The 111851-nt window shown below is 38.5% G+C and overlaps 1 protein-coding gene across 1 annotated transcript; it reads right to left on the reverse strand.

The window, feature by feature from the left end:
• Positions 1-11615: 11615 nt before the first annotated feature.
• DYRK1A (dual specificity tyrosine phosphorylation regulated kinase 1A) lies at positions 11616-99434 on the reverse strand. The gene is made up of 12 exons (XM_013299199.3): positions 98526-99434; positions 68907-68983; positions 35233-35438; positions 25623-25715; positions 24643-24831; positions 23752-23899; positions 20089-20375; positions 17575-17721; positions 17067-17207; positions 16468-16774; positions 16016-16140; positions 11616-14958 (listed from the first exon to the last, which is right to left on the reverse strand). Exons 2-12 carry the CDS (start codon positions 68914-68916, stop codon positions 14335-14337), a joined length of 2277 nt encoding a protein of 758 aa, XP_013154653.1. The 5' UTR covers positions 68917-68983; positions 98526-99434; the 3' UTR covers positions 11616-14334.
• Positions 99435-111851: the final 12417 nt, after the last annotated feature.

A 111851-nucleotide genomic window follows, 5' to 3' on the forward strand; every position in this document is an offset into this window, starting at 1 on the left:
TACTGCCTTTATAGAAGAAACAGTGAAAATGGAAGTTGCTGGTAAGTCTTCATGAAAACAAGCCCACCAGTAAGAAACCAGTATATGTCCACAGTACCCGTAGAGATGAATCTGCGGGTTGCCCATAAGCTCTGCAGAGCTGCCTGCAGCCATCTGTACCATTTTGACTGCGACCTAGACATTTGAAAGCACAAAGGGCTACTTACAGAAACTACCTGGACATTTTCCCTCCTTTCACAATGACCTAGACCCCTGCCTCAACTCCCCACTTGAGTTCCTGTTTGCTTTCGCTGCTGCTGTGCTACCCTTCTGTTGTTTTCAGCTCAAAAGAACATATCTGACACCCATTTCACATCACTCTTTTGTACAGATGGTTTTAAACCTAATCCCTCTCCTTTTCTAGGAAATGCTTTAAAGCCACAAGGCCACCCGCTTCTCCTCCTTTTGGATTCTCTGCCTGTCTGAACCAGTCTTGAACCCTCAGCACTCAGTGAGGCCATTTTGAGAGGAGGGGTGCACAGCACCTCTTCACCATTTTTTTTTCACCTTCTATTCTGAAATCACATGAAAGAAGTGACACCCCTGTGGTGGTATGGGAGTATCTCTTGGAACCCCTATGGACAGGCAAGATTAGAATCCCACATGTCTCAAATCTCAGCTGAATGTTTTATTCAAGGGTGAAATGTTCAGTCATTGTTACATCAGACCTCTTCTCCCTGCCTGCCTGTCTGCACGTCCGTAAGTATAAACATTACCAGAGTATCAGCAAACTGCAGTATGCATTGACTCCTGAAAGGATTAACTCCTCATTACAGTCAACTGGATGGAATGGACTTAACGGAAGAGAAAAACACGGCAACAACTTTGAGGTATCAAAGTGACAAAGATTAAGTTTGCACAATTACTAGCACTTAATTTTTGCCTATATATGTGTATTTTATTTCCTTTTCCATGTACTGAACCCAACAAAAGAGGTTGACTGGAATGCTGATCAAGACAGCAGAGATGTGAAAAGGGAGAAAGAAGGGGGAAAGGTGATAAGGGGAAAGAGAGGGGAAGGAAGCAAAAAGGAAGAAAAGTGGTGAAAAATGTGAAGTTACAGACATTAAAAACAGTGAAAAGTGGTGAAAAAAAAAAAAAAGTTGTGAAAGAAGATACAGAAATCAAGGCCAGAAGAGAATTTCAAGATCAAACCTCAAATGCCGCGTTCAATATTGGGCCCCTCACTGCAGGAAAGGCATTGAGGTGCTGGAGCATGTCCAGAGATGGGCAACGGGGCTGGTGGAGGGTCTGGAGCACAAGGCTTATGAGGAGCGGCTGAGGGAACTGGGGTTGTTTAGCCTGGAGACAAGGAGGCTCAGGGGGGACCTTACTGCTCTTGACCACTACCTGAAAGGAGAAAGTTGAGCGAGGTGGGGATTGGTCTCTTCTCCCACATAACAAGCGACAGGACAAGAGGAAAAGCCTCAAGTTCCACCAGGGGAGGTTTAGATTGGATATTAGGGAAAAATTCTTCACCGAAAGGGTGGTCAAGCACTGGAACAGGCTGCCCAGGGAGGTGGTGGAATTCACCATCCCTGGAGGTGTTCAAAAAACGTGTAGATGTGGTGCTTAGGGATGTGGTTTAGTGATGGAATTGGCAGTCCCGGGTTAATGGTTGGACTTGATGATCTCAAAGGTCTTTTCCAACCTTAATGATTCTATGATTCTAAGTCAGAGAGAGAAAATGAGACATGAAAGAAGAGAATGAAAAAAATCCTGAAAGATGCAAACATTTGAAAAGAGACATGGAAGCAAAAAAGAACGCATGAAAAGAAAAATAAGTGATAAGGAATGAAAAACTGCCAAAGTGAAAAAAAGGAGAAAACCGGGAAAAAACCAGAACTGATGAAAAAAAAAAAATAGAGAAACAAAAATGGAAGGAAGCTAAGCAAGAAAGGAGTGAGGAGAAGTCAAAGGAGTGACAAGCAGGAAAAGAAAAGAAGAGAGGAAAAGGAAGAGACCTGAAAGGCAGTGAAAAGAAATCAAAGCAGTGCATATCTTGGACAAGAGTCAAAAAGGTGAGGAAAGCAGCAAAAAGGCTGGGAGAAGCAGGGAGCAGAAGGAAAGGGAAAAGCAGGAAAGAAAAAGAAGGTGTGAAAGGAGTCAAAGCCATGAAAAGCAGGGGAGAGCAGGAAAAAGCATAGAAGGGAAAATCAGAGGGGGAAAGACAATGTGAAAATTGGCAACAAAAAGCAGAAAAGCAGGGAGGGAAAGGGGAAGAAGAAGTGAGATGGAGAAAGACCAAGAGAAAGGGGGAAGGGAAACAGTGAAAGAAGAAAAACAGGGAACAAAAAAGGGCGGGGGGGGTGGGGTGGGGGGCAGATAAAAGACCTGAAAAGCCATGATAAGAAGCCAAAATGGGGGAAAAAATAGAGCAAAGGAAGGGAAAGGTAGGAAAAGGAAGGGATACAGGGAAGACCTGAAAAACAGCAAAGCAGTGAAAAGCAGCAAAAAACATTCGGAATAGTGTAAAGCATATAAGATGAAAAAGCAGTCAAAGCAGGGCAGAAAGAGAAAAAAAAGTTAGGGGGGGGAAAAAAACCTCCCAAGACATGAAAAACAGGACAAGTGTTCAAAGCAGTAACAAGCAGGGAAAACCAGAGACCAGAAAAGCAGCCTAAGAAATTAAAGCAGTGAAACACAGGAAAAGGAACAGCAGAGAAGGGAGGGGGAAAACCAAACAAAACACACCTGAAAATAGCTAAAAGGAGTGCATAAATTTAAAGTAGGAAAAAGCAGCCAAAAGCCAGGAGAAGCAGTGAAAAACAGGGAAGGGGCAAGCATGGAAGGGAAGGAAAGGCGGGCGGGGGGGGAGGGGGGAATATATAAAACCCAGCAAAAAGGTCAAAGAACAGAACTGAAGGGGTAGGCGGGGCAGGATGGCCTGAAAAGCAGTGGAAAGAATTCAACGCAGTAACAAGTAATGAGAAGAGTGAAGAGAAAGGAAAAGTACAGACAAGCAGTTGAAAAAAGTCAATGCAGTGACGAGACTGAAAAGCGGGGGAAAGGAGGGAAAGCAGGGGAAAGGAGGAAAGACACCCACCCACCCCACTGCACCCTGCAACACTCACCCACCGCCCCCCCCCCCAAAAGCAAACAAACAAAACTCAAACCAAAAAAACCAACACCCACCAAACTAAAAACCAGCGGAAAGCAGGGGGGGGAAACGGGGAAGACCAGGAAAGCAGTGCAAGGAAGTCAAAGCTGTGATAAACCGGGAAAAGGCGGGGGGGGGGGGGGGGGGGGAGCGGGAAGACTTGGAAAGCAATGAAATCAAAGCTGTTACTAGCAGGCAAAAAAGTCAAAAGCAATGAACAGCAGGAACAGGAAGGCACAAGCCAGGGGGCAGCAGGGTGGGAAGCAGGAAGAGACCTGAAAAGCAGCCATCAGGGAAAGAAGGGAAAGGAAGGAAAAAGACCTGAAAAGTAGAGAAGGCAAAGCAGCATAAAAAGCTGGGAGAAGGGGAAAAAGTAAAACAGGGAAAGAAGTCAAAACACGAAAAAGCTGGGAAAGGAAGTCAAGCCAGGGAAATGCAGGGAAGAGAAGGACAAAGCTGGGAAAGAAAGTCAAAGCAATGAAAAGCAGGGGAAAGAAGGCGCAGGGAGAGGATAATTATCACAACCAGAAGAGCAGGGAATAGAAGTCAAAGCAGTGACGAGTAGGCAAAAGGAAGGAAAAAGTTAAGACCTGAAAGGAAGTGAAAAATAGTCAAAACAGTAAAAAGCAGTGAAAAATAGACAACTGAGAATAAGGGAAAAGAAGAGAAGGAGAAGGAAAAAAGAAGAGACCAGAAAAGCTGGAAAAAAATGCCAAAACTCCCCCCTCCCCCCCCCCCCCCCCCAAAAAAAAAAAAAAAGTGAAAAGCAGGAAAAAAGATGGGGGGGGGGGGGGGGGGGCGGAGACCTGTGAAGTAGTGAAAATAATTTGACACTGTGACAAGTGTTGAAAAGAAGAGAGGGGAAAGAAGTAGAAGCAAGAAAAGCAGGGAAAGACAGAGAAGCAATAACCAGGGAATAGGGGAAAAAGAAAAAGCCTGAACATCAGTGAAAAGGAAATCAAAGCAGTGACAAACAAGGGCAGTAGGGAAGGAAAGTATGTAAAAGAAGGGAAACGCAAGGAAGAGACCTGAAAACACAGGAAAGTCTCCAAGTACTGAAAAACCGGGAGAGAGGGGAAATGAAAGCATAAAAAGGAAAGAAAAGATGCAGATAGAAAAGCAAAGAGAAAATGAGGAGAGAAAAGCACAGGAAAAACATCAAGGTAATGAAAAGCAGGGAAAATGAGGGAAGGCATCTGAAAAACAGAGAAAAGGAAATCAAAGCCAGGGGGAGGAGGGGGGAAGGCATGGAAAAACAGTGAAAAAAGTATCAAAACAGTGAAGGACAATGGGGAGGGGAAGATGAAAATCCCTGAAAAACAGGGAAAAGACAAGGAGGGAAAGGCAGGGGAAAGGTAAGAAGGGAGAAATGGGAAAAATTATAAGAGAGAAGCAGGTAAAAGACAAAGCAGTGCCAAGGAAAAGACCTGTAAAGCAGGGAAAAGGCCAGAGAAGACCACAAAAACTATGAAAACAAGTCAAAAGAGGGAAAAGAAGGGAAAGGATGTCAAAGCAGGAATAAATAGGGAAAACAAGAGAAGGTGCGGGGGGAGAGACATGAAAGGCAGCGACACATCAGAACAGCGAAAAGCAATGAAAATAATACAAGGGAGATGGTGTGTGTGTGCAGAAACAGGGAAAAGAAGTGCAAGCAGAAGCAGTCAAAAGCAGGGAACAGAGAAGCGGAGAGGAAATGAAATGATGCAAAAATTATGGAAGAGATGGGAAAAGAATGGGAAAGAAGAGAAGTCAAAGCAGGGAAAAGCAGAGAGGGGATGGAAAAATTAGTGAGGGGAAGAAGAAATACACCTGAAACCTGAAATACACGTGGGAACGAAGTGGAGAAGGAAGGGGGAAGAAACCTGAAAGATACTGAAGTGAGGAAAGGGAACAAAGAAAACACCTGAAAAGCACTGAAAACAAGGGAAAGACATAGAAATATTGAAAAGAAGGGGGGAAAGACCTGAAAAGCACTAGAAAGAAAAGCAAAGCAGTGAAAGACACAGAACTAAAAGCAATGCAAAGCAATGGTGGAAGAGGAAGTGGGAAAGACAGGCAGGAAAAAACAAGCAGGAAAGATAGGAAGCAAAAGCTCAACATAGTGAAGAGCAATGAAGGGGTGTGGGTGTGTGTGTGCACAACCTGAAAAACTGGGAAAAAGAATGGAAAAAAACCAAAAGTCAAAGCAAGGGGGAAAAGTCAAAGCAGGGAAAAGAAGAGAATGGAAAGCACCAAAAAGAAGGGGGGAACCTGAAGACTTGGGAGGAAGCCAAAAGAGCAACAAGCAGGGAGAGAGGAAGGGAAAAGCAGGGGAGGGGGGTGAAAGACCTGAAAAGTATTGAATAAAGGGGGCTGGGGGAGCAAGGCAAACAGGGAATGCATGGAAGGAAGAACAGGCAGGAAAACAAAAGCGAAGACAAGCACCATGGACAACACAGGAAAAGCTGTGAAAAGACAGGAAGAGAACAAGGAGGAAAAGAACAGAAAGTGAAAAGAAAAGGTAGAAAGACTGGAAAAGCAACAGAGAAAAGCAGGGAAAAGCAGGGGGAACAGCAAAGGAAAAGACAAGACAGAAAAAGCAGGGAATCAAAAGAAAAGCAGGGGGAAAAAGGCTGAAAGATGGGAAAAGGAGAGAAAAGCGAAAGGTGAAGTGCAGGGAAGTGGGGAAAAGGGTCAGAGTGGAAAGTAGGGAAGGGGAGGGAAATTAGCAGCAGTAAGAAAGGACGGGAGCTTGCAGTGGGGAGAAAAGGCCGTGCAGTGTTACTGTTTCTGAAGAGGGAAGTGAACTACAGTTTCTACCGAAAACAAAACGGAAAGGGTATCAAAATTATTTTAGACAAAGTTACTATGTTTGACTTTTTCTTCAAAAATCTCTTACTGTCCCCACTAAAAGAACTCTGAATATGGCATTTCTGATTTTCAAATCTCTGGCTCCAGAGATTCCTGGATTTGTCTTCCCAGGTCATGCAATTATGTCATGACATGAACCTTCGTACTATGGCTATATCAACGTGACCTCTACAGAGACACCTGATTTCAAGGCACTGCCACTGTAATGTTTTGTTTACAGAGCAAATGCCCCTTTACACAGAGTATTAGCTCTGTGTACTCAAGTTACCAGACTGATGACAGCACACAAAGTACAACAATAAAGTAGATTATTCCATATAGAATAAACTTCTGTACCGCATTTTTCTTGGAAGAAATAACTTAGCTAGTGTACAAAAAAAAAAAAAAAAAAAAGTGTAACAATTTCCTCATACACAAGGCAAACATTTTGTAGGGGCAGGAGACCAATTCAAATGACAATAAAAATGCACACATGCTCTGGCACATTGCATGAAAGAGGAGGAATCCCACTGGTACTAAACAGCACTAGCCCTGCATCAGGAAAGAAGACGAGTGAGACTGGAGCTTCGAAAATTCTCTCAGCTTATTCTTGACTCCAAGGTCTCCAAATTCCTTTGCGTGCAAATTATGAAAACGCTGGTTGCACTGCAAACACAGTATAGCTCAGAATGTGTTCCATTCAGAGCTAGTCTTTCTTCCTGCTTTAGGTAAAGAGAGCTCCTCTTCATCATCATCCTCGCAGCCTTGAAATTATTAACTCCATCTACCAACTGTTGACATTTGATGGCGGGAAGGAGTTGTGGAGTCCTGAATTAGCTCCAGGTTGGCAGAAAAATCTGAAGGAAAAGAGATGTTTTGGAATACTGCATCAAGTGGTGCAGAAAAGATCTCCTCCACTGCTGAGGGGGAAGAGAGATCCTGAATAAGGCAATCCAAGGGGAGAGGTCTTCTGCTTGGCATCTACAATTAGTTTCTTCAGAACAAATGAACTGTTTTCAGTTTTTCATCTCTCATTTCCCAACCACTACAACTTTTGACAGTCAACATCTGTCAAATTAATCTCCTTTCCTCCCACTTCTCATAGGAAGACCTACAGGAGGTGGATTAGATTATTAATGTCTATTGCTTTATGTATGCTACTCTTCTTTTTATTACTCAAGACCATATGGAATACCTGTAAGATCTGAAGTTTCAAGAAATTTTTAAAATCCATGGGATTTTGCAAGAGATTCTTATGTTAGTGCTCGGCAGGACTCATCTCTCTGATGATCACACAGAACTGGATTTAAGCAGCAATGTTTTTAACCCTTTCCTCATCTTGTAGTTACTTTTTTAGGGACCTTGGGGATTGCCTTGAAAATGATGTCAAATTCCTTTATATACACGCTGCAGGAAGTCAGCACAGCAGTAGGAAAGCCAAGAGTTCTTTTCAAAAAAACGCAGAAGAAAGCTACTGAGCAAGATCTTCAAAATTATGTACTGCCATACCATTGCCTTAAGCAGAAAGAACTGGCTGACTCTATGCAGAAAAATGATTGGGAAAAGGCAGTGCAAACATGCAAAGACAAGCTCATCCTACAGTCAAACATACCAACTTTCAACACCCTTCAACAAGTAAATGCTTTGAAATAAAATGTTGGTATGTGTACCAATTGTGAACAGCAATGCATACATGATTGAAAAAAAAATAATTGAGCAATCCTTTAGACTCAAATTGTTATTTCTAGAAGAAATAAAATCATTCATCTGTTGCTCCACTGGCAAAACAATGTCTTCCCAGAATTTTCGTGATAAGACTCTACCGGGAGGCTGCAACAACAAAGAACCCAAATGGCTAATGTACTCAAGAGAACATTGCATATATCATAAACGCATTCATATTGGAAACCAACATGTTTCTAAGGAGACACTGCAACGTTGCCTTATGGTACACAACAAACGCATGAGATTTGTCAGTTCACATGCAAAACAATGATGGAAGTAAAAGGTCAAAATGTTTTTGTACTTTTAACTGAACAGCTTTAAACTAAATTTGAGATGCAAGATGCAGTGTTCTAGAAAAATATAATGCCCTTATAACCAAAACATAGGCCAAGATATGATGACAATTGTATTCTGGGACGCTGGAGTTTGCAGCAGTGGGAAGCAGAAATTCCTGTTGAAGCTGTTCCTACAGAGCACTTGGAGACTAAGAGTTGGACTGCACAACTTACCAGAGATGAGAAATGCCTCTTTGTGAAGACGTAGAGGAAAGAGAAATAGAAGAAAATTCCAGTGTACTACACAAGAGGTTTAATTGCATTGCCTTGGTTTACCTAAAGCCACATTACATTCTGTTGTCCAAAAAGCATGATCTACGTGCAGGTTTCTCAGTACTGGCTCTACCAACATTCAGACCAACTTGCCCCAGCCCAGGATGCATCTGCTCTCACAGATTAGAAATTGTTTTAGGAAGCCAAATCTGATTGGTCCATACACTCCTCCTGAAAGGATATATGGTATTTTTTTTAAATAATGGTAGTTCTGTCTTACCAGTAATATTATCTTAATTTTCAGAAAATAGCTGATGCTTTTTGTTATTTAGACTGAAATACACTGGGGCTGTTTTCCTCACATGCTACTTTTTTATTGGAGGTTTAGCAGCTTTTCACTGTGACACTGTTAATCACTATTTAGCTGGGCTACTTTTCACTGTTGATCACTAAGGAAAAATTGCTTGTTGTGAAACAAAGGAAGTCCTGCCTCAGGAATGAGTATCTAGGGTGGATCCATAATAAAGCATCTTTCAGGATATATAAATCCTGTGCCCATTCTACTTTGTGGCAACATTATTTGTTTTTAAGGGTGCCTTTGGTCAGTCTCACTTCCATTCTCATCCTGCTAAACACACGTACAAGTTTCAACACATAATCAGTCAGTAACATACACTGCTCGGGCTTTGGGGTTTATTCCTACTGTTCTCAAACCCCGTTTTTAGTGCCTACTGCGGTCTGCCTCTTAAGGTCTAACTAGGCTCTGCCTGCAGCCCATTTTAACCTCTGTATCTCAGCCCTTGTTAGTAAATAAATTAAAACCCCTCCAGTTGCCTACATGCTGACAATCCACTCTACCCATTACTATGGCTTCTGCCAGTCCGATCTCTCCAGCATATGCTTTTCGTCAGAAATCAAATCCTCCCCCTTCAATTTAGTCTTTCTAAACTGCAATGAAACCATCCCAACTTCCATTTCCGCTCTCTTGCAAACTTCCAGATTTGACCCGGCTTGCCACTTGATACACAGTTAAGATCCAAATCTATCTTGAAACAAAACACACAGCTACATTCTAGACCCTTCTCATGTTAGTTACTGGAATCCAAGTTTCCGTGAACGTATTTTCCACTCTTAAGTTTAACTGTTAAGCCTCACTGAACATGGACATGAAGTTTTTCATCTAGCTTTTCTCACATGCTTTCCTAGGACCAGGACCACATAAAAAAGTTTCTCAGTCTCCCTTTCAGTTAAGGTCTGTACAATTCCACTCCAGCTAAGGTATTTCTCTCCCCTCCCTATGCTACTCTTCACATGGGTTAGATTCCCTCCCACACAGAACAGCCTTTCTATTCCAACCCTTTTCTAAATCTTCTGTCCTCACTTTCCCTCTAGAATCTATGGACATTGCTTAAAGTGAATTAAAATTTCTGTCTTCCTTTCAGCAGAGGAACCTGTGTTGAAAGTTTTAACTACCACCTTTTCTGGCCTATGAAGTTCTTGTATCATTCACATCCTCAAGGACAGTCCGAGTGACCATCCTGTGATTGAACTCTGTGATGCTCTGTAACATCTAGCATAAAACATAATAAACAACAGAAACTACAAATCCTGTCAGGTCTAGACAAATCATATATATTTGATAGGGCTAGTATGGAGAACTGTTGAAATAAAAACAAGGCATCTTAATAAGGAAAAAATAGTTCAACTATCATTATTAGGTGGAGAAATAAATACCAGTTGCAAACTTTTCAACATGAGATGGCTTCTGTAGAACCCCACAAAACCAGGGATACAGAACAGAAAACTACAATTTGGCAAGATGTTTTTCTTTGCTTGACAGATGCAAGATATTGTGCAATTCTACTATCCACCTTCTAAGTAAAATAAATCACTTGCCAAAGTCATGCTATATACAAACTATCCTCATGAGATCACCACTCAGCAATAAATCTACTTTGTAATCAGTTACTTGTATAATTTTGACTAGAAAGATACTTCCATACTCTTCAGAAGTTCCATATAATGATCTTATTGAAATATATTTGTTCTATAAATCAACACAAAACATATTCACCATACTATGTCAGAAGGTTAGAGTTTTAGCTTACTTCCTCATTAAAAAAGGATGTTTCTGATGGGTTTCAACAGGAATTATCTTCAAAGGTATTAAGGTTTTTCAGTTGTCAAGAATAAAATATAAGCACATTGAATGAAAGTAACGATGGTAGCATGATAAACAATGAAGACAAGTCACATCTATAGGTGAATCCAACCCTTCTGTAAACGAGTCCTGTTCAGACATCATTATACTTACAGGATGGAAGACTACATCCTGGAAGAGCAGCAGTTCTGAAAAGGACTTAGGAATCACGATGGATAATCATCTAAATTTACAATCTTTTAATGCAAATAACTGAGACTGAAAGATTTAAAAATGCAATCCTTGGAGGTATAAACAAACAAGCAAAGATATAAACTGAAAGGTTCAAGAATGTACCTGCACATACTACACGCACACAGCAATACTGAAATCACTACCAGATGCTGTATGCAGTTCCTATGTCCACGCTTTAGAATGGATTTTAGAACATCTGAAGTTTCAGAAGAGCCATAAAAGTTTTACAGTTAAGAGATTTAAGGAACTCCATCTATATAGGTTATTAAAGTTAACATATTTTTATGTGAATAAAGTGAAATTGTTTAAAACTAGAGTAGTTACTTGTTATTCTAATAGACAGCTAGCTATCTGATGGTCAGCAGCTGTAACTAAACAGTCCTAAAACTGAAGGAGGACTTAGAGTATGGAAAATAAACTAGCTGAATCACTCAAGAGACACAGAAAAATCCTCACACTTGAAGAACCTATATGAAAAATCAGTTATCTTTTCCAAAAGTATGTTCTACTGCACCCAAAAGATATGGACTTCATGATGCAGAAGTAACTAGATTGAATTCTAGGGATAATGGCATGCCAGACAGATTATGTCATTATCATGGTCACCTCTGGCCTTAAAATCAGCTAGTCTGTAATAGGTAGAAAGCTGCAGTGCATATAAGAACATTCAAACTAACAGGTGATAATATAAAGAACTCAAACTACAAGTACAGTCCATCAGAATCAAGCAGAGCTGTGTTCATACATCATTGATTTGTATACCTTGCTGTTTCAATTAAAAACTCAAAATTATCTGTTATGCCTCCAACTTTTACTTTCATATTTGTAAGTCTGTTTCAATGTATCTGATATTTACATATTATAGTATAATTATACCTACCATACCATGGCTTGGAGTAGGTTAATTGCATAGGAAGATTTACTATGTTTACATTTTTTCTTAAATTACTCTTTTTTTTAAAAAGCACAGTAAAGAGTCTGAGGACAAATTATTCAACTGTTTATCATACATAAGACTGCATGACTATAATACAAAGGGCTTGTCTTTTCATTTAACGTTACAATATACACAGCAAGTCCGGACTAGATCTTACAATCTGAACACAGGTATTTAACCTTTTCCATGCTGTTTATGTTTACAATGCACAGAAGTCCTGTAACCAAACTGTGTAGTAAAGCACACAAAACTGGACTGTAACATAACACAGTATGCAGAAGCACTGGATTTTATGATTTCTTCTTTATGTAGTTTTTTTTTAAACTGCTTTATTTTTTGGTGCTTGCTAAGGTGTGGCAACCTGCGCACACAAAAGTTACCCAGATTTCATATTACCCTTATATTCCTAGACAGCAGTAAGTACTGCATTCCTTTTTATATTGCTAAACTCAGCATCCTGTTTCTAAGGTGACAGCCTTCCAAATCCTGTAAACTCCTCTGAATTACTGAGTTTAAAAATAAAACCAAAAAGAAAACAGAAAAAAAAAAAAAAACACTTTCATCCACAGGGTTGACGTGTCAATACAAAAGAAATATGGATTGCTTGATTTAAAAAAAATACCATGATTTACAAAAAAATGGTAATCCCAAATAGTCAATCCCATTTACATGGTAGTCAGCTGCTGCGTTGCCACTGTAAGTATAAAAAAATTCCACCTTTTAGTCTGAAAAAATGACTTAGCCACATGGAATAGACCAGTATGAACTCTGAATTTTCTGCTAAATTGGCTTTTAAAAGGGCTTACTGGCAGAGGTAGATCACTGCTTCTGTAATACATAATGGGCAAACAATGTTAATCTGGGATGGGCAATCAATGAATTACCCTGATCCTTTCGAATGTTCTTCACGGAGCTTTTACTTTTCATAAAATAAGTCTCTGAATGGGCCCCTAAATTTTGCAACTGCCAAGCTGACTGTGTTATATTAAGGCAGCATTACCCAAAAATTAGGCACCTGTTAAATACAGCCTGCTAACCTCAGGTCTCACGTGAGTGTTTTGCTTTACTCAGACTATTATTTTGGACCTGTTCATGCAATCAAGGTCTTGCCTTCAAGTTTACAATTACGTTAATAAGGAATACAAGAATCAACTGCTGGTTTCATAGCTTCTGGATCTAGTGTCCCTTTTACCTTCAGAAGCCTGAACACATTTATAATGCAACAGATGTTATAGTCTCAAAGTAGATGTCAATCTATTATGTTCAGTACACAGATTGCTGTAATGTATTGGCTATGAATTCAACAACAGTTCCAGTTTTGTTTAAGCAATAGTACAGCCGTAATTTTCAACTGACATTTAAAAATGGTCTAGTTACACCTTGTGTCAAAGTGCAGAACTGCTACATTATTGGTTACAGACATCTATGTGCTATAAAAACAGCTTTGGTACAATAAATTATCAAAAAAGAAAATAAATTTTTGTAAAATTCACAGCATAATTGTGAGGCAAAAAAGCAGTCACATAAAATTCTGCATTTTTTATAAATGTTCAGGATGAACAGAAGACGTCTTTGTGCAGAAGTAATGGTGGAGAAACCACGTGCCGAGAAAAAGCAAAAGAAAAAAGAAAAAAGCAGGAAGGGACACAGTTGTAGCTATTTCCATCAAACGCAAACCACTACTCCTGTGACCTTCAACCAATAAGGAAGTCAACTTTATGACACACGCAAAGTGACCTTGCAATACCTTACAATAAGTGGGTCACAAAAGTCTATTTTAAAAGAAAGGCCTCTTGAATTACCCATTCTCTGTGTTTTCAGCATTAAGGACTGTCTGCAAAAGCATGTCCAAAAGTGATTGCATCTGAAATGGTAGGCTCTTCTAACTTAAGAGTCCAAATCCATAAGGCCAAAGGTTATCCCAAAGACCACCACTTAGACCTCCCCAGGACTGGCCAGGACCGACCCGTTGATTGCTTCTCAGTGCACCTCAGTTATGAAACCAGTCATATTTCAATACTAACTGACTGTGGTCTGCAAAATATGAGACCCACAGAATCCCATTACAATTGCTGCTTTGATCCTCAGTAGATTCAGAAAAGGAGAGTTCTGATCACCGCCACTTAGCATGCTTAATGTGCCTTACAAACTCCATTACAACCGTCCCTTTTTACAGCTGAAGAATATATATTTGTGTAATCTGAAGGTCCCTCTTTCTTACAGTACTGCATTTCTGTGCCCATGTTTGTTTGGGGAACTAAAAAAAAAAAAAAATATATATATATTACTCACTCCCCTCCCACCCAAAAACTTCAAAGGGCCTTTTTATAAATCATGTGCAATGCCTTTTAAAAGAAACTAGTTTGCAACTACAACTAACATTTGAACAATAACCCCTGCTGAATGAGACAAAAAAAAACAAAAAACCCTCCCCAAAAAACCAAACTATGACTAGATTGTGGCAAGTTAAGATGAGGGAAGCAAAAGGTGAACACCACTAAGCTATCTGTTAAGGTGGGTCCAAGACATGCCTCTTAGAAAAAGAAACCAACCAACCCCCGCCCCCCCCAAAAAAAAACCAACAAAAAAAACTTCATTGTCCCTTTGCAATCTTTTCAAGTTTAAAAAAATAGTCAGCTTTGCCCTCCTGTAGCGGTTCAGTGAGTTTATCTCCTTCTGATTCAAGCAGCTTTGCACTTTGTTTTTGGAAAAACACCACTTCTATAAAAACACACAAGAAACAAAGTTAATTTCAGTTTAGTCACGAGCTAGCCACAGGACTTTGCTGAACACAAACTCCTGTCATGGGAGACTCTTCTCTATCAATTCCTTGCCTCATTGCAAGGTGTCCTTCAGTCATGTAATGAGCAGGACCTGTATTAGCAGAAAACTGGTATGTTGGATGTCCAGCTATGCCAGTTTCTTGGCGCGGATTAGAGTAGACTGTTAAATTCATGTCCATAGCTCCATTTTGTCCAAAGTCCAAGGTATTAGCAGCCACTGGGCGGTTCTGATAGGCCTGATTGCCTTGGTTACCAGTAGAGGAGGAAGATGTAGAGGAAGAAGTAGTTGAGGAAGACAGGGATGTCATGGAGTGGTGACTGTGGCCCACCTCCATAGAATCCTGGGTGGAGGAGCTGTTTGTTGGAGAATTGTAGACTCTCGGCCTGGTCCGGCTACCCAAGGCTTGCTGTCCATGATGGTGGTGGTGGTGGTGGTGATGGTGGTGGTGGTGAGAGCTATTTCCGTGATGATGATGTAATGCATTCTGTTGTTGAGGGGTTACATGGAAGGTGGTTTCTTGAACTGGATGATTTTCAACAGTGACCTGTGTAGGAGCTTCAGTGGCTGTCCAACCAATTGGAGGAGGAAACTGTTGTCGAACCTGTGTTAATAAGCAAAATAAAAATGGAAACACTTACTCCAGTCTGTCCATTTGCAATATATGAGAGGGATTAAGTTATTAATGTTTATGCTAAGTTTTAAAAAAGTTAACCAAACTTGCAGTTGCAAAATTATTCTAGAAATGTAGGCATGTCATTAAGAAGCATTTCTAATAATGTAACCTTAAGAAAAATGAGTTCACATTCCGGATGCTTTTTTCAAACAAGTCAGTCCAATATGAGACCTTACTGTCAAAATTATAGAAACAGCTTTATGCAATAGCAGTAATGCACAATGTAATATTTGTATACCACCTAGAACAATAAGGCCCTGATCTCCGACTCGGGCCTCTGGATACAATATGCATACTAAGCTAAATTAATACCTCGAAGTTCATATCTTGAACAGTGTTAACAGCCTTAGAGGAGTACTAACCCACACCTCTGGAAGTAAACACCTGATTAAAGATTACTAAAACATCAAGATCTAGCTACACACCAATTTGTTGCATAAACTAAATTGTCTGCTTGGGAGAATTTGTATTTTTATTTGTTCTGTACTAAAATAAAAACATTACTGAACTACTGCTGTTGCTTCTTTCCAAGAGTAAGTATTGAATAAACACTAATTCATCAATGATAATGTTGGTGAAGTACCTGAACACCACAAAATGGAAGTAAGAACTCCTGCAGGAGTCCGCTGAAATACAAGCCAGTTCCTCACTGGGTTGGAAGATGCATAGTTCTGTGTACCCCTACACCCTGTGTAAGATGAAGAAGCACTAACAGCTCCACCTGGCTTATTGCCACTAAGACAAAACCTTCACCTCTGTAGAATCTATGGTAACTTACAGCTACCTGCCAGTACTTCTGCCTAAGCAACTGACCTAATGTACAAAGGACTATACAAGACCTGGGGGTAGAAAAATAAACCAAATCTGATGGCTAGTTCCATGTCTAAACCACTTCAATCTTGAATTGGAAGTATTAATTAGTTTTAGGGATTTAATATTCTCAGAAAATTCATCTAAATCAGACAAAAGCTCTACTTAAGCATACCTGCGGGCTGTGTGTTTCACAGTCCATAGCTTGAACAGCAGCAGTGAAGTGTCCACCACTATGTCGATGCTGGTGTGTGGGGTCTGACCGCGCCCTTCCACTGTTGCTTGTTCCAGAAGACCCACCTATAAAATCATAACATCCACAATAACTAAAGAATCCCAAAATTTACATTAAGTGGTAAAACAATGACAGTATGAAGATATGTAAATTGCTTCACAGTAAAAATACAAGACCCATCATAATCACATTTTTACGCATCCACTTTTTATATTCTATTGGAGCAGTTACCTGTTCCAGCTGATTAAAATAATTGTTTTGATGAGGATGACTGACATTTGTTTTTTAACAACAACAACTTTTTTAAAAGAGAGAGAACATTTATCTGGGAAAGACACCTTTGATGCGATTAGGAAATACAGCTTTGTTATCTGTTAATCAGAAAAACTTACCTGAGCTTGAAGACGTACTAGAGGTGGTTCCTGAAGATTGTGACTGCTCCATGGCAGGACTCGTAGACACACTGTTACTTGTGTTTGTACCTTCGTCTGCTGTTTTCTTAAAGAAACTATGCTGTAGGGCATAATAAGGTTGAATTCGTGTCTTAGGGTCATAATCAAGCATCCTTAAGATGAGGTCTTTGAACTTCAAGTAGTCAGCTACAGTATGACCCGATTCCCCAGCACGACGTCCACCTGGTCCTCCTGTTTCAACTCCTAGTATATTGTGAAGTTTCCGAGTTCCGGGTGGTTTGTATTCCTGTTGGGAAGTCAGAAATTGCTTGAAATCAAGTTATATAATAAGCCCTGGATATGCAGTTTAAGTGTGCCATAAAAGGAAGTCAGTCACATAAAAGAAAGAAACTATTCAACATTACAGAAAGTGTTATTTAATCAACCTCACCACATGGAACAATAACAAACAACAATAAAGCTACATTTTCAGTAAGGCAAGATGTAGTAGAATCTTAGCAGTAAGTAACATCTTACCATTGTTTATTTTTTTTTTTAAAAGAAACTGCCCATGTTATCATGCTCATTATGTAACCTACCCTTTTTCCATCTTTGGTCTTCTTCAAGTTCCAAGTGCCATCTGGCAACTTCTCAAAGAACTTTCTTGCTTTTGGTGCTTGGTCAAGGATGTGGGTAGGTGGTATCCCCAAAACTTCCACTATTTTATTCATTTGATCCACCTGTTCCAAACAAAGAATATTTGTGAAGAGCACAGTAACTGAACAGTGTGACACAGTGACATTCTAGTCACATGGGAAGCAATTGTTAACTACCCATACAAGTTCTAAATAAGTTATGAGTTTAAGAAAAATCCAGTTATGTACAAAACAAATCAGTGAACAAGTAGTAAGAGGGAGGACCCAGAAACAGAACATTACTAACAGGCAATTTACAGTTCTGAAAAAAGACATTGCTGTCTTTGACGTTTACTCATTTTAGAATTACTAGACTTCACTAATTTATGCATTAAACAGATGAAAGTCATGATGAGAATGAACAAGACAAAACAAAACATCAGATTACTTGTACCATAGTATAGCTGCATACCTCATTTGCCCCGCTAAAAAGAGGCTCTCCAGTGTGCATCTCAACTAAAATACACCCAAGGGACCACATATCAATTGCAAGATCATAAGGCATTCCCAGTAGCACCTCTGGTGATCGATAAAAACGACTCTGGATATATTGGTATATCTGAAATAAAAGTATCTAAAGGTAATACACAGCATCTGAAGAGCACTATAATGATTCTGTATTACAAAACAGAACTACCATGAAATAGGTTTTTGGTGTCGGAAAAGCCAAGGTATCAGTGATATTAAAAAGTATCTATACATTACATTAATAAAAATATATAAATGCTTAAGAAAATGCTACCATTCATACTCTCTCTCAAAAAAAAAAAAAAAAAGTGAACTCATTCATGCATGATGTCAATATTCTACACTTCCAGGCTGATGAGTGTAATCTCATGCAATTACAGGTAATCATGCAACACAATTTTAGTCTGGTATCATCCTAAGAAAAACTATTCCACATGCCACATCAGAATCACATAACATTTCAGACAAAACCAACAGTAAAAGATCAAAAGCCACAATTATGATGTGATTAAATGAGATGAAATTATCAGTTGATTCCAGGAACAAGAAAACAACACATGTGAAAAAGCAACCTCCTTCCACCCCCATCTATCCTGCTCATTTCACAAGACAGGAATCTTGATTTTAAACCTGGAGACTGGCTTAAACATAGGCATATCAAAAAAATCTCAAAAAACAAACAAAAAAGCTCCACCAAAACCTTTAACAGAAAAGAACCTGAACTCCAAAACCCTTAACAATAAAATACACAAAACAAAACTGTACTTTATATTCTAAGTAACATACAATCTTATCCAGTGCTCTCCACAAACATACCGATACTTCCTTACTGCTTTTTAAGTTAAGTCTAATGAGTAATTACACTAGGGTTTTGTATTTGTGCTTCTTAACATCTCAAAATTATCTTATTATTCACCTAAACATACCAGGTCTCCTTTCACCTCATGGTGTCCTCATCTACCCTGGGCGAAAAGCTCCTGATTTATAGCAAAAAGTCTTATTATTAATCTAAATATATGTCTCATCGCTGTTTTCAATACCATATTCAATATTCTGATCTGCTCTTCCCAAACTTACTATCAGAAAAAGTGACAGGGTGCTGCTACTGGCCAGTCCCAACTCCTCAAGACAGAACTGGGGGACTTCCGTTAAAGGCAGACAGTCCATTAAGTTTCTTAACTCTTCTCATATAATGATCCCATCTGCAGCATTACTAGTCACACCGCTGAAACTTCATTTCTTTTTTCAAATGTTGCATATTTTGGGGAATGTTTTTTGTTGATTTGTTTAGATTTTTAACATCCAGCTTTCTCAAAGCAAAAAGAGATTGTTTACAAGTTCATGGGTAAAACTGGCAAAGGTACAGAACAGGCCTGGGAAGGCTCAAAATCCTTTTTCAAACAAACTAAAGTTAACTTCTATCTATACAGGTCTTCCCTATCTCTCTAGCTAACAATTTTTTTCCAGTGCAAACAACTAAAGCAAAGGTACCCTGAACAGAAGTGGTCACTGGCTCAGCCAAACATTATTCTTACAACCAGGAAAGAGTCTATTTGTACTAGGACTATAAGGTGCAAGCTGAACAGGACATCCTGATAAACTTTTCACTGAGCAAACTGTTGGTACAAATCAAAGCTCTCCCTGAAGAAAACAGGCTTCGATATTCCAGCAGAATTATTTATCATCTTAATATTGTATATATTTCAGTATTTTTTAAAGCAAATGCAGAGCTAATTGGCTAAGCCAGACAGACTACGCTCAACAGACTCTAAAAGCTCAAATAAAAAATGCACTCATCTTCCAAGTATATGAACAACAGAACACAAATAAAAAATCCTGGACCACTACTGAACAGTACAGATCTACCCTAACCTGAAGAACTGTCAACAGAAAGCAATTTGGCCCTTTGTCCCAGAAATGCTTCGCGCATATGCATCTTTATTCATAGTAATATCACCACTAAACTCAATTTGTTTTTCCACAGTTGCTAAAGTGTTTATAAAAATGGGTTATTTATAACCAGTATCTTTAAAAGCCAGCTACTACACTGTCTCAACCCTTGAATATCTTATCTCCAAGGCATACTAAATAGAGGACACGCTAAAGTGGAAGGAGTAATACATATGGAGTAAGAAAATAATAAAACAAGTATTTTATTTAATAGCACTGCAGACTTCTACAATCAAGTCCTGATGCATTCTTCATTAATATAGCATAAAAACATAACCAAGGAGAAAAGAAAGATGTAAAGTTTATCACTATGATAAAGTTTATTTACTATGGCACTAAAAATTCATATTTAAAGCTCCTACAGACTGTTGATCTCTGGCACATTACATAAAAGTTAAGTCATCATCAATAAAGTTTAAATGAGCCATCTAGGTATTATGACTTTAAAACCACTAATTTTTAATAGGTATCCAACAGTAGCATCAACAGAATTTTTACTAATACTCACCCTCTGCCCAAGTTGACACGAACTGCCAAAATCAACAATCTTGATAGCGCTTCGTTTGGGGTTACAGAGCAGGATATTCTCAGGTTTTAGGTCACAGTGAATGATACTCAGTTCAGGAGTTGCCAGAAAAAGCAGTGCAGTGCACATCTGCTGTGCAAATTTTCGTGTCAGGTTCAATGAGACACCTCTAAAGTTGGTGTTCCGCAACAGATCATACAGATTGTAGGACAGCATTTCAAAGACTAAGCAGAGGTGGTTTCGAAACATGAAGTGGCGCTTCAAATGCACTTTAGAAAGGGGAAAAAATAATTAACACATATCTTGTGTGGTAAGTAATAAATGCTAACGCTTAAATATTTTAATCAATATGTATAAAGCCGACGTGTAAGATAATACAGCATTACTCCCCCCCCCCCCAACCCCCCCTGCCCCCTGGATAAATGATAATTTACAGAATATCCCTGCTACACATAGGGTCCAGGGGGGCACTTTACACATCTCAAGTGTCCTCAGTGCACCTCAGTATAGCTACATTAACCAACCCATTTACAAGCAGAAGGAATATTTTTTCAATATAAGCTATCACTCCCCTATTAGCCAAGGCAAACTCAATTGTGTGTAAATAAAAATATCAGCAAAAGACAAGAAGCACAAACTGTGTGTAAAAACCTTTGTCACAACGCTTTTAATCTGTTTCAGAGGAGAGTTCATTTCTTTACACTCTTAAAGCTAAAACTGTATTCATGTCCAAGCAGATTGGAAAGAAATGCGCATACAGCAGCATTCTTAACAGTATAGCAGATCCTCCACTTTAGACTCAACTATTTACCAGGAATTTCCATTACATTTACAGCGAATATATCTGACCATCAGATTCATCTAAAATATACTCAGACATTACTGCAATTTATAAGCCATGACTTCAATTGATTACTTCAATTAATAAAATGGATCAATATCCCAAAGGCATTATATTCACTTCAATCAGGCATAATCTCAATTTATGAAAACAACCCATCTAGTCCAAATCCAATCAAATTTTCTCATGAAATAGGTGAAAAATTCATCTGATTCATCTGTTTAGAGGCAAGACAGATTTACTGGTCTGTCAGTCACTCAGGTTGGTTGCCACAAGTAAAAGAAAATTGAAATAGGGAAAATACTTCAGCCCTCAGATAAAAAACAACACACTCCCATTTCTGTCGTATTATTAGCACAGTAAGAATTCAGACTTTCAGTTGAGGTCATTACTTGGTGTCCTATGGATTTTTTTTTCCCTTCCATTATCCTAAGGCAGTTCTTTATGTGTCCCTTACAACTTACCCGTAATAATACCGTTTGCTTCCACCCTGATGTCAGTTCCTGCAATATACTATTGTCTAGACCTTTCATATTTTCTCATCCTTGCCATATTTCCACTATCCTCCCATCATGAAAGCACCAGAACCTTTTCATGTCCTTGTGGTCTTCCTATACTCGATTCCAATTCCTCCCCACACCACCTAAGCCTGCTGGACCTGCCAACCTGGCAAGAATCACCACTTACTCCAACTGATTTGTAACTTCCAACATGCTACTGACCAGACAGTACCACTTGCAGCTGCCACACAGCTCAAATAGTTTGGGTAAGAGCTGAACTTGCCACATCTTTCCTCCAGTGAAGACATCGTATTTGAACATTTCTCCTCCACTCTGCCACCAATTTCACAAAACTAGAAGACCTTTATGCATCGTTACACTTGTGTTAGGACTGAATGAGACCAGTTACAAGGTCTGAAGATAGTACAGGAGATCTGACAGAAGTGTAAGCAGTTAAGCATTATGTCCTTAAAAATCAGGCTACAGCATATTTAACCATGTTTTTCCTGAAGTCTACATTTTACAGTACATAGTATATTGCAATACCTGCAATGACTTATTCAGCAGCATCACATATCTGAAAGCCTATGTGAGGGTGAACTGTCCTCATGCCCTACAGACAATTTATTTTTTACATTAATATACTGAATGCTTCAATTAAGTCTTGTTGCAAAAGTATGTTCCAAAGCAACTGTTCCTATACTTATAAATTCCAGTGAAGTGTCTAGAGATATCAGTTTTCTATGTTCAGTTTTTGCACAGCATGCAGTACAAGGTATTCATTCAAAATGTTATGTTTGGGATTTTTGATCTTTACTGATGCTGTCATGTTCATTTAATAGTGTTAAATAAAAGGAGACCTATTCAAATAGACCCTAATAGATTTGGAAAAGAGCTTGAAACAAGCCTAAAACAAGCATGAATTCACCTTCCTAAGCAAAGGCAGTATATATTATTTCTCCACTGTTGAAAATTATCAGAACTTTTTTTTTTCCCTTCTTTGTTTCAGCACTGCTTTCTATATAGTCACCCTGCCTTAAATCACAGAGGGAGATTACATGATGTTTTGGACCATTTCATTTTACCTGATGTTACAGACAGATTCTTGGAAGATTTAAAGTTCAAGAGCTTATTTGATGAAGCCTGTAGTGTCTTCATTTGCTACCTATTAATCTGAAACTGGTCACGTCTTTAATGTTCCTGAAACATCTTTCTGACTTAGTATGCTGTCAAGTTTAGTAAACACATTATTAATAAATTTAACTTAAAAATACCTTTAAAACTTTTACACTGAATACATAAAATGTATTCTGAAGATAATATCATTTTCTATAAAACAAACTGAAGTGTAACTGAATACTCATCAGATAATTTAATACCAAAGTATATTAACATTATTTCTAAGGGGTTTTTTCTAAACTACAAAAAGAAAAATTAGTAATCCAATATATACATGCAAATCAGAAAAGCACAGCTGTTAGTATATCCAATTCTACAAACTAAAGGATGCTTAAAACCAGTCTTATTTTCCTTAATCACTCTTTTTCATACTTTCCCATCTCTCTTTACAACATGCTGTTGTTTCCTTCCATCATCTTTTTTCCCAGCTCTCCACTCCAGAGGACTCACAGGATCTAATAAACTTTTCACACAAGTTGACTTAATTTCATCATTATTATAAAGTTCAAGTAGCACTATAATAATAAGTCACCGGAATAGCATTCCAACCTACAGGAACCATCAAAATTATAAGCTTTAAAATATTTTCACAGCTACAAACGGGCAAGTCTTAACATTTACACAAATCTTATCTTAGTTTTGTTAAACAAAATTTTGAGCTTTCTAAACATACATGATCAAAACATAATGGTTAAGCTAGCCATAAAACTACTGTATGATGCTGGTTTACATCACATATGCCTGCTTTTATCCATGATGGTTCTGAGATAATTTACGATGTATTCAAAGTAGTGAAAGAGATGTTAACTACTACAGACCACAGCTTCTGTGGAAAAGGCTGTCCGTGGCAACTTCTTCAGGTGTCCATATAATTAACTGGAAAAAGAAAATTCTACAAAAGATCTCAATGCTACTAAGTAGTTAAGTCTGTTATCCCAAATGATTTTATACATTATTCTTCTGGATCTGGTCCAGTTGCAAAGCAAATTGAAAAATTTGCACTAAATAATACTAATAAAAGTTGTATTATTAATTTCTTTAGCACCAGAATTATCCTACATTATATAGCAAGATCTAAAATATTCACAACTGGATTAAGTAAAAACAGAGTAACTATTAAAATACCTATATAGTACTTCATCTCAGTGTCATGTTTGTTCATAAGCTCGAGCAGTCGCACTTCAATCTGGGCTTGGTTTAAGAAAGCCTTCTTGTTTTTTATTATTTTGATAGCCACCCACTCCTGTTCCACTCGATCATAAGCCTTTACAACCTGAAAAAGTCAAATACATCAGTAAAATCTCTCAGGTTTTCAAAATACAGCTAAACTCAACTTTCTAAACTTTCTTCACTTTCTGAATTCACACATAACATTTTTTGAACTTTTGTTAAATTTCTTTTCTCAAATTTCTTCTCTCACTTGATACTACAATAAAGCCACAATTGATCATGTGATGTTTATTGCAGTGAAGTCACAAAATAGAACTGAGGCTCCAACTGAGGCTTCACTAAGGCAAGCACTATATCCAAATGCAATTATCAAATCACCAAAGACAATACTGTAAAAAGACTGGCAAAATCTGAGAAAAAATAACAATAACAACAAAGGAAATCCTCCTTCCCTCCATCCTCCTTCCAGCCTTTTTCTCAAGAGTTGGCTAGAACAGTCTATGAAGAGCTATGAACAGTCAAAAATGTTACTAAGTAACATTTGTAATAGGTAATACCTAGCACTAAACTTGTCTTAATTTAAAAAACCAAGCCAAACAGCTAAGAATGTGAACTGATAGCAAAAGGCTGAGGATTTTCTCATTGCAAAATGCTTCACCAGGTCTACATACTTAAGTATATTCAAATTTAATCTGTAGTAACAAGAAACAGCACAAAATACCAGTGCCTAGAGCAGGCACTCAGTATAATAGGATTAAAGAAAAAGTTTGATTTCAAAATGAAACAGGAATACCACTCCAAATGAAATGCATGATTCACATGAAATACGGGTTGCTCACACATTACCTGTCCAAAGGAGCCTTTGCCTATTAAAGAGTCAATTTCATAACGATCCATCCACTTCTCCCCATTTTTTACAATATAGTCATAGTTGTCATCATCATAGCCATCATTGTAAACTTTTCTCTCCTTTTTATGACTGGAATCATCTCCTTGGCCCTGCTGATGCCGCCGTTTTTTTTTTGCATAGTAAACCTAAACATGAAAGGTACACCGCTTCAGAGTGCTTTTTAGAACAACAGTTCAATATGGAATAGAATCAACTTTTTATAATCATCGTATCTAATCCTGTGTTTTAAAATGCAATTTCTACTACTGGAAAAACAAAAAATCCTCTCCTGCTCACTCCATCTGAAGTCATGTCATTATACCAAAGCAAAGTCTTGATAAATAAAGATATACCACAGTACACTATACACACAGCAAAATTAAAAATGGTAAGTAGCCTGGAAACCAAGAGTTATCAGTTGCTTTTCCACAATACTGAAAAAGAAGAATTCCAAGTTAGGCAGTCAGTAATCACTGCAGAAATCAAATTTGCTACAATTGCCAAAGAGCTAGAAACAAACTGTCTTCCCATATTAGCCATATAATTTTTATATTTTACATTTGCCAATAATATTTCATTAAATATTTAGGGAAAACACTTTACAATTTTCCTTAAAAGCCCTTAGACACATTCATAAAGGCTTATAGCATGAGCTAAAAGACTGCATTTGTGCCACTCGTATTTCCTTACTATGCAAAAGAGAAGCTTAACATTTGTTTATAAAACAACAGAAAATAAAATCCAGGATAAAAAAAGTCTGCTGGACAGAAAGCAGGACCACGACATCAATGATCTCAAATGAGATGTGAACAACAGAAAGAAAGCATGATTTTTCTAATATCTTCACAAGATTATTAATAGAAAACATACTTAATAATGTATTGCAAACAAAAAACTTCACACCAATACACACTACAAAGATAAATGGAGCCATTACCTCATTAATATGCTTGTATGTTTTGATCAAATCCACGGAGAGTTTCCTCAATGGAGCAGTGGCTGGATCACGGAACGTTTGGGGCATCCGCCTCTGTAATATTACCATATCATAACTTAGAAAAAAAGCTAGGACTTTAATGATATAATTACTAGATCAAATCATGATATTACTCACAGAAATGAGTAATTTCATTGCATTATTTTTTTTCTTTAAACAGACATTTAAAAAATAAAAATAAATACAGGAATCAAAATAAATTAACAGCTTAGTTAAGTCATTTTAAAATAATTAATTAGAAAAAAATCCCAAGATTCCTACCTCTCCTCCCATTATGCCTAACAGGCTTAATCCCAATAAACAGTTTTCCCCTCAGTTAAAAATAAGCTCCTTTGACAACAGAGATTCTTGCTGACATTACTCCCCTACCTCATGACTGATACATGAACTGTAACCACATTTAATGTATGGCTGCATTAGAACTACAAATGGAAGTTAACAGTAATAATTACTGCAGAACTGCGGCTGTTTCCACATTTAAACTGCATTAAAACCCAAATAAAAAGACTTTCAGGTCTATCTTACTTTGCAATATCCAGGCCTAAATCTAAATCCTAAAGACAATCTAAAGAAATATAAAGCACGTACACGAACACCACACCTACTTTCAAAGTTTTAAAACAACATCCCTGAAAATGTAGTTATGTTCCTCATTTGCGTTTCCTAAAATTGACTACGTTTAGAACAAAATGATCTTCAACAGTAGGCCATTTTTTTACTGGTTTCCTGAAGAAACAAGACTTACGTGTGATAAAATTACTTGTGTGCCTCTTAATTTGCACACATACACCATATAAAGAATGGATCTACCAATCAACTTCTATTCCTCCTTAAGATTTGTTTGAAATCTTAGAAGATAAAGCTCCTGTTTTCAGGAGTGGCAAGCTGGAGGTGAGCAGTATCCCCAGTAAAGAGAAGGCAGAAAGGTCACAAACCATTTTGTTTGGCTAAAGCTGACTACCTGCTCAGCAGACACTTAACAGCACAACTCTACCACCAGACAGTCTGGCAACTTCTCTGTCTCACCCAGTGCCAGCATCATATGGGGAGCTAGGAGAGAGAGCGGTGAGGCTTGTGGGACTGGTCCCCTAGCCTGCCTGCCTCTACTCCCTGCCTTCCCAGTGACAGAAAACTGCAGGACAAGTTTTGGAGAAAAGCTTGGTTCTATTTCCTTACTCATTATTAAGAGGGTCAGTGCCACCATTATTAAGAGGGACCAAGTGCCACCACACTCAGCCTTACAACTTTATCTCATCTCATGCCATCAAATACACTCATGTTCATAACCCTCTTCACTTCCAAGAGCTTAATCTCATCTGCTGCCTCCTATTACAGCTAAACTGATATGCAGTCTCCTGCAGAGCTGAGGAAAGAGCGTAAGCTGTCAACAAAAATAATTAAACTGATTTTTGTATCAGTATTGCTGAACTAATAAACAAACTGGAAAAGCATAACTGTCCCTGTATCTTTTATGGTATTACTTAATACATATAATGGCGGCTGTGCAAATAGCTCATTTTTTTTGCTCAATGACCAAATAAATAAATATATATTTTTTAAAAAAATCACACTGAAGTGATCCAAAGAAGCTCTCGCAGTCAGAAGAGAAAGAGTCTGTGCTTCTGAAATTGCACCTGAACTCAGGTACGCAAGCAACCATACTAAAAAGCTAAGCTCACACTCTCCTCTGGTGGATGCGCAGACTGCGGGGGTGGAAAAACAAAAGTGTGAGCAAGAGAGAAAGCAAGACAGAGCATGGACAAACCAGAGAGTTCTGGATGAGGAGCGGGGCAGGAAAGGAAGGCTCCTGAGAAATGGCAACAGAAAGCTTTGATGCACACCAGCCCAAATATGCCCACGTAACATTTTTATACCCCTGCGAGACTGTGGATTTGAGGTCTTTTTGATTAGGGAATGTTTCTCAAGAGATGATGTGATACAATTAAACTTCCCTCAGGGAATTTTAACCCAAGTCGTGTCCGGTTTGTTACATTCAATCTGCTTTTGGATATGCCCACTACTGTCAATTTCCCCTTAGCAAGTTTACCAAATTAATCCCTTAATTCTTTTTAATTACAAGCACGACCATTTTGTAAACATCAGGAAAGTCTGTTTTAAAGTTTCTTAAACAAACTGTTTGAGATTTACAAAACATTTTTGTTTCTTCCTTTCATCTGTCAAACAAATGCAAACCATTAAACAGATCACACCTAAATATGACGTCTTTTGGTCATCTCCCAGCACTTTTGGTCATCTCCAAATCACAATTGTCACTGTTACGGGCTTTTCAGATGCAAGTATTTCCTTTACATTTCTTAATCTGACGTAAAGAGATTATTGGAACACATGAACACTATTTTGCTGGTAAAAGAAACCATGCTGTGGTGCACGAATAGTGGCAGGGACCAGTCTCTGTCCTAGGCTGACATAACCACCACAGGGTCTCCATTACACAAGTTAGAAGTTTTGAGGAAAGAGTCATAGTGTGGAAGAACTCCACAGTTCAGATCAACTGTTCAGACATTAAGGTTGCTCCAATTTGGAAAGGGAATTTGTAGAACAGTATTCATATTTATTTTCTAATTTATAAGCCAAATTTGCTTGCTTACTGAAAAAAAAAAAATAATCTAATTTCAACTCTGAAATAAACAGCTTAGGAAAAAAAAGTATTTTGCTGCTGTTCCCTAATCATAAATAATTACAATCCTGCAGATTAACCCATGTTGCTTCCTGCCAGTACCTTATTTGAAAATTGTGCTTTTAGTTGTGCATTCAGGCAGCCACACATGTCTGAGGGCACATTTTAAACCTGTATGAACTTTTTAACAGGTACTTTTTGCTATCCTGGGTTAATAAAGTGTTAGGTGACAGAAGATAAAGAATCGACCTTTTCTCCTTCCCCCTGTTATATTGCAAAATTTGTAACATTCTCTGCTTTTTCCAAGATCCTTTTGGAGACTCTTGTTCCCTTCTTCCTGATGATGGAGGACTATGGAACAAAGTGGTCATTATCCATTTTAATACACTAACACTCACAAATTCTTTATCATTGGGGTAGTACTGATTTCCCTCTTAGCTTCAAATGCTCAACACAAAAGAAAAAAACAAAAGGACAGGAAAAGAAAGATCCTATTGCACAAGCTTCAGTCTCTATCTGGTGGCCAGACAGCAACACTGCAACCTCAGATCTTCCTAAAGATAGAACACAAATCAAAATATATGCTTGTATTTAAACACTGAGAGACAAGAAACTACTTTCGTTACAATTATTTAAGTCAGTAAATACCCATCACATTCTGACTGGTCCACACTTAAGTCTCAATGGAAACAGTACAGCTACCTGCGATGGTACCATGATGAAAATTACAAGTAACAAACTGAAATTTTATTTCCTTACCTATTAATCAAACACACATGACACAGCAAAAGGCAAGCGATAGCACCACTTATGTGTACTTGACACATTTGAGACAAACCATGTTTTAAGGAAACTATGACTTTTAACTCAGGTACGTTATTTTAACTAGCAGAGTCTTTGAGGTTTAATGAATGAAGGAAGAAGCAACGTATTTCTCTCTCTTTGGACATACGCTTTGTTACCTAAAAAACAGATGGCACTGCTCCTCACTAAATGCATTTTATTTTGATTACAGGAAATTCTGAGCATTTTTTTTTTTTTCCTGTCAATAGAATGCTTTAATTCAGATTTTTTTAAAAAAAGAAAGATCCATTACCATCCACATTCATTAAAAGGGGAGAAAAAAAAGAGAAGTTCTGTTTGTGTACAGTACACATTCCATTTCACAAACAGAATAAATAACGAAGATTTTATACTATCAGGGCAACTTTTAGCAAGAATTCCCATTGTAAAGGCCTATATAATAGACTCTCATATTAACTGAATGGATTAGTCTAATCTCCTAACACAACTTGCTATTCAAAACCCTTCTTGCATCACAATAATATAGGATAGGAAGTCAATGCTAATAGTATATCGCGGTGGGCAGCCACGTAATAATAGACGGTGTCTCCAGAAGGTCAGCAAAACAGATGTCTAATTGCTATAACCACAGTCACACTTCCCCATAATATACAGCAAACTTCAAGTTTTTAGAAAAATTACCAAGGAGAAAAAAGCGTGTGTGTCAAAGAACAAAACAAGCTAAATCTAAGACTATTCTTCAAACTGATTGTACTCTGAGCCGGAACTGTATGCAGGTAGGGACAAAATTTCAGTCTAACTACTTTAATCACTGACTTGTGTTCTGTGAGTACTTCCCTCCTGTTCTGGCTTCCTTCCCCAAATAAATGAGGTTGTTGAATAAAAGTAATACTAAGAAACAGCTAAGTTTAAAGTTAAAACAGTTAAATAAAACCAGCAAGGAAAGAAGGGTCATCTGCCAAGATTTTACCTTGTCTGACTCAGCACAACAGTTTAACAAAAAAGAAAAAAGTGGGGAGCAGAGAGAGAAAGGGAGTGAAAAGCCCCACTCTGAAATTCTTGCTGCCAGAGTGTAAACTTATTTTTCTAAAAAAATGTCTGAGATAAATGGAAAGTGAGAGAAATGCTTCTACTGAAACAAACTGCATGCTCACATTCGTGACAGTCTGGTGAAGTCTGACCATCACTAGTACTAATACTGCTGATTAGGTAGCTGAAGTAACTGATAATTTGCTACTGCCTGCTAGAACACATTAACTTTGCAATTATCTAGTTGCAATCAATAAAATCTCTGGCCAACATCTGGTCAGTAAAACCTAGAATTCTGCTGGTGGTAAGTGATCTTAGATACACAGAGAGAGAAAGATGTTTAGATTGTCAGCCTGACCTTTGAATTCCAAGTGTTTTATGAAAGCTAAACTGTTGGAATCTGTTACCAAAATCTGCCCAGGAATCTCAACTCAACTTTGTTATCAAATAGATCAGTTTTCTGATCTTTTGTACTTAAACTGAAAAAAGTTTTGGGCGATCCCCGTATCTACGATGAAGACAAACATTAGCACAGCAGAAAAGAAACACTTGTCTGAAGTTGTGAAAACTTTTATCTTCTATTCACATCAGGCTGTGTTGAATCGGACAAAGAAGTATTACTGTTTGTTACTGCTGAAGGAGGAAAGTCCCACAGATCTCATCCTTTCTGTTTACTCTAGGTCACACGCTCTTACTGTTTTCCTGAAGCTGGTTCTGGCACTCAAGAGAGGTAAGACCACACAACCAAGAGCAGGACCCCCATCCTGCCAGCAGGCCTGGGCACTTGGTGAATCACAGATTTAAAGTAAACCATTATAATCCAGCAGGTTTGGGGAAACAAAAGCCTCAAACCTAACTACTGAAGAAAAAACAAGAAAAAAAAGAACAACAAAAAAAAAAAGACAGAGATGGAAGTTCTTAACTGTAATTTAAAACCTCATAAATAAGTGAAAAACAAAGCAACCTGGCTGGCTTTGAAGTATCTTCCTGTTATTTGCTCCTTGCCAATGATGAGATGAGTAGGTTTTGGTGACCATAGACATAAAGCAATAGGTGCAAGTGAAGCTTATGTAAATAATATTTTAAGGGTAACGCAGAATATAAATACACATAATTTATATAACTTTAATATAAATTGTCATTACTGTTTCCTAACCTTTAATCTGCAACTGTGAATGATTCATAAAAGACCAGAATATGGTCTGCAAGCCATTACAAATCAAAAAACAAGCAAGATAGAGCAGGAATAAAAACAATAAATTAACATTCAAGGCCTAGCTTCCCTATTATTTAGTTATGAATGAAAATCATTACAGGAACTTGAACGATACAATACTCCTCTAAAAACTGTCTTCAGCAAAAAGAAAGACAAGAAATAACCTGAAAAAAACATAATAAGGGAGATCATCTTTGCTATTTATCAAAATTACATCATTTACAGAAAATGCTGTTCTACATGCTAAAACTTAACAGCTACTCTTAGCAACTGAGAAGCAGTATCCTTACATATCTTGCTGCAACCTGAAGAAATTTATTTTCAGAGAAGAACTACATGCTACCTATTCTTTCTATAAAACTTTAGCATCCCAAAAGCTGACACTTCATCCTGGGTTTTAATTTTCAAGCAAGTCAATTTTGTCTGGATTTAGACAAAATACTCTGTGTCTACACAGCTCATCAAACGCGACAAGCAAGAAAGCAACCTTCATCACATTTGCATTCTCAATTCTTTCGGTGAAAGAGTCACTCAAAGATAGGCTAAGCTGCTCCGCAAATTATTTAACAGAAGCGAGTTTATCGAAACGATGGAATACTTCACAGGGAGAGAGGGCTGCCTTCCCAACCGCCAGGCGAGCTGGCGAGGCAGCGGGCGGCCAGGCGGGGAGGCAGGCGGTGCAGTGCAGCACTCTGCCCAGCAGATGGTGGCTGGAGCTCGGGAAAGGACAGGAATCTGCCCGGCGGTCCCGGCACAACCGCAGCCGCCCCGGACAGCCTCCCGCTCGGATGGCCCACCCGGCTCCCCCGCCGACACGGTCACGGAGCGCTCCCAGGAGCCAAGGGGCTGGCGACTCGCTATTAACCAACTGTGGGACGCTTGCACCCAAATGGGCGACTTTCAGGCTGTGGAAACCAGCAGCACCAAAGCTGACCCAATCGTCTAGACTGCTGACAGTCACTGCTGCCTTAGGAAATTCTGGGAAACTGAAGCTCAGAGACGTAACTTCTTGTCTGTTTGACTGGATGCAAGACGTTGCACTGAAAGGATCTACCCTTTGAGAATTACACCTCCTCTGTCTGCCAAAAGTCACCCTGCTCTTCCTCCTGTTTTTTTTTTTACGGCTGTATTAGATAAAACTACCAAGCAGGCCTTCTACCACAGACATTCAGCCAATATATTCCTTTTGCTGCCCACGGTAAAAACATGATCCTAACTGTATCTACTTGAAAACAGACATTTGTCACCTTACGTGACTGAAGAGAATTAGCCATTACTAAAAGGTTAGTCTGGTGTTAGAAGCTTTAGTAACAGCCAAGTACATAACAGAAAGAACTAGTTGTGGGATTCCAACAGAAGAATGAAACAACCGCGCAGGGACGGTTCAGAAAATGATCTCTGCAACTGTTTTACAGAATTGACATATACAGGACAGAACTGCTTTTATCAAGGTCAAAGAGAAACAAGTTGCAGCATATTCAAGGCCATACCTTGAATAAAACAGATTCCTGCAGAAATGTAATAAAGAAAGAAACTGTTAAGATGTATGTATCATTCAAACATTAAAACCTACATGGTATGCTATTACATCTGGAGCAAAAGGCAAGACGGCAGTCCTCAGCAATGGAGAAATATAAGACAGCAACACCTTCAACAATAGAGGGCCGTGGCATTTATAAGAAGAAAAAAAAAAGTAAGATTTTTATTTCAATCAAGATGAACTACAGCTGACAAAAGGCTATTGAAAGAGAAAGAACAAGAATTTTTTTTTGCAGAGACAAGATTTGATCTAGAACAGATGATCTGACTCACTAGCATAAAGATGTCAGCTGGATTTGCTTTTGCAGATAAGATTAACCAGAAGTGCAGTGCAAAGGCAAAATGCCACTGAGACTCCCCAATAGAGGCTCATATAGAACCTCCACATCAAACTGGAATCTGGTGAGGAGAACTCTTCCTGGGTCTTGTTGATGGGAGATGCACAAGAACTCAAAGGAGAAAAGAGTCATGAAAGGCAAGTAGTCACAAGACTTCAAAGAGTTGGCCACCATCAAAGCCAAAGGTGCTGAAAGCAGGTCACAAAGATAAAGGAGTAACAATTCTGAGCTGCTCAGGCAGAGGGCAGAGGACTGGAGACTTCAACAACTCAATTACAGTAAAATAGGAAGACAGAAGCCACAACGCAGAAAAAACCAAGATGGAATTGGAAAAATAAAAACACTGATTCTATAAAAGAGCGTTAGTGTTACGAAGACAGCTTGACTGCCATTATCAAGGTGGCCAGCTGATCACTTCTTCATATGGATAACTTCCTGAAGCCAAACACAGCTTTTTCCCTACATCTACATCCTCATTTCAATGGGCTGCATTCTTTGGTCAACAATTCTTGGCTATTCCCTGAAAACTATTCTTCAGCTTTCTGTTATTCAACTACCATTTTAAAGCCATTGTGACTACAAACAGCAACGGATGGCGATACATCCTGAAGTTCCTTGAATTTGCTGTTTGGTCTGAAAACATGAACAACTAAGCACTATGCACACTAAAGCTGACAAATGTGATGCCAGATGGCAGCACTTACATAAGGGGTACCTTGAAAGGTTTAAGGAATGCAGCAACTTTTCTTAATTGGCTGACTGATTCACTAACCTCATTGTGGAGGTTTTGGTGAACCTTTAACCGAAAAAGTCACATAAAATACCTTTGTAGGTTTCTCAAGCTAAATACTATTATATATGAACAGATTTACTGTTCCTACTGAGTGACTCTCATGAAAGTAAAAACATCCTTTGCCGGCTTCATTCACTTTGCCATTCTTCACAGAGCCCTAATCATTACAGATCTCCAAATCCTACTATCAAATATCCTGGCATTTAGTTTGACCATTCTCATCCTCTCTAATCCTTCCCTCTTTCTGCAGAAGTGTCTTCCTACAGAGCAATACCAACAAAGCATATCTTGACGGTACTGTAGATTTATCTACTGAAACCATCCTGAACATGAGAACAGACTTGAATCCAGTAGCAGCAAGAGACTTCACTCTCAAATCCTCTAAGTGAAACATGCCTCATCAGCCTGCACCAAATTCTGAAGCTCTGACTTACAGACTTCTACATGTGAAGCTTTGAAATCTATCTGCGTTCGCATCTCCACAACTGGACTGTGCCATAAGATTATCTCTTACACTGGACAATACTAGCTCTTGTTGCTAGCAACTTAGCACTATTAAGCTAGGAAACTCCAGCAGTTCTAGCAACTCAAAAGCCAGTACGGAAGAAACATTGATCTTTTCAGCTCAAAAGCATGCATATTCATCATAATCCCTGTGTTAATTTTACCTCCTTGCAATAGTAAGTCATAAATTAGTAGCAGTAAAACCCCAATGATAGCACAGCTTTAGATTTTGCTTTTAACAAAGCATATGTTCCTTAACTGTGTCTTTTGTGCAAACCTCTCTATTCCAAATACACTAACCAGTGACTCTGCATTAAAATGCTGTCCATTAAGAACAAGTAATAAAGCAATCATATTCTAACATCAAACAGCCCTAAAAAAAAAAAAAAAAAAAAAAAAGCTACTATTAAACTCTCTTTCCAACTCTCCACTTCAACAATCTTTCTCCCCTCTCATTTGAAAAACATTAGAAGTAGAATAATCACAATAAATATGTACCAGATGTTTAAAAACAACTTCCAGAAACTTAGCTGTCCACCCATCCTTGAAGAGTCAGGAGTTAATTAAAAAAAACAAAAAACCCCAGACCACAAAAACATATGCTCTGATCCTGTAATTTACAGGTGTGTCTATATATTTAGAGAAAGAATTATTACATCTAAAATTACTTTTTTTTTTTAATCACTTACCTGGTTTGTTAATGTTAAAGGTTGCTGAATCTGGTCAGCATATGATAAGGCAGAAACCTGTTGGTCATTTATGTTCTGCTGCCGACGATCACTATACTGCTGATGTGAATGGGACATCTGTCCAGCCATCTGAAGGCCAGCAGCATGGAATGAAAACGATGGTGCAAGCCGAACAGATGAAGGTTTGCATGCTGAAGTCTCTCCTCCTGCAAAGACAATGTGAGTTTTCAATGCAGTTAACGGCCTGAAAAATATTTACCTCAGTTAGCCCTCATCCTAGCCTACAGAGATTATAAACACTAATAGTTTCACCATTTCTAACATACACAGGATTTTTCATACACAATGAACGCAGAAATCATCCTTACACAAAGATTATCTAGCTGAAGTGCTTCCTCCCATTTCACTGTAACAAATTTTTCATTAATAGTTTATCCCTATTTACCTGTAACATCCCTTCTCTAACATCTCCACCTATGTGTCAATTCAATCAGAATCTGACAGGGATTCTTTGCAAAGATACGGATTTTGTGTATGGATTCCATGAAAGCCAGAAAAACATAAAAGTTCTGCCTTTTGAGGTTGCTCACAGCAACATTCTGGACTGACTGTACCAAAATAAACTAGAAGGAGAAGAAAAGCTACTGCCCAGCCTTAGCAGCTCATCTTCCCTGGCTCCAATGTTTATGCCTTCCTACAAACTGCTTAGCTCGCTAGCCTACATTTTTAACTTCCACCCTTCTTCCAACGCATGCTGTATTTCAGCCCAGCTTTCCAACTCCTACTGCTGAGTTTCATCAAGCTATAGGTAGCAAGCACTGTAACTTGAATTAATTCCTTTTTGGGAATATGAAATCAGACTGCAAGAAGCAACTGCACAGCAAGAGACAAACACAACACTTGGTGTCAAGTTGCAGGAGACTGGCAAAACATAAGGCCGAAGTACTAGATTCCGTAACATCCTGAAAAATGCCAGATTCCACAGGCACAGAATCTGCCTCTAACCGGGACAGATCCCACACCTCTCAACTCTTGTTTGACACATCAGGTGGCATTTAAGTGGCTCACAATCTACTTGCACCTTCACTGTCCTCTAACAGTAAACAGAGGACAGGTTAAAGTACAATTTGGCTTGCTTTGTTTGCTAATGAAGTTTTAGCATGCTCCACTTTTAACATTAGTCCTTTTTCTTTTTGCTGAATACGCCAGAGTGGGGAAATCCTCTAGATGGTTGCCATGTTGGTACAATGTAAGCAACACAGCAGGATGGGACAAGCAGCCAGGTGCACTGAAGCCAACACTGCCACTAAAGGAATACGTGTGGAATCAGAAGCTGAAATCTAGAAGCACAATTATTGGTGTAGATTAAATTTAGAAGCAAGACATGAAACAACCAAGCACCTAACCAGCAAGGGAAATCTCCATTTCTTTTACAATCAAAACCCTGCAAGAAAATCAGTGGAAAACAGTAGATGAACACCACACATCAATTTGACTTTCTTAAAAATGACTGACTGCTCAATTCGCCACCTATTCTAAGTTAAGAAAAAATAAAATATTGAAAATGACACTGCATCATTGACTCAGCACCTATCAGAGCAGCAGCAGAACTGCATGGGATGGAATCAAACACCATTTTACATTAAAATCATTTCAGAGAAGTATGTTAAATTAAAAGAGTTAAAAAAATCATATTCAACAGCTATAAATAAGGAAGCCTATACACAGTATAATCACTGTTACATTAAAAGGTGTGAAGTAGAATTGTACAGTGAAACATACACTGACAGACCACTGGTCTTTTTCTCCAGTGTCACAATTCAGTACTACTAAAAGACTTAACAGAACAAACTGCTCCAGAAAACGAATCGGTTGCCCACAAGCACCCACATATTTTCACAATGTTTTATTAAATCTTCAAAATTTTACTTTAAAACAAGAAAAGGAAAAAAAAACAACAAAAAAATAACAACAAACAAATAAAACCCCCCACCCCAGACCTTCATGAAGGAACTATGATAAATGAAAACCCCTTTTTTGTGTGCATTACAGTGCCTCTGGTAACACGATGAAGTATCAAGATGACCTTACAAACGGAAATAAAATAAAGAAATTCATGACATCAAACCATTATAAGCTAAAAGTCAACACTGCACAGAAAATTAACTCCTCTGTAAAACATCCATTAAAAATTGCTTTATGATTTTTAACAAATACAGATCACAGTAAGCTCCGAATCTGTCCTCCAACATTTAAAGACACAGTGAAATATCTGAGTGTAAACTTTTTACAATACTTCATCTTTTTCTCTTTTCAAGTAACAACTTATATTCACCTATGAATTGGACAACAGATTGTCATCTTCTTTTTTAAATTTAAAATTATGGATTATGAACTTCACAAGTTCATATTTAAATACAGAGGAAAACTATGTGCAAAGTTTCTAACGCATCAGCTGATCTCTCTCAAAGATAATCATGGTTCCTTTATATATTTATATATATATAAATTATATATATATAAAAAATATATAATATATAAAAATATATAAATAATTTATATATTAGACCATGTAAAAACAGTATAATTTTTTTTCCTTGCTACTATATATTCTTAATATTCAAACTTCATTTCTACTACAGAATCAGAGTTAATCTTCCATCTATACAACTTGATAAATTTAGTGTACATTTACTTTTCAAGATACACCAAACAGTGCCATAAGAATGGGTGGACAAATGTAAGACATTATCTGCTATGCCTACATTCTGTTCTTTTAATTCTGCTTAACCTGAAGAAAAATAATATCATTTAGCAACATCATGGTGACTGAATTAAAAGTCAAAACAATATTTAAATCAAATAGTCAAAAAATACCATTAATTCTAAATTATAGAGCCAATTACTTTAAAAGTTTTACCCCAGGCCACAGTTTCCCAATAGCATACTAGATATCTAGCACATCTGATAACAAAAACAAATTTTAATTTAAAAAAATTCTACACTTGCACATGTCCCTTAAAAAAGGCTCACAAATATACACACAAAAATCCCAGTACGACGGAGTTGTCATTTACAATTTGACTTCATAGTATCTTCTGACACTCACCCCAAAGATCACAACAAATCTGAGGACAAACTGAATAATGCAATACACGTACTTAAAAAAAAAAGGGGGGGGGGGGGGGGGGCAGGGAGTAGAAGTATAATTACTCCACAAAAAGAACAGTTGTAATACCAGTCTTTCAGTTCAGTTTTAAACTTTCCATAGTTGCACACCCTTTCTCCAACAATGTCGGAGTCCATTGTCAGGACAGTGAGGCTATAGTCTTCCCGGTCTTCCAAACTGATGTTGGTCACTTCGACCAACTCAATCAATGCAAAAGCAATGCCCCAGAAAAACAGAGCTTCATAATTTATAACAAGGCAATTGGACTGCAGAATCACAAAGAAAGCTTCTCTAAGAACCACAGTTAAGCAAATAACTTACTTCTTTATTCAGTCAATTTACATTTTTGGGGGAGATTTAATGTTTGTGACTAAGAAGCAGTTACGTATTTGCTTGGAGGAAAGTCATACACAACCTATGATGTCAACATACATGAATCAAAATTGTATCCAATAAAGAACTTTTTACAAACCATTGTTCTTCGGAAGAAATGTAAACTGGTTTCACAACGCAGTACTGAGTCTCAGAAAAGGGGACATTATTAAACTCAAGAGCCTGACAAGAGTTTCATGATGCAAAGTCTGTTACAAGTAAACAGATGGAAATCAGCTAGCTCATACACCATGTTCTTATACCAAATAGAAAGGCATTTTAATAGTCTCTGTGAGTATGGTGGTATCAACCCTTAACCATGCTAGCAATAAGCAAGAACTACCTGGGTCAAAAGTTTAAGAACTGTAGCTACAAGGTTCTGAAAGATCAGTAGCCAAGTAATTTTCACCTTTATGATTTCTTACTGTCAGTGAAACAGGAGATACAGGAGTTCACACACTTCTGTTGCTGAAAGCAGTCTTAGCTATCAACAAAAACAAATCATGTTGAGGACATAGTCCCTGATGAAATACCTGCCCTTGCCACATTTCAGACTTTGTTCCAGGATACCTGCAATCCTACCCCGGTACATCTAATCCCAAGAGAACACTCATAACTTACTATTATGAGCCAAGAAACAACTAATGACATGTTAGGAAGAAATGAGGGGAGAAAGATGAATTGGCTAGAATAGCAATCTTGACCTCCTTTAGTTTTAGGCCGAGGAGTCAGTCAGCTATAGAAAAAGGAACATTTGTGTACATCTATTAATTGAGCTTCACAAAACCCCTGGTGGCTGAAGTTCATTTGGAGAGCTCTAGACATTCAAAAAAGTAAATCTACTGACCACCACGGGAATACTAACATCCACAGGGGCTCGCTACCATGCCACAGCCGCAACTTCTACAGGATACAAATATCTAAGGAACAAGGTCTAGCCAATCATCAATCTTCCTTTCTAACCACTGTAAATTCAAAGGATAACATGTTGTGAAGCACCCTGGGAAGGAAACCAAGTGACAGAAAACAAAAAGTATGCCAAGATCTCTATGCATTAAGTACATTAAGGGAAGAGATTACAGATTGGGAGTGGGCAGAATTACATTATGAATGGGCTTTAGCTAATGCGTTAGTTCAGCAAATGGCACAAAAATATATACCTGTATGTATATTTGCAGTTTAAGTTGTGACAGTTTACAGCAAACATGTATTTGCCTGTGACAAAACTAAACCAGAAATTGTCATAAAGAAGGTCCAGCTACAGCAGGCATCCCTTGTTTCAGCCTCGAGAGTATACATTCCTTTTCTCCTACAGTCATGAATGTAACAGCTCTTTTGAAATGAAGCTGTTCAGAATACTCTATGTCATTAGACGTTCCATACACCATAATATAAGCAAAATATAAACGATAACAATAGTAACTTCTTGACTTGTGTAAATTTACTGTCTCTGGAAATCAGCAAGTGAGGAAGAAGTGATCATTAATAAAATGCTACATTACTGTATGAACAAACCACTGTTAACCATAACCAGAAGAAAATGTTTACTTTTAAACATATACCAATAGCATACATATGACAGAGAAAACTTAAATTATAACCTCAAACGAGGTTCATAACTCAGGACTATATGAAAATGCAGATACTGCAAAAAAGGATTGCCCTAACATATGGAAGAAGGTAACATTCATTTCTTTAAAGCATCATCTTAACACAGTGGAAGAGCCCAAGTGCAAGAATATATTCAACCTGTTGATAATTTGGTGAGGATGGGAAATAACTTCCCCCATTCAAAATACCTTTGTTTTAAATGACTTTTCCAATTATCAAAGAACTTAGTAACTCAAAGTAGAAAAATACTTGAGCTGGTAATTATTGAACAGTCTATAAATAAACCACAGTTGGTTTAATGTAGGAAAACATTTGGTACTATTTTGCGTAATTTTTAAAAACTCATGCAGTTTCAAATTTCAATTTCCACCTCACCCATTTTAGATTCATTTTGACATCAGTCTATGTAACTAATTTAGGCATCATCTCCTCCAAAAAAAAGTATCATAAGGTAACCAAGTGGTGCAGTGCATTGCTGGCCTGCTTTCAACATAAAGCAAGGCATAAATATTCACCAACTGATGGCAAGAGTTGCAGGTGACTGTGTGCCACCCCATGAGCAGATCGTTGTTTCTGCAAAAGTGTGTGTATTGTGGTCATTTGAATTTGGTATCTAAGAATACGGTACGAAAATTTCAACCGAAGTTTTCCATACAACTAGGCCATTGGAAAGTCTATTCCCTGGACAAGATGGGCTGATGTCTAATAGAATTAGAAATCATGCTACAGCCTTTCTCACAGCCACTGACTGAGCACTGGTACAACTTGCCCAGAGAAGCTGTGGATAACACGTTCTGGGAGATACTCAAACCCAGCTGGTCACAGTACTGGGCAACCAGCTGTAGGTGGCCCTGCATGAGCAGGGGCAGGTTGGGCCAGGTGACCTCCAGAGGTCTCCTCCAGTCTCAACAGTTCTGTGACTGTGCCACAAATGTCAGCACACAGTAAGTGACAAGATTTCTCCCTTTGAATCAGGAGTTGTTAGGTCAGCTCCTCTGTCATGTAGGACTGCATGTGAAAATCCCAGTACCAATTAAATAGCTTCTTCGCAGTTCTGTCACCCAGTATATCATTAAAGATATACTCTGCTTTTCAAGGTACGTATGTGACTTTCTTTGTCCCTCTTGTCACAGTTCCACTGAAGTATTTTATTTACGTATACTTATAGTGAAGGATAAAAAGGGAGACAAACTCAGACATTAGAATCATTAGCGCATTAAAAGAAGTGACATTTCCTTAATATTTTTTCATACCTACTTACGTCACAATGTAAAATGAAAACCAAAAAAGGACCATTACAACACTTTTGACCCTCTGAGTTACACAAGCTTGCCTTCAAGACCAACAAAAGCATCTTCCAGTGCAGCACCTGACCTTGATTTCATGACACCAGAACACAGAGTCCTCTGCTTCACAACATAACCTTTGCAACAGCTTTAAAAATATTTCACTGTCTGTTGACTGTTGTGCAAGATGAGGCAAGTAAAAGCAGTGAAAGTCACACCAGCATTCTATTTCATACTTTCTTTCAAAGTTCTAATGTAGTCATTCCCCATGTTTGAGAACTTACCACTAACCTGCTATGTAACTGATTTCTTTTAAAATTCTAACAACTTCATAGCCCCTTCTGTACCTAAGCCCTCTGCACCTGGCTTCCAGGCAGCGATTACTACTTCCGCAGAACACTTGGCTGTTTCCTAGTGACATCGCTGTCCTCATTTTCCCACCTCTTTGTCCAGTTCAGCTCAAAGAAGAGGCAAACCTTCTTATCGGATCCATAAATTAAAGACTTGTATGGCACAATAGCATTTAACGGGCAGAAATAATGCAGAACTAAATTGGAATCAGTGGCAATAATCCTTGGGGGTTTTATCCTGGACTGTGGGGTCATCTCATTATGAAATATGAAACTTTCACCTCTGCACAACTTGTCTTACTTCATTCTCTTTGTGTTGCTAGAACTCCTCTTCCTGTTCATCAACATTTTCCCTATAAAGATCATCACTTTGACCCTAAATGTTTTGAGCTTCCTTTCACCTCCTCTCCCTCCTGCCCCATCCTCACTTTCCCTTTTCTATCTCTGCTGTCTACTATTTGGGTCATTCAGCAATGTGCAGCAGAGGTATTCCATACCAGCGATACGTTCGCAGCTGAATGAGAACCTGCCAGAAAAACACGACCAGAGAATGAAAGTGTGAACTGTATCGTTCACCACAATGGGTATTCTCATTTCCACACTCGGAGTTGAAGAGCTTGTGGGCCTTCACCACAGACCAAGCACGGTAGTTCTTAGTATTGCATATGACTGGTCCAGACTTCAAATCCTTTTACTTCCAGTCCCTGCTATGCCACCACAGATGAAAGCATCCTCCCATCTCGTTATTTTTTTTTTCTGTATTCAGATTACTGAATGTGAAAATAGCCAAATATCTCCTCAGAGAAAAATACTGTATTAGTTGAGGAACTGTACAGCCCTCTTCCTTCATGTAAGATCCACCTTTTTTTACAAAATTAATAATTTTGCATAGCACTAGTCAACCTAGTTTTTTGAAATCCATGTTTGGAGAAGTTCTCAGCGCCAATGAGCATTATGATACTTCAGCTATTACATTGACTGTACCTCTAAGAAACGACTCTGGAAAAGCAAGACAACTGATCTTTGCATTGTTTTAATACCCAACCTCCTCTACATTGTATTAGCACATCCTAAAACAGGCAGTGAGCCATTACCAATGGAGACAAACACTTGTATCTTGAGAACTCTCTGCTCAAATAAATCCACATTTAAGACAAGTTAGACCTACCTGAGCTCTGCCTAAGCATAATAAATGTCAAACACTTGGGATTTTAGAGTTTAGAACAATCATCTTTTAAGCAAAAAGCAAATGCCAAGCTGAACTCTAAGTGAACTACTGCTCTACTGAAACACCGCTTTCCCTATTGTCCTCATGCATTGCATTTAAAATGACCGCATGAGAATGTGAAGGTACACTGACTTCACTCAGCTTGCTCTGGAACGAGGAAAGCTGAAAGAACCCAGGGAACAAAGGGAAATTACCTGCAGCAGCTACTGTAGAACAAACAACTCTGTTATAAATATCCCACACCAGTTCCTTCTGTGGAGGAACTGTATTATTGTGGAGGAATTATATTATTAAGAATGGCCACTACAGAAGCTATTCTATAATAACGATTCAGTCAGCTTCCCTGTAAAGAAATGCCAAATGCTACTTTCTCTCAAAGCAAAATTAAGCCCTAAACTTAGAAACAACCACCCTTTCCAGTCTTGTTCACTAGGCCAATATACCTTGCCCACAGAAACTTCCTGCTTGTGCTCCTTCCTAAGGGACAGAGCTGCAGAGAAGACTAAATGCTTAGGAGGTGACATAAAATCACTTCTGGGTGCTGTCTTTCCCAACAGTTTGCAGTCCTTTGACATGACTTGCCTGTCATGTGTCTGGTCACATGGCAGAGACAACCTGGAGAAAAGACAGCCCAAGAGCAGGCTTCTTAACTGTTCTGATGCTGTTGTGCCTGCCTTGACTATCCTCTTCCCTAGATGAGTTGCAGCAGGAGGTGCACTTTGGACAGGACTTGCATGCATGTGCTTTATTGCTTTTCTACAGGGGACACTAGTTCCTTCTACTACAGGAATATGGTGGCCAAGACCTGCGACAGGGGGAGACTGTGTTATGTGTCTCTCCCTAGCCACTTCAAAAATCTGGTACCAGAAAGGCTAAATGCCCCTGCTCACTATAATCTTCCCACAACAAGAGACAGAAAATTCTAAAATTCATGAGCAACTTATAATTTAACTCATTGCCAACAATACATACACATCTGTATTTCATTAACATATAAATATTACTTTGAGTATACTCTGAAAAATCTTAAGAGCTGAGAAAATATTGTGAAACTACTTTTTTTATAAACAAAGCCCAAGATTGCCAAAATTCTCAGCTAAAACCTATGGGAAACACAAGTATTCTAACTTTCAAAGTTAATAATCTTAAGCTTTATGAGAATTCTGTTTTCACATTTCTATTCTTAAGAAACAGGCTGCCTAAGAATACATCTGAAAAAAACCCTACAGTCCCACAGGTAAACAGTGAGAACTGAACCTGTGCACAGGCCTTCACATAGACCAGAAGCCTCCACCCCGGTACACACTGGACTGAAAGAACATTAAAATTGAAGAGTACTGTACACGAAAACTTGGAAACACCACAATACTTCCACAGTTTTAATTTAGTGCATCTATGAAAGTAAGTTATGATATTATTTAGTTACATGAATACCCTATTTATTTTAAGGGACAGAATGGAAGTAGTGCTCACTGAATAGGTTGCCATACAATAGATATTTTTATTTTCATTGTATTTAACATAATGTCCTTGACACTCCTCAGACTGTGCTCCGAATAAAATTATTACTGTCTGCATATATATTCTATAGAGTAGTCATTGTTTTTGTATCCATTTAATTCACAAACAACAATTTCCTTCTGCAATATCCTTCAAGACTGGATTTTATCCTGTTCTGCAGAAGAACAGGGAGACACAAGTTCAACACAAAAGGGTGCCACAACTTTAAATTCCTAGTTTTGTGTATGTAAAAAATTTGAAAGATCGTACAAAGACAAGGAACATATATACCGGTAGGTAAACCTGTTACAGAGCTCCACAGAAGAGCAGCTTTACAGGTTAGGTTTTAAAAATTTGGGAAAAGTAAAGCAAATGAGGGGTCTGAAATAGATGTTCATTCCTGCTCGCAAGCAAAACCAAACAAGAAGGGGTACTTGATTCATGCTGGACTAAGGACTGAAAAGTAACATAGTTCTTTCAAGCAATGAAGCACTAACACAGGAACTAATCATATATCAAATCAAAGATCCATTCAAATCAGTGTCCTGTCTGTAAAGTGGCCAACAGCAGTCATCTCGGAAGAGAACAGGGCAAGCATACAGCAGTAGCTGCTGGCATATTCACCTAGTCTCCAGTCCAGGAATTACATAAAGCAGAGTCCTTGTGAGTAATGTGTATACATACATATATATATTATACATCCTCTTCTTCCATGGACTTTCTGACCCACTTTTTGCATTTAAGCTTTTAGCACCCAGAAGACTGCATGGCAAAAGACTCCACAGCTTACAGTCAGCATTAAGCACCACCTCCTTTTGTTTGTTGTGAACTTGCCTTTTTCATCTGATGGCCTCTACTGAATAGTAACAAAAATTAAGGCTACCCTCTTGCAAAGAGGCAATGATACTGACATGAAGGAATGAATGACAGGCTTCACATCAGCAACTTCATTTATTCTACTATTGGGTGATTGGTTTATTATTTTTCTTCAACTCCCTTTTGACACAGGGCCTGCATGTGATCCTCGAAGAGAAGATATTCTAGTATTTAGAGAACAAGAAACATTCTCTCTCAACTGTGCAACTGTATACATGCCAACAGATTTATTATTGAAGGTTTTATCTTTTCCTAATATATATTTATTATTCTTCAAAAGTTCTCCTACCACACTGTAACTCTGTCCAGCTCTCCATCATAAACCTGTTGCTTGAGAAACACTGGTCAAATTCAAGTAGTTTGGATGATTCAGCCCAGCATGGTATTTACATTATGCCAAATTAGGAAGTGAAACTGAATAACTGAACAATCAATACTTAATTACTGAACATTTAATAAACTATATTTAAAGAGGAGGACTAACATTTGCTTTAAAACTGAAACAAAAATTATTGAAATAGTCAAAAGAATAAACCACTCCTTTTTCAGAAGACACCAATGCTAGTTAACATGTGCCAAGGCTAGAGTTCTAATACCTCTTTTTTCTCTCCTCCTACAAATTTATGTTTATTTCATGATTTTATACATTTATGCTAAGGTTATGTGGTTTGTAAGTTTTCAAAGTTAATGAAAAGCCTGACATTAAAAAAGAGGGAATATAAAACCAGGGGAAAATGGAGATCTACTTTTTCTATCATCACTGTGAAAGTTCGTAACAGCTCTTTAAATAGAAAAACAAAGAATGAAGTGTGACTATAATCCTGAACAAAGGTTTAAAAACAACTACTTAATACCAACTGTGTAAGAATATTTAATCTATGTGAAAGGCCCACACCTGTCCTTCAGTTCTCAATGCAACCTGTGAAAAACACAAACAGAAAACACTGTTTATGCAGAAAGTTCTGTCAAATTCAGTAAGTAAAAAGCATAAAATAAAAAAATATTTTATAAATCATGGTAATCTCATAACACAGACAACAGAAATTTAGTGACATAAAATTTAAATTGACATGATTTTATGAAAGTCATTCCATTAAACATGCTATAAAAGAATCTCTACACTAACATTTCAGAATGCTTCAAGCAAACTCCAAGTGCACACAAATTGTATCTTAGTTTTTAGCTTCTAAAAGGTACTAGAAATCACCAAGTTTCCCTACTAGAAGGAAACATTTGCTTTATTCAAGAGCAATTAAGATTTACCTCTGCTGTCAGTTTTCTGAAGGGTTTACAAAACAGTAAAAAATTGAAAATTCCACCAAAGTAAAAATTCAATTTAGTCATAGGCTGCTTTTTAACTGTAAGCTTTGGTCTTCATGATGAGCACAACTTCTAAATGGCTGCAGACTATCACTCATCTGAACTAAGGTGCTCCAATGTTTAGTTTCAGAAACAAACAAAACTTATTCCTAAGTATTAAATAATGAAAATGCTATCTGTTCTCTTGGTATTAAAATACCAATTAATCCAAATTTATAAACATTTTTTAAAGTATTTTGTGCACAGAGGTTTTTCAAAAAATATTTCACAAGAAATAGCTGTCAAATGGAACCACTCTTACCAATATTTCAATTACAACTGAACTCAAAGGATTCCAAATCTGCTGACACCAGGATTATACCTGGTCAAAAACATGCCAGTGAAAGTGATTTCCACTGTTACTAGTAATTGCTAGGTGGTATCAAACCTCTGGCATATATTGATAGCTATGCTAAGGGGAAGGGGAAAAACAAAACAGAAACAAAAAATCAAACAAAAAAAACCACACCACAAACAGAAAGAAAGAAAACATTCTTTAGCCTTACAGTCAGTTTTAGCAAGCTGGACAGGCAGAACATGAGTAGTTACGTAAAGAAAGCCCACAATCCGGACAGCAGAGGAAGACAGAGGGAGCGACTGGGAAAGAGGACTGAAGAAGGTAAACTAATCCATGATTGAACAGGAGAAAAAGCAGCTTTGGAAAGCAGCAAAAAAACCCAAACAGACACAGATTTAAGCAACAAATGTATTTTAAGATCACATTTCCCAATATTTTTAGACAGGAAAGATATATAGGACAGAAAAAATCCAGACTCAACTGTTACAGCTGAAGTGCGGTTTGGGTTTAGGTGTGGGGTTTGATTTCAGTTTGATTTTTTTTCCTGGAGGGCTGGGGGGGAAAGAGGAAGACATGTGAATACACCATTTTTAAAAGGCAAGTGTGTGTTCTAGAAATAGATTATTCTATATCCACACCAGCTACAGATACTTATCTCAGGTACAGAGGTCTAGGAAGCACTGATATTAATGCTGACTTTATTAACGTTCCATAGCCATGCTTTCTGCATAAATCTGGTTACTTCAGTACAAGGCAATTTAATTTTTTTTTTTTAATTAAGTGGGGAAATAGCGAGAACAGTCCTTTTCCACAGTCCTTTTCCATCTACACAGCACTCCTTCCTGCTTGAAAGCTACTCCAGTGCAGGTGGTTTTTTTTTTTAAATTAACGTGGTGTATATACATACACGTATTTTTTAATATACATCTCCGCACACAGGTACACGCACATATATATATATATTCACACGGCCAATATTTAGAGAGGGCGAGACTGAAGAGCAATTAAATCCTCCTTTCGCTTCTGTTCTAAAACCCGTGCCCGCCCGCAGTACGCGGGCGCTGCTGCAGATCATTAACTGCTCATTTATCAACGCCGCTCACCAGGCAACACAATGCAGCAGAACGGCGCGCGGAAACCACCCCGAACCCCAGCAACAGCGGGTAATTAGCATAGCCTACCACCAAAACCCCGCCGCCTGATTGGGCGAGCTCGTCAGCCAAGTGGCCAATCAAAGCGGGCTATGCAAATCACAGCCCTCAGTTGCCAGGGTAGAGCTGCTGCCTATTGTCCAATCGGAAAACAAGCAATAAACAAGAAATGCAATTGAGCTTTGTCACATTTTCAAGTTGTTGTTAACACTTTCAAGTTTAAAGCAAAATTAGCTCCATCTACCGCGGATTAGACTCATGTTCTACATTTCACCCCCACAGCAAGGGCAGGGCAATGCAGTAATGATACACGGGGATTACAGCTAAGCGCTGCATTAGGATTTAAACTTCCCTTCCCGCAAAATACCTCTGCCGCGGGACGGACGGCCTGAGGAATGCCTTTGGAAGGGCCGGGGGGCTAAAATAGCCGAAGAAGATCGTATTCAGACGCTTCCAAGTGTGGTATCTCCCTGCTGAAATTCCTCACAGGGCTTTACACAACGGTTAGACTCAAAAGCAGGAAAGTTCCCTTTCGCTGGCTTAGTTACATCACCTCACAAAATCATATGGGCTGCTAAGCTGTGTCAGATAGTGCATGCTACTTGGAACACATCATTCCCTTTTTCACCAGTACGCAATTTCGGTTTTGTTTGCCTGTTTTTAAGAAACAACATCCTTTCTTGTTTAGACCATCAGATTTTAAGTAAATTAATTTCATTTAACCAGACTCCATCCACCACCAGTAAAGACTGAACGTAAGAAATTCAGTATCGCATGAGAAAAGAAGCATTTCTTCCCCAACAATTTAAAAAAAAAATATCAGATTATCTGAAAGAGTATTCATCGTTAGGCATCTCTGCCTGTGGCAGTGTGAATAGACGTGGGGAGTACAGCAGGTACTGACCATCACCACTTCCAGCGCTCCTTGGAGGTTCCCTTCCCACACGCACGGATGTGCACTGTGAAAACCGCCATCGCTCAGCCCCCTTCAAACGGAGTCTCTAAATGCGAAGACTGACAGACTTACTCTGGAAGCAGTTGCCTCTCTCTTTAAAAGCAGAATGCAGCTGCACAGCTCCCCTCTACACCGTGGCGGACACGAGTGATCCCGTGCATGTTTTACTTCGCTTGCCACAGCCCAGCAGCGATGTGGAAGCGCTACTGCAATTCGCTCACCTGGGAGATCAGGGTTTGTGTGTGCCTCGTTCTCCAGTGCCTGCTGAAGGTGCCTGACACTGGCAACCGGCATCTCCTGCCCAGGTACACACCAGGTACAGGATACAAAGCAACGGTGGGAGCAGCTGCCTCTGTGTCTCAAACCCTCAAAGGATCATGACACTACTCTCTGCCCGCTGATCGGCTAAAGGAGGGCTGTGACTTTCTGTCAGCCACTAACCTGGGCCATTGCCAAAGAGGAGAGAGCATCCGTATTTCTTTTTCAATCCCTACAACACTCAAAACTTTTCAGATCTAAATCACAGAATCTGCTTTTTAAAAGTGCTCAAAATGTCAGTTCCACAGCCTGATGCAAACAGAAATTGAAGCTTTACTGGCTCAATCATTTAGAAAATTTAACAGCTTAATTTTGGAAATTTTATCAGTAGTAAAACTACTAAAATATTTCCTTGTGTGTCCTTAAAATATATGCAATTACCTTAGTATGTGCACTAACCACTCCGATACATACCAAAAAAAAAATTAATTCCATCTATTCTTTACCTCATGTTAGCTTTTTTAATTACTGCTTTTTGATTTATGCTCATCTAGCAAACCCTGTAACAGTGCAGAAGCAACAGCAGTGAGCAGCAGCAGTGTTATCTGACCATAGGCTTACAAGATTTTCCAAGCAATCCAGCCTGGGCCAGTACTTCGCAGCACTAATCCTTCTCCCAGTCTGCTCAACTGTCCTCTCAAAGTAATACTTTTATCAGCAGTTAAGTAAGAGTTTCTCGTATTGGTGCAGTGCCTTCTCTTTCCCCCGCCTCCAAAGAGAATATAAAGAACAATACTTATGACTTTCAGTTTACAGTGCAAAACTAATTAAAGACTGAATATAAATTACCTGCTACACATCAAACCACAGGATCAGGACAAGAGGTAAAAAACACCCAAGTATTTTGTACCTAATCAATACCTGTGGCTAACAGCTAGCCTAACATCTAAACTTCACTTTTCAGATTCCACATGCATTTCCAGCTGCACATAATATAAAGTCAGTATAAATATCTGAATCATTTTTAAAGCTCTCCTTTCATCTATTGTACAAATACATATATATTAAAAAAAGAATCTTTTCCTACGCATAAAAACCATCAAGGGAAATAGAATAATTCAAGTCATTTCCCATTTGTAGTTACTGAGGCACAAGATATATTTAAACAGTTGGTACAGAAAAAATGGAAAGCATCTACCATATCAATGTACAGCTAGCATGCCAAACCATTAATGTAAGAGCTAAACAAGGGATGAATACATCATGTGCAATAGTCTCACATGATATAAATTATTCAATACCTGACCAAAGAAAACAGCTTTCAGGAGAGAGGGGGAGGATCTGAAAGTACTTTTGTAGTTTGAATAAATACAGTACTACGAATTGATGCAAAATCTTTCTAACTCTACACCACAGTTAAATAATCACATGTATTTTCAAACTATTTAATCAATTCAACTTGATTTCTGATGGTTACCATAAAGGTAGATTTCATCTAATACAGTGCTTAAAATTTTAAAATAAAACCAACTGTAAAAATGAAATTACTCAGTACAACAGGCAAGCATGTGTTTTCAGAATTTATGCCATGCCCCTCCTTCCACTTGCAGGATTTTGGATAACACATAGCCCTACTGATACTGCAAGTCTTTTTGGTTTACGGATTTCAAACTGGCTATACAACACTTCATTTGGGATTGCTATGTTGACAAAAAATTAACATACCATGTCAAATTCATGTCAAACAGAAGCCTTTTGTAGACTTAAAAAGCCTCCTCTATGTGTATCTAAGTGACAAAGTGAACAACAAAAAAAATCTACCATTCTAAATTACACCTTGATTACGGGGAACCTGCTGGTGTAATGATTCCAGGGAATGCCTTAGATGGCCAATGTTATAAATGATCTTAAAACAGTTAATTTCACTCAAACAGAAGTTCATTGTACATACTTAGTTTTGGCAACTAACAGAGCATTTATGTTGCATTTCAAGACAGCACACTGTTTTTATACTCTGTATTAATAACGAAAATTCCGATATAGTTTCTAAAACACAGAATACTTAGAAACTCCTAGGCATGCTGTCCTTATTAATCTGTATTACAGTTCATAAAAATAACATTCAGAAAAGGTTTTTTCCTCACTCCAAAGTAGGCTGGAAGCACCAGAACTATTTTCTTCCATAAAATATTCACAAGCTGTAAACTGTAACTAAATAGTTTTTCTGCTGTGTTCTCGATGATTTGATAACTGATATCCTGACACCAGCATTTTACAGTAGACGTCTCAAGCCAGTCCTTACTTCCTGACAGGCTGCATTCAGACTTCTTAAGTCATTAAAAACAAATCATCCCCCAGTAAAGTTACAGCATTTCCGTATCTTGCTACTGCTAATCACAGAGAACTCCAACTAAAATCAGAAATATTCACAACTACAGTGAAACCTCACAATTGCAAAGTGCTTATTTGAAAGACCCATTTCCTGCCTTTGTAATAATTTCTCTGTATTTAGTATACACACTTTTAAGTTTAAGTAGTTACTTCTTTTGATTTGTCTCATTTTGAAGTACTAGATTTCCATGAGAAAAAACTTAAGTATGGTTAAATGCATACTTGCAACTAGCAACCACCAAAAGACAGCAATGCCAGGTTTCATTAATCCAAGCAACAATACGACCCCAAAGCACATATTTAAAACCAGAAAAATTTAACAAAAAAAACCCAAAACAACAACAAAAAACACCCACAAAACAAACCAAACATGTATCGCTACTCCTTTAGGATAATACTATGAGCCAAGAAAATTATTTTTGAAGTGTAACTCATACATTTCCTTCAAAGGCTTTACTGTTTCTAGTATAAACTAACCAGTAGGTATTTAAAAAACAGTTAAAATTGTTTTTTTCCGCACACCAATAATAATTATGAGCAACACCATGCAAGTACCAGAGTTACGCAAATTTAAAACCTTTCCGTTTTGTCTACATCTTCAGCTACAGGCATCTATAAATCTTATTGTCAGATTACAAAAACTCTGTAAACTGAGACTGGAGTTCATGTTTGCCATGACTGGGCTCCTCCTTTCCAAAAAGTGCTACCTCTTTCCTCCAGGGACATGATGGAAGATGCATAAACCAAAGACAAAGTGTTCCAACTGCCATGCTTAAACTAACATTTAAGCCTCTGTTTTCCTCTCTGGTTTTACATGCCAATTTGCAGAGCAAGCTACTGAGAGAGCTGCCTCTCACATGCATCAGTATCATCAATATAGGGAGCAATGCAGTGATAGCAAGGTACGCTCTGGCTGCCGGAAAAGACAGGGTACTTCAAAGGGGGTGTAGAAATGGGGCAGGAAGGGAAGAAATCATTCCACAACTCCCTGATGGATATACAAACTATGCCAATGACAATCTGACCAGATGGTTAAGATACTTTTTTGAGTTTGGTTTGGGTTTTCTTGCCTCCACAAAGGTACAGAGGGAGAAGAACATTTCACCTAAGGAAAGAGACTTGAACATTTTTAAGGGAAGAGGATTATGTAAAAATATTAACGGGATCCCAACACCAAACAGACAAGCAATTCTTCAAGGCTCAGCTAACTGTGTTTTGTGAAAACATCATCACAAGTTCAGTTCATACCATAAATGCTAACAAATTTCTAACCCCTGAAGACTTTTAATTCTTCAAACGGAACCCTGCCAGTGCTCTGGTCGAAGTATACTTCCAGTTCATAAGCACATACTAAACAGTACACTTACAGGCACCAGACACGACTGTACTGTAATGCAAAAGAACCATGACCTCCGAATATGTCATGTTACCAAGGGTGTAGGCATTGCAAGTCAATAGAAGTGAAACAATTAACACATGTTCTCTTTATCTTAAAAGGTTAGATACCAATGCATTTCAAAGCTTCAGCACTACATTAAACTTAAAAGTCTGTTCTCAGTGAAGTAACAGGACAAAACATAATTTTGCTTGATTTAGAAACAACAAAATCTCTCACTACTATTTTTTTTTTAAGGGGAGGGGGAAATAACATACAGAAGAGGAAACTTTCTAATCCAAACATTATTGTTACAAGGCACATTATCTCTTCAGCTCTATAGAATGAATGGGCAGATATAGCCAATGCTTATGAAACACGCTGTTTCACGTATGACAGGCAGCTACTACAGTAAGGACTCTGGCAAATATACACTTGAAGATGCATATTGTAACAGCATGAGTCTTCTCTAGCAAGTAGATGCTTAGATGAGAGAGAGGAAGTTTGAAGTGCCCTCCTCCCTATAACTGAAAAGGCAGACATATTAGACTGAGGGCTATGTTAAGCTGTTGTGGGAAAAGGTGCTTTAAAAGAGGTACAGAAGGAATGCTACCTACAGCAGGGCATAAACTAGAGCAGTTATAAAACACTCTTCGAAGTAATAGGGCTTTCTTTTACTACAGTTACAAATTTGGGGGTCAAAGTATAAAACAAGCATAGTATCTGTCACATGTAACACACCTGTAAAAGAAAAAGAGAGTTGTGTAACTTAGCATCTTCACCTAATAGACTGCCATTGAGCCCAAGTTTTAACCAAGTGCATCTAGGAGTTTAAAATCCTTACCAGAAAAAAAGAGCAGTATTGTTTATTGTGCTCCAAAGCCACTACAAAAAATAGGGACTTGGTGCAGAATGAGAAGAAAAAATCCAAACCACCTGCTACTGCTTTGTAGCATCAGTCATTATGCCAAGCAGTGGCAACACATGAAGCTGCTATTTGCCAAAGCATCTGGGTTGAAAGCAATACGGTGTTGTTCGCTGGCACTGCTGTACAAGCTAGCACAAAACTGTTTAAAAAATGTCAGTCTCAGACAGGCTCTCCAAGACTTCTACAGGAATTTGCAGAAATGTACAATTCTTAGCAACTTCAGAAAGCTCTATCGCATACAAACAGAAGGAACTGTAGAAGACTTCCTCTCTTTTTCTCTTTATCTACCCCACAAAAGGGTAAAGGCAGACTTCCCACAATCTCTAGAAACAAAAAGGACTGGACAGAAATGGAAAAATTGACTTTGCCATTATTTGCAAGAAGGAAGCATGGTAGACTCTTGAGAATGCCAAGGCACTGAACCCCTATAGCCAATGATCCAGTGTTTCAAAATGTCAGCAACAATGAAACTTTACGCTATAAAATGGAAATCATGTGGAAAGGTAGAGCTACACAGAGACTAAAGATGAATGAACAGTATTAAAAGGATTCACGTCAGAGATGGTCTTCTTCACGTGCCAATAATTATTTCGTTGTGGGTTCCACAACTGTAGAGAAGATAGAGGATAACACAACCTGATCTGTCGTCCTACGTAAGTATTTCCAAAGGCTGTGGAGGGTTTTCTTTGAAATGTTTGCAGTATCAAATAGAAAAAGCATGCCAAACCATCTTCTTGTGTGTGTGAAGCAAGTTTGTAGTAGCAATGAAGTCCCAAGTCAGCTCCATTTCAGCCTCTATAGATTTTCAAGGGAAGCAAAGTCCTCAGTAGTGAACCACTGAGCACATTCGTATTTGGCCACAGCACTGTTTTCTACAGACATGGGAACTGTCATAAGGTTGGCCCAGAGTTTAACTGCAGAGACTGGTTTGGTTGCACATGCTCTGTTTGTCTTATAACTTTTCTAAATGGTCTGTCTCTACTGTATTCATGGGTATGACATTACAGTGGACATCTGAATTCTCAGTAGTCCTGAAGAACCTGGGAGACACCTCACAGGAAACAGTCTTCTGACCACAAAGAAAATCAGAGGTCTGCACCTGGGCACACCACAGACTAATTAGCAGGAGCCAACTATCCCTTCTCAAAAGGCACAGGATTCAAGACACCCACCTGTCTACTAGATTCCGAGACTGAAAAAAATTATCTGTGGAGAGAGTCTTGAAAACTTGCTGGTACTCCCATCTTGCCTAGGGTTTAAAGCTCCAATAAATAGGAGACTGAGCTAGATTGTGATCATGATCCAAAAACAGGCAGTGTATCTTTCTGTCATGGGGAGAACCCTTCCACTCAAGAATGTAACTGGATAGGTTCCTACAGCCTTGTTTAGTCTATGTTGAAGCATTTCTCTTCACATTTTCTCTTCAAAGTTTCTAATATCCTATTTGGAAAGAACTCTGCTGTGGGAAGCTACAATTCTTTTATTTACAGAAATTCAGGATCAAAAAATTTCAGTGCACCAGCTTAGTGATGACAGAGGAAAAACGCTCAACAATCTAACCTTGACATGTTGAAGAAATAAATTGAGTATGTCTAGGCTAATGTGTGCCAAGTAAGAATGTAAACTTTGTATTAAATACCACTATGAAGAAATATCAAAAAACAAAACTAAAAAAAACCAAAAAAAAAACCCCAAAATACCAAAAAAACCCACAAAACAAACCCAAAAAATCAAAGACCAACTACAATTCCCCAAATAAAAAAAAAAATGGTTACACTTCCACTGTTCCCTTTGCACTTTTATCTCTCACTGGACATCCTCCTGTCTTTATCAAGTGCAATACAGCTATCATCATTTCTAAAGAAACCATGCAAACATGTATCTGCATACCGCACAGAATTTTTATAAGTTCTCAACACTGACCAAAATTCCTACTGAGATAACATGGAGCTTTATCATTTGGTTATCACAGACACATAGCTGTGCAAACAAAGCTTTTGAAGAGCTCTCATATGCATAAATTTGTATTCTTATTTATGTCCCAATCTGTTTCTACTTGCCTTTGGTGTAACTGAATATGCTGCCAAGAGTTAATCTATTTACTACTACCAAATACTTTTAATAGCTATCTATGTATATAATCTATAAAGTTTGCAGAGCTACTTTAAAAACTAAACTCAATTCCAAAACTGGGTAAAGACAGATGCCTTCCCACCTTCTCTCATTTTGTGTCCTAGCTTGAGCTTCCCTAGCAAAATTCAGCTAGTTTTTGACAACTCTTATAAAAGTAATGGTGCTGCTTCATACTCTGCTCTACTCTGTTCAAACAAATAAGGAAAAGCTTTATGAGAAACGCCAGAAAACTTTCCATCCTTCTTGAGTTTATGTGTATTCAATATGGCTATTATCTGAGTTCAGCTCATCCATTGGCAACAATTCATCCAAATGTGTTAGTGTGTGTGTGTGTGTGTGTGTGTGCACGCCTACTAATTTTTTCTAAATTCTGAAGGAATGACCACAGAGACTCAAAGAATAAGGTTAAGAATCAAGGAAATACAACTTGTAGAGATAAACAGTCAGTGGACTCATGCATACAACCTCCTTCTGTAATCAAATAGATTACATACTACAGTCATTCTGTCTACTCAGATGAGGAACTAGACAGACAAGATTTAATTACTGAAGACCAGAAGCATGTTAGGCATATAGATTCATACTTAGAAGTTAACGTGCTTGTCCTCTCCCCTGTAACTGTATGAAGAACCCCAGAATAAGCTGGAGAAAAGAGACTCCCTTTCTTTTCAAAAACGAGCCTATTGATGCTTCTCCATAAGGCACCTTACACAAACACTTCTAATAACTAAAGCACTTCTTATTTTCAAAAACTAATCAACTCTTGTAGATAGTTCTTATCTTTGAATAAGGAAAGACAGAAAGGAAAAGACAGACCTCTGTCAGAGGTTCCATTAATTCAAAAGGTGCAATACCTGTCTAATTACCTGGTCTTTTAAGAAATTCAGCCGATTTATTAGATAAAGAATCGGGAAGCTAATCTTGAAAGGAGACCAAACCACTTTAAGTAGCCTGCTACATAGACTTGGTTATAAGGTACCAATTCACTTTTCTGTAAATTGATCAAAAGGCTTATCTGAGAGGGAGATTAACCATCTTCCTAATGGTTTACTGTAGCTTCTTGGAAAGATGAAGCTACTGCTAATCTGTTACTGAGGATAATGTAGATTTTTGATGGCAAAAAGATACTGCTAATAAACTCAGATCTTTGGGAAAAAAAGTGTGATACAAAGTAAAAAAATAAAATACTGTATTAAAATATTCTTAAACTATAACAAAGCTGTAAATAATGAGCAAGTGTATTTGTGCAAAGCCAGAAATCCATTCTCTTCTCTACCAGCCCCTTCCCCTCATTACCCCCAAAAAATGGTGAAGTAGATTTTTCACTCATATTATACATGCTATAGATTGGAGTTACAGGACACAAGTTATTCCTCAGCTGTCTTAATATACACTGAGCATTTACATGAATCTGAGTTGAATACCTGTAGCCAGAGAAAAAGACTTCAAGTAAAAAGACGTCACTATAGATCTGGCAGTGTTTTTAACCCAAATCATTGCTCTAGACAAAGTTAGCTCCCAAATTCTATTTAAGGAAACTGCCTTCTATTGAAAAAGTGGAGTATTCAGCTAGCTACGTTTTGGTGGCACTTTTTCTGAACAGAGAGTGTCAGAATTTTTGCATTTGGATGGCAGCCTATAGAATCTGGATTTCTCCCAAGAAAAAAAAATGAAGTTTCGCTTCTTGTCTTCCCCTGGAGCTCTACATGCCTCCAGACATAGAAGAAAACACTAAACAAAAAACACAACAAACTACTTTTTGCCTTTCTCAAGGCTCAAACAGTTGTTGCCTGAGGCCTTTTGCTACCAGTATCTTTGTAGGAATACAAAGCTGAACAGAGCATTCTAAACTGAAGTTGCAGAATCCTCACTTGAAAATTGACCAATTGATTTGGGTGTGAAACAGCCTCTTTTTCTGAGGGAAATCTCTTTTATTCAGAAGAGAAGTCATGAAGACCCATAAAGTTCACAAACTCAGCCTAAGCCAGAGGACAAGAACAACTTACAGACACAATTTGTCAGAAGATGGAAGAAAAGAGAACTTTTGAAGAAATCCTATAGGAAGCAACACAAAATTCTCTTGGGCTTTGTAAGTGAGACAGCAGCAAAGGAATATTCCTGCAGCTCCAGGTCAGGAAAAAAAACCAGGTTTAGATATATATATAAATATATATAAATACTATGTATACATGAAAAAGGTAAAACAACAGTGGTTTTCTTTGTTTTGACTGGGAAGAAAAAAAGCAATCTTCTTCCGAGACAACAGTAAGCCCAAAGGGAAAGGAAAAAGGATTCTATCAGTCTTCCTTTAAGGACTAAGAGACAACAGCGGACTTAATAGTTCAGTAACCATGAAACTAACAGCTGCGTACATCTATACTAACAGATTCAGCTGGGCCAAGGACAGTTCCTAAACACAGAACTATGATCCACTGTGTTCGTAAAATGTTAGAGCATTCATAGCATCCGTTCCAACTAGCACTCTTCCCCAGTAACTCCTGGGAATGTGTGGCAGTCAGCATGTTCCAGGAATCCTTCCCAATAGGCAGCTTTCAGGCAGCCACCCAGTTTTACAGGCTAGGACAGTTAACTAGCACAGATGTGTGCTGTTCCATGTGATCGGCTTCAGTGGCTGGGAACATTCCATTTACTAAGAGAAGCGGACCTTTTTGTCTGTAAAATTTTATTCTTCAATCTCTTTCAACTACATCTGTTCTTGCAGTTCTCTTTTGGCATACTTTACAAATAGTGCCTTCTACCTATTTTACGAAAATCTCCTTCCAAATAGTGAAAATGGCAAAATGGAAAAGGTTCAATAATGAACGCATTTTTTTACAAAATACTGGGGTGCTAAGAAAGAGGAAGGAAGACACGTCAAAAGCTATCATCTAAAAACTGTACTGCTTGCTTGAAGATTTTGGCCTGGTGAATCTGTTTCTTTGCAAGGTGCTTGGTTTAAAAGAAACTGGTGCTCTAAGCAGACAACTGCACAGTGAGATTCAAAGGGCAGGAACAATTAGTTGATATCGAGGATCACCAAGTGCAAAATACACACATACAAAGATCTTCACAAACCAGTATAAACTGAAGTACACAAGACAACACTACCCTACATTTTTTCAGTTATTTATTTACCACAACGATCTTAATGCTAGAATCAAAGTTTTCCTTCAATATCTCAACATGCCAATTTTGAAAAACTAAATTTTGGAGAAAACTCCAGAGAAGTGAACATTTAGCTTAAAAGAAACACTAGCTTTTGTACACCAACTTCTGAGACTAAGTACTACAGAAAGGCACTTCAGTTTTTTGCTATGCATACATCATTTTACTCAGGTAAGTGTCTAAGAATTACTCAATACTATAAAAGGATTACCTAATGCTACAGCAGAAAGTTAAAAATGTGTAACAAAGCATCATTTTAACATAAAAATACAGAACACTGCTTAAAGTGAAGTTGTAAATTAAGTATGATGGACATCCATTGCTTTTCACAGATGTTTTGATAAACTTTAGTAAGTGAAGTATTTCAAAGGGCAAATTCACCCTTTCATTCCAAGCTAGCACAAAGCCTCTGTATTACTAGAACGTACAAAACTTGGTAACCTTATTTGGTTTTCTTGCATTTTTTGTATTTTTTAATAAGCTGATCTAATACATGTAAGCCAATATTTCATACCTACATGAAGATATCACTTACCAGTTTTATATTCAATCCAACTCACAGCGAAGGATCTCATCTACTTCTGAGAGACATTACTAGCACGTCAGAACTCACATTAATATGGCAGGTGAAATCATGTATACTTTTATTAACATATAAAAACTTGCAGTCTCAGTTCAAGCCATTTAGGCATATTCAGTGACCTTGCAAGAGCATGAAGATGGATGAAAATACTATTACAGATAAACTATCATTTAAAAAAGAATCCATCAAAATTTTGTTGTATTTCATTCTTGGACTTCTGTAATCACTGCTGACTGTACAGGGATCTTCATGTATTGCCAGAAACGGTTATTTTTTCCTCTGGAATGGTGAGACAGCCCTGAGGAATTATGAACTATAATCACAGTATTACATTGCTGATTCTCTATTCAAATGCCTTACTGCCTATATAACCAGGTGAAACATTGCTTGTGTCCACAAACCAGGTAAGAATGAAATCAACTTCACCCACCTTTGCAAACATGATCCTTCTACTTCATTTCCTGGCAGAGCACATCTATCAATCCTTCTACAGTGTATTTCAGAGGTACTGCAAACAAGTGGCAAGTTCACTCCAAGATACTGACCTCAAATAGGCAAGATGCACAAATATGAAAATTCTCTGTGATGTTAGTGAAGACACTGTGAGGCAAGGTAAGAGTGTTGTGTGGTGTACCAAACTTTAGGTTGGATTCTCTGTTCACACATAAAGTGGATTCAATAAGAAAATGAAATTCAAGTCTGGAGTACGCAAAAAGGAAAGCAGTTAGAAGAACCAGAACTAACCAGTACAAGCAGAACTTAATACTATGCTTGTATCCTCATTTTTTTAAGAGACCTTTAATAACCAATTTGTTAGGAAATCACAGGCACCAAAAAAGATTTCCATGGGGGAGGAAGAAATCAAGAACAACTCTCTCTTCTATGTCTGGAACAAAACTGCTTCCACCTGTTCTACCTTTATAGCAAATATGTTCATTAGCACTCTCCATCAGTAATATACTAAAATCTAGATTTTCAACGATATTTAGGTACTCAGCAAAACATCAACAGGAGTTAGATATGAGTGAAGTGCTGGGCCTTCAGAAACCAGGCTTCAGAACATCACTATGATCAATATATGTTGCGCTCGTATTACCCACTGTTGCCAAGATAACTAGAAGGTCAGAACTACAAATTTGATGTCTCACCAGTCATAACAACAAATTATTGTTTCTTGCTCTCTATTTTGATCATTGTCTGTAACAGCTTATCAACAAATATCTATTTTTGAGAATAGTGTCAAGATGAAAATCTGAGAACTGAAACATTCTCAGTTTTATGACATTTTCCAAGCTTAATTATGTTCCTTAGTACAGAAGGTTTTAACTAGATTATGTCTGAACTGCATCTGGTGACACAGAACGGCTGACAAGTATGTCCTTAAGTTGTCTTATAAAAATATCCAAGCTAATAAGCATGGATAGTTGATTGCATATTAAGACATAGAAACTATTGTAAAACCTGGCAAGAGGAACACTTACTCCCCTACATATAACTAGGCAAAAAAACTCCGTCATCAGGTCTTAGCGTATCATATGTTGCTTTGACAAGCTGGTAATATACTGACTTGGCATACCAGCTAGGCATTGAGCTAACAGCACGTGTGGTCACCACTGTCTGGAATAGTATTTAATATAAACATATTAAAAGCCATGTATCAAGGGATTAATTGAACTGAACAGGAAACAGCAGGCTGACTAGAAACAGAGAAATAAGTTTTTAAGAAGTCATAATGTCCAGTGTCACCAAGATTAATGAACAATGTTTGCATAGTTCTTACACCCCACCTACCTGTTAAAAGTATTATCAACAGAATTCTTACCAAGAACTACCAACTACTCAGGACCAACTGGCAGAAGAGCCATCCTACAGCTTCTCTCACTGTATCTTAAAACCTAACCACAAAAGAATATAACTTCAGGGATGGAGGGAAAGGTCATTTACATCTGACTGCATGACTATAAAAATAGGGTGCCTCCTACAAATGTTTATTCCCCTGCTTATGGATTCTATACAGCATATGCTAAGGAACTAAAGCAGTGCCACATTTAAGTTAAGCCACTACTAAGCTTGTTTAGTGCTAGGGCTGGTCAAAACTGATGAATTTAGGGTATTCTGTCTCCACAGATAGCAAATCCAAATAAAGCTTTTGCTATGTGCAATTAAAGATTTGCACCCTAGGATGTACTTTAGGAATGCAAGACTTCAGATGTGATTCTTAGAAAGCTGTAAAGGAAGGGCAAGCTCTTGAAAGACTGTTGCCTGCTGCTGAGTTCAAGGGAGGAAGCTTCCTCTAGACACAAACCGATGACCTTCCCCTAAGAAGCACAGGATAAGATTCACTTCAGAACCCATCCTCACTCCCAACTTCACTCAAAAACCTCCCAACGCAGGCAGACAGTATTGCTCTAAACACAGTTTGCTAATAAAAACACACAAAACAGGTCCAAAAAAGCTGTCTGCTATACAATATGATGCATAAGACAGGAATGCTCACACCAGCAAACACCTGAGCAAGTAAGTCAACATGATATAGCACAATGCCAGGACTGTATCAGCAGCTCTAAATGCAGTCTAGCCATCCTATTACTGCCTTACCCAAGAGAACCTTTACTTTTCATTCATAGACCGAACACACTGACACCACAGGGGCTTTTTCATTACAGCTGCTCACTTGATGACTTTAAGGGCTGTAAGAAAGACTCTGTATTTGTAATGTTATGTTTAGTGTAGATCTCGGGCATTCTCAGTAGACTGACCAATAATTCTGGAAATGTATGATTTTTTTATAATAGGTGAGATTGTAATGCTTAATCTGAATTTGAATTTTTTTTGTTCAAAACCGATTTTTTCTTGAGTCTAAGTGACTCCTTGCTCCTAGAAATAGGTAACAAATAAATTTCAGCCTCGCAATATAGCTGCTGGAGCTCTACTATTCAATAAAAAGAAAGGCCCTCATCATTTAATATTCTGTTGAACAGTACCTCAAAAAAAGTTTTTAAGAGGACCACATAAATCTCTTCTTTCAAGCATTACGTAGCAACGTAAGACTTTTGAAAGTACAAAGCTCCTCTGAATCTCTTATCTTGATGGTCCGCTGAGCTGACATCTCAGTTCCACTAACACAGGAGAGGGAGACTCAGCTGCAGTGGCTGGAGCTCTGTGTCCCCTTGCTTTCCCTGTTCTGAAGAAACAAGCTGCTGTTGACTATTGCCACCCAACACCCTATGAGCCCTCTTATGAACAGCCTAAGAAAGAATATATCAATTACGTCTGCAGCAAAACACAAATGATACTTCCAGATATGAAAAAAAACCCCCAAACCTCAACAACTATTAACTGGGCTTTCTACAGGAATTCACGCCTAATTCTCTTAAGTGAAAGTCAATTAAATAAAAACAGGGGTCTCAAGCTTTTGTGGTTTAGATGCTCCAGTCTGTTCCTGAATAAGAGAAGTCACATTCTCCACCAGGCTGCACTTCCATGCCAAAACCCTGGAACAGGATTTTTGTCATTTGTTTCTTCTTAGATGAGGACTGAGGCTGAAAGCTTAAATCTTCAATACCACAGGTACTAAGCAACTCTGGAGGAGGGGAAAAAATCCCTTTTCTTTTAAATAGGCAACTTCTTCTAAACATGTGATGCATGAATCTAACTTTAGCTGTCCAGGTTTTCACATTTCTGATCTCAAATACAGAAAGTAGAGCATTAATCTAGTCTCTTGACTTCAAGGTTATCATTCATTGAGGTCAATGACTCCATCTCTGAAAAGCAGAACTTCCACTTTCAACATGATAACTGTTGCCCTTCAGTAAGCAACTGTGTTCAACTCATTCCTTACTGCTTTCTCACAACTGCTGACAATAAAAAGGTAGAAAGACAGCATGAACAACTACTGCAATGGGAGTCATCTATGTAAAAATAGTGATTAACCCTAGAAGCATTTATTCATGCAAAGCGCTCGTTAGCTTCCTATATTTATAACATCCACTACGTATGAGCAACTTTGTCTCTTACATTATTTCCTTGGTGTCTTCTGTTTATGTTCTACCTGTTCCATCTGTCCAGCCAAGACCTGAATATCCAACAAAAACTGCCTGTAATGATACAGGCAAATATGTGAACAAGTTACTGATGGACAGAATCAGTCTACTTGGAATGAAAGTCACCAACCAGAAATAAAAGCAAAACCAGCCCATACTGTCCTTCAGTATGGAATTAGCACATAGGCCAAACATTTGCTCCTTTACAACCTACTTCTGGCTTTATGCCAACAACATACATCTCAAAAGACACTCCAGGTATGCAATTACTTAAGTGGAACCATAGACAGTACAGTCATCATTTCCAGAAGATACAGGTAAGTGATCAAAAGTGATGCCCCAGTAAGTTTCTGGAATTCCCTGGTAAAACTTAAAGTAGCTCTCAACAAACTAGTGCAAAGGCCTATCAGCAGATCAGGTATAATGTAACACAGATGAACTTCAAAATGCAGAGCAGCAATACTGGTCACAGTTTTTTCTGACTACAGAATAACAGAGTTTTTTTGCTTTGAGTTGTGGGGGTTTTTTTACTACTGAAACATATAAAACCATTCTTCAAAAGATATGAGAGACATGGCCCGATTCTAAATTTTCTTTCTTCTCTTATGTAAAACTAACACCTGAACACTCACAAGACTATAAGCTCAACCCAACCCAATAACTTCCCAGAAGTCTTTATTTTTTGTTATATTTTACTGAGCAATGCAGCTGGGGTGGGGTGGGGAAGGCAAGTATCCATGCAAGTATTTACTATTTCATTGTTCTTGCACTATTCTTAGTGAGTAGTATTGGAATGGCTTTTTTCTTTTCCAAACATGAACAATATTATTTAAAAGTTAAGAACAGTATGATCACTCCCAATGTTTTAATCAAACTTGAATACACCATTTTCAGATTTTGTATCACTTGCTTGATTCTCAGCATCTGTGGTGCATTCAATGTATTTTCATGATGAAGAGAAGAACTTGGTATTACTATTATTTTGACCTGTTTTCTACATTCAAGTATACCTATGAAAATGTGAATGCATTAAAAAAAAAAAAATTCTAACGTACAACTGAAGATGAAATAACCACCCTACACTTCTTTTTAATATTTTTTACATGATCAAACCTCTTGATCAGTTTATACAAGAATAAGAACTAGACAAAATTGCTATAACATTTACATATATATGTGTCTAACACATAATTAATAAGCTACCCTGTTTCCATGCTGCCCTTAGTTATGTAGAAATGTCCCAAACAACTGTCTTGTGGGAGATCTAAATCAGGAGGAGGTATCTGTTATGTTTTAATATAAAGTGCATCATTATCAAAAAGCAGTTCAGAACATGCAGACTCTTTTTTCCTTCCCTTCTGCTTTCAAGAACAGTACTTCCAACAATAACTGTTACTAGTTAATCTCCTCTGAGAGGATCAGCATGTGGTGTTAAGGAGCGGATCCTTCTGGAACTTGTACTTTTAGTTTAGTTGATGTATACTAGTCTCTTATACTCTCAACTGAGATATGAGTCCTTTCCTTACAAAGGTTAAGAAGAGCCAAGAAGCTTTAAGCTCTTCAAAAGCTTAAAGATCAGACAACCAATTATTTTTAGTTACTTATTCTTAGGCTGCAGCTAACTAGAAAAACCAAACCCAAAATCAGAGAAGTTCTTTCTTATAAAACCAACCCATTTTTATAAGGTAGCCTCCACAAAGAGGAGAAAAACAAGTACCAACCAACCACACAGCAATACTACGTTTAACAGAGGCAGGCCAGATGTAGCAATCACTTTGAAAACATAAACTTTTAAACACAAGATGAATCTTTGTCTGTAAATACACAGCACAACCCTAAATTTGATGCTACTACACTATAAAAAGTAAACATTTGCTAGTATGATTATCAGCATAATAGCTACAACCATAATGGTGGCAACAGCATTGGCACTTACGGTTCCTTCTTCTCACAAAATGTCCTGGAGAAACTGACTTCCAAAGTACAAAGAAGTAAAAAAAAAAATTCCCACTCTGAAAATACTTTTTAATCACAAACCACATTCTAAGGCATTAACTTTGTTATCACATGTATTTGTAATGCACAAGCATGTCAGATACATAAATTTAGTTTCTCTTACAATGAGCTGAACCCCTAGCTTTGCTTTTTGCAGTTTCACAGAAAAGCAGTACAGGTCCTGTAAAATCTACAAGTTAACAAGACTGACAAAAAGCAACTATTGAAAGTCTTTCAGTTATTCAACCAGTACCTGAAAGTGCCCTTCTATATATATATCCTACATATCATAGGTGCTAAGAACAGGGCAAAAAGACAAGTCAAATACGCTGCAAATTTGTTTTCCTGGTTTGTCAAATTAGAAAGTAAGAGTCAGTATCACCATTTCTTTGTATTCTCACTTGCTGGGGGGGCGCGGGGGAGGGAGACAGTGTACATTAATACATTTCTGTGTTTTCACCTCAAGTGGTGATCTAAAATTCAAGTATTCCAAGATAGAAAGAGTGAAAAATCCTCTTCCTCAAGAGGATTGTTTCCCCGTTACGCTCTGGTTAATTTTAGGGGTTTAGAGTAGGTCAATTTCCAGTGAAATGAAGTGATGCCCATTATAACAAATAATTTATTTACCCTATAGAAGTTTTCATTCTTTAGCCAAAGGTTAGACGTTACCAGGCATCTCTGATCAGTCAGCCTCTGAAGCCAAGCCTTGTTGAAAATGCAGAAGAACCATCCTCAATAACCACAAAACCTTTAAATTTCTGGCCTGAGCTCTCATCAGCTACTTTGAACTTGAGAAAGATACCAGCAGAGGCATCATATGACTCTTGCTGTTACTGTATTACAAAATAATCACAGTACATTTTTCATTTTAAGGCATGCAAATCATATTTATTCTCAGAATCTCAGCATACTAATATTGGTTCTCCTAAAAACCAGGAAACTGCAAATAAACCTTACTTGTCTGACTTCCAACTATATGACACATCAGAAGCCTGGAAGTCTTTGTCAAGGTACCACTGGTTTTCACTCTGTGTTTATCATAGGACTTCTAAATAAAGAACAGGGGCCTTAGAAGACAGAATTACTACTTGAAACACAAAATCTTGTATACATTTTTATTCTTTAAGCCTGTAATTCTACCTCACCATCGTCAGAATTCCTAACCAATACTAAAAGTACTTAAGTTTTAAATCAGATTAATGTATTACAATATGAAACTTAATTCTCTCAAAGAGTGTAAGATACATAAGGTACTATTTCATAATATTATCTCTCCTTTCAGTTGTGGGATGAATACTTTTAAAGCTTTCAAACCATCTTCTCAAATATTTAAGTCGGGTGATGTTTTAATGTGCACTGCAACAAGCAAACAACCTACAATGTTATCAAATGCAATGACTGCCTACTAGACAGAACTCCACAAATTTGACAGGACATCAAAAGATTCCATGTTGAGACTTTAAATGCTATTCCTCTAGATTTATATATTTCAAACAAATGAAATATCCCTTTGGAATATTTTTTTCTTTCTCCTCTTCTTTGCCTCACCTAATATTATAATTCTTTAGACTGGGTTTTACTTGAGCTATCAACTTACAAACACTGAACTGAAATGAACGAATGTTTAGTTTGCACAGAATGAAATATCCACTTACAGCATCTTGGTCTTAATCCAACATGCTCCATGTAAATATACCCTCTAAAGCTGTTTATGCGTGAACAGCTGATGCAACTGAAAACTGTCAATCAGGAGATGATCTGCATGCATACCTAAATCCATCTAGCTTTTTTTCCAGCCCCAAGGATTCATGGGTTTTAAAGCTGAACAAGCAAACAAAAGATCTGTCTTGTGTAATTCACTGTTACAGGCCTCAGAATGTAAGTCATTGAACTGTTCACTACTTAAATAAGGGCATTTAGGTATAATGAACTACACCACTACACTTATTCTCCTGTACAACCTAAATGTTAATCATGATTTTTTACATCAAAATATTAACCATATTTCCAGCAAAACAGTATCACTAAAAATAAGCTATTTAATCTGCAAATACACTTGGCACTTACAGTATTTTGATAAGGAAAAAAATGGAAGAACTTCCTAAAACATCCATTTTAAGAGCGGCTAGTGAGTTTCAAAGATGTTCAATGATCCTATCCTTAGTTCTTCAGAAATCTTACAATAACTGGACATAAACATGTGGTAAGGCATAGCTATTAATCTGTTACGCTCTTTTACAGTTGGATCTGTAACATTTCTTTAAAAGAAAGTTAATGAATGACTGAAATAGTGTGTCACTAAACAGGTGACATACATCTGTTGGCAAGTGGGGAACATTAAAAGAGGGTAATAACAAACAAGACAAGACTAAAACCAGTACATTTAGTTAGTATTTTTAAAAGCAAACACTTTTTTTACATAAACCTTTGGAAACAGAATTTCCATTCAAGGAAACCTTTTTCTTCCTGGACAGTCGCAGAAGAGTTTCAAAGGGCAGAGAAAGATTTCAAAATTTTGCAGGTTCTTACATATTCTATTAAGGTTGGAACAACATAATTTTGGGGGTACAGAGAACAAAGTAGAAACAAAAAGTAGATCAAGAACATAAAAAATATTCCCTTCTAAAAGCACTTGAAAATAAGATCACCTGTATGCATCGTCTTCTTTCAAGTCTCATATCATCCTGCGGGGGTGCGGGGGACAGGGGGAGTCCAGTAGCAAATACTGCAAAAGAAAGAAAAAAAAGTAGTAAATGTAAATCTGAACTAAAAAGATACCTAAACAGACATAAACCTCCATTCTACTAGATACACACAGAGCTTCGTTCAACCCTAGCTGTCCGGTACAACCAGAGGTAAACCAAGGAAGCTATAACAGAAAACAAAGTTTTCCAGCTGTAAAAGTAGAGACAAACATTACAAAGACTATCTTTCACTGACATCTGTTACAGAAAAAATAATTATCTAAGTGTTGAAATTTAAGTTAATCCCTGAAATTTCAAATGTTTGTTGAACAGTTCTGAAAAGGTCATCCAAAAAAAGCTCTTCTCAAACCTACAACAGTGAAATTATTGACAGTTACCCGTCTTTGTAAAGTCCTTAAATATGTGGATTTTTACAGAAACTCAGGCCAATATTTATAAAAAACAACTGAACTTCTGCAGGATTTTACCAAATCAAGCCATGCCAAATCTCCAACAGAAGTTAAGAAGTGGGATCATGCCCCCCTCAAAAAAACAAACAAAAAAAACCCCACCCCACAACTCTCAACAGCTAACCAACTCCTGGTCAAAGTACTTTTCAAGTATTTGCTTTTCACTTGTTCTCCAACAAAATATCATCAGTACACTACAACCCATGAAAATATCAAAACCACTTTCAAATTACTGAGAATTTTAGAACTGCTGCAAATTACCTAACAGTTCAAATTGTAAAGTCTAGATTATTACTATTTAAACAGCTCCTTATTTATGTAATTCCAAGAAAGTGTCCAGCCTAAAATGCACTTAGATACAGCAATTTGAGCCGAAAATGCTGCAGTTCATTTCTTCATCAACAATGACTGTTCAAGCACTGCATATACCCTAAGCCCAGCTAGCTTCTCTGCCACCACGCTGGCTTCTTCTTTCTGCCACTGAAATGTGACATGCACGCACAGACACAGACACAAAAGGGAGTGGTGTAAAGTAAATTTTGAGACATGTAGCAGCATATGTTGCAGTGGTTCTATTGTTATTTTATGAGCAGGTGATTTCTTGCTGTCATGCCTCCAAAAGATGGAAGGGGCAAACAGAAACCAGCCACCCCACATCATGAATCAACAGCCTTCGTTCTTTTATTGCTGAAGTTCCACTGAGATCTAGAATGTCACCGCCACATCCACAAGTAGCCATCAGCTTAGCAAGGCCAACGAGTACCTAAGGCTACAAAAGATCTTTCAAACTAGACACTCCCATGCCTAAATCCCTTCAGTATGGATAAAATATTCAGTCTGGTACATACGCTAAATCTATACAACACACAGACACTGTATCTTGCACTGAGCTTAGTCCCACTAAACTAAGCAGAGGCAGTCACTTGTATTCAAGAACAAGAAAAAAAGGAAGGAAGAGCAAACTCTTCTCTTCTTTACACTAAAGTCCCTGGACTTAAACAAATGATAAATATCCTGGAGCACCAGATATGTCCAGCCTACATGGGTGTCTTACAGCTACAAAGCTACAGTCACATTTCTGAAAGCTCTCTGTGGCCAAGAAAGCTTTATTTATTTATTATTCTTAACTGCAGTACCTATGGACACCAAGACCATAGAAAGCCTTTTCCAGTAGTAGCTGCAAGGACTGAAGGCATCACTTTTATCTTTACCACCTTGTAGCTCAAGTACAGCAAGGATTACCTCTCATTTGCATCAGAGTTGTACAAGGCCAGTTTCAATACTAAGCCAGCTTAGTTGAAACTATCAACAGTTTGAGCAAACCTAGCTGGTTTTCAGCCAAAATAGATTGTAGAGCATTCATACATTGTCTTCCCAGTTCTACAATGGGATTGGTAAGCTCCAAAAGCAGCACGTTAGAACATCTCCCATGCTTCACAACAACCTAATGTTATCAAACCCACTGCAACGTTAGCAACATACTACACTCTTGTGGGCAACAGACTGACAACCTATTCCAAACTGTAAGAAGAGAAAATCAGTTGGTAAGACCATACTAACCAATAAACAGACTGCCAAGCGATAGCTACAGAATTGGAAATCACACAACTGATTTTGGCAAAGTAGTAAAGCTACTTCATATGAGAAGCTATGCTTTTTGCTGACTAGAAATTAATCTACAATATTTTAACACCACTTATAACACTAACCCTGAAAAAGTATTTATCTTGCAAAAAATTCAAAGGTGTAATAAAGGAGAGACTGGAAAGGTAACACACACAGATCTGAATTAGTTTAGAACTTAGAAGATGACATTTGAGCTACCAACAATAAGGAAGAGTTGCTAATGTAACTATAAAGTCATTAACACTTTATTAACAAAGAATCAATGCATCTGCCCACTTCATAGCTAACTAGCAAAACATCTTGATCACAAAACAACATGTTTCTTAAGTCTCCTTACAGTTCTCCAACAATTACCACATTCTGAAGAACTGGACAACTAGTGTGGAATTAAGACCTGGAGCAAAAAGGCAGCCGTCTACTGCAGCACTGTATTGAAGGGATCCGCAAAGTAAAAAGTAACTCTAAAACATGAATAGCCAACAAAGACAATGAGTTACTCTGATGGTAACACAGTAACAGATACACAACCTAGAAGGGTAACATTGTAAACTTCTTTTTTTCTCTTTAAGTTGAAAGAACCAAATCACATAGAATAGCTGTGAGGGCAACACACCGAACTTGCTAACTGAGCATCTTCTGTTGTGCCTCTGCATTGCCAAGTTCTTAAAACCAAAAGGCCTTTTACACAGCCTGTACAACGGCTTCCTGGTTTAGATAATAAATTGCTAAAAGGAGGCAAGAACAAATCCCACCCCTCACAGAGTCTGTAAGATCATTACTAAAACAATCCCCTTAGTAATAACATGTACTGGGCTTCAAGAACCCAGTTTGATCTGCTTACTGGTATAGAACAGAAGTAAATTGGAAATAAAGGAGTAGATGAAGGAAGAGACAACAAAAAAAGATGTTGAGAAGTAAATGATTGAAAGTGGTATAGCAAACAAAAGAATAAAAGCTGATGTCTTTCATTTAAAGAAAAAGAGCCTTTCTTAGAAATTAACTGTGTATGAAGCTACCATGCTAAAACTTCACCTCATGCTTTTACTTCCTATTTTAATTACCATTGCTTTCTACTCCTCATCTCTTCTACCCACACAATGCTCCTCTGATCTCCTCAAAATACAGATAATGGGATTACCTATCAAAAGCAACTCCACATTCATGAATAATTTCAAGCGTAGAGTTCAGCTTTACTACAAAATGTTCAGTTAGATAAGACAAAGATGCTGAGCTCATTTTATCCCATGTTACACTCCACCATATTATAAAGATGGTGACTGTGAAAAACAACGCTTTCACGTGCCTCGTGACTTTTCCTTAAAACATAAGCCTAGTTTGCCTGTTAGCCTCTTCGAGGACTGTTGTATTATTCCACCATATTCCTTAAGAACATCCACTCCTTCCTTCAATTCACTCAATATCAAAGTTATGTCAACAGGTTCACTGTAAATCAAAGTTGGTTTCAGAGCAATCATACTTCTAAACACCTGAAAGTTTAAAGGCAAAGAAACATTACTAACATCTCTCTGAGTAAGTTTCATCATCCACCCCCATTTCTCATTTTTGTGTTTGCCTGGATATCAATCAGATCGTGAGGTTTTTTGCAAATGGGAGCAACTTTATTACATATGAACACAGTAGAAAGCCAGTTCAGCTGAATCTAGATGCTGCTGAGCAGTAAGACATTTTTTTTAAAACTATCATTTCACAAACTTAAGAATGTAAGTCATATGTTTCATATTTAGTGTGTACAGCAGATATTAATTTAAAGCATCTAGAGCTAAAAGATTCTATCCAATTCTATCCTATGCAAGTTTGCAAAGTGTTGAAGGCAACCATCACAAACACCTTGAAAGAATTTTCACTACAGTTTTGCTTTAATTTTGAGCGTATATGAAGAATTCATTCTGAAAACTCTTATTTCGTCATGGAAAATCACCAACAGCACACCCATGAGCTTGAATTAAAAGAAACGTCTGCTGGGGAGGGTTTTCCTTTTTACATTTTACTAATTATAAGACTTGGTACATAAGATTTATTTTCCTTATTATCACTGTACTGTCAGATTCAATATTGCACCTTTTGCAAACTAATCACAACAAAGTTCTTCAAGTTTTTCCTCTGTGAAAAGGTTATTTTGTAATTTCTAAAGTCATACTCATGAAGTACCAGAGAAATCTCTGCCTATCTCATGACTATACATACATACTGTTGTCAGAGATGAACATAATTCAGGTCACTGACCTTCGGTAAATGCAGGCAGGCCTGTTGCTAGCAACATAAAATATGAATACTTAGAATCAAAAATATTTTTTTATTTACCAGGAAAAATATCTTGAGGTATACACCATTAAATTGAGATTATTAACATACTGGAGTATAATGGATCTAGACACCTATGAATCTATACAATAGCAATTTCTTAAGCTGTTATTATTCTGCATCTCAACAGCCTATTCTTGAAACTATGCAGAATCAGTGATGTTGCTTGATGTAAGATATACAGGGCAAAATATTCACTAAATACACCAGATTTGGTATATTATTTAAAATACTGCATAATAAAATGTGAAGTAAAAACACTACTACTGGAATTTAAAATAAATCATTCAATCAATCTCATAAGGTGCTACCATTTGTCAACTTTCAGGACTAGTTGCTTGACACAAATGAGGAATTCTAAAATCATTGTTTCTACAGCACCTAGCACATACAGTGTGTTTTGTTACTACGGAAAATCCCATGTGTTTAGGTGTAAAAATTAAAATACATCCTAAAAACAAACACATGTATTTACTGCTTCTGTCTGCTTCTGTTCTACTTAGTACCAACAGATGTGATGTTATATATAAGAAATAATTCACAAGAATGAAAAGAAAAAAAAAAAAAAAATCCAGCCTACTTCATATATCCAATATACAAAGCAGAACAAATACAACATCTCAGGTTCACCCACAAAACCACATATTTAAAATTAAAATCAGGTATGTTTCAGCATGAAAACCTAATATATCGCTCTACTTTTATGGTCACCTGCATGTTTTTATACCTGATACACAATATACTGAGTACTAAGCAAAACACAAGTAATTTGCAATCGGCATCACATTTAGCATGTTCCCAAAGAAGTCACAGATGCACATCTCCACATTTAAGTGCTTTGGTATTGTGACAAACCTATTAGCTGAATGTTTTCACTGATAGGTTTTAAAATTCATAATTCGGTAAGAAAAAATAATACACCCCTCTTCAGTTTAGTTCCTGTATTCAACAGAACCATGAGCACAGTCACCTTCATATTTAAAAAAGGGAATGTTAACATTTTGGGAAGAGGCCATTTTTGCACATGACTGGTTTCCAAGTCAGGGTGAAAAGACAACAATCAAAACTGATACACTAGACTTCACTGATAAGTGAAGACTTCATCGATCTTAAGAGCCTGTATTATACTTTGTATTCCTAATGATTTTAAATGCACACTGCTAAACTAGAGGACTATGCTAGTTTCTAAATCAATATTTGCAAGATGCTTATGAAACAACTACATCTGAACTGAAACACATTGTACCATCGTTTTTCTGTATGTAAAATTATTTTCAGTGTTCCAAAAAGCACTAGTTCCTCTAAAAAGAATTTACTGTGAATGACTAGTTTCGCTCTTACGCTAAATTTACAACACGTGATGCAAGAACCCATCCTTTAAGTGTGAAAGCATGTACAAGCAGCTTTACTGAAATCGCAAAGTTTCTCACCCAGATTCAAACCTGGCAAAGACAAAACTACAGTTGCAGTAGAGCAAGAATTTCTTTTCAGCAGCAGTACTGCTTAAGCAGCCTATATCCTTTCCACTGCCACTCGCTTGGCCGAGACAATGCCACTATTACAGGGTCACTCAGCAAATTGTATTGGGGAACTGACCCAGGTGGAAGAATAGGGAGCAGGACAGAAGACCAAAAAAAAGAAAAACCAAAACCCAAAATCAAACCAAACCAAACCAAAAGAACACCAAAAACCTCCCCACTATTTTTTATCCTGCATCAGTCTTCTAACCTGGTCCACCACAGATGCATAGCAGCCTGGCAGCCGGAACAAACAGCTGCAACAAAAAGAGGCTTCTTAGGCCAATATTGGTGCCAAAACACTAAACAAAGTGCACCTAATTTTACCATAGAAGGACCTACATGGTGTCACACCAGCAATTCAGTAAGACTTCACAGTACAATCTGAATCTCTGAAATACCTGATTTATAACATACAATTATTCAAACCTATCCTCTTTATGAAAAGAAATGCTTAACTTCTAAAATGTACCACTTTCCTCGTAAATGAAGGAGCTGAATAGTGTAAAACTTAGACTTGACCCATACAGCCAGACACCCTGGGATTTGTTTTTTAAACATTTTCTTGTTCATGTGAACCTCACAATAAAGCCTATGGGTTTAGGAAGAATTAAACTGACTCAACTGCTGGAGGGAGAGAGACAAGTGCCCCACAAAATAATATAAAAGCTAAAATACTTGAGATTTTTTAGATAACATGCATGTGCTTCTTTTCCTACTCATTGACTAAAAATATTAATTTTAGAAGCACAAACTTAAAATATTTTTCAGTATACTGACCATATAAGGAACCACAAATTAGAGGGGGGGAGTGGTTATTTTTTCCAGCCACTTAATAGTGTCAGCCAAAACAGATGTGTTACCTTTCAACAGTTTTGGAACAGCAAAGCCAGGCCACTGTATTTACATTTCTCTCCCTCAACCAAAAAGAGGCAAACAGATACTATAGCAGGAGTTGCCCATCCCCTACACTATGAGCTAAAACATTCAGAACTGTTGGATGGCACTGAACTCTTATAAGCAAATACTTGTTACTGTACTGTTTAATGCCTCACTGAGTAAAACCACAATTACCGGAGTCCCATTTACATGATTTTTGAAAGTAATTCTACCTCAAATGAAAAGGAAGGATATTTATGAAAACGTATTTTTTAGTTATTTCTATGTCATGTTACAAAACAGATGTATGTAACAATTTTTTTTCACATTAACACAGGAGGTATCCTACATATGACTTCCTTAAAAGGTGGCATCTGATAAGCAACAGTATTTTTTTTCTCAGAAACAGAGCTGATTTACTTAATGTTAAACATGAACTACACAGTAGCATATAAGTAGTCATATTTCAAAGTAGAACATCCATGAGGGCTATAAACTAGTTTATCCAGAGTAATGTGCTCTCACAGCTGTCAAATGTTTTTCAGAGCTGAGATTCTTCTATAGATGTCCTCAAAAAGATTGATCATTTCATTTACAAAAAATGTTTCTGTTCCTTGTGGTTGGGAAAAGAACTTTAAAAATGCAAAGCACAACATATGCACTATATATTCGCATTCATCAGTTTAGAACTTTAGACCTAAAAATTCTCAAGAGAGTATAACCTTCCTGCTTCTCCGTTTTTTTTTCAGCCATAACGCAAGCAAGCAAAGAATCAAAGAAACACCTAAAATTTCCATAGAACATCCAAATATCACTCAATTTACAGACCTTTACTACAATCTTGGTATTACTACAGCTCACTATTCTTCCAATCCAGTGGTCACTAACTACTACTTCCATTCTTTGTTATACCCTTTTACAAAACAGACTCTACTTCTCAGAGACCTGGCAAGAGAGGGTACTCCGATTCAGATGCAGCTACTTCAACTTTTTAATCCTAGTCTGGATTCTGGACAGCGCTCATAGTGCTCTCCAGACAAGAAATGCGTAGTGAAGTGCTTTTACTTCTGAAAAACTGCAAGAGCTCAGACACACATCATGCACACACACATTCTCACTACATATATATGGGAGGTAAGGGCAGCTGTTCTTCCCTGCAAATACAAACTATTTCAACTGCAATGCCTTTATACTGATGAAAATATAAGATTTTATTTTTTAACAGGTGAAGACAACAGTTTCTGTCCAAGAGTTTGCTAAAAACAACTATTAAAAAAAACGGGGGGGGGGGGGGGGGGGGCGGGATTCCAACAAATGGAAGAAAATAAAGCTGTCATGCTGTCATCTGAATGGTATTTTCACAGCCACCAGGGTTTTAAACAAAATATTATGACACAATCAAGAGACTTCAGCTTTCTAAGTGAACCATCCTTATCAAATTCAGATGTTACTGGATTTTGACATCATTACTGTTTCCTTGTTTTAACTGTTTAGTTTTTCTTTTTCCCTGTTAGTTCTGCCCTGAAGCATGACAAATTCCATATCATGCTGCAATGTACATGTAATAGGAGCCAGAAATTAATAAATTCATAATTATCATCATGTTTCAGTAAACATTACTGTAACAGAATTGATCAAAAACTGAGAGAATGTAAAAAACTTACTCAGACCACAACAAACTCTGTTACAAAAATACTTTATATACGTATACAGATTCCTGTGAAATGATCTGTAGAGCTGCTATCATATGTCTAAATGAAGTAAGACTACTTCTCCATTTCCACTTTGGCAGCAGATAGTTCTGACATTGCTTTCAAAGACGATCCGTAAGTTACATACTTCAAGTACATTTATAACAACTTAATGTTCATTGCCCTGATACAGTAGTACCTTTCATCTTGAAGACTTCCAAAATATTTTAACATATTGAGATATGCACACCTATAGAGTCTTCCAAAATAAAAACTGTAACAAACCAACTGACCGCACACAACTGCAAAGTGCTGGATAGCTCCGTAAATAGACTGTATTTATTTATAAGACTTCAGGGAAGTGGTTTGTTTCAGCCACACACTGGTTTGTGTGCCTTTTAGAATACTTTTTAACCTTTTCAAACACACCATGGACAAACTGCTGTTTAATTGATTCCCACATGACAGCTCCCACAGACAACTGCAATGCCACAATCTGCCTTTGCCTTTCATTATTCAGGAGATTTAGACTGGATAGACATACACATAGCTAGGTACTCTCTGGTCATATGTTAACCATATGCCTGGGTCTTAAACCAGACTTCACCCCATAAATTTCCATACCTTCTGCTAAAACAGGTATACCTCTGATATGAAAAGTGGTAATGGACAAGTCCTGCTGATAGCCTTTCCACTTTAATGTGACAGATCAGATTTAACTGCCCAAGCCTCAGTTCAGGCTGAAAAACTGAAGCTTGTCTACTTCCACCTTGTATCTCAAGAAACTAAATGAAAATATTTAGTTCTTGAACATCAGAATTTTCCTTAACACATGTATCAGACTTCACCCACTTAGATAGAGATTGTCTGGGGACACTTATTCAGAGATATTTCTGAGCCACTGCATTCAGAAAGGAGACGAAAAAGGAATAAATTTCTTCCATTATAAATATATACTTTTATGATCCTAGAAATCCTGCAGAACTCAATGTAAACCTTCTCTAAAAAATAATCTCTAGCCCTTAAAAATCAATCAATGAGCTAGCCAAATCATCAGCCTTTCCAACAAGACTTCAGTCACAACATCATCCTGATGGTAAACTCACTAGGAAAAAAAATTACTATACTTAGAGCTCAATCATTTAAGAAGCCTGCCACGGAGGATGGCCTCAGCTCTAAGCTTTCTGCTTTATTTTTCTTCTCTCAAGGCAACAGACAAGACACAGTCTGTCTTATCATCAGGTGATGATTTTTTTTATGCAGGACAAGTTCATAAGCTTCACATTTTTATTAGTCAAACTTAGTACTTGAGAAATAGGGTACACACTACCTCTCCAGAAAGGAGAAAGGAAGAGACTGATTTAGTAGGTTGATAACAACAACCAAAGCAGTTTTGGCTCACAAATGGCTATTCCTAAAAATTACTCTGAACATGCTCTTCAACATGGAAGGATAACTTTTTTCTCTATTTGCACAACTTAAAAAGTCCCAGCCCATTATTTCGCTTTTTCTACATATCCCAGGCATAGTACCAAAACAGAATATGTAATAGCCATGCAAGTATAGTAAATGGGGACATAATCACAACTTAAGTTTTCTTACAGAACTCAGATTTGCCTTTTAATTAGATCTATCAATGTTAAAATGTTGCTTGAAGGGAATTTTAGGATTACTTCAAGGATTTTAGCATACCGACAAAGTAACTGGGACCTTGAGCGCACAGATGGGAAAGAGAACTTAAAACAGGAATAATCCCTTATTTCCAAAACTATGTATACCAAAACCGCTCTTCCAGCTCTTTTTAACTTGGAAATGGAAGCCTGTAGAGGAATGAAGCTGGGTTAATTAGCATTGATAATGTACAACTGTGGGCTGGCTTCAGGGGCGGCGAGTTGGCTGATGTAAATAAAGTGCAGGTGTGGCTGGTTCTGTTAAGTGGTTGGGCAGCCAATGAAGAGAGAGCAGCCGAGGAAGAAGCAAGAGAAGAGAGAACAGGCCCTGGATGAGGAGAAGGCAGCAGAGGGACTTGCGTGAAGAGTATGCTGGTATGAGATGGTAAAAGACCTTGTTGCAGCCAGCTAGTTTGGCAAGTGCTGCAACAGAAACCCAAACTCCAGTTTTCACCAGACATGTCAGTACAGAAACAACACGTTTAAAACTCTTGTTCAACATGCTTTCAAATAGCAGTTCATATGAAGTTCAATAGCTTTAAGAATTGACAGTGGTCAAGTTCAGGCTCCATGACAACCCGAGACATGCAAAACCGACAGTGAATAAACTGAGTTATTTCATTAAAATAAGAATTCTTAGGCTGCGGTTCCCCAAAACCCAAAGCTGATTTAGACTTGGCTGCTGTGTTCCCACTTATACCCCTCCTTGCCCCCAACCACTCGGTGCAGGCCCATCTCTTGCACCACACATCTGGCACCTGCCCCAGTCTTGTTGAATCAGTTCTGCAATTTAGTGTGATGCAAAATATTCACCTTTTTTGATCAGCTTTCTGCTGACTCTGCAGAGCTCTAGAGCCCAACTCAGGCTCTAAGCTTAAAAATCTATACAGTAAATAAGAACCTAATTGTTCCTTTTAGAGCATGAATACAGCTAACATTTATATTCTGCATAATACTACTTTATCACAGAGAACTTTATTTGCATTTTTGTGCAGTCTTTTGATGTTCTGGACCTTTGAAACTGACAGTTCCTAGGTCAGGGCAAGGACTCAAAATACTGATACTGGAAATGAGGAAGCCATGCTTGACTGTGCTGGGGTAATAAACAGGGCATTCTGCTCATGGAGGGAGAACCTCATTGCATTAAGCACTGTGTGATGCAATAAAATGGTGATCCTCACCTAAAAAGCTCACTATCTAAACATACCGTGTTTGTCCACAGAAAGCTCACAAACTTTACCTATCTATAAAGTTTGCTATATAGGCTAAGAATACAGTACAAAAGAAGTAAAGAGTAAAGCTGAAGTATTTCCAATAGTTCTTACCAAACTGCCACAGAGCACCCTGAAGACCAGAGATAACATCTGGTTTGACAACGACAGTTAACAGATCCCACCCCTATTTCAAGAACACAAGTGAAATATTTACAGGCTTTTCTATATAGAGTTTGTGTCTGTCGTAATAGTCTACATTAAATTTATTTCTTCAAATTTATTTATCACGCACACCAACTACAAACTTCTCTGATGCTGGAAAGCAAAATGAACAAACAAAAAACTTTTCACCACAGCATCCTTACCATTCAGCTCTCAGTGTCCCAGCCTAAATCTCTACATAGACCTCCACAACGTGCTTTAAGTCCCAATTCAGGCTCAGGCTGACTAATGGAACAGTAGAAAAGAAATCCAAATTCAAAATCAAAAATAATTCTATTTTGGATTACTGCAGCAATCACATAGGGAACATTATTTCTATTATCTTAAGAGATCCCAATTCAAAAGGGGTAAGGAAATGCACTTTTTTCAAATCTCAAGATACCTCTAGCATTAAGCACAATACTTTCTATTTCTTATGACCTGCACTTACTACATACACCCAAAATAAATTACAAAAAAAAATTAGAGTATTCATATTTCAACATATGAATTAGCAAATGCAAAGACACAATTTCTTAGATTAAGTCCTTCAGAAAATTAATTTCACTATTAAAAAAAATTAGTGTTAAAAGTCCCTTAGCAAACAACTGAAGAGCAAGTGGAATATAATCCCACTGATACAAAGCATTCTATGTTCCACCTGTACTCTCCCACACTCTCTTCACTTTATTGGTATATCATTCCTAACTTGGTGGTTGTGCTACATTTCCATAATTCACATTAGAAAATAAAACATTATCTAGGAGCCATTTCCTATAAAATGTCTAAGCACTCATTAAATCCCAGAAAGTACTTTTTTTTCCCTCTTCCCTTAAGGTTAGGACACTAATGACTGGATTGCAGTCTCATTTCCTTTTCTCTCCCTCTGTCCCAAGATTCTTTGGTTCTTTTTTTGTACAACAGCACAGATGACATGGGACTCGAGGATAATTGCCAAGAACATCTGAAGAGCCAGGTGACATAGGTATTCTCATTGGAACTGAACAACATGAGTTCAGATTCTCTTCATCTGAGGAACACCCTAAACCACCAGGAAGGGTAGCAGCCCACCTCCCCCAATTCTCAGGTGCACAGTTGTGCCCCTTCCTTGGAAAGCTTCAGCTTTCACAATATACTGTAAAACAAATCAGCTCAACGACCCCATCAAAAACTATTCACATCTTTGTCAGGTTCATTTCCTGCCCGTTTAGTAAACTGAACTAGCTCAGCAAATGGGAAGAAAAACTTAAAGCTAGCTAGACTAAAAAGGCTAACAGGCCTTTTTGTGCCAAAAAAGATGCCAGCTCAGTTTATGCCACATAACATAACTTCCCACCAAGCGTATGCCTCCACAAGCTGACTAAACTCAGGGCTACTACTCATAAGAAAAGAACAAATCACAGACGAGACTCATCTTCCTGGCGCTCTTCCGCCTCAAGATTAAACAGTTTAGGTAGCTAAACTGGCAGTAAAGTTTTTACCTTTACTTAGATCATTAGTTTTTTGTGCTTAGCTTCTTAAGCTGGCCCAACATGGAAAAGCAAAGCAAAAATGCCAACAAAGAGAACGTGGAAGTATGCTTATCCAAGGAAGAAAGTAGACAGGGACAGTCTCTTGTGATCCAATTTAGGCTGTCAAACAGCCATGTCATATTCCCTTGCAACATCCAGGCACTGCAGAGGTAGGTGTTCCAATAATGAGGGTCCTAAGTCCACCTGTAGCCCTAGCTTAATTCCTCTATCTCATAAACCATCTTTGAAGCCGGAAACCACTGTAACTCTTGTATCATGCTCATGACGTAATCTCCAACACATATAACATCACAAGGCGCTCCAAAACTATGGTAAAGAAAAGTCTCCAAAGTAGATAAACAAAAAAATGCACAAATGGGTTTTCCCCTTCTTTGTTCCTTCAATGTAGTAAATAAATACACGAGTAAAGAAAGATTCCACATTTTCTTCCCATCATTCACTCCAGAACTACACCCCTAACATTTCTCCGAATATAGATCACTGTCAGCTTCAAAAATTTTTAACAAAACATGAACCATACTAACATAATAGTTTTTAACCTTACATAAATCAACATGGGTTTAAGTTCCAACTGTAGTTCATTTACCATGGCCTTATTCCCCAGTTAAGGAACCACTGACCTAGAAAACTGTCACTGAAGGAGATAAATTAACAAACTTCAGTAAATTTTCATATAATTTAGTGATGAAGTCAAAATACCTTTTCTGTCAGATTTAAAGCTCTGAGGTCTTCCTTTATTATCTTGTTAGTCTCCATCCCTGCCATTAAGCATAATATTAAAGCAAATCCTGATATATCCCAAGATATACCAAGATATTAATACAGATGTAGTAGGCTGCAAAATTGTGCCAAGTTTTAAATGGTATTATAATCCACTAAGAATTCAAACACCCTATTGAAGTCATATATGCATGTGGAAGCATGCACATACAGGGAGAAGAGCCAGTATAGACAGTGGGTACACATCAACCAACAAAAGCTTTACTAGGATACATATCCTATCACACTGAACAGAGGTTTCATCAAACACTCATGACAGCTCTACACCTTTATAAAATATGGTTACAGGTAGCTCACTGGAGACTCTAGAACACTTGTTCTGCCAGATAAAATCATTGGCTTTTCTGCTATAAATTAAAAATATAAAAAACAAAAAAGCTGAACAAAAACCCCACACCTTTAAGCCCAGAATGTATTCACCATCTAATATGACCTTATACACAATTTTTTTAGAATTGCATTCAGTAATTACTCATCAAACCTTTATCAATGTATGGAATACCAGACAAAAAGATCCAATCATTTAAAAGCCTTCAAAGACCAAGAAACCATGACACATTTCACCAAGTGGAATAGATTGCCAATCACCATTAGAACTGTATTATTTCCTGCTTAACAATATAGAAGACAACGAATTTTTGGTGTGGAAAAGGTTTTATGACTAATGAGGTTGCAGATACCCTACCATAAGGTAACTCAATCCAAAGTTGACAGTTCAAATTCACAATTATGTTTACAAGTTATCTTTTGTCAGCTTATCCTCAGTAACTGACCACATACCTACCTACCTACACACACACACACCTTTTAACCCACAACAAACGCTGGAGACTTTACTTTTACTCAGACATCAGAAAAAGAAGGTGAAGGCTAAGGATGAAGTAGCACATCAGATTGCTAAGTCATTGGAATCATCTGATGTTACCAAAAAATAAAAAAAAAAAGGGAGAGGGCTGGGGTGGGAAGAGGGCAGGAGGCAATTATTTTTTTAAATAACTGTGTTGCATTATGGTCCTGAATGTGTAGTTCAAACTTAGTCTGTCAACTTGGGATAATATTGTTTTGAATCCCTTTTAGAGTACAGTCACTATGGTAAGGTATGGAATTCATTTTTTAATATCTCTAATGGCAGTCATAAGACAAAAGTCTAAAAGACATCTCAAAGATAAAAGCCCAGGAAAATTCTAACAGACACCTTTCAGACTGACTGTTTAATTAGGTTTTTATGAGGCCAAGTAGAAAAAGTTTAACCTTTGGGTCAGTTTATATGAACCTCACCAATTTCAGCATCTGAATACTAGGTATAAACTGATCAATTTAAGGGCAAGTTATTTGTCATTTGTTCAAGAAGCAGACATTGCAGTAAAATTTTGACAAAATTACCCATTTAAGTAATTCTAGGACATGCTAAGATTACACAACTTTCTGATTCTTCAATAGTATCTTTGTCAGCATCAGAAGTTGCTAGGGTTCTGACCACAAGAGTGTGGTTTCCTATAGCATTTTTTTTCCTGAAAAAAATTCCTAAAATTATTTTAATAAGGCAGGTTGCAGGAAGGAAACGAGGACATAAAAAATGATCTTTTAAATCCTGACCTTACAGACCTCCAAACAGTACTCAAGATCACCACATCTGAGGTATCCAAAAAATAAAAAGGCAAGAAAATCTTTAGCGTCCCACTGAAGGAAGACCTTGCAGACTACCACGAATAGCTCACTAGATGGAAAGACTACAAAACAAAGCCACTTTGACAGAATTTTTTCTTTAATTTTCTACTAATGTTACTGATGTATTTCATGTAATTATGTGCTGTGCTTTCTAAGAAAGGTTGCTGTAAAAAGGTAACTTGATATAAATCTGCTCTTTTTTTCTATTTTGTGAAAAAGCTCAACAAGAATGTCATGAGCATGGTCTGACACACTCTGTGGATGATGCCAGCAGAGGTATCCTTAGGAAGAACACAGTTTTTCTAGACATACCTGAAACAGCAGACCAACATATGAAATCACAGGAGCATAACAAAAGGGATAAGAAAAGCAAGATTCAGAGTTCGTATCAGGTACACCAAATGGACCAACGGCAGTCTAACAGACTCATCTCCGTAGCCCTTCATATGGCCAGTTTCCAGTGCAAGGCAAAAAAAAAAAAAAACACTGAACAGGGCAATGTAGTCATCAAGATGGTCACAAAAGGAGAACTCCGTCCCACCATATAGTAAACACCATATACTACACTGACATCCTCCTTTCCAATGTAAGTTAGAAGAAGCAAAGCCACATTTAACGGCTTCAAACTGGAACTTCACTCTTCCAAACACTTTTCTGTATTTAAACAAGAAAGCACCATCTTTGGAAATAAGCCAGAACTCCACACTGCTAATTTGAGACTTTACTTGAACTGAACATAAAGGAGACTCAATAACTTCAGGGCTTAAGAGAAAGATCTCTGTGGAGGTCAGTGCTACATTGAATGTACCCAAGAAAAATGCATCCCCACACAGATCTAGCAGCCAAGGAATACTCTGCTCTCCCTTTTTTGCTCAGAGAGACTTTTATACAAAATATTTCAAGTTAGCTTCATACTGGATTTACAGGAACTACTAGAAAGCAAGAAGACATTCTTCACCATGCCTCCGCGTTTAGGAAAGAGCAAGAGACACGCTAACCTGTATGGATTGTATCTGCCACAGACACTGCCTGAAAACACTGAGCAGTCTTCCTCCCTTTCCTAAAGGGGTCAAGGAGATGTATAACATCCTGAAGAGCAACAAAGACAACCAAAGTGCAAAGTTCTGAAATGCAGAATAGTCAACCCAAAGCCAGTTAGGGAAAAAGAAAAACAAGGCTTTATGAAAAATGCAACTGCTTGCTGAAGAAGGGGATAGGAGTAGGGAAAGACAGGCACTAAACATCAAAGTAGCTAAAGCATTATCTGACTATGGAATCTCAACAACCCCTAGAAACCAAGCAATGCTATGTTGTTTATCACAAGCCAAAAGTCTTTAGCCATGAAAAACCCATGCATAAAACAAGCATGATGAACAAAGTTTACTGAAGAGTAGACTAGAACAAGACTCAAACCAGAAGAGAAGATGGATGAGATTTAAAAATTTATCAAAAAATCAGACAAGCCACAAGCCACCGAAGAGTTACAGCACTTATGAGTAACACTTTTATTTACTAAACAAAAAGGAACCAAATGAACATTTCCAAAGACAACTACTGTAATTCAGAATAGTGTTTGCCCTGTTAGCACACACATCCTGACAGCAGGCTGCTTGATAACCTGATCTAGAGCAGCTGGCCTAATGAAATAAAACTCTGCAAGCTCAGAGTGATATGTTTAAGTGCGCTCTCATGTAAGAAAGTAGAAGAAAGATGTTGTCCATCACATTTTGCATGAAGAAAGCGTGCCTTGCAAGGTATTTAAGGTACTCCTGCCCTCAGTCCACAAAGGCTTGGAGAAGCAAAGGAGATGAGCAGGAAACAAGCAATGGAATTTTTCTGCCATAAAGTGTATTGTCCAATCTTCCCTGTTTTATTTCAAGTTAATTTTTGGATTATTAAAATACAGATGAACATTGAACTATGAATGGATTCAGATATTACAGAATCAGTACACCTCTCTACTTTTCCAACTAACAGGTAAATAGTTATCACAAAATTTAAATAATGTGAACAAAAATATTAGGTAACTGAATACATGGAAGTAAAACAACAGTATAATCCCAGCAGCTCTGGCCACTTGTTTAAGAGGACAAGAAAGCATGGAATTTCCAAAGGAGTTATTTGTTTGGTTGGTTTTTAACATAACTGGTCCAGCTGGTGGTTATGCTAAAACCTGGCTATAAAGGGAAAAATTTTTTCATGCCTCTTTTGTATAACAAGAATAAGAACACCAAGCATTTTTACTCTGCAGTTTAGATTCTAGTATCAATAAGCTATGCTCACATCTTATAAAGACAGCTGAAAAATACCTTTTATTAGAATATTAACTTTAGAAACTTCAATTCACCTTTCAGTTTGTTCAAACAGGAACAATACATATTCTGTGTGCACATACCTATCTTAATGCAATAGAGAACTCAAGTAAAAATTTCAGAATTTTGTCATATTGTTTTGTGATACGGGGGAGGAGGCAGGAGAACAGAAAACTAAAAACTCTGGGTTTCTTAAGAGGTTTTAGTCTTTAAAACATGGATATTTTTTTCCCCTCCTCAAAAACATTGTTCTTACAGGGGGGAAGAGAAAGTAAGAACAAGTGAGAAAGAACAAACAAACAGGAGAAAACACTGAGCAAGCAAGAGACCAAGCAAGTAACAGAGAGCTGCTTGAGAGACCAAGCACTAGAAAGGACATGGGAGAAAAAGGGCAAGAGCAGAAGTTATAAAATTGTAATAAGAATGATTGAGAGTGAGAAAGAACAAGAGGAACAGCACAAGTGAAAAGAGCACAAGAAAACAGATGCATCAGGAATAAGCAGGACAGTTAGACAGCAAGCCAGAGAGGAAGAAAGCAAGCGCAAGCAGGAGAGTTAGAGAGGGAAGTTACTACCAAGACAGACTGTGGTAGCGTGTTAAGAGTGCACACAAGCAGGACAGCATCAGAGTAGGAACATTTGAGAGGGAATGAGCATGGAAGTTTGAGACAGCAAGCAAAAGTCTGAGAGAGGCAGAGCGAGGAGGGGGAGACAGAGAGATAGACTGACAAAGGAGTGATTTACTACAAGAGGGGTGGCAAAAATTCCTCCAAATTATGTTCTCCATTAAGCAACAGTGCTATCAGAGCCAGTTAACCAACCCCTGCCTCTTCTAGGCACCCTGTTCCTGTCCACCCACACAACCCATTCCATTATCTTGTCAAATGTCTGAGCAGCAGCACAGTGTACTGGGTCTGGGAACCAATCTGACTGAAAAGTAACCTGATTCTCCACCCCCACACACACCCAAATGTTATATATATAAAATTATATATTTCAGCCAACTCAGTTGCCAAGTCTGATTCACTGGTTAGTCTTACAAACAGCTGTGCCAACACAAAGCAGGTGGGAACAAGCAGCCAGAATTTGGAGTGAAGGGGAGCTGCTTAAGTGGTAACTGCCTTCAAAGAACTCCTTGTTGCACGCTTTGCCTTAGAACGACACGTCCAACGATTCCCCTCAAAGTGTTTCAGTGGCTCTACATCTTACAGCATGAACTTTGCATCAGTTTGCTAATATTTACGCTGTAAAACAAACACGTATCATGTCATTAGATTAAATACTGTGTATGTCCCACACCCCTTGTATATGAGATATGAAACCAAAGAGTTGTTGCTTTTCATCTTTCTGCTTCTTTTTTCTCAATTATTTAAAATTTGGCTTAAGTACAGTTCTGGGGAGAGCAAGTTAATTTTCACTAGCCCCAGGAAAACATACAGATTTGGGTAAATGGAAGGAGAAAATGGTTTACAGTAGAAGGAAAAGGGGGGAGAAAATCAATGTTGCTTATGCTTTTCTCTCAGTATACTGTTTTTTGCTGTGCTGCCCTTCAGCATTCTCTCAGCACTGAAATTATGTACTAGCCTGCGGTCTTGTCTCATGCTAGAAGATGGAATTGATCTGGATGAAAAAGAGATAATGAAGTCTTCTCGAAATTCCCCCGAAATTTAAGAAGGTATAGCAGCAGAAGACCAATAGTTTCAATCTTTACTCATCAGCTTCTGTCAGTTTGCTTCCCTTCCCTGCCACTACTATGGAGCAATGTCTCAAGACTCTGTGAACGTCTGATCAGCTGCAACTAGAACACAGATTTTTATTGCAGAAGAGTCATATTGAACACATTTAGCCAATTTTCCCTCATGAAAGCCAACCAAACCCAAGCACACAGAAGTGTGGTTTACACACCCGGTACATACTTGCACAGGTAACGCTTTGTTCCCCAAACTGTTCACTCTCAAGTGTTTGACCCATAAGACTTGAGAACTCAGCCCTGCCAGATCAGGTAGAAGACATGGGAGCTTCTGTACTAATAAGATAGAGATGTTTCAATCATACATATTGGGCAAATACCACATATGCCTCTCTCTCCATGTGAAAAAAAGTTTTATAGGTGTCATAAAATTAGAGACTAAGTTAAGAAACGTTTAAGGCAGGCCTGATACACAATTGTGCCTCATATATTTTGCAACATAACATTTACTTACACAGTCAACTGTTACATGATAGGCATGTACATCAGGAGGACAGCACATGGAAAGCAAACTATAAAGTAAATGCCAGCTATACCAGAAATGATTCCATTTACTGAAATAATCCATCATTTCTTTCCGAAATTGAGGTACGCATATCAGAAGGGGAAAGAGAACTGCAAATAAAAAATGAATTTATTTTTAAAGACAAGCAATTTCCCTTGGCAAAAATTAGTTCAAAATCTTAATTCTCCCGCATTTCCAAACAAATCCTAAATTCCATGAGCAGAATCTGGATATGCTGAGTCACTCTCCAACCTTAAGAGACTGCTTCTCTGAGTTACAAAGCACTCTGAATAAAAACTCAAGTCAAATGCAACTGCAAATACAGAGCATTCTGCTATTTAAGACCCTTAACCTCAGCTCTGCCCGTTGCATCACTGCGTAACTTCGAGCAAGTCACTTTACCTTTTTTGCTTTCATTCCCGTTCCCAAAAAGCAACTCAGTAATATGTATTTATCTGCTGTTAACAAAGCAAAAAACTGCTGTATGGAATGCAATATGAAGCTAAGTGCTATACAAGATGCTTCAAATACCTGAAACCCCTCTCTCTACCCCAAAAACCAGGAACTCAGTGCCTTAGGTTAGCCTGCCAATAAGCAAAATACATAAACATTTCTACGTTTGGAGGAGGGTTTTTTCTGTACATTAGATCCTCATCACCGAAAAACATTACTTCCACAAGATGCTGAAAGAATCCATTAGCATCTGCTACAATCAGATACTAAAATGTTACACCTGTGCAGAAGCCTATGAGAAAGGCTGAGGAAAGAAAGAACCTGAGACTAAGTGCAAGGTCTGGGCAGTGTGCAATTATTAAGAACTTGTACATTAAAAAAGTAACTATATAGTTTTCCTATTTTTGTCAGTGTTTGAGAACTTGACTCTGGGAATTTTTATGGAAATAATTAATAAATTCAACTCTACAGAAGTACTCAAGATTAAAATATAAGGAGAAAGACGGTGCTTCCAACATATGGAATATAATGCATACCTGTTTCCTCAAATACATAAATAAATTGGCACTGTCAAGCTGGGAGCTCACAGGTTTCAGAATACACATAATGACTAACACATAACTTAGAAATTGTTTTCTGAGCCCACTGTACGCTTGCTAAAAATGCATCTTGAGCTTCCACCTCAACTCAAACCCCAGATCTCAGGGGTTTTTTGTTTTATGCAAACAAAACTTTGCTTTAACATACAAAATTAAATTTAAGATTTTTGTTTTTAAAGTAGCAGCAGTCCAGAGAAAAGAGAATGAAAGCACAGCATATAAAGAATCCTGTCTCAGAAAATACCAAGGGAAAATTTTTCAAATATGGGAGTCTGAAAATTAAACTCTCCATCCCATATTCAACCTCTTGTATAGAAATAATTGCATAACCTCACATTTCAATAAAATTAGGTAGGAATTACAAGACTCAAATTCTCAACAAAAAGGAGCGAGACCAACAGTATGTGTTTTAACTGTGTAAACCTAAGATGATACTTTTGAAGTAAAAAAAAAAAAAAAAAAAAAAAAAAAAAAAAAAAAAGGCAATAAAGACATACAAAATGAGTGACACAGGGAAGGTGAATTACATCCCCCCTCTCTCCTACACATTAAACACAATAAAACTTTGGAAATACACATTAAAGGGCAGCAAATGTAAACTAAAACCAAGGAGACCTTTTTCACACAAAACCCAAATTATTTACTGATCTCAATCAGAACACGTTGCTGATGGTTGAATTTTTTTAATTTTTTTAAGAACTAGATTTCTTACATTGAACATTACAGGGGGCCTCCTATGCTTCAGAATTTAAGTCTACCATGAACTTCTCAGTACTAGGAAAATATTTAATGCCATGAATTACTGCAATTTGGTGTTTCCTTTATCTTAAGGGTTTTTTAATAAACATTTAGAAAGCTGATTTAATTTTTTTTTCTGCTATTAAACAAAAGCCCCACAACCTATAAATACCAATAGTCTGTACATACACAAATCATGGATACAGATTGACCATAGGTCATTGATCATCTCCAGTATTTCCAATTGCAAAGCACCACATGCATGTACTGGCAGAGCTTCAGAAGACCTCTTAAAAATGTCAGTTTGCCACATTCCTTTCCTTCACATACAAAACACTGAGATGAATGTCACTGGGTATTGCTACATACATTTTACTTTTATATTTCAACTCCATTAGAACAGTAGCTAAACTGAAACAAACATATTTTAAAACGTCTCTGTTCAATTAGAGAAGCAGCATTTTTATAAATTGTGCAGAAGAGAGAATTATTTCAAAACACAACACTTGAACCTTGCGAACTATCGGCAGAACTTGTTTTCTCCTTTCTTGAAGTAACTGTATGCTGGTTAAGAACATCTAGCAGAAAACCAGAAGCTATACCTGCTTTATGCAGGTGTAAAACTACTTCTTTGCATTATAAAAAGAGAAAAAAAAAAAAATTTAAGCCACACTTTAAAACAGAGAACTTGAGATAACACGCGTAACTTGGCCAACACATTTTTCTTTCTTTCTTAAGTTCTGTAAGAAATTAAATGTAAATGTTTTAGCAAAAACTTGTATTTTGGTTTACTGCAATTGTCTGACTGCATGCAAATTCAGTAAAGGGGTACTAGGCTTTACCTTCAAATCCACATTTAGAAATTGTCTCCAGTTCTAATGGTTCTTTACACGAGATAACCATTACCAAATTTCTAGTCCCTATCACATGAAGCAAAGCCAATCTTGGTTTAAGAATGACAACAAAAGTTGTCAGTGTTATCATTAACCACTAATGTAAGGCAGTCAAGTACTTGTACTCCAACAATCTGTTTCCACATGGGCAACTGAATTTCTCAAGGTTTCAAAACTAAGCTCATAAAGTTTTAAAATGTCCATGCTGTGAACACAACTCTGGTTAATTTAACTCCATAGAGATACGTAATTGAATGTTTTGATGGGTAAAAAAACTGAAAGTAGGCTCATATGGACACTGTGAACCACAAATGACTGCACGCTATGTAAAATACTCAGGTGAAAATATCCCCAAAAAAATCCTACAAAGAGAGGAGATAAAAATTCTTGTAAGGGCCACATCAGATATCACTAATTATTTCCATTCATGTCTCCAGATTTTTAGACCTCCTATCATTAAGGTTTTTGTACAACAGACTATCAAATTACAATAACCCAGAAACCTCTTATTTATCAGAAGAAAAAACAAACCACAAACACATATGCATTTACACAATGCCATAACAAAAATGTTACATAGGAGAGCACCATGAATGAACAGGTATGCATCGCAAAGTCATAAAATTCTGATTAAATAGAGAAAGAAATTATACTTACTTCTTGTTGTACAGTGTAAAACAAAACGGAAATCAGATCCCAGCTAAAGTCTTAAGTAGTACAACAATGCAAAACCAAGCAATTTTTAACTATGCCCTTACAATACAAACTTCAAGTACAGTTTATAATACAGTATCATATTATACTCTTTCCACTCAAGCCTTCAACATAAAACATTCTTTTATGATGCTGTCTTTAGTAGACATAGTTCACAGATGAGGTTAATTGACTTAGAAATTAAGCTTGTAAAATGCAGTGTGTATTAAAAATAATAAACCATCAGGAAAAGTTTGAGGAGATACAAGGGTCACTCAAAATAAAGCTGTAGTAACTGCATAGTTTACTGTCCTCTCCCCAGAACTGCACCTACTAGTACTTCTGATTTTGGGGGAAGTGTAATATAAGTTTATAGCCTTAGCATATACAGAACTTTACTTCAGAAAAATAATCTGATTTCAGCGGGAAGACATAGACAGGTATTGTGCAACCATGTACATGTTCAACATTTGCAGTAATGCTCATTTTCCTGCACAGGGCTTGCCATAAAAATCTTGACTTCTAATGGCATACTGTGACATTGACAGGAAAGTCACCCTAAATACAAGAACAAGACATTCTAAGCTTATGAACATCTGATTGTGGTGGAAAATGTACATTCCAATGTGTTATTTCACAACTATGAGCCAGTATTTGTAATATTTATGATCACTTCTTGTAACATTAACAAAGACATCAATACATCTCAAACACTAACTTGCAATTTTTGGCATACCATTTAATTAATACCTACTTATCCACAAGTTAAAATAACAACAAAGAAGCCAAAATCAGACATGATCCAGGAAGGTTACTGAGCTTCCAGTATCAATTGGATTTTGAAAGGGTGTACTAGAAACTTAGTTGTAATCACCCACATGCCCTATACGTGTTTCATGTAAAAGTCCTGTTAAAACTGTATTTAAACATGAAGAATATACAAGGCTATACATTTATAAGTAGAGAAACATCTGTAGTTACAACTGGACAGACCAAACAGATATCAATGTAAGGAAATTCACAGTGTACAAAGAAATATAAAACTGAGTAAGTACGAACACATTAACTACCTAACAATTTTTCCCCTCTTTTTACTCCTTCCTTCAGTTTAAACAGCATACTGACAGCACAGACACTGAACTACTTCCTCTACAAAGGAAGTGGATGCGTTATGTTCCAATTGGCTCCTCAGCAACAGGTCCATTGGCAACGCAAATGAGAATCTATTAGCAATTTACGTAGTTCACATGAACACAAATTAAGATTTGAGCACATACAGGTAAACAGGATTTTGAATGAACAAAAACATTAGCTACCTGTCTTTGAGGTCAAGAAGACAAAAAACAATGAAGAATAGGATTTTGGGACACTAGAATTTAAGTTTCACTGGCAAGTTCAATTTAATCATTAAAAAGTATTTAACTATGATTGTGCCAACTAGTCATTCTACTAGTTTGATTTTTCTTTCAGTAACTCATAAAAATTCACGCTAAATTTTTTCAATTATATTTTGAAAGAGTAAGTTTGCCATCAGAAATCAATTTGTATATTTCCATTCTTCCCTTATTTCACCATCCCAACAGTTATTAAAAAGAAAGAGGAAACTTTTCAACACAGATGTATTTATATATTATTAACTATTCCTTTAACTGACTCAAAACACAGTCTACTTTTATTTGCCTCAGCCAGGGGCGGGGCGGGGGGGCAGGGGGAAGAAAAATAGAAGGCTTTGGAACTTTATGTAACAAATTGAAAGCTCGCTTTCTCACAGCTGGCACAAAACTGACACTTAATGGAGTTAATTTCACTTTCATTTACTCAGTTTCACTTTCAGGTATTTAGTGCTACTAAGACCCTGGAAACTTTGCAAGGACTATGTTTACAAGTAAGTCCTAGCTTGTGTCATTTTCATTAGATAAATATTTTCACTGCTTTTAAGAAATGCTATATTCAGAGATGAAATTAAACTGATTATGTCTTCACACAGGACAGCTGAAATAGCTACTATCTAGTAGTCTTCAGAGGCTCCAGAGTATTCATACTGTATGGATGTAAGCAGAGCTGACTGGGAACTATCTTTCACATTTCTCTAGCCCTTCAGTGGGTATTCTCCCTGTAAATCATATGGACAAGACATTTTGCAATGAGGAAGTATATGATAATGTCAGTACCTCTCACACTGAGCCACCTCATCTCCAACATTTTCAACTGTGGAAAAACCCACCTATCCTTTAGGGATTGGAGAGAAAAGGGGGAGGGGGGCGGGTAAGCGAGAGAGAGGGGAAAAGAAACCTTATGAAGACAATGGGACTTAGCCTGCCTCATCATTATGTACTTTCTAGTCAAACAGGAGCTCCTTTTTTGATCTGTGCTCAGACAAGCCATAATTAGGCACCCACAAATATTGGACAAGACTCATACATATGACTATTAGGGGAAATGGAGCTAAATTCCAAATAAAGCTGGGGTGAATATGAACTAGAGACCTATTCTAAAATAATTAAATACATTTGTACTAGCAAAAGCAGTTGAGTTGTTTTTTCAGTCATGCTTGGATAAAACAGAATCAAACACAGAATTTTACCTTCCCTCCCCGTAAGGGAGAAAGATAACCAAGGGATATCAATTACAAACTGTTACATTAAGTGTTACATGCAGCTAATTATTAGGTCACTGCAATCTCGAAGGGACAGTACCAGATAACTATGCATATCGAATATGTCTTTCTGGAAGTAACAATTGTTTGTATTACCAAAAGCTTCTCCAGTGTTCTTAAACCACCAATAGACTACAGTTCCCATGACTCTCCTCTTGAAGGACCCATCCAGGTAAGGAAGGAAAAGGAGAATACTCCCCTTCTCAGAATGGCTTATTTACTTTTTTCTGCACTTACGTGCTTATAAGAAAGCCATGTTTGCTCAAGAAAGGTTTTTTGTAGTATTTCAAATAGTCATAGAGAAAAAAAAAGTCTCATTGCATAAACATCAAGTCTTCTAGACTTCCTTAAGTCTAATTAGCAAAAAAGTTACTAATGTTTTGTAAAAATTTTCTTTACCACTCAAAAAAAAGAGATGAAACTATAATTTCAACAAATAACGCGTTGTACTCTGTGATAAAGACAAAAGCAGTTCTCTGTAAATAATCCTATTCTACAACAACAGAACTATTTACAAAAGGATTTTAGAAATTATACAAGTCTCCCATGCTCCCATAAAACAAAGATATCAAAGTTTTTTACTTTGCTTTGGAGAACAGTTCTCCTAATGGCATTAAAAGCCACCACAGTAAGACTAAACATATACTAGTCTTCAATTCTTACTCAAAAACATAAGCTGTAACAACTTTCAACCTACAGTCCCATAGCCAGGGTTAGAAACACCTGAAATAAGGAGAGTTTAAGAGGAATGCTGAAAAGAAAATCTAATTATAGCTACAAAGTTGCTGCTTTGGTAAGCGTACATTTAGTCTTCACCACCCATATCAGTTCAAATGAAACTGTAAAATGCTATAATAGCAAATAAAGGTAGTTTTTCATGCATTTGACTAGTCTTCTTGCATAGTAGCATATGACCACATGGTACACTTTCAAACATGTTAGCAAAAATTAAAACGGACTTTTTTCACTTTATGTTGAGGTGTTGACTAACTAATTCTAACTAAAATGTCAAAAATACCACAGTAAGTCCATTAAGGCAAAGCCTAATAATGCAGTTAACCCAGACACATTGCTTCACAAGGCTGTATCAGAATTAAGATTTTAAAATGTGGTATACATATTAGTAAATATGTCCTAATTAAATGTAACTCTAAAAGCTCAGACAAGGCACCCAGTTTCTACTAGATACCAGTCACATTTTTCTACTTTGTTTAAACTATCAGCCAGTTAGAAGTCATTTATGGCCATCACATGTTAATTCCTAGTCTACGCAAAACCCACATACTTGAAGAACTGACAAATTCCTAACGACTACCTCATAATTTTACACAAGTAGCAGAATACTACCCATAAATTGACACTGAAATAGAGAACTCTTGGCTGCTATTAGGTAAAATTATCCTTGTTGCAGTTTCCCTGTCACTGTCCAACGTGGGGGAGGGGATTCCAATGACAAGTTCTAAATCCACCCCAAGTATTGATTCAGGAACTGTAACACTGCTGCTCATGTAATACACTTTCTTACCTATATGCCTGCAAACAATATTAAACTATTGTCATATGTAAATGTGTACACAGTTAATAGAAGGAATTGCCCTCTTTTTTCTTGATTCAAGAAGACTGTGCTCTTCATTCAATTTTGAACAAGATATACTTGCTTTACTCAAATAATATTAAAAAAACATGAATTGGCCTCAATAAGCTTCATAAACTTTGACAGCATTTTTAATTCACAACAGAAAATGTAAATTTAAGACTTCACACACATATTCTACTTCAGACTGCAAATAAGCCAAAAACGAAGCGTAGCCTACAAAAGTAGTCTATATATATACACACACCAAGTTCACCAAATATATATAGATAATAGTTAACAAATACTAGCTCATACGCAGAGTTATTTTCAGTGTTATTATTCTAATTCTATGAAGTATAATTAATTTTCCAAAAATATCCAACCTACAGAGGTCCAGGGAGCAAGGTGTGGAGAAAAAGAGAAACAAGTTTACCAAAACTTTTTAGGGCTACAGACTATTCCAATCAGATGTTTAATTCTGCTTGGTTACAGGCAGATAACTAACTACTGCTACAAATACAATTTTTTTGCTTTTTTATCACCAGATGTCATCGGCGTATTCTTCAGCTTCGCACACCTCTTCTTAAGGAAAGGAGAATGAAATACCAACACAATAAAACAAATTGTTAACTCCTACTTATTTAGACACCCCACACCCCCCACACGATGCTATATCCACGTAAGTGTGCCTGTATACCCACTGGCAAAAGTTAACAGCACACTCTCATTCAGATTAAAACAGTAGGTTGTCAAAAACACGCTTGTTGATTTATTTTGTAGTCAGATATTCTGTCTTTGTTAATTTTAAAGAACAATGAATGTTTATTTCCCCCGATGACTGTGGAGTAATAGGAGAACTAAGTAACAGCAGCAATCTAGACACATGATCAAAGAGCCCCTACATAGTCTTTGGACAGACTAAACCGAAAACTTCAAAGCTGACTGAGATTCAAAAATGCACCAATTTCGAAATTTCAAATTACAGTTCTTTTAATTGTGTTTTCTGATTTTGTGGCGGCGGGAGGGAATACCACTCCAGAGAAGGAGCACCGTATGTATGAGATGAGGTCTCCAATTTCCCCAGCAACACAAAGCTAAATTCTTAAAAGGCTGCAGCCAGCTATTAAAATATAGAAGTGCCTGTATGTCCCTGTGGCTATTCCCGACTGCGTCTGCCTCCTCTTCCCCACCCCCCGCCCAGATGACAGTCATCTCACACAGGTACTCCTTCTACATCGGCCTCCAACTTCCCCACCTGCCACACGAGTCCCTCGCACGGCTGCAGGCCGGGGCACCTACGGCCTCCACCACAACAGGTGCCTGCTCAGCTGATGGTTCAACTCCTGACGCCCTCCTCGCCTCCCTCTCCCCGCTCCCGGGCCGGGGCGAGACCTCGCACCCGCCCACCGCAGGGCGTTGCGCATAAGAGCTGGAGGATCCAGCCGAGCTCCCTTCCTCCGCTGCCGGTTCCGCGGCCCTTCTCGCCGCTCCGCTTCCCAACCCGGCAGCGACAGCCTCTCCCGGACGCCGAGGGGAAAAGGGCCGCAGAGGCCGCGGCCGCCGCCGCTGCCCCCCCGGCCATGCCCGGCCTGCCCCAGAAGGGGGCGGCGGTAAGGAGGGCGGGGAAGAAGGCCAGGTCCAAAGCCCGGTACGGGTCCCGGCCCTGCCAGCGCCGGCCCGGGGCTCGGCGGGCCCCTGCGCTCTCCCCACCTCCTCTCTCTAAGATGGCAGCGGAGCTGCCCCCTGCGCTGCGCCCCCCTCGACCGCGCCGGGCCGGGAGGTGGCACCAGCTCGTCCCGCTGCGTAGCTCCCCGCCACCGGCTGAGGCGTTTCACTTACCCGTGTGGGGGGCGGCGGGCCCTGCGCTCCGGCCCGGCTTCTCCCGGTCGAGGCCTCTTCCCTCGGGCGGCGGGCGCAAGCAGGGCGAGGAGCGAGCGCTTCCCCCGGCCTCGGCCGGGGCCCCGGCGCGGCAGCGCCTCCCTCTTGTGCGCTCCGCAGTCCGGCCGCCCCGCCGCGCTCGGGCCCGCACGGCTGGCGGCGGTGCCGGTGCCGCTCGGGGCGCGGGGGGCACCGGCCGTAGGGTCTGTCCGCTCCGCGCCTTCCTCTCTGGGCGGCGAAGAGGGGGGGGCCCGGCCCGGCGGGCGGATCCGCGGCGCTTCCTGGCCGGGCTGGATTTTCTATCGCTCACAAAATGGCGCGCGTTCCAAACCTGCGCAGCGCCCGGCAACGGCAACGGCAGGGCCCGGCCCCACCTCGGCTCGGCGGCGGCGGCGGCCTGAGCCCCGGCCAGGCAGCGCGGGGACAGCGGCGGGCGGGCGCGAGCGGGCGGGGGGAGGAGGAGGAGGGGGTGGGGGGGAAGCGCAGCGCCGTACCGAGCCCCCGGGAACTCCTCGCTCCCTCCCTCCTTCCCTCCCCCGCCTGCCAGCCGCTACCTCCTCCCCCTCCCTCGCTCCCTCCCCGCCCGCTCCTCCCTCCCCCTCCCTTCCTCGCGAACCGGCTTCGCCAGGGCGCCGCACCGCCCCGCCGCCGCCGCCCCGCGCCCCGCCGCCCCGCACCGCTGCTGCCGCCGCCTCGGGCCTGTCCTCGTCCGCGCCCGCCCGCGCGGGGCGGCCTGCTTGCGTGCCCCGGCGGACCCGCGGGGGACAGCTCTGTTGAGGGTGTTCTTTCGCTTTCTCGTGCGATAACGTCTTTCGGGGTGGAGGTGGGAAGGAGGAGGGGGAAAAAAAAATAAATAAAACCCACGATTCAGGCGGGAAGTTTTTTTTTTAAAAAAAAAGCTAACTGACAAAATGGCGACGGGGCGAGCCTGTTTCTATGGCAACTGTCAATCACGCGGCCCGGCTGCCCCACCCCGGCCGGGCGGGAGACGGCGCTGACGTGGGAGGGCGGGGAGGAGAGCGACGGGCGAAGGGCGGGCCATGGTCGCCCGGGCAACCGCTGCCCCCCCGCCCTCCGGCGTGTGACGGTATCCGCGCCGCTGCGGGCCGGGATGGCCCCGGCGCGCCGCGGCGTGGGGGAGGGGGAGGCGCCAGGGCGGGGCACGGGGCCGGTAACGGCGTTGGGGGGGAGGGGAGCCGCTGCCCTTGCCCCTGCCGCGCGGTGGGCGACCGGGAGGGGGCGGCCCGCCTTCCCCGCCGGGCTGCGGCGGCGCCTTCCCCGGCCCGCAGGGGGCACCGGCACCGCGGCGGTCGGGCCGGGCGGCGCTGGGGGGAGCGGGGCCCTGCGGCCGGGCGAGGCCGGGTTTCCCGCGCGGTGGGCAGGCCCGGGGCTGCTGAAGGCCGCGGGAGGGCGGTGGTGCGTCCGCGGGACTCGGGCGGGCGGGGTCCCTCTTGTGCCCTCTCTGAACAGCCATCTATTCCCCAAAACAGAGGAAAAAAAAACCCGCTCGGGAGCTGCCTCGCCTGGCAGGGGCGGAGCGGGTGTGCTCAGGGGAGGCAGCCTGGAGCCGCTGAGGGAGAGCCGCCTTCCGCCCGCAGCTGCGGAGCCGAGCTGCGGTGTTGGTGCAGCTAGCCTAAATCTGTGACAGGGATTTTTTTTTTTTCTTTCTTTTTTTCTTTTTTTTCTGGAATGCCTACAAAGATCAAAAAGTAGAGTATGGCCTTTATCTAATACTTTAATTCTAACATGTGATACTTTAATCTAGTCATTTTAGTTCACAGCCAGCCTCCTTGAAGAAATTAGGACATATTACTAACACTTGTTCCATTTGCTTTTCTTCCTATATTAATATTTTTTCTTTCCACTTAAAAGGTGGAAATAAGCAACCAACGACAGGGAGACAGGTGCAGCAACAGCCAAAGTCATATCTCTCCCAAATAATCTAAGCATTGCTTTACAAATGCAGTATCACATGCAGTTCAACCAAGCTAAATTTTGTTGCAGCTGAAAATAGCAGTCCTGAGTCCCTCCACCTTCAGCCATACAGCTCCTCTGCCTGTTTTTTTCTAGAATGCTAGTATGATCAAACTGAGACACACACCCATCCAAACAAAAAAGTTCTCTGCATAGCTAGGAGAAATACTGATCCGCAGGAGATGGCAGGAACGCGTGGTTGGGGTATTGTGGGACCACAGCATTGAGTAACAGCACAGTATTAGGTTAAATTAAATCACCCGTGAAATTGCACCTTAAAGCTGTGGTAGGTGTCTGGGAGCACCATAATTTAAGCAGTCATTTCTCATTCTCCTCAGCCCCAGAAAGATTGAGAGGTCACTTTGAGCTGCTTTTGACACTTCTCTCTTTGCCTTCAAGTGTGACCAGAATGCAGTTCTTACCACTGGATGAAGAAAGCCAATGCGCATGTTCTGCAGCATAACAAAGGCCCACAGGATCACCTGCTTCCACTCAGGGACTCCCAAGTTAGTATCATATTTTGGCCTAGGGTACCTGCATGCACAGTATATTGTACAGGAAATCCAAAACATACAGAAAAGCGTTAGCTGTCTTGCATATGCTCTTCCCCCATTCATTGGTAAGGAAGGGCAGCTCTTCTCTTGGGGACAGTGGGGTCCATCCCCACAAGAATTTTGTAAACCTTACTAAAATCTCTTTGCCATTCTGTGTGAATGGTGATATGCAGTGGCCGAATAATTTCTCTGCAGTTCAATGTAGGCAACTCATAGAAAGTTGTCACACCATTTACTGTAATGGAGTGTTTGGGGTTTGTGGGGGGTTCTTTTGAATTGGGTTGGTTTTCTTCTCCTAATACTTAAAAAATATTACAGAGTTTTCATGAGTTTGTACACTTGCTCAGTAGTCCTCTAATTTTATTTTCCTGGCTATACCTAAGCTTATGGTATGTGGCAACTTGTGCTGAGATAAAATGTCCTTTAAAAGGTGATGGCCTTTTTTTAAAATTTGGGTTTCCAGCACAAACAACTAAATACTTTTGTCTTCTTAATATTATTTTGATAATGAATAACTTGTATAGTTCTTCTCTTGTACCTCAGTGCTCTCTTAAATGTCCATTTCATTCAAAACATGTATACACACTACAGATGGCCTACAACATATGCTGTTTAGGTCCTCAACAGCTAAACTGTTGAAGTTGGTAACCATTAAAATTAAGGAACAAGGCCATCATGAACTGCAGTTCTACCAGAATCCTGCTCCAGCCACAGAAACTAGGATTAAAGCTGGTGTCAGGTTAGACTTGCTTGTCTGTTTGCACTGGGACGAGGACTTGTGTCTTTTGCTGCCAGTAGGTTTAGGGCTAGGGTTAGGAATCTGAGCATCTTCCAGGCTGACTACCAGAATCCTGCCTCACCTGGAAACACAGTGGAGCAGAGCAGAGCTTTATCTTCACACTGGGAGCTAGGAGTCCTCTTCTGTGCTGCAGATACAGCTACGGTAAAGGTTGGGTCTAGCATTTGGGAAGTGAGGGTCTTCTATGCTGGGACTCAGCCAGAATCTTGCTCCCTGCAGAGTTTTGTTTTGATTTTAAAACCAGCTCAGCTTCCTGATCCATTGTGTAACACATCCCATAAATGACTGTACTGGAGTAACCAAAAGGTTGGTATTGCATAAATGTGGGGTGGGAGTAAGGCGTAAAAGACTAAGGTACACTTTAACTGGTTTTGGTAGTGAACTCAATACAACCGACCAAAAAGCAGTATGACAGCAAGAACCATTACCTTCTAAGGGATCAACTTTTGAGAGAAGTAGTGGAGATAACAGAGGCTGAAGATGGAGCAGTGAGAAATAAGTTTGTGATCTAGAAGGAGGGGATCCCAATACTTGCTAATTTCTGCTACTTTGTTCATAATAATGAGTTATCATATCTTACACGTTTGGGGTTTTTTAGGAAGGAAGGGACTGTCAAGACAGGAAAGACTGAGACTGACAGTCTTTTTTTTTTTTTAACTCTTCATCAAAAACCACCTAGAGTAGGTTGACAGTATTTCAGTTATTACACTTGAAAATAGGAGTTTGCATACATTCTTTATGAATTAGTAGACAGGCTCCTAAGAAATACTTGGGTTTCTCTTCCTAAGAGAATAACCCCTCAGAAAGCTGACTATTTTGGGCCAAAAAAAAAAACAACAGTAAGCAGAAAACTTGAGAAAAAATAAGGAAAAATGTACATAAAAATGAGGAGGAAAAAATACAGTGTGGAGAAATAAGATCTAAGAGACAAAATAATATACAACAGTCTAGAGAAATAGATGTAAAAGAAACAACAAAGCAGTATTAAAGTTTTCTTAGTTCAGTAGGTACAAGGTGATGTTATACACAACATTCAAAACATTAAATTACAGTATTTTAATGGGACAGAAATTTACCTTACAGTTAACCATGGTTGAGTGTTCTGCCTCTCCTGTCTTTCGGTATGATTTTGCTGAAAAATATAATCCTTCCTGTTTTCCTCTTTTTTGGTGTGCATTTACATTTATGCTGTTAACAAAGTAGACTTAGGACCAGTGCAGAAACAGTTGTAACTGGGACTTAAATAATTCAAGAGTCCCCAAAGGTGCAGGACTACCACAGAAAGTATGCTGTAGAAACATATAGGGTTTCTCAGACTGATGGTTATTATTATCATTGTCGTCATTGTTGTTGCTATTAGAGGGAAAACCCATACACTTTGTCATCTAAGTGTAGAACAACAGAATACAGCATGGCAGATGAATATAAAGTCAGAAATAAATATTTGTGTGTTCCTATTTACTTTCTCTTTTATTAAAGAAATAGATTAAAGAGACCAATAAATTAGAGGGGAAAGTGCAAATTACATAACATTACTTCCATCCTTTGAGGCTTCTACCCAGTAAAGATTAGAAAGGAATTACTTGTTAGGTCTGTTTGTTTTATAATTGTTTTTAAAATTCCTTTTAGTGAAAGAATGGACTACTGGTGCACTAAAAGTGACACTTCTTACATCCACAATGGCCAGTTCTGCTCATTTATTTGTGGGTTTACTTGTTTGCCTCTGATTATGGGGTATAGTCTACAAGTCTGCATATGATGCCAGATTTACTCACCTGGGCTCCCAGATGTCGGAAGCAGTAGTTAATTTCAGAACCTTCCTCACTTCCTGTGGAAGATTACCAGGAGTTCATAACTCCTGAGTTAGGAATGTCTACTCGCATAACTAGTATTTTAAAATAGCTTTTTAGTTATTCAGCCCAGAGTTCTGCCAGTCAAAGAATTACAGCACTACAGTTATGTTGATGGTAATTTTTGAGGTCCTTCTGAGTATACATTATATCATTAAGACCACCTCTACCATTTTGGGGATGAAGATGTTTTCCTAATTAAAGGGCTAGGTAGTTCCCACGTCTACAGAAGCTGCTCAGTATCTTACCAGCTTGGGTCCATCTCTTCCTTCTTCAAACTATAGATACTCATTTTGCTGTTTCAGCCACACAGTTTACTGATAGTGGAATGTGACTATGGGTAATATGTCCCAGTTTTCCCCTTTTCAGCCTTCCTATATTGTGTAGCAGGGTCCATTTACCTCTTCACTGTATGTTCTGAAAGTCTTCATTCTGTGATCCAAATCCTAAAAAGCCATTATAGCCACAAGGTTTTTCTTCTGGAGTGTGTGCATTTCTGTCTGAACTCCAGGCTTCCTTCACACCAGTCATGGGCACTCTGACCTTTCCAGGACTTAATATTTGTACTGTGAATAGATGTTTCAATTTAGATGAGTTTTTTTGCTAGTATCAATTCAAATATCCCTTGGTATCCTGCACATATTCTGCAAGAGTGGCCTTCTTAGGCCAGCAGACCCAGCTTAGATCTTCAGAGAGATTTCTTCATAACACAGAAAAAAAGATTACGATGTCAACTGTTCTGTTAACTTGTGTTTCTCAGGCAAAGCCACCATATAGCTCAATGTCTTTGGTACTAGGCCACAATCTGAAGTTAAGTCCCAAAAGTTCTTCTCTCTGGGTTACATCATTAACACTTCAGAGAACGCCATGGCACCTCTCAGACAGACTTAATTCTAAATCAAACCATCATCTGGAGTGAGCAGCTTGTGTTTCGCCTGTCAAAAAGGTGCTGCTAAGTAACTAATGTGGTCCATCTCTTTTTAGGCCAGAGAGGTTGCCATGGTAACCTATTTGAATGTAGATAGATATGCTTTTGAGTCATCATCAGAGCCCAGCTTTGATAGTACAAGGTTTGGATTGACAGCCAGTACCGCATATTGTGTAGGTTGGCACGCCTCTGGACCAGAAGGTCCTGGAATTGCTGCTGTTGCTGCCGGATGAGGCTTGCTACAAAAAAAAAAAAAAAATGTGCAGCTCCCTGAGTTTTCTCTGATATTCTCTTGAACAGCAGTCATGCATTCCTTGGTGTTCTCACTCTATAAAGAAGCAGGTTTATACTCCTAGGTATGACCAGTTCTCCACTCCAGTTTAAAAGTCCTTCCCCAAAACAATGGAGATTTTGGGGAAAGAAGCCTCTGGGAAAGAAGAGGCTGTGTTACTTATTTTAAGGGAAACATACTTTAAAGTTGTATCACAGAAGTCCTCCTGAAACCACTTTCCATGAGAAAGACATTTTTAGGAGTGCAGAACAGTTTTCTGTTAAAATCAGGCATCCTGAAGAATTGTGATGCTTTAAAATTTTGCAACTCAAGTGCTACAATGTCAAGTATTTCCTATCTGGGAACTTATCTACATCCTCAATTTCAAACTTCTAGAGGGATCTGGTTTCCCTGTGTTTGAAAAGATGAAAAAGATATTACGTTAATTTAAACATAAAGTTTCACTCACATCCAAAAGGACTAGTACAACACAATTCTTGCCTCTCCCAAAATTTGTATTTGGTTCTGCTGGTCGTAACATAGCTAAATTGACTCTGCCTACACCTGTTCAATGTAAAGCTTTTGCTTCTCTGTAGGAATTCCTGGAAGAGTCAAAAACTCTCCTGTTAAAATTACCTCCTTCATTGGCAGCTTCTTTTGAAGCTTATCCAGTGATATAAAATACAATTTCCTTACTCTTCAGTTGTGCAGCAGAACGTATGTCTTTGCTGACTAAAATGAAAACTTTGTTCTTGATGTCAGGAAAAAGCTTCTTGTGTTCCCTCTGGAGGGATATTACCTGTGAAGTTCCAACACATGATATTGGCAGTACCCTGACTTCACAAATCTGTTCAAGAAAGTTCTTAGAAGTATGTTCTGCTAGGTGCCTACCATGACTATAAAACCTCCTGCTAGCAAAGAAAAAGAAATTGCAATGAGTTGTAAATTACATTTCTCTAAACTTGCCACTTACAGCGGTTCACCATACTAAGAAACCATTCTTCAAACAGTAGAAGCAAGAATGCTTGGTTGTCTGTCCTTTCTTCCTCCCAGATCGTCTATCCCCTCCCAGTCCCATATATTTCAGGTTTTCAGATTCCCTTTGTACCTCAGACACTGAACTACTCCAAAGCTCCAGCATGTGACTGCGCTATCTGTTGAGCAAAGAGGACTGTGAACTGTGACTTATTTGAGGTTACACGTGTGCAGCTTGATCAGTTAGCCAACCAAACAGAAGTATTAACAGTTCAGCTTACAGTTCAGCTTTTCCCAAAGTGAGAAACAGTTAACTGATTAACCAGGATCAATCCTTGACCCAGCCACCAATTTTCACAGAACTTCTCTGAACCTCTTTTATTTCAAATTGCGAGGTGGCTGATCATTACCAGGAGTTGAAACACTATTATGAGAGATGGACTGAGGGTCTAATTAAGAGGCAGTCCACTCAGCCTTATGAAACCAGAATAAAAAGAGTTTGTTTCTTTCCAATATGCATGTAAACCAAATCAGCTGTGTGTACATTACCTTGCTATAATGTATATTTCAGACTCAGTTCCCTGGCTATACACACTGCTGTGGCCCTTGAGCATATTCTGTGGCATCACTAATGTAGGCTAATTGCTATGTGGGCTAGCACTCCTTTTTTTGTAGGGCATGCTTTTTAGGGGCCTGCAGTTTCACCTCGATGAGCTATTCCAGGGAACTTGGCAAGGCAGGCAAGGCTGGTGCTGACCTTATGCTGCAAATGCCCCTGCCCACCTCATCATGATCACTACTGCATGCCAGAAGTGTGGCCAACCAGTGCTGTGGTGTCAAGTCCCACAGGAGCAATCCTGCCAGAACGGAGCTACTAAAATAGCGCACCAGCTGCCGGGCAGGGTTTTTCTGCTAGTGCAAGGATATCCCTGAAGTATTCCCGCTGTAGGTTCCCCAGGCTGTCTGTAACAGTCGGGGGGGCAGGGGGCAGAATGCCACAGGCACCTGTAGGGGAAGCACATATGTGGACACAGATGTGAAACTGGTGTGGGAAGAATAATGTCATACGAACGATTTGGTGCTAGCCTGTCAGCCAGCCTGCTCTTCCTGTGGTTAAGTCAGGTTCCCAGTCCCCTTTAGAGGTATAATAGGGAGGATGAGTCCAGAAGGCCACTAGATGGTTTGCAATGAGTTAGGCTGGGTTGACTCTATTGGACCTTACAGTTCTCCATCCCCTTTCTTTTTAAACATGCTACAGGGCTATCTATCTCCTAGTGTCAGTGTTACTGACGGCCACCCCAAAGTCCCTTGTACTGGAATTCTAATATTAAACTACCCACCTGCTGAACTGCCAGGGTAAGTTTAAAAAAAGAAAAAAATAAAAGGGTTGGAGAAGAGATGGCTTTCAGGTCTCAGGAAATCAGAAAATCTTGCAAGGGGTCCAGCTGCCCCAAAAAAAGAATCTGGGGTAATGCATCCATTTTCTTCCTCAGCTGCAGTCAGAAGGTCTGATTGTTCATTTATTCAGCCCAGATACGTTTGTGAAAAGACCTTAGCAAAAATGGCTTTAACCATCTCCAAATCAGCTCAGGAAATCCTGAGCTGGGCCAGATGCTTGTGTTTTGGCAGCACTTGCTGGGCAAGAACTGACCTGTAAGTACTACAGAATAGGTAGTTGGGTAGTTGTTCTTTACTACTGGTTTTCTCTCTGCAGGAACGTGTGTTGTCACATGTTGTTTTCCTAAGGTCAGTTAAAGGCTTTGTACATTGAGTAAATCTATGTCAACACAAAACGCACAGCTAGTACAGTAGTGTGCTACAGCTGTTGGAAACTCCTGCAGTCACACTGATTTGTTTAGGCTATGTTTACACAATGATGAACGGTAACTACAGATTGCCTAAACTTGTGGTCAAGTGTTTTCAGTGTCAATATATTTGGAGTGCATTTCTGAATAAAGTGTTAGAACTCATTTAAATATAAGTGCCTAAATCTGCATTGTGGCTCTTAAACAGTGGTGGTTTGGCTTTCAAGATGCTAAGCATGTTGAACTACATTTGACTATCCACCATTGACTACTGGCAATGACATTACTAACGTTATTGTATGTAAATAGTATAGACCTCCTCCAGCTCACCTTTATCTGCACCAGTACTAATTGCGGAAGGTGGATACAGTTATATGATGTGTGGAAAAAAGTGGTTTATATTGGGGATGATGGAATATTGGCAGGCATTGGTAGCGTAATTGAAGATGAGGGGTGTTCTTTGCGTAAGTGCTGTGAAACCTCATTGTGAGTAGAGGAGGAAAAGGACTTCTACCACTGTTTCATTTGTTGCTGGGTTTTATGCATTTGCATTGGTAGTATTTCATAAATAGTATTTTAAACTGTTTTGCAAGAAATCTGTCATTCACAAGAAATCTGTCATTTTTTAAGTTGTAGAATGGACTGAGTAAAGGTGGCAAGTCTTGTAGACAATTGAAAGGTTTCATTCAGCAGCAGCTGTGTATGAAACTCACTATGCCAGTGGTTGCACAAAACCACTTGTCTGTTCTCTGTTAAGTGCATTGCCCATAAATTCTTTCCCTTCTGAAGAATAAAATTAACATAACTCCAGATAGCTAATATTTTTATATGTAGGGCCCATCAAGTTTATGAATGCACAGACTATCATGCTTATGAATGCACACATCATCGAGTTTATAAGCAGAGCACATAACAGTTATGCTCACAGCACATAAAGTTTATCTCTTGGTATATAAAACTCAGTTATGAAAAACAAAAGCTGAAAAATTACTTCAAACCCAATTTTTTTTACCCCTCCAACCTATATGTCATAGCAAGTCTTTTCACAATAAGCCTCAACTGAATTTTGTATGCATTGACAGAGGAGTTTTGTAAAGATATTTCTCAGGTATGTGAAATTGGACTGCTGTAGCCAAACTTCAGGCAGAATATAATTTAGAAGACCTCCAGTTAAAAATTGTAACAATGCTAAATGAAAAGCACATAGAAAATTCAAAGTGTCTAAAAACTAAATTGTGAATGCGCATATCAAAATCCCACTAACTTCAAAGAAAATCCCAAACATGTTAATTTTTAAGCTGTTCCCTTTAACACAACCCTATCTTTGCCGTAGCCAAGATGCATCTGTAATAGTATAAGCATATAAAACAATTATTGTAACATACTTACTCTGACTTTTTAAGTTTATTCTAGGTGCATCAGTATTGAATGTAAATCCTATATTTGATACTAGAAGTCTGAATTAATACATTTTCTGAAGAACTAGACTATATTCATTTAATAAAATACTAATTACATGGTACCAATTATATGCACAGGAGGCTAATAAAAAAACCTGCTCAAATTTACACAGGTACTTTATATCTAGAATGGACAAGAGTGTACAGTTTCCTATGTGAAATGGTACAGAACACTGTGTTACTTAGCTCTTCTGTTATACAATTACTAACTCTCCCTTCCTGGCACTTTAGTCCAAATATTACTCTTAATTGCTAGGTTAATGCCAGTGGCCACTGAAGAGGGCACACAACTCCCCAATACATTGAAAAGCCAGCTACCTTGATCAAAGGCTCAACTAGATGAAATAAGATGTCATATTTAAGTTTGTGCTATGGGAAGTTATTGACTTTTTATTAAATTAGGCAGAGTCCTAACACTACAAAACATCATAGGATGTATCTAAGATGTAAAGCAATGGCTGCTAGTACTAACCCAAGAAAGCACAGCAAGAGCAGTATTTATCAAAAGAAGCTTGGGGCCCAATGCTAGTGTCACAGACACTTCTTTTGCTAAGGCTTAAACTCGTCTGTACCATTTGTCTCTGTCACCTCCCATATCCCAGAGTTCTTTTTTTGCCCCATTTGTAGCTATCCCCTTGCCAGCAGTAACCCTGCTCCTTGTCCTCTCACATTTGGTGAGATATGTGTCTCCTCTGGACCTCAGTAGCAGCGATGCTGAAAAGACAGAAGAGACATTCCTGGGAGCCCGCTGTAGTGCAGGTGCCCAGAACTCAGGTGCTATCACATGCTGGAGCAAGCAAGTATAATTAGCCTGCTTCTGTATTAATTGGAGAAGGAGGAACTTCAGGGAATTTAGCAAAGTTTCTACTGTGCATGGGCAACTGTGATTCTTTAGACATTCATAATTTTGCTTGGGAAGGATAAGGATGATTGTCTTCTCAAGCCCTGGGGCAAGAACCAAGTCCCAGTTCCAAAGAGATCCCAAAGCCAACGTTCAATAAGCCTGGCACTGAAAAAAATCAATTTATATACATGGTATGTAGTCACTGAGACCAGGCTCCCTTGTATGTGTGATGCAGAGCCATGTTCTACACATGGGGAATACACTGGGTGTCTTGGACATGCTGTACTTGCATGCACGGTGGTCAGAGCTTTGAGCACCCATAATAGAGATCTGGGGTAAACCTGAAAAAAACAGAAAACCTCTGACACCAGGGCAGCACCTATATTGATTAAAGCCTGGTTCCAGAGGACTGAGTTTTCAGTTAAAAGTCCAAGGGTTTAACAGAAAACTAAAAGAACCTATTTACTCCTAACTTCGTTCTGAGAAACAGCTGAAACCTTTCTGGCCTTGCTTTGGGGGTTTTGGGGTGGTTTGTGTTTTTTTCTCAGTGTCCAGAACATTCAGACTGAGACAAATATCCAACTAATCCCTGTTTGTTTTCCATTGTTTATAGGTTTGCCAAGCTTTAACTGCTTTGAAGAAATTTTCTGTCCTGGGTGTTGCTTCAGGCAGGCGTGGGGTTTTTTTTCTTTTTCCTTCCTTTTCTTTTTTTTTTTTCTTTTTTTTTTTTTTTAAGGGGAAGGAATAGGAAGAATTTGGGATTACTTTGGAAAGAGTAATATTTTGGTTTGGGAAACTTACAAGCAAGTGCAAACCAAACATAAGTTTAAAAGGCTGAAAACAGCAGCAAAAATATTTCTAGCTTAGATTTTCACAAGAAAGAACTTCTTATTGTCTTTTTCTTGTTGCTTTTCAGGGCAGTGAAATCAGTCTGTAATAAACTATAGAAAATATCCTAACTCTCTGTCATTAATTTTTACCCAAACCCCAGACGGCCCTAAGCATCATCTACTTCTTAGCCAAAGAGACAACAATATACAATTTTTTTTACAGGCAACAGACAAGTGTCGCTGTATGAGTTCCCCAGAAGAAAAAAAAATGCATAAAAGTTACTTCTGGATTAGGGACATTTTCCAAGCATTTGTTGTTCTTTTTCCCAACACAGTATCATAAACTACAAAACCAGGGCATTCTGCAACAGCTTCCAGTTGTATCGCGAAATTCTGTCAGTGACTGCCACACTTAGTTCTGAGAGAAAAGGTGTTAAGTCACTGCTTCTTCATAGCCGGCAGAAGCACCTTATAGTTTTGATACGACTCCCAAAGTACACCTTCTTTTACATGTTTCATTTTGTGGTTATAGCAAGAAAAAAAGTATTTAAATAAAATTCAGCTATTGATAAATTAATCATATTCCCAGTCAAGTGTCAAGGTTTGTTGTCTGACACAGATTTTACATACCTGTGGTATACAGATCACAGTTAAGTTCTGGAGGTTATGTACTACTGATGGAGCTGTCAGCCCCTCCTAGCTGCTTAATCTGCTAAATACTGTCACCTTTCCAGTCCCCTACTTGGGTAGGAAAGACATGGGGGCCTAGACCTACCACCTCCAAAATGGCACAGCATTTGCAACAGACATGTCAATGGCAGAAGACTAGGTTATGAATAGCTAGAACCAAATAATCCTTTGAGGCCATTGCTAAGGGTGTAAGGTAACTTTGTGATGAAAGTAATCAGTACTACAGCAGCTTGATATTCCTATAGCATTATAAACAATTTTATCTATATATCATCTAGAATGAGTAGTAGGTTTTACTGCACCAGTA

The sequence above is a fragment of the Falco peregrinus genome, chromosome 4, assembly GCF_023634155.1.
Source record: "Falco peregrinus isolate bFalPer1 chromosome 4, bFalPer1.pri, whole genome shotgun sequence".
In the NCBI taxonomy this organism is placed as follows: domain Eukaryota; kingdom Metazoa; phylum Chordata; class Aves; order Falconiformes; family Falconidae; genus Falco; species Falco peregrinus.

Excerpts from the sequence above, each read along its gene's own strand:
- DYRK1A (XM_013299199.3), bottom strand. Across the intron at positions 20,376-23,751 it reads TGAGATGAAGTACTATATAG|TGCATTTGAAGCGCCACTTC; the intron begins GTATTTTAATAG and ends CCCTTTCTAAAG. Across the intron at positions 17,722-20,088 it reads CGTGTCAACTTGGGCAGAGG|ATATACCAATATATCCAGAG; the intron begins GTGAGTATTAGT and ends CTTTTATTTCAG.